This window comes from Protomyctophum bolini, assembly GCF_963924005.1.
Source record: "Protomyctophum bolini genome assembly, chromosome: 22".
In the NCBI taxonomy this organism is placed as follows: Eukaryota; Metazoa; Chordata; class Actinopteri; order Myctophiformes; family Myctophidae; genus Protomyctophum; species Protomyctophum bolini.
Window position 1 is genome coordinate 58699 of NC_137883.1, and position 144179 is coordinate 202877.

A 144179-nucleotide genomic window follows, 5' to 3' on the forward strand; every position below is an offset into this window, starting at 1 on the left:
AACAGTTTGCAGAATTACAGTAGGCCTACATTTCAAAAACAAACTCAATACAAAGACTGTTAACTGTGAGTGGACGACCCAATTAAGCCTTACACTTGTTTACCAAAAGGGCATTGTTCAATTCATCAAAACATTTAGAGACAAACAAATAGACACTTAAATCAAATGTAAAATTCTACAGTGTAAAGACACCAATTTAATTATAAATGTCAATAAAGTTGAATATCTAAGAATATCAATTTAAAATGTATTATCCAATACAAATTTCCTTACCATTTTTAATGTTTTAGTTTTGTATTGCTATTTTTATTTGCTAATTGTAGATTGACCTACTTTTTGTTTCTGGCATTCCGCTGCTTGTTATTTTTTATTTTCATGTGAAGTACTTTGAGTTGCATTTTATGTATGAAATGTGCTATATAAATAAAGTTTACACCACTGACTGTCCCTCCATATAAAATAAAGGCGAAAGTCACAAAAGAAAATTGATCAGTTACAATTCCAGACTATGAAGAATCATTTAATAAAGGAATACTTCCAGATTCAGTTAAAGATTAGCTACAATAATTGTGATATTAAAAGTTAAATGCTCGTAATATGACATAACAGAGAGGAATGGGCCGGACCCTAAGCGCAAGGGGACAATTTACAATTTAGGCATTTAGCAGACGCTCTTAATCCAGAGCGACTTACATTTTAAATTGATATTGTAATCACAGACTATCTTCTTGGTGTCTTTGAACTATAATTTGACATTTGATTTAAACATACAAAAGGACAAAAGTGTCATCAAAGCAGGTTATTGAGCAATGCAGGGCCTCGCACCCCATATAGGTCAGCAGAAGCTGGCTAATAGTACTATTACCATCGCTTTTCGTGTTGCTTTGCTTTGTGACACTTGAGTTCATTGTTCATCATCCAGCAGCTAGCTAACATGCTAACAGATACTACATGTCCATAACTAAGCCAAAAATGGACAGAAATGTTCCAAATTAAAATCGTTCCCTTATTGGCCCCTGGAGAAAGCCCTGCCGCCTTTAAATATTTTCCAAACGCCTTGTACGATTTAATAAAAAAATATCAAATATTCACACATAATATTAAGAAGCCATCATCATCATCATCATCCAGCAGCTAGCTAACATGCTAACAGATACTACATGTCCATAACTAAGCCAAAAATGGACAGAAATGTTCCAAATTAAAATCGATCCCTTATTGGCCCCTGGAGAAAGCCATGCCGCCTTTAAATATTTTCCAAACGCCTTGTACGATTTAATAAAAAAATATCAAATATTCACACATAATATTAAGAACCCATCATCACCATCATCATCCAGCAGCTAGCTAACATGCTAACAGATACTACATGTCCATAACTAAGCCAAAAATGGACAGAAATGTTCCAAATTAAAATCGATCCCTTATTGGCCCCTGGAGAAAGCCCCGCTGCCTTTAAATATTTTCCAAACACCTTGTACGATTTATTAAAATTATGAATACGTCCATCCACCGCACACTGTAACAAGATGGCCGCCGCCGTGCTGTTTTGGAATTACTGAGAGGTAGGGGCGGGACCATGCCCCCATTGGCTCCTGGGGTGGAACCCCAGGTGGAACCCCAGGTGGAACCAGCCAATGGTAGCCTGCGCGATCCGGGCACCGGCCAATCGGTGGCCCGGAAGTTGAAACAATGTTGGAACACTTGGAACAAAAAAAGGACGAAGATGGAACTTGGAACGAAACAGTAATTTGTTTTTTCTAAAATTGGAACGATACAGAGTAGATTGGTTTTCTGCTAAAATTGGAACAAAACAGTAATTCGTTTTTTTCTAAAATTGGAACGATACAGAGTAGATTGGTTTTCTGCTAAAATTGGAACAAAACAGTAATTCGTTTTTTTCTAAAATTCGAACGATACAGAGTAGATTGGTTTTCTGCTAAAATTGGAACGATACAGTAGATTAGTTTTTTCTAAAATTGGAACGAAACAGTAGATACATCTTTTTCTAAAATTGGAACGATACAGAGTAGATTAGTTTTCTGCTAAAATTGGAACAAAACAGTAGATTTGTTGTTTTCTAAAATTGGAACGATACAGAGTAGATTGGTTTTCTGCTAAAATTGGAACAAAACAGTAGATTTGTTGTTTTCTAAAATTGGAACGATACAGAGTAGATTAGTTTTCTGCTAAAATTGGAACGAAACAGTAGGTTAATTTTTTTCTAAAATTGGAACGATAGAGTAGATTAGTTTTCTGCTAAAATTGGAACAAAATTATTTTCTAAAATTGGAACGATACAGAGTAGATTGGTTTTCTGCTACAATTGGAACGAAACAGTAATTTGTTTTTTCTAAAATTGGAACGATACAGAGTAGATTGGTTTTCTGCTAAAATTGGAACAAAACAGTAATTCGTTTTTTTCTAAAATTGGAACGATACAGAGTAGATTGGTTTTCTGCTAAAATTGGAACAAAACAGTAATTTGTTTTTTTCTAAAATTCGAACGATACAGAGTAGATTGGTTTTCTGCTAAAATTGGAACGATACAGTAGATTAGTTTTTTCTAAAATTGGAACGAAACAGTAGATACATTTTTTTCTAAAATTGGAACGATACAGAGTAGATTAGTTTTCTGCTAAAATTGGAACAAAACAGTAGATTTGTTGTTTTCTAAAATTGGAACGATACAGAGTAGATTAGTTTTCTGCTAAAATTGGAACAAAACAGTAGATTTGTTTTTTTCTAAAATTGGAACGATAGAGTAGATTAGTTTTCTGCTAAAATTGGAACGAAACAGTAGGTTAATTTTTTTCTAAAATTGGAACGATAGAGTAGATTAGTTTTCTGCTAAAATTGGAACGTTACAGAGTAGATTAGTTTTCATTTACTCAGTACAGTTTATTATTAAAGTACTAAAAGGCTTCATATCAATAGCATTGTAGCTTTAGTGGTGCTGCTTTTCTGGCTATTCTGGAGTATCTGTGTAATGAATGTGTAGTAGCTTTGTAAAAAAAAGCTTTGTAAAAAAATATCTAATAATAAATAAATAAAATGAGAAAAAAATAATTATCTTTGTGTTTTTTTTCTTTTAATTGTTCAATTGTTTTCATCATACTACTTCCACATACTTTATTCTGCTTTATGCAGTTATTTATGCTTATTCTTTTTACACATTTTAATACATTATTTTTTTTTACTTTTCCTTCAGCTTTAATAATTTTTCTATTGTACATTAAATACATTGCGTCTTTTGGCGTCTTTTTCCTAAAATTGGAACGATACAGTAGATTAGTTTTCTGCTAAATTGGAACGAAACAGAGTAATTCGTTTTCTCCTAAAATTGCAACGATACAGAGTAGATTAGTTTGTTTCCTAAAATTGGAACGATACAGAGTAGATTGGTTTTCTGCTAAAATTGGAACGATACAGAGTAGATTAGTTTTCTGCTAAAATTGGAACGAAACAGTAGGTTAATTTTTTTCTAAAATTGGAACGATAGAGTAGATTAGTTTTCTGCTAAAATTGGAACAAATTTATTTTCTAAAATTGGAACGATACAGAGTAGATTGGTTTTCTGCTAAAGAACGAAACAGTAATTTGTTTTTTTCTAAAATTGGAACGATACAGAGTAGATTGGTTTTCTGCTAAAATTGGAACAAAATATTTTTTTTCTAAAATTGGAACGATACAGAGTAGATTGTTTTCTTTCTAAAATTGGAACGAAACAGTAATTTGTTTTTTTCTAAAATTGGAACGATACAGGGTAGATTAATTTTCTGCTAAAATTGGAACGAAACAGTAATTTGTTTTTTTCTAAAATTGGAACGATACAGAGTAGATTGGTTTTCTGCTAAAATTGGAAAAAAATATTTTTTTTCTAAAATTGGAACGATACAGAGTAGATTGGTTTTCAGCTAAAATTGGAACGAAACAGTAATTTGTTTTTTTCTAAAATTGGAACGATACAGAGTAGATTGGTTTTCTGCTAAAATTGGAACGAAACAGTAATTAGTTTTTTCTAAAATTGGAACGATACAGAGTAGATTAGTTTGTTTCCTAAAATTGGAACAATACAGTAATTTGTTTTTTTCTAAAATTGGAACGATACAGAGTAGATTGGTTTTCTGCTAAAATTGGAACGAAACAGTAATTTGTTTTTTTCTAAAATTGGAACGATACAGAGTAGATTGGTTTTCTGCTAAAATTGGAACGAGACAGTAATTCGTTTTTTTCTAAAATTGGAACGATACAGAGTAGATTGGTTTTCTGCAAAAATTGGAACGATACAGAGTAGATTAGCTTTCTGCTAAAATTGGAACGAAACAGTAGGTTAATTTTTTTCTAAAATTGGAACGATAGAGTAGATTAGTTTTCTGCTAAAATTGGAACAAAATTATTTTCTAAAATTGGAACGATACAGAGTAGATTGGTTTTCTGCTACAATTGGAACGAAACAGTAATTTGTTTTTTCTAAAATTGGAACGATACAGAGTAGATTGGTTTTCTGCTAAAATTGGAACAAAACAGTAATTCGTTTTTTTCTAAAATTGGAACGATACAGAGTAGATTGGTTTTCTGCTAAAATTGGAACAAAACAGTAATTCGTTTTTTTCTAAAATTCGAACGATACAGAGTAGATTGGTTTTCTGCTAAAATTGGAACGATACAGTAGATTAGTTTTTTCTAAAATTGGAACGAAACAGTAGATACATTTTTTTCTAAAATTGGAACGATACAGAGTAGATTAGTTTTCTGCTAAAATTGGAACAAAACAGTAGATTTGTTGTTTTCTAAAATTGGAACGATACAGAGTAGATTGGTTTTCTGCTAAAATTGGAACAAAACAGTAGATTTGTTGTTTTCTAAAATTGGAACGATACAGAGTAGATTAGTTTTCTGCTAAAATTGGAACAAAACAGTAGATTTGTTTTTTTCTAAAATTGGAACGATAGAGTAGATTAGTTTTCTGCTAAAATTGGAACGAAACAGTAGGTTCATTTTTTTCTAAAATTGGAACGATAGAGTAGATTAGTTTTCTGCTAAAATTGGAACGTTACAGAGTAGATTAGTTTTCATTAACTCAGTACAGTTTATTATTAAAGTACTAAAAGGCTTCATATCAATAGCATTGTAGCTTTAGTGGTGCTGCTTTTCTGGCTATTCTGGAGTATCTGTGTAATGAATGTGTAGTAGCTTTGTAAAAAAAAGCTTTGTAAAAAAATATCTAATAATAAATAAATAAAATGAGAAAAAAATAATTATCTTTGTGTTTTTTTTCTTTTAATTGTTCAATTGTTTTCATCATACTACTTCCACATACTTTATTCTGCTTTATGCAGTTATTTATGCTTATTCTTTTTACACATTTTAATACATTATTTTTTTTTACTTTTCCTTCAGCTTTAATAATTTTTCTATTGTACATTAAATACATTGCGTCTTTTGGCGTCTTTTTCCTAAAATTGGAACGATACAGTAGATTAGTTTTCTGCTAAATTGGAACGAAACAGAGTAATTCGTTTTCTCCTAAAATTGCAACGATACAGAGTAGATTAGTTTGTTTCCTAAAATTGGAACGATACAGAGTAGATTGGTTTTCTGCTAAAATTGGAACGAAACAGAGTAGATTAGTTTGTTTTCTAAAATTGGAACGTTACAGAGTAGATTGAGTTTCTGCTAAAATTGGAACGAAACAGTAATTCGTTTTTTTCTAAAATTGGAACGAAACAGAGTACATTAGTTTTCTCCTAAAATATCAACGTTACAGAGTAGATTGAGTTTCTGCTAAAATTGGAACGAAACAGTAATTTGTTTTTTTCTAAAATTGGAACGATACAGAGTAGATTGGTTTTCAGCTAAAATTGGAACGAAACAGTAATTTGTTTTTTTCTAAAATTGGAACGATACAGAGTAGATTGGTTTTCTGCTAAAATTGGAACGAAACAGTAATTAGTTTTTTCTAAAATTGGAACGATACAGAGTAGATTAGTTTGTTTCCTAAAATTGGAACAATACAGTAATTTGTTTTTTTCTAAAATTGGAACGATACAGAGTAGATTGGTTTTCTGCTAAAATTGGAACGAAACAGTAATTTGTTTTTTTCTAAAATTGGAACGATACAGAGTAGATTAGTTTTCTGCTAAAATTGGAATGTTACAGAGTAGATTAGTTTTCATTAACTCAGTACCGTTTATTATTAAAGTACTAAAAGGCTTCATATCAATAGCATTGTAGCTTTAGTGGTGCTGCTTTTCTGGCTATTCTGGAGTATCTGTGTAATGAATGTGTAGTAGCTTTGTAAAAAAAAGCTTTGTAAAAAAATATCTAATAATAAATAAATAAAATGAGAAAAAAATAATTATCTTTGTGTTTTTTTTTCTTTTAATTGTTCAATTGTTTTCATCATACTACTTCCACATACTTTATTCTGCTTTATGCAGTTATTTATGCTTATTCTTTTTACACATTTTTATACATTATTTTTTTTTACTTTTCCTTCAGCTTTAATAATTTTTCTATTGTACATTAAATACATTGCGTCTTTTGGCGTCTTTTTCCTAAAATTGGAACGATACAGAGTAGATTGGTTTTCTGCTAAAATTGGAACGAAACAGAGTAGATTAGTTTGTTTTCTAAAATTGGAACGATACAGAGTAGATTAGTTTTTTTTCTAAAATTGGAACGTTACAGAGTAGATTGAGTTTCTGCTAAAATTGGAACCAAACAGTAATTCGTTTTTTTCTAAAATTGGAACGAAACAGAGTACATTAGTTTTCTCCTAAAATATCAACGTTACAGAGTAGATTGGTTTTCTGCTAAAATTGGAACGAGACAGTAATTCGTTTTTTTCTAAAATTGGAACGATACAGAGTAGATTGGTTTTCTGCAAAAATTGGAACGATACAGAGTAGATTAGCTTTCTGCTAAAATTGGAACGAAACAGTAGGTTAATTTTTTTCTAAAATTGGAACGATAGAGTAGATTAGTTTTCTGCTAAAATTGGAACAAAATTATTTTCTAAAATTGGAACGATACAGAGTAGATTGGTTTTCTGCTACAATTGGAACGAAACAGTAATTTGTTTTTTCTAAAATTGGAACGATACAGAGTAGATTAGTTTTCTGCTAAAATTGGAACGTTACAGAGTAGATTAGTTTTCATTTACTCAGTACAGTTTATTATTAAAGTACTAAAAGGCTTCATATCAATAGCATTGTAGCTTTAGTGGTGCTGCTTTTCTGGCTATTCTGGAGTATCTGTGTAATGAATGTGTAGTAGCTTTGTAAAAAAAAGCTTTGTAAAAAAATATCTAATAATAAATAAATAAAATGAGAAAAAAATAATTATCTTTGTGTTTTTTTTCTTTTAATTGTTCAATTGTTTTCATCATACTACTTCCACATACTTTATTCTGCTTTATGCAGTTATTTATGCTTATTCTTTTTACACATTTTTATACATTATTTTTTTTTACTTTTCCTTCAGCTTTAATAATTTTTCTATTGTACATTAAATACATTGCGTCTTTTGGCGTCTTTTTCCTAAAATTGGAACGATACAGTAGATTAGTTTTCTGCTAAATTGGAACGAAACAGAGTAATTCGTTTTCTCCTAAAATTGCAACGATACAGAGTAGATTAGTTTGTTTCCTAAAATTGGAACGATACAGAGTAGATTGGTTTTCTGCTAAAATTGGAACGATACAGAGTAGATTAGTTTTCTGCTAAAATTGGAACGAAACAGTAGGTTAATTTTTTTCTAAAATTGGAACGATAGAGTAGATTAGTTTGTTTCCTAAAATTGGAACAATACAGTAATTTGTTTTTTTCTAAAATTGGAACGATACAGAGTAGATTGGTTTTCTGCTAAAATTGGAACGAAACAGTAATTTGTTTTTTTCTAAAATTGGAACGATACAGAGTAGATTAGTTTTCTGCTAAAATTGGAATGTTACAGAGTAGATTAGTTTTCATTAACTCAGTACCGTTTATTATTAAAGTACTAAAAGGCTTCATATCAATAGCATTGTAGCTTTAGTGGTGCTGCTTTTCTGGCTATTCTGGAGTATCTGTGTAATGAATGTGTAGTAGCTTTGTAAAAAAAAGCTTTGTAAAAAAATATCTAATAATAAATAAATAAAATGAGAAAAAAATAATTATCTTTGTGTTTTTTTTTCTTTTAATTGTTCAATTGTTTTCATCATACTACTTCCACATACTTTATTCTGCTTTATGCAGTTATTTATGCTTATTCTTTTTACACATTTTTATACATTATTTTTTTTTACTTTTCCTTCAGCTTTAATAATTTTTCTATTGTACATTAAATACATTGCGTCTTTTGGCGTCTTTTTCCTAAAATTGGAACGATACAGAGTAGATTGGTTTTCTGCTAAAATTGGAACGAAACAGAGTAGATTAGTTTGTTTTCTAAAATTGGAACGATACAGAGTAGATTAGTTTTTTTTCTAAAATTGGAACGTTACAGAGTAGATTGAGTTTCTGCTAAAATTGGAACCAAACAGTAATTCGTTTTTTTCTAAAATTGGAACGAAACAGAGTACATTAGTTTTCTCCTAAAATATCAACGTTACAGAGTAGATTGGTTTTCTGCTAAAATTGGAACGAGACAGTAATTCGTTTTTTTCTAAAATTGGAACGATACAGAGTAGATTGGTTTTCTGCAAAAATTGGAACGATACAGAGTAGATTAGCTTTCTGCTAAAATTGGAACGAAACAGTAGGTTAATTTTTTTCTAAAATTGGAACGATAGAGTAGATTAGTTTTCTGCTAAAATTGGAACAAAATTATTTTCTAAAATTGGAACGATACAGAGTAGATTGGTTTTCTGCTACAATTGGAACGAAACAGTAATTTGTTTTTTCTAAAATTGGAACGATACAGAGTAGATTAGTTTTCTGCTAAAATTGGAACGTTACAGAGTAGATTAGTTTTCATTTACTCAGTACAGTTTATTATTAAAGTACTAAAAGGCTTCATATCAATAGCATTGTAGCTTTAGTGGTGCTGCTTTTCTGGCTATTCTGGAGTATCTGTGTAATGAATGTGTAGTAGCTTTGTAAAAAAAAGCTTTGTAAAAAAATATCTAATAATAAATAAATAAAATGAGAAAAAAATAATTATCTTTGTGTTTTTTTTCTTTTAATTGTTCAATTGTTTTCATCATACTACTTCCACATACTTTATTCTGCTTTATGCAGTTATTTATGCTTATTCTTTTTACACATTTTTATACATTATTTTTTTTTACTTTTCCTTCAGCTTTAATAATTTTTCTATTGTACATTAAATACATTGCGTCTTTTGGCGTCTTTTTCCTAAAATTGGAACGATACAGTAGATTAGTTTTCTGCTAAATTGGAACGAAACAGAGTAATTCGTTTTCTCCTAAAATTGCAACGATACAGAGTAGATTAGTTTGTTTCCTAAAATTGGAACGATACAGAGTAGATTGGTTTTCTGCTAAAATTGGAACGATACAGAGTAGATTAGTTTTCTGCTAAAATTGGAACGAAACAGTAGGTTAATTTTTTTCTAAAATTGGAACGATAGAGTAGATTAGTTTGTTTCCTAAAATTGGAACAATACAGTAATTTGTTTTTTTCTAAAATTGGAACGATACAGAGTAGATTGGTTTTCTGCTAAAATTGGAACGAAACAGTAATTTGTTTTTTTCTAAAATTGGAACGATACAGAGTAGATTAGTTTTCTGCTAAAATTGGAATGTTACAGAGTAGATTAGTTTTCATTAACTCAGTACCGTTTATTATTAAAGTACTAAAAGGCTTCATATCAATAGCATTGTAGCTTTAGTGGTGCTGCTTTTCTGGCTATTCTGGAGTATCTGTGTAATGAATGTGTAGTAGCTTTGTAAAAAAAAGCTTTGTAAAAAAATATCTAATAATAAATAAATAAAATGAGAAAAAAATAATTATCTTTGTGTTTTTTTTTCTTTTAATTGTTCAATTGTTTTCATCATACTACTTCCACATACTTTATTCTGCTTTATGCAGTTATTTATGCTTATTCTTTTTACACATTTTTATACATTATTTTTTTTTACTTTTCCTTCAGCTTTAATAATTTTTCTATTGTACATTAAATACATTGCGTCTTTTGGCGTCTTTTTCCTAAAATTGGAACGATACAGAGTAGATTGGTTTTCTGCTAAAATTGGAACGAAACAGAGTAGATTAGTTTGTTTTCTAAAATTGGAACGATACAGAGTAGATTAGTTTTTTTTCTAAAATTGGAACGTTACAGAGTAGATTGAGTTTCTGCTAAAATTGGAACCAAACAGTAATTCGTTTTTTTCTAAAATTGGAACGAAACAGAGTACATTAGTTTTCTCCTAAAATATCAACGTTACAGAGTAGATTGGTTTTCTGCTAAAATTGGAACGAGACAGTAATTCGTTTTTTTCTAAAATTGGAACGATACAGAGTAGATTGGTTTTCTGCAAAAATTGGAACGATACAGAGTAGATTAGCTTTCTGCTAAAATTGGAACGAAACAGTAGGTTAATTTTTTTCTAAAATTGGAACGATAGAGTAGATTAGTTTTCTGCTAAAATTGGAACAAAATTATTTTCTAAAATTGGAACGATACAGAGTAGATTGGTTTTCTGCTACAATTGGAACGAAACAGTAATTTGTTTTTTCTAAAATTGGAACGATACAGAGTAGATTAGTTTTCTGCTAAAATTGGAACGTTACAGAGTAGATTAGTTTTCATTTACTCAGTACAGTTTATTATTAAAGTACTAAAAGGCTTCATATCAATAGCATTGTAGCTTTAGTGGTGCTGCTTTTCTGGCTATTCTGGAGTATCTGTGTAATGAATGTGTAGTAGCTTTGTAAAAAAAAGCTTTGTAAAAAAATATCTAATAATAAATAAATAAAATGAGAAAAAAATAATTATCTTTGTGTTTTTTTTCTTTTAATTGTTCAATTGTTTTCATCATACTACTTCCACATACTTTATTCTGCTTTATGCAGTTATTTATGCTTATTCTTTTTACACATTTTTATACATTATTTTTTTTTACTTTTCCTTCAGCTTTAATAATTTTTCTATTGTACATTAAATACATTGCGTCTTTTGGCGTCTTTTTCCTAAAATTGGAACGATACAGTAGATTAGTTTTCTGCTAAATTGGAACGAAACAGAGTAATTCGTTTTCTCCTAAAATTGCAACGATACAGAGTAGATTAGTTTGTTTCCTAAAATTGGAACGATACAGAGTAGATTGGTTTTCTGCTAAAATTGGAACGATACAGAGTAGATTAGTTTTCTGCTAAAATTGGAACGAAACAGTAGGTTAATTTTTTTCTAAAATTGGAACGATAGAGTAGATTAGTTTTCTGCTAAAATTGGAACAAATTTATTTTCTAAAATTGGAACGATACAGAGTAGATTGGTTTTCTGCTAAAGAACGAAACAGTAATTTGTTTTTTTCTAAAATTGGAACGATACAGAGTAGATTGGTTTTCTGCTAAAATTGGAACAAAATATTTTTTTTCTAAAATTGGAACGATACAGAGTAGATTGTTTTCTTTCTAAAATTGGAACGAAACAGTAATTTGTTTTTTTCTAAAATTGGAACGATACAGGGTAGATTAATTTTCTGCTAAAATTGGAACGAAACAGTAATTTGTTTTTTTCTAAAATTGGAACGATACAGAGTAGATTGGTTTTCTGCTAAAATTGGAAAAAAATATTTTTTTTCTAAAATTGGAACGATACAGAGTAGATTGGTTTTCAGCTAAAATTGGAACGAAACAGTAATTTGTTTTTTTCTAAAATTGGAACGATACAGAGTAGATTGGTTTTCTGCTAAAATTGGAACGAAACAGTAATTAGTTTTTTCTAAAATTGGAACGATACAGAGTAGATTAGTTTGTTTCCTAAAATTGGAACAATACAGTAATTTGTTTTTTTCTAAAATTGGAACGATACAGAGTAGATTGGTTTTCTGCTAAAATTGGAACGAAACAGTAATTTGTTTTTTTCTAAAATTGGAACGATACAGAGTAGATTGGTTTTCTGCTAAAATTGGAACGAGACAGTAATTCGTTTTTTTCTAAAATTGGAACGATACAGAGTAGATTGGTTTTCTGCAAAAATTGGAACGATACAGAGTAGATTAGCTTTCTGCTAAAATTGGAACGAAACAGTAGGTTAATTTTTTTCTAAAATTGGAACGATAGAGTAGATTAGTTTTCTGCTAAAATTGGAACAAAATTATTTTCTAAAATTGGAACGATACAGAGTAGATTGGTTTTCTGCTACAATTGGAACGAAACAGTAATTTGTTTTTTCTAAAATTGGAACGATACAGAGTAGATTGGTTTTCTGCTAAAATTGGAACAAAACAGTAATTCGTTTTTTTCTAAAATTGGAACGATACAGAGTAGATTGGTTTTCTGCTAAAATTGGAACAAAACAGTAGATTTGTTGTTTTCTAAAATTGGAACGATACAGAGTAGATTGGTTTTCTGCTAAAATTGGAACAAAACAGTAGATTTGTTGTTTTCTAAAATTGGAACGATACAGAGTAGATTGGTTTTCTGCTAAAATTGGAACGAAACAGTAATTTTTTTTTTCTAAAATTGGAACGATACAGAGTAGTTTGATTTTCTGCTAAAATTGGAACGAAACAGTAATTATTTTTTTTCTAAAATTGGACAATACAGATTAGATTGGTTTTCTGCTAAAATTGGAACAAAACAGAGTAGATTAGTTTTCTGCTAAAATTGGAACGAAACAGTAGGTTAATTTTTTTCTAAAATTGGAACGATAGAGTAGATTAGTTTTCTGCTAAAATTGGAACAAAATTATTTTCTAAAATTGGAACGATACAGAGTAGATTGGTTTTCTGCTAAAGAACGAAACAGTAATTTGTTTTTTTCTAAAATTGGAACGATACAGAGTAGATTGGTTTTCTGCTAAAATTGGAACAAAATTATTTTTTTCTAAAATTGGAACGATACAGGGTAGATTAGTTTTCTGCTAAAATTGGAAACGAAACAGTAATTAGTTTTTTTCTAAAATTGGAACGATACAGGGTAGATTGGTTTTCTGCTAAAATTGGAACGAAACAGTAATTTGTTTTTTTCTAAAATTGGAACGATACAGGGTAGATTAATTTTCTGCTAAAATTGGAACGAAACAGTAATTTGTTTTTTTCTAAAATTGGAACGATACAGAGTAGATTGGTTTTCTGCTAAAATTAAAACAAAATTATTTTTTTTCTAAAATTGGAACGATACAGAGTAGATTGGTTTTCTGCTAAAATTGGAACGAAACAGTAATTTGTTTTTTTCTAAAATTGGAACGATACAGAGTAGATTAGTTTGTTTCCTAAAATTGGAACAATACAGTAATTTGTTTTTTTCTAAAATTGGAACGATACAGAGTAGATTGGTTTTCTGCTAAAATTGGAACGAAACAGTAATTTGTTTTTTTCTAAAATTGGAACGATACAGAGTAGATTGGTTTTCTGCTAAAATTGGAACGATACAGAGTAGATTAGTTTTCTGCTAAAATTGGAACGACATTTTTTTCTAAAATTGGAACGATAGAGTAGATTAGTTTTCTGCTAAAATTGGAACAAAATTATTTTCTAAAATTGGAACGATACAGAGTAGATTGGTTTTCTGCTAAAGAACGAAACAGTAATTTGTTTTTTTCTAAAATTGGAACGATACAGAGTATATTGGTTTTCTGCTAAAATTGGAACAAAATATTTTTTTTCTAAAATTGGAACGATACAGAGTAGATTGTTTTCTTTCTAAAATTGGAACGAAACAGTAATTTGTTTTTTTCTAAAATTGGAACGATACAGGGTAGATTAGTTTTCTGCTAAAATTGGAACGAAACAGTAATTAGTTTTTTTCTAAAATTGGAACGATACAGGGTAGATTGGTTTCTGCTAAAATTGGAACGAAACAGTAATTTGTTTTTTTCTAAAATTGGAACGATACAGGGTAGATTAATTTTCTGCTAAAATTGGAACGAAACAGTAATTTGTTTTTTTCTAAAATTGGAACGATACAGAGTAGATTGGTTTTCTGCTAAAATTGGAACAAAATTATTTTTTTTCTAAAATTGGAACGATACAGAGTAGATTGGTTTTCAGCTAAAATTGGAACGAAACAGTAATTTTTTTTTTCTAAAATTGGAACGATACAGAGTAGATTGGTTTTCTGCTAAAATTGGAACGAAACAGTAATTAGTTTTTTCTAAAATTGGAACGATACAGAGTAGATTAGTTTGTTTCCTAAAATTGGAACAATACAGTAATTTGTTTTTTTCTAAAATTGGAACGATACAGAGTAGATTGGTTTTCTGCTAAAATTGGAACGAAACAGTAATTTGTTTTTTTCTAAAATTGGAACGATACAGAGTAGATTGGTTTTCTGCTAAAATTGGAACGAAACAGTAATTAGTTTTTTTCTAAAATTGGAACGATACAGGGTAGATTGGTTTCTGCTAAAATTGGAACGAAACAGTAATTTGTTTTTTTCTAAAATTGGAACGATACAGGGTAGATTAATTTTCTGCTAAAATTGGAACGAAACAGTAATTTGTTTTTTTCTAAAATTGGAACGATACAGAGTAGATTGGTTTTCTGCTAAAATTGGAACAAAATTTTTTTTTTTCTAAAATTGGAACGATACAGAGTAGATTGGTTTTCAGCTAAAATTGGAACGAAACAGTAATTTGTTTTTTTCTAAAATTGGAACGATACAGAGTAGATTGGTTTTCTGCTAAAATTGGAACGAAACAGTAATTAGTTTTTTCTAAAATTGGAACGATACAGAGTAGATTAGTTTGTTTCCTAAAATTGGAACAATACAGTAATTTGTTTTTTTCTAAAATTGGAACGATACAGAGTAGATTGGTTTTCTGCTAAAATTGGAACGAAACAGTAATTTGTTTTTTTCTAAAATTGGAACGATACAGAACGAAACAGTAATTTGTTTTTTCTAAAATTGGAACGATACAGAGTAGATTGGTTTTCTGCTAAAATTGGAACAAAACAGTAATTCGTTTTTTTCTAAAATTGGAACGATACAGAGTAGATTGGTTTTCTGCTAAAATTGGAACAAAACAGTAATTCGTTTTTTTCTAAAATTCGAACGATACAGAGTAGATTGGTTTTCTGCTAAAATTGGAACGATACAGTAGATTAGTTTTTTCTAAAATTGGAACGAAACAGTAGATACATCTTTTTCTAAAATTGGAACGATACAGAGTAGATTAGTTTTCTGCTAAAATTGGAACAAAACAGTAGATTTGTTGTTTTCTAAAATTGGAACGATACAGAGTAGATTGGTTTTCTGCTAAAATTGGAACAAAACAGTAGATTTGTTGTTTTCTAAAATTGGAACGATACAGAGTAGATTAGTTTTCTGCTAAAATTGGAACGAAACAGTAGGTTAATTTTTTTCTAAAATTGGAACGATAGAGTAGATTAGTTTTCTGCTAAAATTGGAACAAAATTATTTTCTAAAATTGGAACGATACAGAGTAGATTGGTTTTCTGCTACAATTGGAACGAAACAGTAATTTGTTTTTTCTAAAATTGGAACGATACAGAGTAGATTGGTTTTCTGCTAAAATTGGAACAAAACAGTAATTCGTTTTTTTCTAAAATTGGAACGATACAGAGTAGATTGGTTTTCTGCTAAAATTGGAACAAAACAGTAATTTGTTTTTTTCTAAAATTCGAACGATACAGAGTAGATTGGTTTTCTGCTAAAATTGGAACGATACAGTAGATTAGTTTTTTCTAAAATTGGAACGAAACAGTAGATACATTTTTTTCTAAAATTGGAACGATACAGAGTAGATTAGTTTTCTGCTAAAATTGGAACAAAACAGTAGATTTGTTGTTTTCTAAACATGGAACGATACAGAGTAGATTGGTTTTCTGCTAAAATTGGAACAAAACAGTAGATTTGTTGTTTTCTAAAATTGGAACGATACAGAGTAGATTAGTTTTCTGCTAAAATTGGAACAAAACAGTAGATTTGTTTTTTTCTAAAATTGGAACGATAGAGTAGATTAGTTTTCTGCTAAAATTGGAACGAAACAGTAGGTTAATTTTTTTCTAAAATTGGAACGATAGAGTAGATTAGTTTTCTGCTAAAATTGGAACGTTACAGAGTAGATTAGTTTTCATTTACTCAGTACAGTTTATTATTAAAGTACTAAAAGGCTTCATATCAATAGCATTGTAGCTTTAGTGGTGCTGCTTTTCTGGCTATTCTGGAGTATCTGTGTAATGAATGTGTAGTAGCTTTGTAAAAAAAAGCTTTGTAAAAAAATATCTAATAATAAATAAATAAAATGAGAAAAAAATAATTATCTTTGTGTTTTTTTTCTTTTAATTGTTCAATTGTTTTCATCATACTACTTCCACATACTTTATTCTGCTTTATGCAGTTATTTATGCTTATTCTTTTTACACATTTTAATACATTATTTTTTTTTACTTTTCCTTCAGCTTTAATAATTTTTCTATTGTACATTAAATACATTGCGTCTTTTGGCGTCTTTTTCCTAAAATTGGAACGATACAGTAGATTAGTTTTCTGCTAAATTGGAACGAAACAGAGTAATTCGTTTTCTCCTAAAATTGCAACGATACAGAGTAGATTAGTTTGTTTCCTAAAATTGGAACGATACAGAGTAGATTGGTTTTCTGCTAAAATTGGAACGATACAGAGTAGATTAGTTTTCTGCTAAAATTGGAACGAAACAGTAGGTTAATTTTTTTCTAAAATTGGAACGATAGAGAGTAGATTGGTTTTCTGCTAAAGAACGAAACAGTAATTTGTTTTTTTCTAAAATTGGAACGATACAGAGTAGATTGGTTTTCTGCTAAAATTGGAACAAAATATTTTTTTTCTAAAATTGGAACGATACAGAGTAGATTGTTTTCTTTCTAAAATTGGAACGAAACAGTAATTTGTTTTTTTCTAAAATTGGAACGATACAGGGTAGATTAATTTTCTGCTAAAATTGGAACGAAACAGTAATTTGTTTTTTTCTAAAATTGGAACGATACAGAGTAGATTGGTTTTCTGCTAAAATTGGAAAAAAATATTTTTTTTCTAAAATTGGAACGATACAGAGTAGATTGGTTTTCAGCTAAAATTGGAACGAAACAGTAATTTGTTTTTTTCTAAAATTGGAACGATACAGAGTAGATTGGTTTTCTGCTAAAATTGGAACGAAACAGTAATTAGTTTTTTCTAAAATTGGAACGATACAGAGTAGATTAGTTTGTTTCCTAAAATTGGAACAATACAGTAATTTGTTTTTTTCTAAAATTGGAACGATACAGAGTAGATTGGTTTTCTGCTAAAATTGGAACGAAACAGTAATTTGTTTTTTCTAAAATTGGAACGATACAGAGTAGATTGGTTTTCTGCTAAAATTGGAACGAGACAGTAATTGGTTTTTTTCTAAAATTGGAACGATACAGAGTAGATTGGTTTTCTGCAAAAATTGGAACGATACAGAGTAGATTAGCTTTCTGCTAAAATTGGAACGAAACAGTAGGTTAATTTTTTTCTAAAATTGGAACGATAGAGTAGATTAGTTTTCTGCTAAAATTGGAACAAAATTATTTTCTAAAATTGGAACGATACAGAGTAGATTGGTTTTCTGCTACAATTGGAACGAAACAGTAATTTGTTTTTTCTAAAATTGGAACGATACAGAGTAGATTGGTTTTCTGCTAAAATTGGAACAAAACAGTAATTCGTTTTTTTCTAAAATTCGAACGATACAGAGTAGATTGGTTTTCTGCTAAAATTGGAACGATACAGTAGATTAGTTTTTTCTAAAATTGGAACGAAACAGTAGATACATTTTTTTCTAAAATTGGAACGATACAGAGTAGATTAGTTTTCTGCTAAAATTGGAACAAAACAGTAGATTTGTTGTTTTCTAAAATTGGAACGATACAGAGTAGATTGGTTTTCTGCTAAAATTGGAACAAAACAGTAGATTTGTTGTTTTCTAAAATTGGAACGATACAGAGTAGATTAGTTTTCTGCTAAAATTGGAACGAAACAGTAGGTTAATTTTTTTCTAAAATTGGAACGATAGAGTAGATTAGTTTTCTGCTAAAATTGGAACAAATTTATTTTCTAAAATTGGAACGATACAGAGTAGATTGGTTTTCTGCTAAAGAACGAAACAGTAATTTGTTTTTTTCTAAAATTGGAACGATACAGAGTAGATTGGTTTTCTGCTAAAATTGGAACAAAATATTTTTTTTCTAAAATTGGAACGATACAGAGTAGATTGTTTTCTTTCTAAAATTGGAACGAAACAGTAATTTGTTTTTTTCTAAAATTGGAACGATACAGGGTAGATTAATTTTCTGCTAAAATTGGAACGAAACAGTAATTTGTTTTTTTCTAAAATTGGAACGATACAGAGTAGATTGGTTTTCTGCTAAAATTGGAAAAAAATATTTTTTTTCTAAAATTGGAACGATACAGAGTAGATTGGTTTTCAGCTAAAATTGGAACGAAACAGTAATTTGTTTTTTTCTAAAATTGGAACGATACAGAGTAGATTGGTTTTCTGCTAAAATTGGAACGAAACAGTAATTAGTTTTTTCTAAAATTGGAACGATACAGAGTAGATTAGTTTGTTTCCTAAAATTGGAACAATACAGTAATTTGTTTTTTTCTAAAATTGGAACGATACAGAGTAGATTGGTTTTCTGCTAAAATTGGAACGAAACAGTAATTTGTTTTTTTCTAAAATTGGAACGATACAGAGTAGATTGGTTTTCTGCTAAAATTGGAACGAGACAGTAATTCGTTTTTTTCTAAAATTGGAACGATACAGAGTAGATTGGTTTTCTGCAAAAATTGGAACGATACAGAGTAGATTAGCTTTCTGCTAAAATTGGAACGAAACAGTAGGTTAATTTTTTTCTAAAATTGGAACGATAGAGTAGATTAGTTTTCTGCTAAAATTGGAACAAAATTATTTTCTAAAATTGGAACGATACAGAGTAGATTGGTTTTCTGCTACAATTGGAACGAAACAGTAATTTGTTTTTTCTAAAATTGGAACGATACAGAGTAGATTGGTTTTCTGCTAAAATTGGAACAAAACAGTAATTCGTTTTTTTCTAAAATTGGAACGATACAGAGTAGATTGGTTTTCTGCTAAAATTGGAACAAAACAGTAATTCGTTTTTTTCTAAAATTCGAACGATACAGAGTAGATTGGTTTTCTGCTAAAATTGGAACGATACAGTAGATTAGTTTTTTCTAAAATTGGAACGAAACAGTAGATACATTTTTTTCTAAAATTGGAACGATACAGAGTAGATTAGTTTTCTGCTAAAATTGGAACAAAACAGTAGATTTGTTGTTTTCTAAAATTGGAACGATACAGAGTAGATTGGTTTTCTGCTAAAATTGGAACAAAACAGTAGATTTGTTTTTTTCTAAAATTGGAACGATACAGAACGAAACAGTAATTTGTTTTTTCTAAAATTGGAACGATACAGAGTAGATTGGTTTTCTGCTAAAATTGGAACAAAACAGTAATTCGTTTTTTTCTAAAATTGGAACGATACAGAGTAGATTGGTTTTCTGCTAAAATTGGAACAAAACAGTAATTCGTTTTTTTCTAAAATTCGAACGATACAGAGTAGATTGGTTTTCTGCTAAAATTGGAACGATACAGTAGATTAGTTTTTTCTAAAATTGGAACGAAACAGTAGATACATCTTTTTCTAAAATTGGAACGATACAGAGTAGATTAGTTTTCTGCTAAAATTGGAACAAAACAGTAGATTTGTTGTTTTCTAAAATTGGAACGATACAGAGTAGATTGGTTTTCTGCTAAAATTGGAACAAAACAGTAGATTTGTTGTTTTCTAAAATTGGAACGATACAGAGTAGATTAGTTTTCTGCTAAAATTGGAACGAAACAGTAGGTTAATTTTTTTCTAAAATTGGAACGATAGAGTAGATTAGTTTTCTGCTAAAATTGGAACAAAATTATTTTCTAAAATTGGAACGATACAGAGTAGATTGGTTTTCTGCTACAATTGGAACGAAACAGTAATTTGTTTTTTCTAAAATTGGAACGATACAGAGTAGATTGGTTTTCTGCTAAAATTGGAACAAAACAGTAATTCGTTTTTTTCTAAAATTGGAACGATACAGAGTAGATTGGTTTTCTGCTAAAATTGGAACGAAACAGAGTAGATTAGTTTGTTTTCTAAAATTGGAACGTTACAGAGTAGATTGAGTTTCTGCTAAAATTGGAACGAAACAGTAATTCGTTTTTTTCTAAAATTGGAACGAAACAGAGTAGATTAGTTTGTTTTCTAAAATTGGAACGATACAGAGTAGATTAGTTTTTTTTCTAAAATTGGAACGTTACAGAGTAGATTGAGTTTCTGCTAAAATTGGAACCAAACAGTAATTCGTTTTTTTCTAAAATTGGAACGAAACAGAGTACATTAGTTTTCTCCTAAAATATCAACGTTACAGAGTAGATTGGTTTTCTGCTAAAATTGGAACGAGACAGTAATTCGTTTTTTTCTAAAATTGGAACGATACAGAGTAGATTGGTTTTCTGCAAAAATTGGAACGATACAGAGTAGATTAGCTTTCTGCTAAAATTGGAACGAAACAGTAGGTTAATTTTTTTCTAAAATTGGAACGATAGAGTAGATTAGTTTTCTGCTAAAATTGGAACAAAATTATTTTCTAAAATTGGAACGATACAGAGTAGATTGGTTTTCTGCTACAATTGGAACGAAACAGTAATTTGTTTTTTCTAAAATTGGAACGATACAGAGTAGATTAGTTTTCTGCTAAAATTGGAACGTTACAGAGTAGATTAGTTTTCATTTACTCAGTACAGTTTATTATTAAAGTACTAAAAGGCTTCATATCAATAGCATTGTAGCTTTAGTGGTGCTGCTTTTCTGGCTATTCTGGAGTATCTGTGTAATGAATGTGTAGTAGCTTTGTAAAAAAAAGCTTTGTAAAAAAATATCTAATAATAAATAAATAAAATGAGAAAAAAATAATTATCTTTGTGTTTTTTTTCTTTTAATTGTTCAATTGTTTTCATCATGCTACTTCCACATACTTTATTCTGCTTTATGCAGTTATTTATGCTTATTCTTTTTACACATTTTTATACATTATTTTTTTTTACTTTTCCTTCAGCTTTAATAATTTTTCTATTGTACATTAAATACATTGCGTCTTTTGGCGTCTTTTTCCTAAAATTGGAACGATACAGTAGATTAGTTTTCTGCTAAATTGGAACGAAACAGAGTAATTCGTTTTCTCCTAAAATTGCAACGATACAGAGTAGATTAGTTTGTTTCCTAAAATTGGAACGATACAGAGTAGATTGGTTTTCTGCTAAAATTGGAACGATACAGAGTAGATTAGTTTTCTGCTAAAATTGGAACGAAACAGTAGGTTAATTTTTTTCTAAAATTGGAACGATAGAGTAGATTAGTTTTCTGCTAAAATTGGAACAAATTTATTTTCTAAAATTGGAACGATACAGAGTAGATTGGTTTTCTGCTAAAGAACGAAACAGTAATTTGTTTTTTTCTAAAATTGGAACGATACAGAGTAGATTGGTTTTCTGCTAAAATTGGAACAAAATATTTTTTTTCTAAAATTGGAACGATACAGAGTAGATTGTTTTCTTTCTAAAATTGGAACGAAACAGTAATTTGTTTTTTTCTAAAATTGGAACGATACAGGGTAGATTAATTTTCTGCTAAAATTGGAACGAAACAGTAATTTGTTTTTTTCTAAAATTGGAACGATACAGAGTAGATTGGTTTTCTGCTAAAATTGGAAAAAAATATTTTTTTTCTAAAATTGGAACGATACAGAGTAGATTGGTTTTCAGCTAAAATTGGAACGAAACAGTAATTCGTTTTTTCTAAAATTGGAACGATACAGAGTAGATTAGTTTGTTTCCTAAAATTGGAACAATACAGTAATTTGTTTTTTTCTAAAATTGGAACGATACAGAGTAGATTGGTTTTCTGCTAAAATTGGAACGAAACAGTAATTTGTTTTTTTCTAAAATTGGAACGATACAGAGTAGATTGGTTTTCTGCTAAAATTGGAACGAGACAGTAATTCGTTTTTTTCTAAAATTGGAACGATACAGAGTAGATTGGTTTTCTGCAAAAATTGGAACGATACAGAGTAGATTAGCTTTCTGCTAAAATTGGAACGAAACAGTAGGTTAATTTTTTTCTAAAATTGGAACGATAGAGTAGATTAGTTTTCTGCTAAAATTGGAACAAAATTATTTTCTAAAATTGGAACGATACAGAGTAGATTGGTTTTCTGCTACAATTGGAACGAAACAGTAATTTGTTTTTTCTAAAATTGGAACGATACAGAGTAGATTGGTTTTCTGCTAAAATTGGAACAAAACAGTAATTCGTTTTTTTCTAAAATTGGAACGATACAGAGTAGATTGGTTTTCTGCTAAAATTGGAACAAAACAGTAATTCGTTTTTTTCTAAAATTCGAACGATACAGAGTAGATTGGTTTTCTGCTAAAATTGGAACGATACAGTAGATTAGTTTTTTCTAAAATTGGAACGAAACAGTAGATACATTTTTTTCTAAAATTGGAACGATACAGAGTAGATTAGTTTTCTGCTAAAATTGGAACAAAACAGTAGATTTGTTGTTTTCTAAAATTGGAACGATACAGAGTAGATTGGTTTTCTGCTAAAATTGGAACAAAACAGTAGATTTGTTTTCTGCTAAAATTGGAACGAAACAGTAGGTTAATTTTTTTCTAAAATTGGAACGATAGAGTAGATTCGTTTTCTGCTAAAATTGGAACAAAATTATTTTCTAAAATTGGAACGATACAGAGTAGATTGGTTTTCTGCTAAAATTGGAACAAAACAGTAATTATTTTTTTTCTAAAATTGGAACGATACAGAGTAGATTGGTTTTCTGCTAAAATTGGAACGATACAGAGTAGATTAGTTTTCTGCTAAAATTGGAACAAAACAGTAGATTTGTTGTTTTCTAAAATTGGAACGATACAGAGTAGATTGGTTTTCTGCTAAAATTGGAACGAAACAGTAATTCGTTTTTTCTAAAATTGGAACGATACAGAGTAGATTAGTTTGTTTCCTAAAATTGGAACAATACAGTAATTTGTTTTTTTCTAAAATTGGAACGATACAGAGTAGATTGGTTTTCTGCTAAAATTGGAACGAAACAGTAATTTGTTTTTTTCTAAAATTGGAACGATACAGAGTAGATTGGTTTTCTGCTAAAATTGGAACGAAACAGTAATTTGTTTTTTTCTAAAATTGGAACGATACAGAGTAGATTGGTTTTCTGCTAAAATTGGAACGAAACAGTAATTAGTTTTTTTCTAAAATTGGAACGATACAGAGTAGATTGGTTTTCTGCTAAAATTGGAACGAAACAGTAATTCGTTTTTTCTAAAATTGGAACGATACAGAGTAGATTAGTTTGTTTCCTAAAATTGGAACAATACAGTAATTTGTTTTTTTCTAAAATTGGAACGATACAGAGTAGATTGGTTTTCTGCTAAAATTGGAACGAAACAGTAATTTGTTTTTTTCTAAAATTGGAACGATACAGAGTAGATTGGTTTTCTGCTAAAATTGGAACGAAACAGTAATTTGTTTTTTTCTAAAATTGGAACGATACAGAGTAGATTGGTTTTCTGCTAAAATTGGAACGAAACAGTAATTAGTTTTTTTCTAAAATTGGAACGATACAGAGTAGATTGGTTTTCTGCTAAAATTGGAACGATACAGAGTAGATTAGTTTTCTGCTAAAATTGGAACGAAACAGTAGGTTAATTTTTTTCTAAAATTGGAACGATAGAGTAGATTCGTTTTCTGCTAAAATTGGAACAAAATTATTTTCTAAAATTGGAACGATACAGAGTAGATTGGTTTTCTGCTACAATTGGAACGAAACAGTAATTTGTTTTTTCTAAAATTGGAACGATACAGAGTAGATTGGTTTTCTGCTAAAATTGGAACAAAACAGTAATTCTTTTTTTTCTAAAATTGGAACGATACAGAGTAGATTGGTTTTCTGCTAAAATTGGAACGATACAGAGTAGATTAGTTTTCTGCTAAAATTGGAACAAAACAGTAGATTTGTTGTTTTCTAAAATTGGAACGATAGAGTAGATTGGTTTTCTGCTAAAATTGGAACAAAACAGTAGATTTGTTGTTTTCTAAAATTGGAACGATACAGAGTAGATTCGTTTTCTGCTAAAATTGGAACAAAACAGTAGATTTGTTTTTTTCTAAAATTGGAACGATAGAGTAGATTCGTTTTCTGCTAAAATTGGAACGAAACAGTAGGTTCATTTTTTTCTAAAATTGGAACGATAGAGTAGATTAGTTTTCTGCTAAAATTGGAACGTTACAGAGTAGATTAGTTTTCATTAACTCAGTACAGTTTATTATTAAAGTACTAAAAGGCTTCATATCAATAGCATTGTAGCTTTAGTGGTGCTGCTTTTCTGGCTATTCTGGAGTATCTGTGTAATGAATGTGTAGTAGCTTTGTAAGAAAAGCTTTGTAAAAAAATAATAAATAAATAAAATGAGAAAGAAATAATTATTTTTGTGTTTTTTTTCTTTTAATTGTTCAATTGTTTTCATCATACTACTTCCACATACTTTATTCTGCTTTATGCAGTTATTTATGCTTATTCTTTTTACACATTTTTATACATTATTTTTTTTAACTTTTCCTTCAGCTTTAATAATTTTTCTATTGTACATTAAATACATTGCGTCTTTTGGCGTCTTTTTCCTAAAATTGGAACGATACAGTAGATTAGTTTTCTGCTAAATTGGAACGAAACAGAGTAATTCGTTTTCTCCTAAAATTGCAACGATACAGAGTAGATTAGTTTGTTTCCTAAAATTGGAACGATAGAGTAGATTGGTTTTCTGCTAAAATTGGAACGAAACAGAGTAGATTAGTTTGTTTTCTAAAATTGGAACGATACAGAGTAGATTCGTTTTTTTTCTAAAATTGGAACGTTACAGAGTAGATTGAGTTTCTGCTAAAATTGGAACAAAACAGTAATTCGTTTTTTTCTAAAATTGGAACGAAACAGAGTACATTAGTTTTCTCCTAAAATATCAACGTTACAGAGTAGATTAGTTTGTTTTCTAAAATTGGAACGATACAGAGTAATTCGTTTTCTGCTAAAATTGGAACAAAACAGAGTAGATTAGTTTGTTTTCTAAAATTGGAACGATACAGAGTAGATTAGTTTTTTTTCTAAAATTGGAACGTTACAGAGTAGATTAGTTTGTTTTCTAAAATTGGAACGATACAGAGTAGATTTGTTTTTTTTCTAAAATTGGAACGTTACAGAGTAGATTAGTTTTTTTTCTAAAATTGGAACGTTACAGAGTAGATTAGTTTGTTTTCTAAAATTGGAACGAAACAGAGTACCTAGATTAGTTTGTTTTCTAAAATTGGAACGATAGAGTAGATTAGTTTGTTTTCTAAAATTGGAACGATACAGAGTAGATTAGTTTTTTTTCTAAAATTGGAACGTTACAGAGTAGATTGGTTTGCTCCCTTTCCAATTTCAGTTCCTATTGGTTTGCTCTGCATGTATGTTTTCATTAACTCAGTACAGTTTATTATTAAAGTACTAAGTGGCTTCATATACCAGGCAGATTCATTTAGTCTAACTAAATATCAATTAATGTTTGTTTATAAACAGTAAGAAATGATAAAACCTTTATTAATGTTCCTTAACAGTTAAGAAGGCAATTTGTTTGTTTATAAACTAAAGTTTCTCATAAGCCCTTATGCATGTTTTATAATCGAACAATAAACAATCTAACTCAATGTAAATAGAGTGTTCATGGTGTCATCATGACAAACAATGCTATTGGGTGTTTTATTTTCCACAGTTGAATCAGGGGAGAGCGCGAACGCAGTCCCCCACTACCAGAAATTATGCAATCGAGATTCCCACATTTGGGGTGCAAAGAGTCTCCGCTCGGGACCACGCCCACTGTCTCCGCTCGGCCCCGTCCGCTCCCATTCTAAAGCCCCCTGTCTCCGTTCAGTCTCCGCTCGCCGGGCCCTCCCCCTCGAGTCTCCGTTCGGCTCCCCTCGTTGACTCCAATGCGTTCCCAGTCTCCGTTCGCCCCCTCCTCACCCCTCATCTCATTATGCAGGTTCCCGCCCCCCTCCACAGCTCTGAGAAACTGAACGGCGGCCATTGTTGCTTCCTGTCAGTGCGGACCGGAGAAGCTGCTTGAAAACAATAATACTTTGGGAATTAATTTACAGGCACTTTGATGAAATAATTACGGTATAGATGTGTCGGTGGGGTCCCAACAACATCCCGATTTTTATGTTTTATAAGTTTGGACGAAATTATGGACGGGCGGACGGAAAAAAAACTACAGCATCACAGCAGCAGGTTTGAGAATTAATTTACAGGCACTTTGATAAAATAATCACGGTGTCAATGTGTAGGTCGTGCCTCGACAACATCCCAATGTTTATTTTATTTTATTTGATTACATTATGGCCTGGATTTGTATATCTGTGTCACTGCTTTTCACACAGCAACAACGGTGGTGGTGGTGGTGACAGCAGACAGCACAGCAGAGTGAGCAGACCGAAGCATACAGCCTGCCTGGTAAAGTGCCTTTTTAATGCCAACAGAAGCCAGTAACTATTAATCACATTAACATTGCACGTTTAAATCGTCAGATGTTTATCTTGCTAACTGAATTAGCGCCTTGGCAACGCAGTAAAAAGCTCAGTGGGGCACCGATCTGCAGACTCCATATTACTATACATTTAATTGAGCTTATTTTATTATAGACCTAGAATGCCTGTGATCATTTAAAGGGCCACTTCACCCCTGACACAACCTGATCTTATTTTAATGTTAATGGTATTTGTAATAGATTAAAGTAGCACAATTTGAAATTTGCACCCTTTGACCAGAAAAATAATGAAGTCTGTGTATTTGACTAGGGGTTGACTGGATTGCTGAATTCCTACAATGCCCATAATGCTTTGCTGCGCTGTTCCTCAGGGGGAGGCTGCATGTAGGTGTGACTTTATCCTCCCATTTTCTACAAACAACAAATGCACATGGAAGTGACCCAGTATTGCCATGTCTGCTTATTATAAGCAACTTTGGGATTATTTTTGTTGCTTTTAAATATTGGTGGTTCACTGGTTGATTTTTTTGGCTCGTTTCTAAAATGTAGTTGATATTTGGGCTTTCTTCCAAATTTTTTTTACACCAGTGGTTCTTCATGAACATGCCAAATTGCCAAGGACCCCCAAATTAATTTGTATTTCTCCATTTGTGCCATGGAGCCCTCTATTAGATATGTGTTGTTAAAATGTTTCAAAGATATTCCACATTTGCACTTTATCCACTCAAGATTTATTTTTAAATAGCCGGCTTATGTGCCTAATATGCACATAATATAAATAACCAAACATATATGTGCATATTGTTTTTGGGCTCGTTTGCACTTTGCATGGACATATTTCTCACAAAGTCAAATAACTGGCAACCTTCACGGCTTAGTTCATTGCAAGAATAACAAACCTCACGTTGACTCAGTCATACGTCCACTTTTTGCAATTTTGCTAGCCTTTTTGAAGTGGATGACTAAATAACACATGAAGCCATGTGTTCTTTCTTGTACAACGTGAAGTCTGCTTTTCCTTGAACCAGTAAACGGTTGGACATCAGATTTTGTTTTGGAAGAAAGTATTCACTCTTCAGAAATTAGACAGAGCCGCTGCATCCGCATGCTGTCTCCGTTATTTGTCGTGTAGCTTTTTATAGCAAAGCAAACTAAATATATATAGGCTAAATTATCATAGTAGCCTATCACTAAAACTAAAAAAAATGTTTCGTCATTCCCACACAATGAAGAAAGTCTGTGATTGACATTGAAGGGAGATGCATTTTATAATAAAACAAAACGTACGTTTCATATTCGTGCGACTCCCAATAATTTCAGAGAACACTGTAACCTTGTAACCACGTGTCATCATCATTTTAATTAGTGTATGTTTCACTGTAGTTCAACTGTATGGTATTGCAATCCCCAGCAAAATGATTACATGGAGAGAATGTTATGCAATATGCCATGTCTGCCAAATGAAATCGTTCAAATGAACACTTGATGGAATTTGGGGTGCAACCTCCTTTTCATTGTTTACATATAAGAATATGCAGCAAGCAGGTGTACATCATGTAAACGTTTTATTAGATAACTTCATTATAGCTGACATAAATGACATGAAGGCTTGGAAAATGGAATATTCTTCTTTATAAGGTGAACACAACTCTTCCCTCGATGCAGCAGTTCCTCTCACGTTTTGAAGGCTGAAAACGACATCCGTATTGTCTGTCCTCCTGACTCCTGTAAATCAAATGAGAACAATATATGGCCATCATCTATCCGACGTGAAGCCTGCTTTATACTTTGTTGCATGCATGTCGTTGATGCACCGAAAATAACAGACCTACAAGCTCACAAAGTGTCGAATCCGCAATGCGCTGTGAGCTTGTAGAACTTCTATTTTCGGGACCCGACGTAAACGATATGATATAACATGGCTGCGTCTATGAACTGGAATCTTGATATGAAACAAATAGTACATGACTGACACTCTGAAATACACACATAGCCTAGCTACTACCCTAACTTTATACATCTCTCACATTAAAGCAATCGATTGCTAGATTATGCAAGTTTACATAATGTTTACACTTTGCAGAAATACTATGGTTCACATGATGACGCTCACTCGTATGACAGTCATGTTTCAGGGCTACAGAAATACTTACTTGAAGTAAAAAATATCCAGGGCCAGGCTGCCGTGCATGCTCGTTTCATCTGCGCCAGGGTTGCTCTTCTGTGTATTCCGGTTCAAATAAATATTGTCCATGGAGTCCGTGGATTAGTATGATTATCACACTCTCTGCACTGCAAACGCCATGATATTAGTACACAAACAATCTGAGGAATGCAGCGGTGGGGGTGGCCTGGGGTTGTAGGTGGAACGGAGTAGAGACTAGGGACACCCCTCGGGGCTGTCTTCAGGTGTAGGTGTAGCCGTGTGTAGGTGACGCGCATACTCTACGGTGACGCGAGGTTAGACTGTTGTAGTCCGGAGGGGAGGGGCCACCGTGTTTGTGACGTACATAACATGCAGAATTTACCAGGATATCTGAAAACAGAGATTGCGCACAGAAAAACCCAGAAAAAGTGTTTCTAGTGCCCTAAACATCATTAAAATAAGATCAGGTTGTGTCAGGGGTGAAGTGGCCCTTTAATTATACTTAGATATGAAAATTTGCCGCATAAATGTGATAAATGCTCCATTTGTACTCACCCATTAAATAATTCCAAAGACATGGAGTGAAATATGGTCCTCTAGTTTTATATCCATGTGAAAGTTCTGGCACAAAACGTGTATTTAGTCAATTATCTCCACTTTTTCAAGAGATGCACACAGACATCTTTATCTCCGGGCGAGCTCGGGGGCCAACAATCGATGAACTGATTTTACAAATACGTCCTGGTCATCACCAATTGACCAGGGAAACACAAAAGTTTGCAGTCACACAATTGGCAGGTGGTGTGATTAATTACCCAGCACCTATCAATTGTGTGACCGCAAACTTTTGTGTTTGTTGTACAAACATCACATTTAGGCTGCGTATGTTAGAGTTCTACCACAAATAAAGGAGGGTGTAATTTTATTATTGAGGACATATTGTGTCAACATGGCAAAAACACTGGTAACGGTACTCCTGGTGTTCTGCCCCGGGAACAGGGTTCGAGTCCCTGCAGTGTGTGCTTAATGTTTCACATTTTGTCCTGTATGTTAACTTTACATATAATGTTAGTACAAACAAGTTTGAGACAAGGGCTTGAGAAAGTTCCCCCAACCACAAGGAGGTGTTCTATTAACCTTAAAGTGAAACACTTTATACTTATTTTAATTCCTAATTAAAAGCTTGTGCAATATAACATTACAATATCAGATGCTCTTGATCCAGAGCGACTTACATTTAAACTTACATTACATTTATAAAAATAAAACACTATCAGATGCTCTTGATCCAGAGCGACTTACATTTAAACTTACATTAAATTTATAAAAACAATAAAACACTAAACACTCACTAAAACAAAGCATGCAGTAGAAAAACAATAAAACACTAAACACTCACTAAAACAAAGCATGCCGTAGAAAAACAATAAAACACTATACACTCACATGCAGTATAAAACAAATAAATAAACAATAAAATCACAGCCAAGGCTGAAAGATGACTGCTGCAGCGGTGGAGGTGCTACCAGCGGAACCAGCCAGTCGATTCCCACATGTCACTGGCAGGTGATGTGGGTTTGAATGGGTCCCTGCTGTCTGACGGGACGACCTTCGTGGTTGTGGTGCCGACGAGTCATGGGAGGGGGGGGGTCTCGCCAGCTGCTGGGACGTCATCTTCTAGAGTACGACGTTGCACCTCCGCCTCTCTCAGCCTTGCTATTAGCTTGTACATACTAATGTACTTTAGCAAAAGTATAACCTAATCCATAAAACACCAAAAGGATTTCCCGTCATGAATGTGTTAATATAGTATAGTAGTCTACCTACATATGTTTTGCATTATGCGCTTCATGTTAAGCTTATTATTGACGCGTCCCTCAGCCCATCAGGGACTTCCCGGGGATAAACAGCATTATACATACTGTGATGGTTGACCTGTCCTGAAGTCAGTCACCTCTGATGGACCCGATGTTTGACAGGTTTACCTGGGAGTAACAAAATAATGATTAAAATACTACTTAATACAATTATCAAAAACAACCATGCATCAATGTTGCTCACCTTGTCAGGGAAAAACAGGCCAAAAAAAATGGCAACAACAGCCTATGTTTGGTAGACTGGCTACAGGGCCTTTAAATACTCACTTTGATTGCCAATGAGGAAGTGACAGTGCATGGTGGCCCCTGAGGCTCAACTCAGCCTGGCTACATATATCTATCTATCTATCTATCTATGTAGAAAAGCCAAAAACTAATATATTATATTTATTTTGCCATGATCAAATTGACACATTATTAAATTATTATTATGATTAAACAGTTTAGAGGCGCAATACAATAGACCAACACACTGATCAGAATTAGGTGACATTATATGGTCCAACCAGCTAAGATTTGATGACATACTATTACTTGACACTACTAGACTTTTACAAATATATACTAGACCATACAAATAAAATTGGCAGCCTATTTCTAAGTTTTTTCTAATTTGATGAACATGATATCTGGAGTATTAGGAATATCTTGTAGTGAATTGACTTAATTGTGTGTTATTGTGATCAAACCAGTCTATTTTGCTATGTGTTTATACATTCTTGTTTGTCACACACACACGCACGCACGCACGCACGCACGCACGCACGCATATTATATTACACACTAATACTAATACTATGTTATATTATATAAGAGTTATTGTTGCTGCTACTTATTATTATTTGCTTGTGTCTCCCCATCTGTCACTCTGTCTCTCTCTCTTTCAGGCTGGGACTGTCAGGGTGTCTGCTCTACATCTAAAGTGTCTTGAGTCAACTGTTGTGATTTGAAACTTTAATTTATTCCTATTTTTATATATTGTTCACATTGGCAAATCTTCATAAATACTTCCCTTCCTTGTGTTCATGTAATGTATGTGTTTCTTGCATTTAATGTTATTTTTCCACACTTGTCTATGTCTAGTCCCACACCTCCTGCAGAGGTGTGATATGGAATTGTCTAATCCAATCTTCCATCCCTCCCTCCCTCTCTCACCTGCCATCCTGCTCATCCTCATGTGGAGCAAAAGAGGGCTTGGTCCACCCCCACACCAATGGGCCTTGATCATGAACTTTTCCCGTGCTTTAGTAAGGAGGGCTGCCCCCCCCCCCAGCTCAACCACACCCCCATCCTGTCCCAAGGTGAGTATAAGGCCAGGTACTCATATAATTTTAAATGAAAGTCAGACACTGCAACAGCATTACTACACAGGATCAACTGCAACACCATTACTACACAGGAGGATCAAGTCTGCTTGTTAAAATCTTGACTACCATACACAGGTAAGCGCAATTTGCTGTTTAGCCTTAAGTTAAATTGTGAACAGATCCTGATTCATAATACTACATGATTTTATTTTGTCAAAAGATTAGGTCATACAGTAGGCTATAATAATTGTTCTTCTACTTCTCTCCAATTGTTTAAACATTTTGTAAATTAAATTATGCAGATGTTTATCAGTAAATGAAAAGTCTGGGCAAAGCTCAGTGTTGTTTTAAAAAGAAAGAATGAATGATGCTCTGAAATAACTTTTCAAGAAACCCTACAACACAGGGTTGTGAGCTTGTAGATTGGTTTCTTGTCTTATAATGTGATTCAAATTGGATGCTGTTATGATATCTACAATGGTTTGATTTTGAACGACAGAAGTATCCTTAATCAAATGGCTCTATTAATGAGAACAGGTCGCTGTGACATTAGTTAAGGCAGTCATTTGTGTTAGAAGCAGCTAAGACAGTGCATCCATTTCTTCTCTGTGTGCATTGTGATGTTTTCTCCTCACCTTATACAGAAATGTATAACAAGTTAGATTTCATATGGAAGTAATAATTTATTAATGTGTTTGTTTGTTTGTTTGTTTATGCAAGGAGACAGATTGCAGGTCACAGTCACACATCATGTCGATGCCAGTCATCCGGGTGGTGAACAGTGATGCACCTTTGAGTCGCCAAGAGGCCATTTTACATCCTTCAAGGGACTGCCAGCAGTACAAGGATCGGAAAAACCCAGCATCCTTTCCCAAACCTCCGCCAGAGCTGCTGCTGGAGTCCACAGCCATCCCCTATGCTGTGCAACGTCTACAGGCTGAAGGCATCACAGCACCCACGCGCCTGCAATGCCTGGGGAAGATGGTGCTTCAAGTTGGACAGTACATGCACGCCTCCTTCCACTGGCTTGTTGAGAACGACGTGGGATACATTCAGTTGTGAGTGTACATTTTATTTCAAATACAAATAAGTGCTTAGTTTCTTTCAAATTAGATTGGTTCTAGATACAATTATATGTATGGTTATCATCTTCTCTATAGAAATGTCTATGCAAAGGTAACAATAACACAGCAATACTGCAATTCATTATTAATGTTAACGTTACATCTTTTTTACATCTGTTTACAGTTTTTTGGACAAGCACGTGGTAGAAACCAAAGCAGGCCCAAAGCCAAACATACACCTGAGGTGGATCAAGGACTATCTTCTAGAATACGCTGAAGGTTTCCCACAGGTGGCAAACACCCTTCATCACAATGCTGACAGGTGCATATGAGCATAGCGCCTGTCGTAGACATGCGCAGAGCAAGTTCAGTCAGGGAACCTCAGTCAGCGCGCCGGCCGTTAATTGGGCCACCACAGCATCATCCACATTCACTCAGCCAATCACAGCTCACCCCATCTCTCATACCGGCTACTTGAACCAGAGGTCTGCATTCCTCTGCCTTCTTGTTTGCCCACTGCTGCTGTATCAGCGTGCTGCTGTCATACACTTGCGCTCATTCTGCTTGCTTATTGCTAATGCTTTATTGTATACTGTGCGCTGCTGTATACAAGTGCGTGCTCAATTCTACTGCTGCTATATGCCACCAGTCTTGCCACTGCTACAAGTGGCGTCTGTCTGGGCGATTATGCACTAAACGTTGCTTTCACGGTTTTCATACAATCCTGGTAAGTCAGTGCAGTCTAATTGTTTGGAAGAACGTGCACTGCTTTTATTCACCGACGGAAATAACCTAGATCAAGTTGAAGCTGCTGCTTAAATGTTTCTTTTCTGTTGCCATTTTATCGTTGTGCCTCGATCACACCGAGATCGCATTTGTTAGCCAATGTATTTCACGTCGGGTCCTGTCCTGCTCACAACTCTAGTCAAGGAGCAGCTTACCTGCCGTCTGCTCTGCTTTCCGCCGTTCTTCACATGTAAATCCAGGCCAAAGTTTTATAATCCGTTTTTGACAGTGGTCACGCTTGGGGCGCATTCTTGTCTTGGCTGCGTTGTAGTAGGCTACTAGTCAATATGTGGACGTAATATAGATTCAAGGCAGCAGGATTAAAGTATGCACTGCGACTAGTTGTCCACAGTGCAGAGTAGGAGAGTGGCGACATAGAACGAGAGATAGAACGAGCACTTCCGCATTCCATTGTTGCCACGGGAATCAACACTGTCGCCACCATTACTAGATCACTCTGAGTATGCCCGCATCGCGTCTGTCAAGCATGTTGCCACGTCTGCACATTATAAGCGTCTTGGGCTTGTTTTATTAAAGTCACTTGCCGGGTGAACGTTGTTTAAACCCGCGGTTCATTTGAAGCACCCTCAGTTTAATATGATGATAAACTTATTTGACGTTGTTGGATTGTTTTCATAATGATTCAAGATAGTTTTTGTGGCTTGTTTTCGCGGACCTGGCTGCTTGTCTCTTCCAATATGGCAACACAGTTCTCTGATCAGAATGAAACGTCCAATGCAGCATCAGTCAGAAGTAAATGGAGTTGACCAGAGCAACTGAGGGAGCAGTGAAGTTGCTCTTGGTTGCATAGGCCCACATGGCACCTGGGTCCCAAGGGATATTTCAGTGTGAATTGTACCGTATCATGCATCTAGTGTTGGGCAGAGCCATGCTGGATATTTATTTTTTATTTTTGGCTGGAGGAATCAATATCATGCCAATTGATTCATGCTAACTATCTATAAACTAATTGATCCTGCTGTTTAAGTAAATGATTTACCTGGCTATAAGGTGGATGCTTGCACATTCAGGAATCTCAACAATTATTTTAATTGGTAGTCCTATTATGAGGTATTTAGGAGGCTAATTGATAGGGAAATTAATGATCTGGAAGTGTTGCAACTATTACCAGTTGTCAAGCACAGTTCAATGTAAGCGGTCTGCAGCTAGAGGATAAAAAAATGCCCAGAAAGCACTTTGGCTCGGTTACATTGGGGTCCTCCTTTTCAATGAATCAGATGCAGTACTCACGATGGTTAGAATGTGCTCATGCTCATGAATGGAGAAACAGTCTATGGTACGGACGCACTTACGCGCCCTATGCGGGCGCGTAAGTTCTTAGAACGGTGGTGGGTGCCCCCGCCCCGCCCCCAGTGCGGGAGCGCACTCGTCTATTTGTTTGCATTGCACAGTGTGCTCAGTGCGCTATTTCCGAACGCGCCCATTGTGTCAGTGGGTGCTTCAGGCCTCAAGCACCCCCGACTCGCTGCCTATGCCTATGTTTGGAGAAATGGCGGCATGGGTTACAGCAGAGCCATCTAATACTATAAGAGTTACGATGAGCGGGCAGAAACTAAGCACTGTTCATGCAGCCTGAAAGGCGGACAAGTGGAGTTTGAATACATTGTTTTCAACAAGGGCTGTGCAAATAAGAGCTATTTAGGCATGTGTGCAACATGACAAATGTTTTAAAAGTATTATTCAGTGACGACTAAAGTCTCCGAGTCCGTAATGTGTTTGTCGTACGATTACTACAAACAATCTAAATAAGGGATTTAAGAATACTAAAGCTGGGCTGTTGCCTGGGTCCATGCATTTCTGCCTACTTCTGTCCTTCTACCCATTTGTAGAAGAAGAGCCGCGCCATTGAACTGGCCCCATGAAGTGAACGGAGTTTTCGTAACTCTGTCTTACTCTATGGGTCTGTTTTACAGGTAAGTACATATGGTGCGCCAGGGAAGTGTTTAACATTAAATAAAACGTACAGTCTGTCTTTAAAGACAGGAATTGGCTCATTGCTAAGATTTCTGCTATGCTTAGCCCAGGAACAGAGGCGTGGTGTTTTTCCTATGCTCAGCCCAGGAAAAGAGATATGGCGTTACCGCGTTGCTAACACTGCTGCTAAATGATTGATTTGAATTCTATCAGCGTTACGGCTTAGATGATACTACACTGTGACTGAAGCTAACTTGCTTTAACGTCAACTTTAGCTATATCCATGTCATTTTAAAGCGATTCATAGCCTGTTCTCATACTGCTTCTGTTTCCATTTCCTGAGCGACAGCCCTTTATACTGATGAGATGAACCTTGGATGCCGGGAAGGTCCTCCCTGTGGGTTGCCGCATACAGTTCATCGCAGCTGCAGCCATTATCGATAGGCTCACATTGGTGGTATATGTGGATCTGCTGCTACTGAAACCATGAGGCAGGTCATCAGTTAATCAATCTGCATCTTCACCTAGGCTGCATTTGTTCTATTAATTCTATTCACATGCAGTCGCTCAGCCGCTTAAGTAGTGTTTCGGTTGAAACATCTGTATCCTGATATGTTGACATGGACGCAGCTCCTTCTACGCTCTTGGGGGAAGAGTACGAAGGGAGATGAGTTGCAGATAAATGGCTGAATTTAATACTTGCCGGCAGATGTAAGTCTTCCGTGTTATTTGAGATACCTTATAAGCAGCGGTGGCATGCTTTTAGTCGGATAAAACCTGGAATGGGAAACGGATCAGTCATAATGAAGGAATCTGCATCACCCATCAATAAGGACGCTCCTCTGTTCCATCTATCGACACGTTACTCAGTGGTATAACTATTGGACCTGTGTTATAGATTATTTCATTCTAAGAGCTGTTCTAATTCCAGGTTCGTCAACGTAGAGATGCTTGTCCTGTTTAATTTCATGTTCTAGCTCAGAGGCCATGCTGATGGTTTCGAAGTTGCCTGGAAACCTTCAATCAAACCATGCTAAATTATTCCTGCCTTCTCTTAATTGCAGCTGCAAGCTCATGAGGTTACAGTATGTTTGCCAAATCGTCTTAAAACCTATGACTCTGCAGGGTCCTATTCATCTTTCCAAGTTGCTTTCCGTGTATCCTATCATAGTAGTGCATTTAGTTAATTGTTTTAAATCTCAAAGGCATTATAACTGGCGTTCAGCTTTACTCCAGATCCTTCAGTGTGTAATCTACTGGCAATCCTATAATAGTTTTTTTTTTTTTTTACTTCTATGTGGTGAATCCTATACATGATATTTCCACTTCTGACTTTGCTTGGATGCCAGCCATAAATCTCAAAACAACTAATTTCATTAAGGTATATCTGTGACAGCAACTAACACTGGTCTTTGTCCTTTCTCTTCCATGCCTTGTTTTCTGCCATGCTGTCCATCCGCAATGTCATGAGCCCCTATTCATGATGGATTCCGGGAAGCCATGGCCGGTCCTGCAAAAGCTGCTTATTCTGTGTCAAGGCTGTGGGCTGCCTCTTAATCTCTACAAGTCACACTCTTTAGGATCGGCGCAGCTACCACAGCAGCACCAAAGTTCAAAATGCTACACTCTACAAGCTTTGGGCTGGTGGTCTTCTGCAGCTGATGAAAGCTATGCTCTGCTAAACGCAAATGCATTTTTCTGGCTCAGAACTAATGAGCTCTGAATCATGTTGGTTACGTTGCTGCTGCTGCATATATTCATTATTTTTGCTCCTTATGCTGCAGGATATTATTAATACTCTTAAAACTGTTCTGCATGATCTTTCTGTTTCTTAGGCCAGTGGTCCTCTGCTGCTTACGAAAGCTATGTTAGACTAGTCTTGAAAGATATTTTGCAGGCTCAAATACTAACTAGTCGCGAATAGTGTGTTTGCTACTGATTTTCTTTGCTTACTGCAGAAGTGTATAATTCTTAAAACTGTAGTTTGCATATTACTGTGGCAGAACTTGCAGCAGCAGCGTTGCCGCATCATGATCATGCATGCAATCATGTTGCCAATTTGCAGCTCCAGGTGGTAGACTACTGGGTACTGATTTCAGATATTAATGATAATGATAGAATGTCCTTTTCGGTGATCCTGGTTGGGTTGGGTTCATGTTGGTTTGCTGCGCAGTGGCAACCAGGACACCGTTTAGGACCCCTGAATTTCAGGGATCAACAGGCGCTGTACTGTTGAACACATTGACCTAGTCATCACATAATGCTAGAACAGGCGCTGTACTGTTGAACACATATATAGCTTAGGGTTGGTGATGATCTGCTTTTTGGGGGATTCGGATGTTTTGCGCTGTTTGGGGGATTCGGAGTCCCTATGGTCGGGACTGATGCGCTTGACCCGTACCTAAAAAGCAGATCCAATACATCGCCAAACCATAATAAATATATTGCATTGATTATCTATATTCAATAAATATATATATTACATCCTCCTTGAGTTGTCTGACTGAAATGAGCATAGCGCCTGTCGTAGACATGCGCAGAGCAAGTTCAGTCAGGGAACCTCAGTCAGCGCGCCGGCCGTTAATTGGGCCACCACAGCATCATCCACATTCACTCAGCCAATCACAGCTCACCCCATCTCTCATACCGGCTACTTGAACCAGAGGTCTGCATTCCTCTGCCTTCTTGTTTGCCCACTGCTGCTGTATCAGCGTGCTGCTGTCATACACTTGCGCTCATTCTGCTTGCTTATTGCTAATGCTTTATTGTATACTGTGCGCTGCTGTATACAAGTGCGTGCTCACCCACCTCCCCCCCAGCTACCACCTGTCGTTTTGGATCTACTGTTTTAGGTACGGGGGATTCGGAGTCCCTATGGTCGGGACTGATGCGCTTGACCCGTACCTAAAAAGCAGATCCAATACATCGCCAAACCATAATAAATATATTGCATTGATTATCTATATTCAATAAATATATATATTACATCCTCCTTGAGTTGTCTGACTGAACTATGGCCAGAAAGGTTTCGAGACCGCAACATACTCCGAAATGTGGAACTTGTACAGGCTGCACACAACACACAAAGATAGGCCAGAGGACTACAGTAAGGATGAGAAGGCCAGAAGCGGTCAGGCGTTCCTCTCTGTACAGCGGTGGCTGAATACGAGGCTAAACAACATCAGCAGCAAACAGATGAAGAGGTTCCAACAGTACATAACTGGCAAGATCAAGGAAGTAAGTCGCACACACAACATATTTGCAGTGACTCAAGATATAATGTTTTATGTCAAGTATAATATACAAGTATCTAGTCCAGATGTTAACATTGACTTTGTTATTTAGGAACACAACCCCCCTCCTCCACCTGCCTACTCTTCATCAACCCAGGCACCTGGCTCGTCAACATCGAGAACATCTACTAGACCCCAGCAGCCACTTGCATCTACCAGACCCCAGCCACCTGTCTCCTCTGCCTCGACCTCAACAAAGTCACGGCCGTCAGATCCTGCATGTTCAGTGCCAGAAGCCGCATGGATCGACGATGACCTGTTTTTGTCTATCGATTTACCAGAGGAAGGTAAATTCACGCAATAAGACAATTAATATAGTATAGGCCTATACTTAAGTAGATTCTAAAAAAATGTCTTAACATGTCCTAACAGTTTTCTGAAAAACCCATGTTCCTATGTCAATGGTTCTCAACCTTTTTCATGTCAAGGACCCCCAGAATTATCTGTAATTGACCCCCATCTGAAAATATGTTCTTCCAGGGACTCGATTTAAAAACAAAAAAGCAGATCTACAAGCTTGTAGCGCGACACTCAGTGCCGCGCTATGAGCTTGTACATCTGCTATTTTAGCAAAAGTAATAGCAAAAGTATAACATAATCCTTAAAACACCAAAAGGATTTCCCGTCATGAATGTGTTAATATAGTATAGTAGTATAGCTACATATGTTTTGCATTATGCGCTTCATGTTTAGCTTATTGATGAAATATCAAAACTTTATTTTTCTCTCCTGTGCCATCCACAGCTACAGTGTCCGTCATCACAGCCTCCCCGGCAGCATCACTACCTCCTGCCACCTATACGGCAACATCAAAGCCATCTGCCTCATCAACCCCACAGCCACCTGCATCCTCTTCCTCAGCCACACGCACACAGCTACCTGCCTCCTCTTCCTCAGCTCCGTCACAGCCACCTGCCTCCTCAGCCACACGCACACAGCTAACTGCCTTATCTTCCTCAGCTCCGTCACAGCCACCTGCCTCCTCAGCCACACACACACAGCTACCTGCCTCCTCTTCCTCAGCCCCGTCACAGCCACCGGCCTCCTCATGGCTCACCTTACCCCTCGACTCCCCTGTAAGTAATAATCAAATTATTTTTATAAATGAGAATATATTTTATACTACATGCGTTTATGTGTCTGGATTTTATTTCATACTACATGCGTTTATGTTTGGACTTGTTTTTCAGGTTGAGCTGGAGGGGTGGGTGCGGACGTGGGAAGAAAAAGGCGGCATCCCAACTGCTGACATCTCGTGGCTAAAGGACGATGAAGAAAGAGGCCTGTTTAAGCCCATAGAGTTGTATGTGGACAATAAAGGTCAAACCAAAAGGCGTCGGTTGCTGAAACAAGACCGAATGTGGTTCTACCCTCCAGAACCCCCGGGATTTGTGAAGAACGACATTCCCATTCCGGATGTCTTCTTCAGGAGCCGAATGTTTCTGTGGCGTCCTGTAGGCGTGTGGAAGTGCACCTTAAAGTGTCCTCGGGGTGACTCATGCGAGGGCAAAGGGGAGAAGTGCCTTACAAGATATGGCTACCATCACAGGGTATGTGTTGTGGTTTTGTGAATGAAATGTCACTGACAACTGATGAAAATACACAATGTTAAACTGTAATATACAAACAAGTATGCTATATTTGCACAACTTATTTTTTTTAAATATTGCAGGTACGTCACATCTGCGATGTGTCTGGCTGGTAGAGCATGATGACAGAGGTGTTGACCTGTCCATCATGTCATAAAGTAGCTAGGAAAGATGGTGGCAAATCTCGTTGGCTGGCGTGGGACGATGCAATCCTCTCTCAACTCAGTGCGGCTCACCAAGCCCAGTTTCCCGCTGTCCTGACCGCAAAGTAAGTATTCTGTCTGTGGTGGAACTTACCAGCATGATTTTACAATGTAAATATGTCAGCATGCGTTAATGTAATGTAATGCTTTAATCATATTTATGTATTGATTGTATTATCACAGACGCGGTGTGGACAAGAACGTGGTGCGTCTACTACGGGACCGCACTGAGGGGAACACCATGGTGAAGGTGTGGCGACAGATCCAAGAGAACCACGCAGAGGACTACCTACAGAGAAAGGATCTGTACACCACAATCCTTATCGACATGGCGAGACCAGGGACCATTGTGACTGCATTTGGAGGCCGCACCTTCACAGCTCCACCTCCGCAGAGAGAGGTGCCCTCTGCTCGGCTGCTTCGCCATGCCTTCCTCCTAGAAGAAGCCGAACACGTCCAGGACTACAGGACCCAGATCCTCTCCACCTTTGGGACGTTCCTGAAATACGACTCCACCAAGAAGGTGTGTACAACATTTTACTTTGCAATCATCTATCTAGGTTTTATTTTTGTGCTGACTTAACCCATTCATTACGGAAACTCCTCTTTGTGTTTTAAGCATTGTCTTCTACTTTAGCTATTGAACAATAGCAGATCTACAAGCTCATAGCGCGGTGCCAAGCTCCAAGCTTTTTAAAAATATTCAAAATGTGGCGCACATCTTTGATTACATATTCTTTCAGCGCAGACATTTCAAATCAATTCAAATGGGGGACAGCCAATTACATATATTTTTGGGGGTCCCGACTCCTTGACTATGTTTGAGTACGACTGACAGAAACATCAGGTCTATTCTTAATGGGTTAAAACATTTTTCACGTGTTATGAACATATTACAGGTGGTGAAGAAGATGTCGGGCGAGGGCAAGGGCACAGCTGAGTGGTTCACCAGCATTGGCAATGAGTATTCTCAGCTGCTCACCTTCGTACTGACCCACGAAGAGTCCTACGTGGGGATCAGGTCTATGACTGAGGGGCTAATGGACAGGTTCAAGCAGGCCAATCAGCCCGTGCCCAAGATCCTGTACGTCGATCGGGGGTGTTGCCGAGAAAGTGGTCCAACGACGACGGAGAAGTTGTTCCAGTCCTGGGTGGACCAAGGCATGGTGATTCGGCTGGACATCTTCCACTGGCACCATCGCTTTGACGCAGCTGTGCGCACAGAGAGTCACACCAAGTACATCGCCTTCAAGTCCGCCTTGGCAGGTGCAGTCCTGGCGTACAACCGGGCAGATCTGGACCTCCTCATCAAGGCAGCAAGAGCCAAGGACCCTGTGGCTCTGGCCTCTCTGACGGATGCGGACATGCTCAGACTCCACATCAGCAAGTACCATCTGAGACATCATGTGCGGAGAGTTACGCTGGGTGCTCAGGACTCCTTCAATTATGTGCAGGCAGCCATCGAGGAGTTCAAGGGTCCTGCTGGTCTGAATGAGAAAGGTGTCAGCCTGTTGAGTCGCTGACTCACACGGTCACATTAAGTTTAGTTTGGCTTTGACTAAAATTGATTAAGAGAGATGGAGACTTACCGGAACAACCTGATGGGTTGCTGCGGCTGCAGAGAGAGAGAGTATGACTTAGACGTGCTTGTCACTGTTGGAGGAAAGGATCGTGATGAACTGAATAATCTGAAAAAAAGCCAAGGCCTAATTAAAGGTTTAAAGGTGAAGCCTTCCACAACTGTTGGCGACCTCGTCCATCTGGTCGAAAACAGGATGAAGGCATTGACAACAGCAGATTTGAGAAGCGAAGTTGAAGGCCTGCGCTATACGATGACTGCATACGATGCCTATGGTGGTGGTGCCTATGGTGTTGATGAGATCCCCCGCCGGCTCCTGTACAATGCGATTGGGCTGCCCACTGCGGGGAAGTATGAAGCCCTTGGAGACAGGAAGGGTCAAATAATTCAGCTTCTGCTGTCGCTGGACTATGACGCTGCCACGGAGAACAAGGAGTTGCAGGATTTGCAAGTTGCAGTTGGCACTCTGCAACATCTGTTGGATATGGCAGTTGCCAGTGAATGATGAGTGTAGCAAACCCATATACCCACTGCATCCTTTTAAGTTTTACTAAGTTACGTTCAGTTCATGTCGGTTGGCATCGTGTCCAGTGGCAGCCTCTCGCTGTAGCCCCCCAAGTGGAGAGCCAGTGTACTTTACACATTTCGCTGGGAGACGGAACTCAAATCTGTTTATTTTGGGGATTCTGTTTGGCTCCTTTTTTTTCTTTTTAGCAGCTGTTGCTGCTAAAAATATGCTAAAAATACTAATGTACTCAATAACTGTTCATGTATGAATAAATTGGTTCTGTTGTGGTTAATTTGTTTTTGATGATTGAGTTTGTGGTTAAATATATTTAATGAGAAGTTATAAATGGCCTATACCTCCAAAAAAAAAAAAAAAAAAAAAGGTGTCAGCCTGTTCACATCAGCAGGTAAAAGATATTAACAGTTACTGTTGCTATTTAGATATTGCTTTATTTGTCATGTGCTGTTACTACCTATATATTGCTGTCCATCTCATAGTTGTGCTTAATTGTTTATTCACAGAAGCCATAGATGAGGAGTGGGCAACACATCAGCGTCACCTGGAATGCTTCCAGGACCCTCCAGGCATGCCCATGTAGGGTGACTAACACCACGAAGATCAATGGTGTCGACGTCCCCTTCTACAAGTGTGTGCGTGGCAGCAACAGCCTGGAAGGCTTTCACAAATTCCTGCCACACATGATTCCAGGTATTGCTGCTTTGTCAAAATATTTCATTGTGTATTACTGTAATCTTCAAGGTGTGTATACATCACTGTTGTATAGGGTTGCTGTGGGGTGGAAACCTTTTGTCCAACACTGTTACATTTCAGCTTGTAGATCAGCTATTTTTGGTAGACACTGCAGTATCATGCATTTCTGCATTCAACTAACAAATACGGCCGTTGCTTGTCGCCTTGGGGGGTGTGGTTTAAGGCTGTGGTCTTGGCCTATCGGCTGGAGGGGGTTGTTTAAGATGTGGGCGTGGTCTGTCGGCTTGGGAGGGTGTGGTTTAAATCTCTGGGTGTGGCCTATCAACTCAGGGGTATGGTTCAAAGCTGTGGGCGTGGCCTAAGAGCTCGAGGGGCATGTTGTGTGGCCTGTTGGATTAGGGGTGCGGTTTAATGATGTGGGTGCGGCCTATACGCTTTGGGGGGGGGCAACAAGTTAGTGCTGCACATGATCTAGTGTTTTGTCATTCAGTCTGCCGACATGAAAACGCTTACAGCACCTGGTATTCCCAGGCAGTCTCCCATCCATGTACTGACCAGGCCCTATCCTGCTTAGCTTCCGAGATCGGACGAGATCGGGCGTGTTCAGGGTGGTATGGCCGTAAGCGGCAGCAGAGGTGGCCGGCACGGCTTATGTACACAGCAGATGGCTTTGGCCAATGTATTTCATGAAAAAGCTTACGGCACCTGGTATTCCCAGGCAGTCTCCCATCCAAGTACTGACCAGGCCCTACCCTGTTTAGCTTCCGAGATCGGGCGTGTTCAGGGTGGTATGGCCGTAAGCGACAGCAGAGGTGGCCGGTACGGCTCATGTACAGTAGATGACAGTACATTTCTTTGACCACAGAAACATGGTTAAAACAATATGTGTCAGCCACATCTCTATTTATTACAAATAGGCCGTAATTTTTCCATTCAACAAGGCGAAAGAGAGTGCACCGTTCCCGACGGCACTGCAATGCCGGGTCGATGCGTGGAGTGAACGGAGCAAGCCCCTTTTTCAACTCCTCAGTCAAATAATCAGTTTAATATTTAGTCCCCATATAGGGGACATATCAGATATTAAACTGATAAGAACAGATTTATTTATTTTTTTCCGGCTGTGCGCACCGTCGCCGCGGCCATACGGATCACAGCCACGGGGGGATGTGCATGCGCTTGCTCACCAGCAGGTTGCGGGTGGTCCATATGGCGTCCTTGATGGCGGCTAGGGTGAGCCAGAGGTTGTTGTACTCTGCTTTCGTTAGGCGCTCCTGGCCCACCCCATACAGCACCAGCTGTGCTGTGAGACCACCCCCTACCGGTTGAGTACGGGAAAGTATCAGGGAGCCGGCTGTCGCCCACTGGTCTACGGCACCGCGGCACTCCCAGAGTAGGTGCCTCACCGTCTCCGGGGCGCCACAGCCAGGACGGGGGCACGTTGAGTGTGCTGCCATGCCCCGGGAGTGCATAACAGCTCTGACTGGGAGGATGTCGTGGGCCACCATCCACGACAGATCCCGGAGTCTGTTGGGGAGAGCAGGATGGTTCACATTGTGCCACACCTTCTGGGGCTCACCAACTGCGAGCCCGGGCACTGGACTCACTGTTTCCCGCTCCTGCACAAGAGAGAGAAGAGAGCGGTGGTCAGTTAAAACATCCACGTCCTGTTCGAGGTTAAAATGCTGTACAAACTTTTTGATTATAGCATAGGCAGGTGGCAGGTTAAAAGACACTGGGAAACGGAGATCAACTGGTGAAAGTCTGAGGTGTGTGAGATAAGACCCCATGCAGTATCTGGCCATAGCGGTTGTCTTGTTCTCTCTGGATGGGGCTGTAGCATATTGGATGCGCTTCTCGGCCTTTTGGCTAAGACTGCGATCGCCTCGAATTTATAGGTATAGTTTGAGTCTCTAGGTGGCCCAACTTTTCCTAGTTTTTGGAGGTTCATTGTTGTGGTTTTTGTTTTGTTTTTTTTGTTTGTGTGTGTTTCTGTTTGTGTGTGTTTTTGTCTTGTTTAATTGAATGTAGGTTCATCCAGGATAGTGGGCGACCTCTTCTGGCTGGAACCTGACAACTACTGACCAATCCAGGGTACAGGGTAAGCAGTTTCAAGTTTTTATTGCCCCCTTTGGGATTTTTAGCTTTTAGCTGTTGCCCTTTACCTTTCATCTGGTTTTAGTGTTTTAACCGTATATAGTATTTATCTAGTTTTAGCTGTTTGTAGGTGGAGGTGCCTCCACCATGTCGGCCCTCCGTGCCGGCATGCGGAGGCACCACACCATTCGTTTTAACACGGATGACACGTTTAGAGCGTTGACCAGGGCAGACTTCTCCAAGAGGTTTATCCTAGGTGCAACACAAACGACTGTAGCTGCCATCAACTGCCTGTTCAAACTACCGTTGAATAAAGGCTTTGATGTAAGTTTTACCAGTTCCCACGACAAGACAACGTTTTGGAAACAGTATGAAAAAGTTAAAGACCAGTTTAAAGGCTTCCACCTGGAAGAACTGAATGATGCTGCCGATAAAGTGGTAACCATCAGGATGTTCAATGAAATGGTGGGAGAGGAGGATATCATGGCATGGCTGGCTAGATATTGCACTGTGATGGCCAGACCTACCAAGGTGAAGGACGCTGATGGCATTTGGGATTGTAGCTGGAAAGTCCGGGTCAAACAACACCGGGAACGCCAGGGTTTCCAGGGCCTAATGCCGATTCCATCTGTTATAGTTTTGGGAGAAAACAGGGGCTACATTTACTATTTCGGCCAACCCAAACTCTGCCTCAAGTGTGGTGAGATTGGGCATCTGGCAGAAGCATGCAAAAACGTTGTATGTAGGAAATGTAGAGAAATTGGACATGCTTTTGAAAACTGTACCAATGGCAGAAGCTGCAATCTCTGTGGAGCAAAAACCCATCTATTCAGAGATTGCCCGAAATCCTTTGCCAACAAGGCCAAACAGAATACACAAAATGGCCGACCACAATTGCCTAACGAGGCTAACGCGGCCAACATACCAAGAGTGTCTGGCTGCAGAGCAGGATTGATTGATCAGGAAGTAGCTGCAAGGGGGGGGGGGCATTGATCAGGAAGTAGCTGCAAGGGGGGGAGGCGGGGCAAGTCAACATCAACCAGAGTAGCGGAAACACAAAAACGGAAACGGAAACAGATAAACGGAAACAGAAAAGGGCGTTCCCTTGTTCCCTCCTCAGGGACTCGGCCCCGTGGATCTCGTGCCCGGGTGGGGGTCCGCGGGGGTCCCCGGCGTATCTCGGCCGTCTCTGGTCCGTTTTGGACGGGGTGAATCTCATTGCGACCGGGCCGCCCTCAGGGACTCGGCCCCGTGGGTCTCGTGCCCGGGTGGGGGTCCGCCTCCCCAGCGTCCCCCCGAGTGCCTACCCAGTGTCCCCTGAGTGCCTCCCCAGTGTCTCCCCAGTGCCTGCCCAGTGTCCCCCAGTGTCCCCCCAGTGTCTCCAATAGCAATAATACAAATCTTAATTTATTATTCTTATTAATTCATTAATGAATCTAATAAATTAATGAATCAAAATATTCGACCAGAAGGCCCCCCTGCGGCCTGCGCCCAGCACCATGCCAAAGCTTTTTCCTGCAGGAAACACTGCTTGTGTTTGTAAATATATTGTTATCTGTGTTGCGAGGATGAGGGGGTACCTGGAAAAATATCTACCCCAAAAGGGGTACCTGGTCCAAAAAAGTTTGGGAACCCCTGCTTTATGGTGTCGTCCACTCACTGTTAACAGTTTTTGTATTGAGTTGTACTTGAAATGTACTGTAATTCTGCAAACTGCATGTTAATCAATCTATATATATATATATATATTGTAGTGACTTTTATTATATATATATATATATATATATATATATATATATATATATATATATAGCCTAATCACAGACTGCTGGACATTCACTGGAGAGCACTGATAAATAATTTTTAGGGTTTGTACCCTCAAAATAGACATTGCAAATGTGTCCAATAGCCTTTAAGACTTTAACGTTTGGAGGTGCAGGCTAACTACGCTGCTTTTGGAAGCTGGGAACCCTGCCGGCATACAGGGTTATGAATTACAACTTCTTAGATAACCTTTGAATTAGAAGCTCATAAATCGTTGAGACTCCAGTGGAGGAGATGCTAGTAATGTACTCGGGTAAAAGTACTCAAGTCTGAATGAAAATTGTAAAGGATATCCTTTATAAACCATGTGGATATTTAAACTTTATATTTAATGTTATAAGGTTAAACTGATAAACTATAATCTTATATTAATGAACCTTTTACAGATGAATACTTTAGGGTAAAGACAATACTTGAGGAAAAGAGTATAAGATAGCATATTACTTACAACAAGAATGATGTGACGCAATAAACAGAGACACAGCAAAATCAGCGAAGGCTTTTCATAGGACTATATTCGCCATTAATATTATTCTGGGGAGCAGAATGGATTTACATTTCTATGCTGATGATACCCAACTTTATCTTTCTGTTGCTCCAGATGATCCCTGTGCTTTAGACCCGCTGTTGACCTGTTTGTCTAGCATTAAATGTTGGATGAGTGAGAACTTTCTCAAGCTAAATGAGGATAAGACAGAAGTTCTCATAATCGGTTCTAGTGAGCAGAAACAATCAATAATAAGCAGACTTGGTAACCTGACTGTAGAAAGTAACAGTACAGTAAAGAACCTGGGGGTTATTATTGATTCTGAATTGAATTTTAATTCTCACATTAATCATGTTACCAAGATTGCCTTTTTTCACCTTCGAAATATTGCACGAATCAGAGCCTATTTGTCCTTGGACGATGCAAAAACGCTAATCCACGCCTTTGTTTTCTCTCGGCTTGACTACTGCAATGCACTTTATTCAGGACTGCCTAAGAAAACAACTGACAGATTACAACTCGTCCAAAATGCAGCAGCCAGAGTTTTAACTAGAACTAAGATGAGAGAACATATTACTCCAGTTTTGGCATCACTGCACTGGCTTCCGGTTGTTTTTAGGATTGATTTTAAAATTATTTTACTTGTCTATAAAGCTCTCAATGGCCTCGCACCTTCCTACCTAAATGACTGCCTGCCTAAATATGTCCCAAACCGCCCCCTAAGGTCTTCCACTGCTGGCCTGCTCGCGCTGCCAAAAAAATGGCAACTAAAAAATACGGGGAAGCAGCTTTTTGCTTCTATGGGCCGTCGGCATGGAACAAACTCCCACTGTACCTTCGTCAGGCAGCCTCTGTAGACATTTTTATAGCTCAGCTCAAGACCCACTTCTACAACATTGCTTTTAATTGAGTTTTAATTTGCACGTTCCCACCCTGCCCTGACTGATTTGCTGCATGTGGTGTTTTTATTATTATTTTATTATTATTTTATTTGTTTTTATTTATTTTTATTTATTTTATGTTCTTATATTCAATTTTGTTCTTTGCCATTGTTTTATCATTTTAACTACTTATGTTTTATTGTATTCTATTTTTGCCCTGTGAAGCACTTTGCGCTACATTTATGTATGAAAGGTGCTATACAAATAAAGTTTATTATTATTATTACAGAAACAGCATCTTGAAAATTCTCCCCCGGACTTCGTCCGGGAGTACATTATATATGGCATGAAACACAACAATCTTCGGACCTAGGAAGCAATTCATTTTGGGTTCATAGGCTAATAAAATGGAATATTGGCGACCCCTATTGCCGGGGAGGACCACTAAGTTGACGTGTCAATTCACACTTCCTGGAAAATGTGAAGTGTACAATTTGAGTTCAGAGGTTATCAAACAGTGAGTTACAGCGGCACCTTTTGGACGGGAGTATGATGATGAAGACTAAAATAACATGGAAAATTATTATTTCATTCACCAAACACCAAAATATCCATCAAGCACTCCAGGCATAAGGTTGAGCAACCCTTTTTTGGTCCCACCTGGTTTCTTAGGAGGCACTATCAATAAAGTCTCTTCAATAGTAAAGCACTTTGAATTGCCTTGTGTATGAAAGGTGCTATGTAAATAAAATTGCCTTGCCTTGCCTAGTTTGTTCCACAGTAATTCAACAATCTGGATGGATAATAAATAGGTTGTTTGGTCATAGTAGTAACTTAGTAAGGACTAAGGAGTAGTAACATATAGCCTACACTTGCTGCAGTAGGTGTAAAAGATATGCAGTCACCTTCACTCTGCGCTCCAACAATATCACTACCATGTGAGGTATGACAGCAGTTGAGCCAAATAAGTCCATACTAATTATCCATAATGTATAAATATGGATAAGAGTTCAGGACAGACAGACCTTTTCGGGGAGGTTAGATGGTTAACTTAGATGTTTAACTGCTCTTCTGGGGTCATGTCAAAATTGGTTTCTACGTCCTCCTAAACCCAGTAGGCCTATGGGGACCAGGACAATTCCGGCTGTCTGTTGGTGTATTATGTTGGTCATGTCCATCTATGGTACATGGTGGTACAGTATATTATAACTTTTTTTTCTTTTCAATAATTGTTACCTATTAAAACCCGGCTATAACCCACTAACTCTATGACACTGTGGGGACCATTGTGGTTTTGCATATTCAGACTATTACCCCAAAACAGTATGGGTTTACCACACAGTCACATTGCAAATGTTTGATAATACACCAGAGGTGGGCAAAAGAACAAATTCAGCCCAGATAACAAAGCACTCTGCAGCCAAGCATCACATAGCTCCTACACCTCAGAAAATCACTACCTCAGGGTGTTATGCCTCATTCATACTTTACTACTACAATAGCCAACCTACAAGCTCACAACACCTCCATTTGATATGCATTGTGAGTTTGAAGGTCTGTTATTTTTGCATGCGACGGAGCATACATTAGGCACTAGTCTGTCCTATGTCTTTGGTTCTGTCACGGGGCAGCCCGTGCCCTATACACACACACACTGATTAAGGACATTGCACGCACGCACACACCACACAGACTGTGGGTAGTGGGGCAGACAGGTCCATATAATCATATCATGTCAATACTGTTGATGTATGCATTTACAGGATGTACAAATGAAATGATACACAAAGGGAAAACATTCCGTTTATTAACCTGTGTTTATTGCAACCTCAGGGTTTGTATGGCCTTTCCAGTACTGGCACTTTAAGAAGTGCCAAGTACTGTGGAGGAGTAGGGGTGTTCCACAATGTCAAGTGTAAAGTATTAGGGCTGCCGTAATTGTCCAAAAATTGGATTCGGATATTCGTTTTAAAAACCCACGTGGATTCGAGCAATTCGAGTCATTCGGATTTCGGATTTCAATTCGAGCCATTCGGATTTTTTAATAATTATATTTACACCAATACAACCTGAGACATAACATTTAAGATCGCATTGCTGGCGCAACTCTCTCTCTCTCCGCGCATTGTTGTTGCTGAAAACTGAGTTGGAACACAACGCATAGCCTACACTTTTTATAATTTCCTGAAGGATAAAGTCGCTTCATGATTGAAGATTGATGAGTGATAGATCTGTGTGTTGTCTAACAAGCCCAAATTGATTAAATCAATTAATTACCAGCAGCATTATTATTATCTGTGGACTGTGGGTCTGCTGCCGGCGTTATGAAACTTTTTAGTTGGCTAGCTGCGCAGCGCTCCGCTGTTATGCTCAAATTAGTGACCCTAAAGAATTCTGAGGCAACATGGCTGGAGACGAGGCAGCCAATCAGAACTGCGCTGCGCTGTATAGTCTGTGTTTAGGAAGAGTGCGAGGCAGATGATTTATTCTTCAATGTATGCCGTTGTCGGCGTGTCGCGTGGCAAATATAACTAATCTACAAGCTCACAAGTCACAACGCTTACCCATGGCACCGAAAACTAATTATAATAATGAATACAAAAATATTTTTTATTATTATTTTTAATTCGAACCTTAATTTTATATATTCGGTTATTAATTTAAAAAAATTATTCGAAACTATATTCGGATATAGAATATTCGTTGGCAGCACTATAAAGTATGTCTATTATCGGGGGAAATGAATGTAACCCCATATGATGTATAATCTAAAATAGAACATCTAGGTGCGGGGTTACCTATTCAGGTTCAGCGGATAGCTGTGAGCTTGTAGATCAACTGTTTATATTTAATTGCTTCTTGGTGGGTGGTAGGATCCTCTCCTATAAAGGGGAGACTGCAGGCAGAGCTAGTCAGTTATGCTGGGGCAGTCATCATGCTGACAGCCCTGTGAGAGAGCTGCTAGGGCCCATGTCATGGGCATAGCCTAGTGTAATGTGTTATTTTTCCTTTTTTCTACGTTGTACCTTAAGTATTTTTGAGTTCTTTATTTTGTATTTTGGCCGGTATTATTTTTGCTGTTTGATTTTTCTTTTGTGAATATCGACACTGGAGCTGGAGGTTTTGAGAAATAAAAGCCACCAAAAAGCATCACTGACTGTTTTTGGAGCCTTGGCCCTCGGGCAACTTCACAGGTTCTATAAGTCAAAAATCGTCAGATTCTGTAAGGTGTAGCTAGCTAGTTAACAATACTGTGGTGGAAAGTAGGAAAAGAAAACCCAACCCAATAGTGTCAGTGGTGCCGGATTTTGCAACATAAATTTTGAAAAGAAGCCACTCAACAAATTGCAACAGATTAGCTAATTTAAATCTAATGTTCATCAACTGTTTGAAAATAGCAGAGCTAGAAGCATAGCAGCATATTAAATTAATAATAATATTAATAATAATACTAATAACGATAATAATACAAGTCGCTTATAATAAGCGGACATGGCATGCGGACATCAACATGCTCCCATGGACCGCCCATGGCAGTCAAAAACCTGATCCGTTAATCACAGCGTGACTCCTTTGCAAGGGGGCAGAATGCACCGGGCTCCGTCCTAAACATTTGAGAAGCCCGAGATGAAGTTCCAGGGGGAAAGACTCCTATTGATTTGTCTATCAATCCCGACATAAATTCCTGGGTCGTTCTGCAGGGTGGTTTGACAGAAAATGTTCCCGGGTGGTTGTCTTTCGATATTCCCCTGTGATTCATTCATTTATGCCGATCCAGAGTGAGGGACGTGCAGTCAGAAAGAAAGTCGAGTTCCTGGTAGAGGTTACGGAGTCAGGAGTAGGGTTTAATGCCGGGATCCCGGGATTTCGGTCCTCCCGGGCATAGGGCACGCAATTTCCCGCCCGAAAATAATTTCGGGACCCGTCGTCCCGGAGTTTCTTTTTTCTTGTTAGAAATTACACTCATTTCTAGAACGGCCTACTACAGCTGCAGGCAATTGCCAATTAGTCTGCTTGCCACATTATCCTCGCCACCCGTGCAAGCATGGCGTCTGTTTCAGCAGTGTGGGCGGATTTCACAAAACGAAATGATAGTGAAGCTAAATGCAAGACCTGCAAAAAAATATATAAATGCTCTGGAGGGTCAACTAGTGGTTTGGCTAGACACCTGGCCACCCACAAATCGAGCAGCGGAGCTGCTGCTGAAGATGGGCCTTCCACTAGCAAGCAAACTAAGCTAATGTTCGCTGCAAAGAAACCACTGAATGCGATTCTGGCTCAGCTGGCCGCGGTAGATGGATTTTCATTTAATGCCATTGCAAAGAGTGCATATCTCCGACATGCCCTGGAGAATGACGGCTACAAGTTGCCAAAAAACCCAGACGAGATAGCAAAGATGGTACAGGGCTATGCGGCTGAGCAACAGAGCAGTCAATGCCTTTAAAATGATGGTACGCAACGCGCCGCACGCGGGTGCTCGTTTCTCGCTTACAATGGATGAATACACCTCCCTCCAGAACAAGCGATTTATGAACATTAATCTGCACACGGAGGACGAGCATTGGAACCTGGGGGTTTTTCGGATCGAGGGAAGCATGACCTCAGAGCGAGTGGTTGAGCTTTTGGAAAATAAACTTCAATTATACTCCCTTAACCTGGATGACCACATCGTGTGTGCCACCACCGACGGCGCCTCTGTGATGGTGAAGTATGGAAAATTGGTTCTCCCTGAACACCAGCTGTGCTATTGCCATACCATCCACCTGGCCGTCACAGATACACTCTACACAAAAAAAGAACGGACCCAGTATGCAAATGCTGGGGATACGAGTGATGAGGACGAGGAGATAGGCGACGAAGATGATGACGAGGAGCAGCAAGCAATTCTATCCAGAGCCAATTTGGACAGCACCGTGGAAAAGGTTATTAGATTTAACTAACGTTATGCACACCACACAAGTTTTATTATTTTTTCACTCAGCCTATATTAGACCCATTTTATTGTAATTAATTATTATCCATTTTCACCTTACAATTATCCCACCCAGGTTCGAAAGATTGCCAGACATTTCCGACGGTCTCCTCTTACCAACGAGAAACTGCAGGCTTACGTCAAAGAAGAGTTGGGAAAAGAATTGAAGCTTAATCTAGACTGTCGCACAAGGTGGGACAGTATGAGTGACATGGTGGATCGGTACATTTCGCTGCATCGCCCCGTCTCTAAAGCACTGGTTGACATTCAGCCATCGCTGATTGTCAATAATGATGAGCTGACCATTCTTAAGGAACTAGCAAGTTGCTTGAAACCTGTGAAGATGGGAGTGAAAAGCCTATGCGAAAGAGGAGCAAATCTCCTGAAGGCAGATGGCATTTTCAAGTTCATCCTATCCGAGCTGGAGAAACAGGACACCACCATCTCTCGGGATATGACGGAGGCCATCAGGACCAGATTCGGGGACAGGAGACTGAACAACATTGTGTCTTTGTACAGGTAATAGTCTGAATATTATAGCCTACTTGTTGGAGCTATAATGTTATAGCTTCCCAATTAAAGCAGGTTCATATAATAATAATAATAGGATTATTATTATTATTATTATTATTATAGCCTATTACTTTACATTTTGATATATAGGCTATATTTAACCTATACATTATTTGTTTAGGTACTGTTGGGATATTTCGCACCTCTTAAATAAGCACCATTACTTTAAGAGTGTGCAGGGGCTGTGCTCATGCAGCAAGGTCACGGAGTGACAAGAAAGATTGTTAGTATATAGCTTTGGGAAAAAAGAGTGACACGTCAGAATTCTCCGGGAACGACACGCGTCGAGCCTGTGCTTCGAGGGGCCCTTCGATCTGCGGACTGATATGATCGAATCTGATTCGTGATGTATACATGTCGTATCTGCTTTCATATGTGTATTTGCTGTTCATATGTATATCACATGACCATTCAATTTGAGATAATTATGGGCAATCAATAAATGCCAGATCGTGTGAATCCATGATTTTTAGTGTACAGCCTGTTTATTGGACTACTAGATAACCCTCTCACAGGATGACGCAACAGCTGGTGACTCCCGACGTTTTGAGTGAGAAGCGGTTATCTTGTCCTGTAGTTTGACTAAATGGGGCAAACAAAAAAAGGGGACAACCAAATGTTAGTGATAAAAACGGGATGTGTGATATCATATGGACACGCTTTAGGAGAGTAGAGGGCGCTGAGAGCGACAGGCCTAGGCTCTGCTTGTTGCCAACTGTACTGTGTTTACATAATGAAATAATGGCTTGTCTGCTTTACCGCTGGTGTGGCTCTTTTGATGTTTGATGCTTTGCTGGGCAAACGATATGGCGATTGTTGGAAAATGTAGCTGCTTAGAGCTCGCTGTAGCGTTGTTGTTGATTGCCATACGTGTGTGCGGGCGTGCATGAACGGCGGAGCGCTTGGGAGAGTATGTGTGTGTGCGTGCGTGCGTGTGCCTCGGTACATGCAGTGTGTGGGTGTGCACCAGACATAAGGTTTCAGTGAGACAGTGGAAATATACCCTGACTGCCACGTAGATCCAACACCCATCGAGATACTCAAAGTATCTTGTAATTAAGTAAAAGTACTCAGTGTGGCAAACAGGAGAATATTTCTGTTGTTTATTAATTCCCATACGTGTGTGTGCAGGCGTGCACGGCTGGGTGCAAGGTGGGTGCGCAAACATGGGCGTGTTTTCATGTATGTCTGGGCTAGAGTGTATGTGTGTGGGCATGCGTGTGCCCACACTACAAGTGTGTGTGCGCAGTGTCAGGGTGTGTGGATGTGGGTGTGTGTACGTACAGTGTCTGTGCGTGCGTTTTTGTGTGTGCGTGCATGTGTGTGAGCCGGGGAGCGTTGGAATTTTCCATTGTTTTTTGTTTTCGACCCAGTCCAGGGACCATGGTAGAAATGTTTACATATTCGAAAGAACACACTGTTATGCAGCTCAGATAAGGGGTCTGCGACATTGAGTGGGTCAAGAAACCAACCTGGGACAAGGAGGTCCATCACTTGTCCCTTTGTGGAATAATTTTAAAACCCCCCCTAGATTTTAACTTGCTAGGAACACAAATTAGAGAGGTCAGAAAGGTCAGAGAGAGTCAGAGCGAAGTCCAGTCAATTGTCTAATGTTGTGTAAACAAAGGTTGCTACAATTGGAAAATATATAATAATAATAGTCATAATAATTACAAAAATAATGGCACATAGTGGCCCGATAACAGCCCACTGCTTTAAATTTTATTCCTGTAGGTAATTAGGTGTTGACCAATGTGAAATAGACCTTTTGCGTGAAACCATAATAGGTAATACAGCCTGGGGGTAGCAATACTATCAAGGGCGAAGGTCGACGTTGCGTTGTAGTTTTGTGAACAAATCACAAAAGGTCAAGAATAAAGAGGGTGGGTTAATTCAGGTCAGGGGAAAACCCCAGGGGATTCAATACATTTAAACCGGACTAAAATAAAATAAAAAAACTGTAAGAAGCAGGGTTTACATTAAAAGGGATATAGTAAGGGGTGTACACAATCTAGGAGGGATTTTAATATAGGTAATACCTCCCTCCATATGAGAGAGGTAAAGGGGGGTGTGACGTACGGGACAGAACGCTTGGTCGCCAACTCTCACGCTTGGTCGCTGCGCGCGTGTGTGTGTGTGGATGAGGTTTGAGTGAGACTCATGTCATAGTTTGGTTGTTTGGTGAGAGTTGTTAACTGAGCACTGTTGGGGTTGTTATGTTATATAGTTTAAATGTTCTCATGTCATAGACTAGACAGATGATCATTGTATTGTGTCTGGGCAGTGGTGAGAAAGTGAACTTTTAGCAGAAGATGGGAGGCCTTGACTGAAGGCCTGTCGTTTGTTCAATAAGGGGATATTGTGGGTCAGTAAAAGTGGGCAGGGTCGTGGTGTTGTCTTTGAAGTGGAGGTCACTGTGGAAAATACAGGGACTGATTTTGGCCTTCCCTGTAAATTGTGTCCACAGGGAATATAAAATATTGTGTAGAAAACAAAATTGATAATATAGTTACACTGTGTCCCGAAAGATGACACTACTTATGTGACAGACACTTGCCCCCAGTAAAAAAAGTGAAACTCCCCCTTGAATAGTGTACATCAGGACAAAATGGCAACTGGCCGTTATCATAATTTAGAAAAAACGGGTTAGTAATGTTTCCGAATGGAGGCGATTAGATAAGTGAAAAAACTGTATGTCCATGTACAGCATATTTTAGCCCCACTCAATTAGATTAGATGCTGGTACCCTGGTTAGAATATGGGTGTTACACCACCCAGAAAAAACTACTTTGTAGGCATTGCTCACATGCATGTTGTAAGCTTGTAGCGAGTCAAATTTTACCATAGGTGCAACTACTGGAGAGGAAAAATAAATCAATCAAAATAAAATAAAATAAAATAACACTCAAAGTATTAAAAGTAGTGGTACTCATTGTGCGGAAAGGGAGAAGCAATACATGTTTTGTAATAATAACCAAAGTAAACTATAAACTATAAACTATAAACTATAAAGGAAATACTCAAACTAAGTGAGAAAAGTGACAGTAAATACGTTAAGGTACTTTCCACAACTGAAAAAGGTATTGGAAGGGGGGGGGCAAGAAGTACTCAATTGTTTCAAAGTGTAATTATTACGAAGTGCCACGAGAAAAAAAAGAATAAATAAAATATATATATAAAGTCCAGAATTCAAAAGAAGTGAATAAAAGTACACAAGTAAGCGAATTAAATGCACTAGAGTAGAAGTGCCCTGCCCTGTTCGGTAATCAAATTACTCAAAGTAAAAAATAAGACTTGTGTAAAAAATAAGAATTGTGTAGAATGCCTAAATGAGATATTATTTAAAATTAGTGTTAAGTGAGTTGATCCACAAGCTCAGACGGCCGGGATAATGGATATTTGCAAAAATAAGTGAAGTGTTTCAAATTAAGTGGAACTAAGGGAAGTAAGGGGTTGAAACCATTGGCAATATTCAAACTACTATCTAAATATCCCAAGATTGTACTTAATTGAGCTGAGGAAATATACGCGTTTACTTTCCACAAGTGAAATATAATGGGCAACCAATGCACCAAATGGTGATTAGTTTCAAATGTAGACACATAAGGTCAGATTAATCATCCCTTCTCCCCTATAGTGAATAAAATATAGGGAATTTTGATTTGATTTGAGTTAATATTTACTAATTTTATTTTGACTGACTGAAACATAGACCATGTTCCTCTACTAACAGTAGACAGATATGTTGACCAGCTATTCCCTCAGCCCTGACGGTAGGAAAATGATAGCTACAGGACATGGACTGATTGCTCGCTTACCCTGACGGGTAGGTAGGTGACATATGACTCAATTGACTTTTATTTTACTTTTAATAAAAAGGTTTTATCCATTCCATTCCATAATAAGATCTGGGCCCATTACATATATTACTTAAACGGAAGTATCCCATTTTAAGTGAAATTTAAAATTTAATTTCATAATTGATTCATAGTTCCCCTAAGTTGGAATATCCCTCCCTGTAAACAGTTCACCATTTGACCTTAAATTGAGTTAATATAGGAACATCGCCCTCTCCAGTTTATAATTTTAGTTTCTTTTCATCAGGAGGTTGATCGAACTAAGGCATTAATCTCCCCCGAATCCAATTGATTGATGTGGTATTAGACGCTATCTGCTAGTAAACCCCCATTCCACCATCAAGGTGAGAAGCTCAAATTATAGGAAAGACAGAGTGTGATTTGTAGTTGTACTAATGTAGCATAGAAATGTTGCAAGCCAGCAACATAAAAAAGAAAACATGGGACCAGGAAGGAAGCTGCATGAATGTTTTAGTCCAAAATCATCAACAACAAAGGTGGGAGGATATTTGATTCCATATGCACGAGCCTATCGTATCTCCAGAGACAGTTGTACACTCAGTTCCACCAAAGAGACATTGTTGCCGAATGTTATTGCAGCAACCAGCCAGCACAAGACCACCACCGCTGCTCCAGAGTTGGGGGGGCCACTTGCCGAGAGACATTGAATTGGCCGTGCTGCACGGGGTAAAAAGGGGCAGCCACACACAGCCGCCAGACTGCTGTGCCACCTGCTATGGAGAAAAAGAACTGTTCCGGGTGCTGGGGAGTCACTCACAAAGACACTGACCACACTGCTCAAGGTCATGGGCCAGGGGTGCGAAGCCCGCACCCCTCTGCCCAAGTTATAGGCCCAAAGCCATTTAAAATCAAATATTGGACCTGCCGCAGTTGTGTGTGGAATTACACACTAGCATAACAAATTGTAAATGAGGCGAGATTGCGTATGTATGGGCAACATTAGTACAGATACAATACTCACACCTTGTGTCATCCAACCCTCCAACAAAGGAAAATGCCATATATAGAATATATATATTAAGTTAATTATTTTAATGAGGAAATCATATAGTAAAATAGTGGATTATGCAGAAAGCGGAAGTTTCTAAACAATACACCCCATTGGAGAGATTATGTAATAGTGAGAAGACAACTAAATAAGTGGTGAAAAAGGCTAGTAATGTGTAATTAAAGTACCACAATCAAAAATATATATATATTTTCAAAAGTAATTGATGTAATTGTGAAAAAAAAAATAGTGTAGAGCAATTGGTTGAACAGAGAATCATCCCCCTATCCCCTGCCCCCCTTATTTAGGCCTATACAGTATCTGGGAGATATACACGTACTTCATGAAAATACATTTATGGAACTGAGTGGGGGTACGTTCAGCAAAATAAATATTAATTAAGTGATATTAAAAATTACACGAGTTGTGTCAAGGTAGTGTTTCACCAATCTCTTAATAAGTGTTAAAGATTATAGTTAAGCAAACGGAAAACAATAAGGGAGATAACATAACATAACAAATGTAGGGGTCCAAAATGAGTTCAACAGAACTCCAAAGTGTCTAATACTTAAGTGAGGAGAAACGCCAAATCAAATAAGAGGAAATATTAAGCAAAAGCAAATACTACATTGGTCTACATTTACTTTGAGTAATGATTTCATATAATAGTCATTAACTGGAAACAATTGGAAAGGGCTATAGGCTCATAATGTCATACACTTATAGTGTAGTTGTCCTGTTTAGGCTATTTCAGTGAGAATTTGACATAAGTAATAAGTAACCACACCGAGAAGTCATATAAATATTAAATGGAGGAGTACAATTTTTGCATAACACTAGAATAAGACTAATAAATTAGAAAGAATTAAAGTATCTGGAGAGAATAAAGCCCTGTCGGGTTCGTTCCGTCAACTGTGCCAACCATTTGTTTTGATTACATAAGTTTAATAGTAGTTTCGGTCCAGGGCCACAATTATTGTAATAACGTATTACACTGTGTAGCACGTAGTAAAAACCACTTCGACCAGTTTTGAGCGGTGTCACGCTCCAATGATTGACATGGGGTTTAGGCTTGTCTGTTCAAAGTATGGTCCATTGACAGCTGTAACTGATTGGGGCGGCATGGGGTCACAGGGCATGGGAACGAGGAACACTATGGTTAGGGGTGCAGCCAGCCAGCCAGGGGGGTTGCTTCATATATAGATATTGGAGCAGAGAAAAAACAGAATGCAAGAAAACAAAATGGGGAAAAATATAAATTATGCGTTCACTATTTTGGAGGGCCGGGACATAAGGCTGAACCTAAATTCGTATATAAAAAACAGTAAATGGCCATGTATGGACAATTTGGACAATGAGTGCGCCCCTAATTTTTTAACCTTCTGAAATAGATACAGTATAATTAGAAAGGACTAGCCCTGTAAAATTTAAATGTCTTGTGTTTTTGTTTAGGAGTCAGTTAGCGATTAGCACAGAGTACTTGTTGATATAAAGATTAATAATTTCCCAAGTAAGCAACAAGAGGAGGCACAAAATAACAATCTCAAATTAATGTCCCACAAGTGTCAACGGACACATTAAGCAGATGGCCCGTGGGTCGCTAATTGGGGCACCCTGGTCTACAGTCTCTGGCTTGTTTTAGAGAACTCTTCTCTAGATTAATCAGTATAGTATAAAATGAGGTCAGTCACCACATGCGAAGAGGACAATTATAAGTGAATAAACGAAAATATTGAATAAATAAGTAGGTGCTTACGCACAATCTGTGAGGTTATGCTTCTGGGAGAAAGTTGACTTATAAGCAGACAGGAGGCAATTGGCCGGCTTCAAAAGGAATGGTATGCTTGTATTTTGTTAAGAGAAATGTGCTATAGTTCAATTGAGATTAAAATTATGAGTGAATAAAATTTCCCCATTGACATGAATGAAAAAATGCAAAATTTCAAAAGTAAGTGCCCGTTCTAGTTGTATGGTGGTACGGTGGAGTGAGTCAAACATGGGTTTGTATGTACAGGCGCCCTGACCGGGAGATTAGTGGTTGTCCGGTGATACTGTTCTGGGAGCAGTGGGGAATCGCGTTTGTTTTCAACATGAATTGGTAGGCCTCAGGTGGGGTTGTCGTGTAAGTAGATTAATTGAGTCGTAAGTAGCCTAATTAGGAGTCAATGAGGTAGTTTCCTAGAGATATCAAGAGATATGTGTTATTGTAGTTAAACTCTGGCGGATCAATGTTATTTCTTTTCTATCTTTTATTGGGAATCACAGAGTGTGAGTATGTGGTCAAGCAAGTTATTATGTACTGGCATTGGAATAGCAGAGTTTAAGTGAAAAAAAACATGTAGGTTATTGCATATCAAAAATGCTCTTGTAGCAATGGAGCTGAACCATTTTTGGGAAAAATTCTGTACTGTAATGTTGTGTCTGGTGTCTTGAATGTGTTAGGTTGTCAATGAAATAGGGAGTCTTGGCTGGCGGCGTCCAGTGGTCAGTACCGATCTAATGCTTTGACAAGGGTTTTCACTACAGTACAGTCGGAAGTTTGCTTTAGAGAGCTCATTTCTCTATGGTTTAATTAGATTAGTTGTGGGCTACTTATAATATATGACACCTGTGAACTTTGGGCACAAAGCCGTAGGGGTTACGGGGGAGGCTGAGGCAGGAGAGCAGCACCATAGACTTTCGAACCATTAACAACTGGGAGTGTTTGTGTGTGGTATGAATGCACGTCGAACCATTAACGACCAAGGATGCGCAACTGGGGCGTAACAGGGAATGCCATGTTAACACGGCAGCAGGTAGAGCGGCTATTTTCGGGGAAGAAAATGTTCCCACTGGGGATCCAAAATACAGATAATTAATTAATGAGAATAGTTGCCTGAATACAAATACAAACAGTTGTTGACTACAACAAATACATTTAAGGGTCTGCAGCAGACCAAGCGGGAAAATGAGGTGGAAGCCGATTGGTATGGGGTGGGTCATTATAAAAAACAAGGGGAAACTAAAATAAAAGCACAAAACACGGGGTCAATATAAATAAGTGACAGTTACAAAATGACCAATAAAAGGGTATATCAGTGAAAGACCAACTATAAAAATTAATATATAATATGTCACACAATAAAAGAATGAACAAAATCAAGGGCCATTCTGGCCTACACTGGGCACTAGGAGGGACAGAGAGCATGCAGGAAGCTCAATTGGTTTTAAAGGTTTGGGTTGAATCAAATAACCAATTCCCCCCAACAGATGAATTACTTGCCAAAATGTATAATCAAAAGTAACTAACAAATTTGCCCACAGGAAGTGTCCACGGACTAGGAGGGAGGTCTGAAAGACTTAAATGTCAATAATATGTTTTAATGTGTCATACAAAATGTCACATGAAGGAGGGAGAGAGCATAACCCTAATAAATTAAATTCCCGTCAAACCAAACTAAGCTTCTTCTACGCAACGGTAGAGTCCGTTCTCCTATATGGCAGTGAATGCTGGACCTTGAAGCCAACCCTGCAGAAGTCTCTCGATGGGTGCTACACCAGAATGTTGCGGGCAGTACTCAACATCAATAAGAGCACACATGTTACAAACACAACTCTGTATGATGGAATGCCAAGGGTGACCCAGAAAATAGCAGCCAGGAGAATGAGACTAGCAGGACACTGCCAAAGACACCAAGAGCTGCCAGCCAGTAAACTAGTGCTGTGGGAACCAACACACGGGCACCGATCACGAGGACGTCCAACGCTAACATACGTGGATGTACTCAAGAACGACGCAGGAGCACAAAGTACCAACGAACTGGCCAGATGTATGGAGAACCGGGATGACTGGAAACGACGATGGAGGGCTCGTCTGAGGACGACCTAGAGAGAGTAATAATTCTCTACAGGAGCAGGGACTTTTGGATGTCAATGTCTGAGTGTGTGTGTGAAGTGTAAAACATAACAGTCCCACAGGGCAACAGCACGGACGACACTCACATACAAGGTCAGTATGCAACACCAGACCCAGACTGTCCAAATGTTACTTAAGGGGACTACAGACCAAATTAAGAACCCCCCCATGGACCACAAAGGGTCAAGTTCATATCCAGGAGGGACACCTGGTTGGGTTCAACAAGTCATTGGGTAGGATGACCAATCTGTTCCAAGGGGGCATCCTTGGAAGAAGGCCAAGTATAATGTCAATTGGCCTGGCACAGGAAGGTTCTGTTTTATTGATACTAAATACATTCATATGTGATTCTGTGTATGTCAATCAAACCGAAGTCGATTTAAATATGTGATTCTGTGTATGTCAATCAAACCGAAGTCGACTTAAATAACTAACTTACTAACATATGCAAAAAACCCAATCACCTAACTGTCTTGAATGATTATACTGCAGGCAAAAAGAATGTTGTGTGCTTCTGTTATCTCTGTTGTCCTTGTTGTGTGTCACTCAACAAAAGGGTAAGTATGAAAACAAACACAGTCACACCAGTGTTGTGCACCGAGTGTTGAAATTCAAATATTCAAATATTAGACACACCAGGAGTTATAAATTCAAATATTCAAATATTAGACACACCAGGAGTTATAGAATATTATGTTTAGGGAAAAAGGAGATATACGGTCGAGGAAGGGGGAGGGGAACTTTTCTTTGAGTTTGTTTCCACACAGATGAATGGGAATCAGAGAGTATGTCATGCAGAGTTCATATACGCAAACACCAGGGGTGCTTCCATAACAACTTCCACCTGGAAAGGCTTGCAGGCTTGCGGACCTGCGGGACGCTGCGGGACGAGAAGCGTTCCAGCATCAGAGCTTGATAGAGCTCTTCAACCTCGGAGCAGAGACGGACATCTCTCTGTTCCGAATGCGTGACGCGAGCCTGTTTTCTGGCAGGAAGGATAGAACATGCATCTCTCTGTTCCGAATGCGTGACGCGAGCCTGTTTTCTGGCAGGAAGGATAGAACATGCATCTCTCTGTTTCGAATGCGTGACGCGAGCCTGGTTTCGGGCGGGAAGGTTAGAACAAACCCCCCATGTCTTTCCCCTCACAGGCGGGAACACTATGGCCTATACATCGCGTTGTGACTCGCGATGATCATAACAATTGCACCCAACAGGAGGGATGGGCAAATAAAAAAAAGGGGAAAAAACAATTGCCCATCCCACTTTTGCGCGTGAACACTGCCCCCCAAGGGCAACCAGGAGAACAATTTTTGATAACATGTTTTCTTTCCAGATTTCCCATTGGGGAATGCAAAAATGCCCATATTTGTTCACAAATGTCATTCATTGTGCAGGAAATGGACCAAGCTAAATGGCAGGGACAAAAGCATGTCCCTAGTGAAGGTTTCGCCAAAAAAGAAGTGGTTTTACTGTTGTACAGGTTTTCCACTCATATAACAAAATGGTTTCCCTACTCACAGGTGTCCACTTGCACGAGGCTTCAACAATGATGACTGGCAATACTACAAAAAGTTTGACATGTACAATGTGATTCATGACTGAGTTGATTTTCATAAGTGACGCAATGTACTTCTATTCGTATGATTGAACTGATTATTAAGTGTCAACTTTTTTATTTTTCATCTTTTGGAATTCAATGTCTGCCCACCACTAACCCCTAAATACATGTAGCCTAGTGTTCTACAGTCCCTAAATTGGCGTGCCCCTCGAACGTACGTATGATAACATTAGGTTAATTGGCTACTTCAAATTTCGTGTGGTAATTGATTATGCGGCGCGCCCTTCGAATGATATAACCTTAGTGGGGTAGGCAATTATCCCTGACCTGATTGGTGTGGTCAATGACAGGTCTTGACCAAGGGAGGCTGTTGGGATATTTCGCACCTCTTAAATAAGCACCATTACTTTAAGAGTGTGCAGGGGCTGTGCTCATGCAGCAAGGTCACGGAGTGACAAGAAAGATTGTTAGTATATAGCTTTGGGAAAAAAGAGTGACACGTCAGAATTCTCCGGGAACGACACGCGTCGAGCCTGTGCTTCGAGGGGCCCTTCGATCTGCGGACTGATATGATCGAATCTGATTCGTGATGTATACAGGTCGTATCTGCTTTCATATGTGTATTTGCTGTTCATATGTATATCACATGACCATTCAATTTGAGATAATTATGGGCAATCAATAAATGCCAGATCGTGTGAATCCATGATTTTGAGTGTACAGCCTGTTTATTGGACTACTAGATAACCCTCTCACAGGATGACGCAACAGCACCTCCAAAACCCAGTGATCGTGACTACTGCAGATTTGCTGTTCGCTATGCCCTCCAAAAATGCACTGATGAGGACAGCACTCGGTCTCTGCGAACGCCTGTTTGTAAGTGACACGGAACCGCAACCACCAGATGAGGGAACGGAATCAGAAGAAGAGGGAGAAGAGGCGAGTCAGACTACCGTTAGCCTACAAGCCCAACTGCAACAAGAAATTGATGCGTGCATGAGAAACCCAGACCCCGAGGAAAAGACAGGGAATGACCTGCAGAAAATCATTTCAAAGGAATTTGCGCTCTTTGAAGCAACCAAAGTGCGTCCCAAAAATCTCCAATGCCTCTACATGGCTCTCGGAACCATTCCGCCAACTTCAGTCGAATCTGAGCGGGCCTTTTCAGTGTGCGGCACTTTCGTTACCAAACTGAGAAACAGACTGAGCGACAAATCAATTAATGCACTTTGCTTCCTTAAATCCCACTTCCTCAAATCCCAAATGGAAGAGAAATAAGGTAATCAAGTCATTCAAGTGAGCAAAACGATAGCCTGTTTAATTTCCTCGTTTATTTTCAGTTGCATACAGTTCAGTCAGACAACTCACGAATAGATTAAACAATATTTATTGCAGCATGAGTAACAAGTGTGCATATGATATTTGACTTGGCGTTCGGCTCTGCTGGAATTCTCCCTGCTCGGCATGATTAGCAACAACATAAAACATAAGAGCAGGGAGATAGATATACAATAACCCCCCATGGGGAGCATAGATAGCAGAGCCCACCGGTGGTGCTGGGGTGGTGGTGGGAGAAAACATCACATGCAGCTGGGAACCATGAGCAGAGGAAGGCAGGAAGAGCATGGAGACTAGTGAGCTTAAGTAGCCTGCCCAGTTAGTCAGCTGACTGCCGCATCGGCGAATTACGTGTGAGACTTGTACACACGTATACTCCCACATAGTAATGCAGCATGTTAACCCCTTGAGCATAGCATGGGCCTTTGAGCATGGCAAGAACTTCCCTTGAGGTTGACTGACTGAACTGACTCCGCAAGCTGCGTTTGATTTCAGTCAGACAACTCACGAATAGATTAAACAATATTTATTGCAGCATGAGTAACAAGTGTGCATATGATATTTGACTTGGCGTTCGGCTCTGCTGGAATTCTCCCTGCTCGGCATGATTAGCAACAACATAAAACATAAGAGCAGGGAGATAGATATACAATAACCCCCCAACACGCATACCTTCGGTGAACCTTCACCGTCAATCCGGGCAGGTGACCCACTATGAATGCACAGTGACGAAATGCGAATATGCATTTCTGGAACCTGCACGGATAACCCCCCAACAAGCAGAACCGAGAACGCCCTACGGGAAGACTCAACCGATACACATCCGGGCAGATATCCCACTCGATAGTGACGAAATGCAACGGCTATGCAATTTCTGGATCCTGCACGGATATTTTAACTTTATGTGAGCTATGTGTGCCATGACGCCACGCTGGTAATCGTGAGGCTTAGCTGAGAAAAATAATGTGTGGGGTGAGCGCCGAACTCAAAACCATTTTTGAGTATAAGCATGCTAGACTTTAAGCTTAAGCTGAATGAGGCCTGCATGGCTGCGCTAGCCGATAGGCCATTCCTCCATAACGCCATTATGGAGGAATATTCTACGCTGCTTCGCGGGGCTTACACTCACAGTGGACAGTCTCTGTATTGAGTTTGTGCTTAAAATGTACTGTATTCCTACATTGAAAATATTTCAATCTATCAAACCTACGGGAATCCTCAACCGATACCCATCCGGGCAGATATCCCACTCGATAGTGACGAAATGCAACGGCTATGCAATTTCTGGATCTGCACGGATATTTTAACTTTATGTGAACTATGTGTGCCATGACGCCACGCTGGTAATCGTGAGGCTTATCTGGGAAAGTTATATGTGTGGGGTGAGCGCCGGACTCAAAACCATTTTTGAGAATAGGCATGCTAGACTTTAAGCTTAAGCTGAATGAGGCCTGCATGGCTGCGCTAGCCGATAGGCCATTCCTCCATAACGCCATTATGGAGGAATATTCTATGCTGCTTTCGCAGGGCTTACGTGTAGTGCAACCATTCACCGGTATTCCTCCATAGCATATGGAGGAATATTCTACGCTGCTTTCGCAGGGCTTACGTGTAGTGCAACCATTCACCGGTATGCCGACGTCCTCTACGCCAGTATGAGGAAACGCCATCGGCATGCTCGCCGTTATGCCAACGTCCTCTACGCCAGTATGAGGAAATGCCATCGGCATGCTCGCCGTTATGCCAACGTCCTCTACGCCAGTATGAGGAAACGCCATCGGCATGCTCGCCGTTATGCCGACGTCATCTATGCCATAATGAAGAAACTCCATCGGCATGCGCTGTTTCTCTAGAGCCACTATAAACATGAGCTTGAGGAGAAACTGAACTATAAGCCATTAGCTTATAACGACCTGTAGGAACTTCACCCAGCGAAACAGATCTTACATGTAGTGCGACCATTCATGTTACCCCAACATCCCTCTAACGCCAGAGTGAGGAAACCACCATTACCCCGATGTTCCTTTAATGCCACTGTAGAGGAACATCAACGAACCATTATTAACATTAGCTTGTGAAATGCCACCAATTTAACTGCCCCCAGCGACCACCGTATATGCAAGGAAATAAGATTACCATCCCTGATCGAATACAGCACTTGCACTCATTACATTCTGAATAAACAACTGAAAGCTCTTCCGATTAGATGCACATGATGATTCATGGGCAGCTGAGGACCATTGGCCTGAGTTTCAGGTGGCGACTGATGCATCAGCGTGGCGGTAGAATCGGGAGTAGCCAGGGAATGAGCTGAGGAGACCGATAGCCGATTAAGCAGGGCTCACGCCACCTGACGGAGTCCAGAACACAGCCAGAGCAGGTTGCCCGATGCAGAACTAAAGACACAAGCAGAGACAGAGTTACTTATACTTCATCCTGACTAAATGAATGAATTAAAGAGTGAATAGGGGATCCTAGCACGGATCGGAAAACAGAGATCATGCTGAGGGTCGAGATCAGCAGGAGAGACTTCCCACACCGCGCAAGCCGAGATACCAATACTTAAAGAGAGAAGCCTTAGATCTTAATCCTAAACTATTTAAACACCCAAGTGATAGAGGCCCTTTATGAATAACTTACATAAGCGGCATATGCTCTTCATGCAGCCTTTGAGCAATTGATTATGAGCTTTAAAGAAGTTAAAATAAGCTTCATGTCATACAGACCCGAGAACTGTTCGAGACCACCCTCGTCCAGAACTAAGATGAGATACACTACTATGTCCCATGCAAGAAATCTATAATGCTGCGGGATCGACAGAACTGCAGCCTGCACGTGGGTGATGGTGATGGACTTACTTCTTCGCTAGATACTAGAACCATCACTTTCGAAGAAACCCCAACGGGCCCACACCGGCTGAAGAAGTATTGGTGAATCTCCTGACTGAGCGACCCAGGACATCTGTGATTGTGCTGAAAGAAAGCTTAGGACCAGAAGATCATCTGGGGGTCATGACCTGATGAACGGATGAGCCACAGATAACAGATAAAACATGATATGCTTTGAGAGAAAGCATGCCTAGATATGTGCCTGTCCTGAATAGCCACTTTTGTATAAAATATTAATTAGTATTAATAATTAATTAATATTATAAATTAATTTAACACAACGCCAAACAGCTTCTATGAAGAAGCAATGACAAAGGTTACGGTTGTTTGACAACATCTATGCAATTAACTATGAATTGATTACTGTCATGACATTAGTTGCAATAACTAAGATGGGCAGAAAACAGCCTTGCCGAGTCATGAGGCCCGAGGGCAGGAGCCTAACTTGTTTCAGCAGAGTGAGCAGATTGATGTACACGTACAGCCCCTGGACGTGACACTAGTATGACGCAGGGACTTACTCCACTCCGACCATTGGTGCCGAGGATCGAAGGAGGCACTGGGTCCCATTTTATTTTTAGTCTTTGGAATGACCCAGCCGGTGATCGAGCCGCAACCTCCCAGTCCGGGTCTAACCACGAGGCCGCTGAGCTGGTACCAGAAAATGCAGGCTTACAGTAGGATTCCACCTGAAAAAGTAGCTACCAAGCAGCCACAAGAAAATCTGCCCCATCCCTACTAACTGCAACGGTGAATAGGTTAACAAGATATACTGGCCATCTTGCACTACTATAGACTACTTTAACGTTTAATGAGCACCATGAGCCAAACATTTGGATCCGTCGTCCTGATGACACGCTGCATGAGGTCACACAACTAACCAGGGGCAGCCTAGGAATCTGGAGGCTCGTTTCGAGACCAGATATGAGGCCTCCATGTATACCATGACATAATTATCCTGTTGGGTTAAGGTTAGGGTTAGGGTTACACTTGGTTACATTTGGTTACATTTTCCTAATGCTGTTACTCAATACTATAGTGGCACTGAGCGACTTCAAATCGATTACTGATCTGAATACAACTGGCAGAGTACATTTCCCAGACTGCACCGGGGAAACCACAACCGATAGGTCGCACAAGCACTGCGACACAGAAGCCAAGCTTGCTGCGAACATAGACATAGTCTATGGCTGCCTTCCTTCAACCCAGATCCTCTCGCAGATAAGTGATGAATTAATGCTTAGGAGTTTCAATTTAGAGCTCCTGGCAGTGGATGTTAGCTGTGCAGAAATGAAGCGACACAGCAAGCTGCTAGCCTACCACCTTCTGAAACATCTTCAGTCCCACAAAGCAACTGCCATTACCTAATCTTACTCGAGGACTGATCAACAGAACATACAATATGAATCTGAGACATTTAAAGTGACGAATGGGCAATGGGACGCACGGTGACAGGACGCTATATACGTATACGTATATTTTAATCTGAACTTCTGACCTCAAAGAGAGTGAGGAGGGTATACGCTAGAGTGACTGGACCGACAGCTAGATAGGCTTGAGGGGCGGACGGAGGCAGCAGTTTGTTAAGCTTTTAGCTCTTCTCCAAGACAGCTCAACCCGGATAGTGAAGCTGAGACATGATAGAAAGACAAAGGAAGCACTAATTAAATAAATAAGAAATACATCCAAAATAACAGCTAGAAACAAATCTACGGAAGTAAATAAACTAGACAGAAGGCTATGACACTTGACATGAGATTACTGCAAATGCAATTTGCAATCTTAACCTACTTTAATATGACACTGCGCATGACTGAAATCCATTGAGATGAATTAACAATAACGTATGATACGGTCCTTGGAAACATGGAAAAAACTTTAAGATTAATAATGCCACGTATGAATTAATTGACGGGCAGAAAGCTCTTATACAGCTGCTGCTGCATAGAAGTATTAGTGTTAGCCAGGCATAAACTGAAGCATGATACATCACAGGGTGAAAAGGGTGCTAGCTTTAGCATTAGTTTAGCATGAACAACCCTCGTGGCAATGAGGAACCTCAACAAACCACATGGCTACAAGCAGTATTAAAGCACCAAATCTATATAGAGATTGCCATTAAGGTAGTTAACTCACAGCAATACTTTCCAAGCACATATAGAAAGTGTTAGGTAATACTTGTTAATACTTTGGTAAGCAGAGTGTGACTGAAGTCTAGCTTCAAAATGAATGAAACTGTTAGGAGACACAACAGGCAGCTGAGTTGCCAGATCTTGAGAAAGAAAGCAACTAGGTGTAGAACCATCCCATGCCCGACTAGGACTCACCACATGAGAACTTAACTTACAATATATATACACCCCAATGACTATGCTGACTTGAACAACACATTTCATTGGACAAGGTCATTTGGGCCCCTGACCAAAACCAGAACAAACATTGACTACAGAAAACAAGCCCAACGTTGCTTATAAAAGCGCACGTGGCAACCACTGCACATGATTTGAGAACCCATAGCTGGAGGGGACAAACACTGCGCCTGAGCTGGCTTGGCAAACATCAGCTAAATGAAAACGTGGCTTTGACTGTAGACACATATACCACATACAATAGAAGGTGCAGCACTGTCTGCGCATCCGGCTTAATAACCAGAACAGGCTATTATGAAGCTTGTTGAAGCCACATGATAGAACTAAGCATCAGCAGAATCATATCAAACTCAATATTTTGCATACAACCTGCAGGCCCTTATCACAGCATGGACAGTAGCTGAGAAGCATAATTTAAGCAGCAGACGCAGTAGCTGTAGCTGCACCCGCAGACAGCAAAAGCAGTAGTAACAACCACGAGGAACAGAAAACATCACATGCAGCTGGGAACCATGAGCAGAGGAAGGCAGGAAGAGCATGGAGACTAGTGAGCTTAAGTAGCCTGCCCAGTTAGTCAGCTGACTGCCGCATCGGCGAATTACGTGTGAGACTTGTACACACGTATACTCCCACATAGTAATGCAGCATGTTAACCCCTTGAGCATAGCATGGGCCTTTGAGCATGGCAAGAACTTCCCTTGAGGTTGACTGACTGAACTGACTCCGCAAGCTGCGTTTGATTAGTAGGCTAGGCCACGAGGCTTTAATGTTACCGCGACAGCGAACCGTTGTGAGCTTGTATATCGGCTAATTGCATTGTAATTATCTTTTATTTAAAAAACATGTTTTTCGTTCTAGAAAAAGCTCAAAGAACATCCGATGTTCAAAAAATGTTTTTCGTTCAAGAAAATGCTTAATAAAGTATTCAATCTTGGGAAGTGTATTGTGTCACTTTTTCTGATTAGCGTAGGCCTGCCTATATTCATTATTAATATTTTAATGTAATAATTGAATTGTACATGTTCATATTTCGTTGATAAATAAAACGTTTTAAACAATGAAATCACTATTCTATTGATAATATTAAGTATCAATACATATAAATGCATTTTTCTTCTCTTTTGTTTTATTTCTGACGGGAATTCCCGCGGGAGCCCGGGAAACGGTCCGCAAATTCCCGGGAATTAAAATGAGCCAAATCCGGGAAAATATTAAACCCTAGTCAGGAGCACAGCACACTCATCCTTTTCCTTTTTAAATAGCCTTTCTGTGGGTAAGCGGTGGCAGAGGCACCGCAGACTCAGAGCCAGGTGTCAAGTTACAAACCCAGCGGCGAGCCGAGCAACTACACGCCTTCTTGACCTACTCAAGGACTACACCCCTGAGCGGAACCTGAGGTCTTCAGAAATGGAACTCCTCACCATCCGTCACGCAAAACGGCGGACTCTCGGTGATAGAGCCTTCTACGTGGCAGCCCCTGCCCTCTGGAACTCTCTCCCCTTGGAGATCCGCCAGACTCCCACATTGAACACTTTCAAGTCTGCACTGAAGAGACATTTATTCACCTTGGCTTTTGGCAACTAGTTTTGTTTTTTGTTTTTTGTCTTGTAAAGCGTCCTTGGGTTTCTTGAAAGGCGCTATATAAATCTAAGTTATTATTATTATTATTATTATTCTCCAGGGGGTGGCCACACGTACCCGCTAAAACCCAAACTGCTGTCCCGGTGTGAGTACCGGATCTCCGGTACTCACACCTGTGAACAGAAAAAACATGGCCTGGTGCGCTCTCTGATGAGAGAGAAGGCGTCATGTGGTGGACGGTGGGCACTGGGCAGCAACTTGGGTCGGAAAGTACACAACTTGACACAGAAACTGCTTCACAAGGGACTTGTTTGTAGCAGCTACTTGTCCACCTTTTTATTCGTCGAGATCTGGGATAATTGGGGTTATTTTAAGAAATGATTGCCCATACAGTAGTCAATTAGTCATTAAGAATGAATCACTCTGACTCATGCTTGGATCCATCTGAGTTGCAATTGCAAGATTGTTTGACAAAATTTCTACATAATTATTTTGGATATTATTTTGCCGGACCACGCCTCGAGCCCAAATTGCAGCTTGGGCCTTGTGAGGACACAAGACTGTTCTTTGATGCACGGCAGCAGTAATAGCAACACAGGCTGTTTGGATATCAAGGTTTACAGTAAACTGGCTACTGCACCTACACACCCGTAACGGTGTTCACTCTCCATTCCGACATGCTGCCACTCCGACATTGACTTCTAATTGTCGGAATGGTGGTATGCTCCATATTTGTAAACATCCCACCATTCCGACAGAAAAAAGTCCCACTATTCCGACAGGGACCCGCGGCAGAAAATGTCCCACCATTCCGACAGATCTATTATCTAGATTGATTTATTTATTTATTTATGTATTATGGTTTATTGATTATAGTACAAATGGTTTACAACTATTTATTTATTATTATTTGTATTAATATAAATATTATTAATTATTCTATCTATTTTTTATTTTTTTATTTTTTATTTATAGTAATACAAATATTATTTATAGATATATATATATTTTTTTTTTAATTATTATTATTTTATTTATGTATTTATTATTATTTGTATTAATATAAATATTATTAATTATATCTATGTATTTATTTATAGTAATACAAATATTATTTAATTTATTATTAATTTATTATTTATGGTTTATTGATTATAGTACAAATGGTTTACAACTATTTATGTATTAATATTTATATTAATATAAATATTATTATTTATATTTATTTAATTATTTAATTATTTAATTATTATTATTATTATTATTATTATTATTATTTAATTTTATTTATGGTTTATTGATTATAGTACAATGGTTTACAACTATTTATTTATTATTATTTATTTATTTATTATTATTTGTATTAATATAAATATTATTAATTATATCTATGTATTTATTATTTTATTTATTTATTTATAGTAATACAAATATTATTATTTATATTTATTTATTATTTTATTTATTTATTTTCATTTCTTTATGGTTTATTGATTATAATACAAATGGTTTACAACTATTTATTTATTATTATTTATTTATTATTATTTGTATTAATATAAATATTATTAATTATATTTATTAATTATTTTATTTATTTATTTATTTATGGTTTATTGATTATAATACAAATCGTTTACAACTATTTATTTATTTATTAATATTTATATTAATATAAATATTATTATTTATATTTATTTATTTATTTAATATTATTATTATTATTATTTGTATTAATTTAATTTACAAATGGTTTACAACTATTTATTTATTATTATGTATTTATTATTTGTATTAATATAAATATTATTAATGATATATATTTATTTATTATTTTATTTATTTATTATTATTATTATTATTTTATTTTTTATTGATTATAGTACAAATGGTTTATCCTGCTTGAATATTATCGAATGTAATAGCATGAATTACTCAATTTAATTATTAAGTTAACTCTGAATTATATTTGATTATTTCCGAAGATGATAGGCCTATACAGTATGTCCCAGAAAGAAAGTCACATGCCAGCAGAAATATGCCTTCAACTGAGTTTTATTATAACAAAACGGGACTTAGTTACTAGTTCCATCCATGCCACGTTTGGCAGAACATGTGCTTTATGTACGACATATATAAATAACATATATTAACATAACATAAACAATAAAACACAGTAGATGTGTTTTATTTAAATGTAATAAAAACTCATAATGTAGTATTGTAGTGTAGTGTAGTGTATCAGTTCATAATGTAATAAAAAGACAAGCGCATAACGTAATAAAATATTTTTCTATAATGTAATAATGTGTTACGTTAAAGGGGAAAATGGTGGCAAAAATTCCTGGTGTCATGGTAAGTATGGTATTATCATGTCAGTATCATGTCAGTGTCATGGTCAGTATAATGTCAGTATCATGTCAGTGTCATGGTCAGTGTCATGGTCAGTATCATGTCAGTGTCATGGTCAGTGGCATGTCAGTGTCATGGTCAGTATCATGTCAGTGTCATGGTCAGTATCATGTCAGTATCATGTCAGTGTCATGTCATGGTCAGTATCATGGTCAGTAGCATGTCAGTAGCATGTCAGTATCATGTCAGCGTCATGGTCAGTGTCATGGTCAGTGTCATGGTCAGTATCATGGTCAGTATCATATCAGTGTCATGTCAGTATCATGGTCAATATGACTAAAATGTAATAAAAACTCATAATGTAATAACCAGCTCATATATTATAAAGACATTATTGCATTATGAAGTTTTATTACAGTATGAGTCGCCTATGTGGAGGTTCTTAATGTAACACATTATTACATTATAGAAAAAATCTATTAAGTTATGTGCTTGTCTTTTAATTACATTATGAGCTGATTATTACATTATAAGTTTCTACACACCCCTTAAACAATTGCCTTGAAAATACATTTAAGATTTGTGGACTGTCGGAATGGTGGGACTAAAACGTGTCGGAATGGCAACATGTCGGAATGGGGGCATGTCGGAATGGGGGGATGTCGGAATGGCAGCATGTCGGAATGGAGGGATGCACCCACAATTTTAAACCTCCTAAAGAGAGACACTGTAAATAAATTTAACTATAAATGTAATTTGAAAGTGTCCTCAGAAATATTTAAAAGACCAACTTCTATTTAAACAATGGGAAGAGCACCATCCCTGTCACCGTCAAAGTCATCATTTCCGCCTCTTGACAGTACAGGAGCGGTAAGTATAAAGAGACATTATCTTGTAACATAATATGCTGTGTTGTTCTGATTACCTAAACCCCTGGCTTATAAGTTATTGTGGATATGATACAATATTGAAATACTATACATTGTACAGACTGAACACAACATTTGTGCAATCACACCCACCTCAAAGCCCAATTATTTCCCCTGTTATATTGCAGAGTTCATTTCCTGACATGCCTGTACATTGGGGGTCTCAAGCGTCTGGGTCATCAACCCCAAAGGCCAAAATCCTGACATTTCCCACTGAAGGAATGGTGGGAGAAAATAAATAACTTTTCTATTTTCTTATAAAAAAATGTGATCATGTCACTAACACTCTTTTATCACTATTCCCATGGCTATTCATTCATCTGATGTACACATAGGCTTTTAGCTTTAATTGCTTGTAGATATGGTATTGTATGACAAAACTGATGATCTATTGCACTCAAAATGTGTTATAGACTTCATTCCAGTCCATTTCACCACCACAGCCCAGGGCCAGATCCGATGAAATGGCAGTGAGACCGAAAACCACTGTGTTGAGTGCACAAAAACAGGTGTTTTTATACTTTTTTTCCCATTAACTTTAATTCTGTTCCACAGCCTGTGTACAGAGTCTAGTTCTATAGCCCATAAACAACTGTTGGGAGGGCTGTTGTTCTTGTGAACCCTTGTGTGACCCTGCTGATCCTTGAACCTTAATGAGCCAGTCTCAGTTCTCTTTGCTATCTTTTGAGAAAACCCTGCTGTGACTTCTCTGAGATAATTAACTATGGTATTTATGACCACTTGGGGCCTTATAACCTTGTTTAGAGATGTTAAAATGACACTTCTGTGTTTTGTGATATGATTTTGTGTGGACCACGGAAAGACTAGGTTATTGTCATAGCTTATTGGTCCTTTTAGAAAAAATAACAAATACTGCAATATTATTTCTTATAGACTTCACTTTCAAGTTGGGATAATTGGGAGAGCCACCATTGGCACAGCCCCAGACAACCAGGCCCAAATCCATTGAAATTGCAGTGAGACAGAAAACCTCTAGTCCAGGCACTGTGTTGCCTGCACAAAGACAGGTATTATACATTACATTTGGATACATTTTATCCAAATTAACCAAATTAATTTATAGTTTCCATTCGGAATGTACACAGACGGAGCAGGACACACACACACTAGTGCTGACATCCAACCAACACTAAGATCACCAACATACCCACGAACGCCGCGGAGACGTCAAACAAAGGTTTGTTTGTATATATATATATATATACAGTATGTGTTTTTTTTTTCCTAAACAAAACCTTGATGAGTTTTAGTTTTAGCCATTAACTTGTAGATCGTTTTGAAGTAATTGAGTTTTTCCCCCATAGATCAGCGTGAGACATGCCTCTTCCTACCAAAGCCGCATCATTACTGGACCCTATGAGTCACTGATTGACAAGATATACCGAAGACGTGACCAAGCAATTCCACGTGCAGTTATGGCGATTCCTGGACTGTCTGACAAGGTGGTTGAGGAGCTAATGAAGAAGGTCAATAAGGAATGTCAGATTTTGACAAGTTTGAAATTCAATTCGAAATTGAGGCAGACAACACTAAATTCATTAAAGAATTTCAAATGGGCTGACGTTGTTGCAGAGTGGAGAACAAATGCTCCCACATACAATCGTTTCTTGGAATGCCCAAGTAATATCCCCAAGCACCCCCCAGCCCTTCAAAAAAGCCCACTCAAACCACGTGCAATTGTATATGAAAAGAGCAAAAGATGCACTATGGCAATGGCTGGCTCAACCCTACTCAGGGCACGGTGTCATACGATGTCAGCTCATATGTATCGTAATGCAATGGTCCTTCGTCATGGTGGGGCCAAAAAACGATGCTTTGACAGATTAGTGAAAGTTGGGGTCTGTGTGTCTCCTGAAAGTGCCCTTCAAAAGCTCAAAGACATTGCACGGACATGGGACAGAAAAGTCATCAAGTGGAAAAAACACGTGTGCAAGTCATATTTTGCAGGTCTACATTTTACAGTTTAGAATGATTACCGTAATTGTAGTTTTTCTCTGCTACACATCAGAGTCAAATATTGTACTTACTTTTTTTTTATCTGCTTTTTTCAAAAAGACTATACATTTGAAAACTTGAAATTGGACATTCTGCAAAATGAGTACTTTTAGCAATTGAAATGTATTTTCATTTATTCATAAAACGTTGAAATCAAAGGTTACAAATTATTAACCAGTTAACCATTATACTTAGTAGAATGGATCTCCCAGAGGTATTTACTTTCTCCCCTTTATTCCTCTAGTCGACAGAATTTGTTCAGCAACAACAGCTAAGTGTTGTGTTGGGACACTATTTGTTGCAATTTGTTTCAAAATACCATATTACTGGAATAGAGATGCTATTGTTCAGTTTGTTAGAATTTAATGTTTACCCTGATCCTGCTTAAAAGAATGATAGCAAATATGCCCTCTATACTCGTCGCACTTATGTTTTAATAGGACCTGAAAGATGACAGCAAATCTTCAGTCGAACTAAGCCATGAATCTACATCTAGCTCCTCCCAAGATTTGGATCAACATGTAAGTCTTTCCTAAACTTTCTCTGTAGCAAAACAGGGAAATGTCTTACTTTTGATACTGTACAGTGTACACGTACAGCACTAATGTTGATGTGATTACTTTCTGACGTTATTGTACTTTGATTTTCAGTTCACAATATGTTTCTTATCTTTTCTTTTAATCCCACTACTTTCTTAGGAAACTTCAGAGACTTTCCCCTTCCAAATCACAATTGACAATTTGGACCGCAGTGTCATGCCACACAGTATGACAAAGGCCAATCAGAAAAAAGACAATGTTTACATGAAGGGTGATCATTCCGAATAAATACTTCCGAATAAAACACATCCGATGTAATGTTTTTTGCCGCGAGTTTACATGGGAAATGGTCATTCCGAATGAGTGTTTATATGGAGAAGTGATAGAAGACATGATACATGTTAATTCACGTGAAACTACGCCATCTGTTGGACACATAAAATATAGGCAGTTCATTCATTGTGACTGTCTCAACAATACAAACATATTACAGACGAAAGACGATACTTTGAAATCCCATCATTTCATTCCGCAGTAGCTTTGAGGCTGCTGGTTGGATAGGGGCGGCGCGGGCATATATGTTTAGTGTTTACCGTCTTTTTTTCCCCACCCGCTGCGGCTCCGCTTCTCCGCTGGGATCTCGTTTTTATTTGTACTACTACTTTGTATCTACAGCACGGCCAGGGCACGCAACGCAACACTGATGATTATTATTGTATCGGGTCGCTCGTTATTTTTTAGAGAGAGAGAGAGAGAGACCGTTGAACACACACACACACACACACACACACACACACATATCAGGGGTATCTCATCTGCTGCTGCTCCACGTTTTTTTTGTGGATTTCGGATCTGAAAAAAGGAACGAAATAACGCGCTCTATGTGCAAACTCCTCGGCGCCGACGGCGCGCCTTGGAGCATGCTCAGAAAGACCAGAATGAATTTACATCCGAAGCAGTGTATACATGAGTCAAATTTTCTTTCAATCGCATTGAACATCAGAGTAATCCGGCCAGTGACATCGGAATGGTTTTTAGATCGCATCGAGCGTTTTCATTCGGATGTAAGTTTTTGTAGGTGTTTACATAACAACGTTTAATAGGATTGAACTTCTATTCGGAATGAAAAGGGGATTTAACTGCTCATGTAAACGTAGCCATTCATTGGATGATAATGGTGGGAAACAAAGAAAGAGTCAGTGGCGCCCATCTCCCTCAATGCAAGCAAAGGTCTGTACGGGATGTTCCTATGCGTGAGATAGTGCCGAACCATAAAGACATTGAACTTCTGAGACAAGAGCTCAAAGTGTTGACTGGACGTGTGCTGGTGTCTCATCTTTCGGAATTAAGCAAATTTAAAGACAATGTTAAATTGCACATCCCTCATGAATACTCCTCAATTATGACCCAAAAAACTGAAATTATCCCCCTTGGACTGCTTAATGCAGATGAGAAGAAATCACCGGATATGGTAGACACCATGATTTACATTCAGGACAAGTATGTCCCTTATATTGCTGAAGAGGTGGATGGAGAGACAGCCAATAAGCCGGCTATTCAAGTAATAGTATCAGGAGACCAATTGACAAAACAAAATGCAGACGCGGCCCTTCGTTCCATTCGGAGGGACAAACGCAAACAAACTGGCATTGTCACAGGCATTGGTGACTTTCACTGCAGCATGAACTTTAATGACCTTATATTCAAAGAGTATTACAAGACAACTTCAAACAATGAAAAAGGCACAATGTTCCAACTACGCAATCTGATAGACAGAAGAAATGTTTCATCGTCTGCACTTGGTGACAACTATACAGCTGGCAACACATTCATCAGAGATGTTACAGACATCATTTCAGCTGCTCTGCATTACTTTGACATGGACACAATTCAACACACACCCAAGAAAAATACTATACCTTCAATGTTCAGCTCAGAAGAAGAAAAGCAGAAATGGTTTGACAAACACCTCATAAATATTGTTGACACCTACATAATGAATGAAATGTCTGAGATGGATGCCACTGTGACAGACGCTGATTGGGAAACACACGCTGCCACCCTAACCAAAGACACAACTCTAATGTGCAGACATAAGGATTGCATAGATTTAGGTCCATTCCAAACGCATAAACAACTAAAAAAGCACATGGGCAACACACATAAGGTCCTAATGGCATATCATGTACAGGAGGGTGCATCTACTGGTCAGGGCAATGTCACTTCTGATGGGGTGTTTTTTTGAAAATTGCCTTGCTTGAGCGGGATTTCCAAGACTCGATTAAGGAAGGCGATGGCCAAAGGACATGCCGCTTGTGGAAATTCAAAATGCTACACTTTAAACAGGCAGGCCGATCAAAGTACAGTCTAGAGGCACTGAAGCTACAGCTAGATATTGCGGCAATGCAAAGTCCTAGTGTAGCACAAAGGCTTATGTGGAACAGGACAGTCAATATCAGTGGTGTGGCAGGCAGAAACGTTGCATTGGACTTGAATTGTGAGCACTACGTGCGGTACACAAAAGAGATCATGGACAAACAGGGGGCAAATCTAGAGTTTGGTATAGCCCAAGAGATGAGCAGAATAATTGGCGAAATGAAAAAAAACATTGATCAATTTGATCTAGATTGTGGAGTTAGTCCCCAGTCAGGAAGGCACACAGAAGCCAATAAGGAAGAGGACATCCTTATGATGGTTAGGGTTTTGAAGGAGAATGATGTGTTTAGCATCAAGCCTGGGCGGTCTTATAGCTCCTTCAAAAATCAAAGCGCCAATCCTCTGCACAAACTGCAGGCAGGAAAGGTTATCCAGTGGATCATTGACAAAAAAAAGGAATGCCATTCACAACAGGTGCACTTCACATGGCGCCGCCCTGGGGCCCCTGCTCAACCCATTTAGACCTGAGGGTGATTCTATAAATGTCAGTTTTCTGAAAAAAACATGTTTCTATGTCAGTGGTTCTTAAACATATTCATGTCAAGAGGCAAATATTTGAGTTAAAAGTTAGCTCTGAAAGAATATATATTCAAAGATCTGTGCCACATTTTCACAATTTTTCAAAAATAGCAGATCTACAAGCTCATATATCAATGTGGCCTGTCATGGGTTATACCATTAAAAAGATTTGTTATTTTCAATGTTTTAACAAGATTGTAGGTATTGTTTGTTCCAAGATAAAGTGATATGTCCTGATGTCTGCTGAGTATTATACCTTTCTATTCACCTACGATAATCTGTTCATTATATTTATATAAGTTTTACATTTTGTGAATAAAGCCTCATTTTCTAATTACATCATTAATCATGCTGCTTTTGTTCATTGAGGTTTTGCCTTATCGATGTAAATTGTTTTTTAATGTGTATTTCTTAATATTTATACTACTGTGTAGTCTATTACAAAAGGATGTTTGGAATTGTGCCGAGGGGCCCTTGTAGGTGTGCAAAAGCCTTGCTTTTTATTGCTATTACAGTAGCCTCGATACACAGGCTTTTTTCGTGAAAAATGAACTATTATAGTTATAGTTATATTTAGTGTTAGTTATACAGTATTACTATTACACCTTAAATATGTAACTTTAGATATTATGCAGGTGTTAAAGGTTAACATTAAAGATGGCGACAACTGATTATTTTCAATGTTTAAGAAAAAAGGAGCACATAAAAATAACAGTTATCTGTCTGTATAAACTTGGTTAGACTTTGCATTTCAATGCATCCTGTGGGTCTATTCACCATTTGTGACCTGGGTGGTCAGAATTAAACATCTATAAAACATTCATGCAGGATAGGCAAAGGATCAGACTTCTCTCCATCAAAAAGCATTAACAGTTTTACTCTCCTACAGGTTGTTTGATCAGTGACATACTGCCTCATTTTGTCTGATAAACGTTGTAGCTGTCTTCCATTATACAGAATTAGAGAATGTCCTGCAGAACCGTCTCTCCCCGCTCTGCCATATGCTTGCATATAGGACTCAATGTCCCTGGGTGGCCCGTAATGAATTACATTGTTAACTCCTCTGAAATCTACACCCATACCCAGAGCTGAAGTGGCGAACAAAACTCTAAGAACAGATGAGGGGTCTCGCAAAGACTGTTCAATGTTTCGTTTTTCATCCTTGCCTATCCTGGAATGGTACATGTCCACGACTCTGTTTGTGGTTACATCTTCTGCTCCAACTGGAAAGACTGATTTCGGGCCTAGGTTCAGTAGAAAAACGTCTATGCACAATAGAGAACAATCATAGATGCTATTACAGATTACATATTTATCAGTGTCTTTTCCCTTTGACTCTACTTCACGAATCAGCCATGAGAATGTTTTGGTTGGATCAGCTGAGACCTTTTTTACAGCTAGCCTGATGTTCACACGGTCAGGGCTTTTGACAATCTCCACATACTGTCTCAGACCCAGCGTCTTGACCACCTTCTTGCGAACGTCTTTGGATGCAGTTGCTGTAAGTGCTAGTAGTGGCACAGGTTTTGGCAGCAATGATCTCAGTTCGCCAACCATTCCACACCACTTTCTGAAGGGCTGTTCTGTTTGTGTTGACTGGCCCCTGTGAGAAAGACAAAAACACAATGAAAATTAGCAAACAGCATTATGACATGATTGAATAGGACACACTTAGTAGTCATGTGATTATCCATAAAAAAATCACAATCACATGACTATTAGGATAATTAATTAAAATATATAATATGGACTATCACACAGGCTTGTTTTAGTTTAAATTAGAGATAAATGGAAATAAATCCTGTATTGTATGCAACATTTATACTCTACCTGGCTGGCAGCAGAACAAAAGCCACCTTATTAGCATTTGAATGCCCAAGTTGGCCGGCCCAACACCTAGTGGGTGCACAGCACAAGCTACCACGATGATCTCAGATCAAGCACTGACTCTAGGCAGCTAACGTTTAAAGTGAAAACTACATACAGAAAAGGAAAACTACTTCCAATTGAGTCAATGTTATGCTTTTAAAAATAATAACCTGTGCTTTGTTGAGCTTTCTATAATACATTTAAAAGTATGGCTTCATAAAGACCACATTATTAATCAAATCAGTCTAAAACCTTGTTTTTTTGTAATAGCATGTTGTAATGTTTTTGTTGTACCGCAATTTCTGTCTTTGTTTCTCTCTCCCCCCACCCAAAAAAACACACAACGAAAGCAAGCCCTATTATTTGTTCAATAAACGAATCAAGCAATCCAAATAAGAACGGGATATTGTATTTGATTATTAAACAGCTATATTTGTACCACAGGGATTTAATGTTTTACGATCCAGGAGCTACTTTTAACTGAAAGCCTGGGTACCGAGGCTACATACTCTCAGTATCAAATTAAAGTAAAAGGTAACGTTCATGAACACATTATTGCCCTGTACACAACAAGATGTAGTCAATTCATTCATTACAGTTTAAGGATTTCTAATAACACATTTATGAAATCATAATTTAGGTTTACCATTGAATAACTGTGCACTTCGTCTACAGCTAATCCAATCAGTCTGTCGCGAAACAAAGGAGTTTGTAGGGATTTTCTCCAAAAGGCATTCCCAACGAAGGTTTCAGGAGATCCGTAAACAAAAGTAAAGTCTCCATTACAGATCCTCTCGTCTGTGATCGCGTCTTTACCAGCTGACGCAGCGGAAAGTCCCTTTTCGTTCAAAGACTTCACTTGGTCCTCCATTATTGAATCCAGTGGGCAAACGATCAAAACCATTGCTTCTTTTGGAAATTTGCCTTCTTTTGGAAATTTGCCTGGGTATTTGGTTGATAGCAAACTGCAAACTGTAGGCCACGCTTGATAAACTAAGGATTTCCCGAAACCTGTTGGAAAACAAGCTAGAATATCAAGGTTTTGCGATATGAGTGTATCCAAACAAACGCGCTGTAGGTCTTTCAAAAAGTCCACCCCATGAATATCACAAGCCTGTAATATGGCCAGATTAAAGTCTTCTTCAAAATCGTCCATTTTTAGTAAGTTTCAAAAAGTCAATCCGTGATAAAAAGCGTTTTACTCCAGCAACCAGTGATTTCTAGTTCAGAGTGCTTCTGGTCGACACAATAACAGTGCTGCACTGGGGGGGGGGAGGAGAGACCGGGGCTGACGGACAGATCGGTGAACCAATCAGGGTGCGCGTTTCTCTGAGCCGCCTCCCATCTAGGCCAGAAATGGCTCTGCTTAGGTCAGGCTAGTCCCAAGTAATCACACGTCATCGCTTCCAAGCAAAGGACATCTGGAACATGGACGAGACAAGCACCGTTACTGTCCAAGTTCCGGACAAAGTCATCGCCTGCCGAGGCAGAAAGCAGGTGGGTGCCATGACGTCCGCAGAGAGAAAGAAAATGGAGTTGTGCTGCTGTCCTTCCCTCCCCACTGCTCCCACAAGCTCCAGCCTCTGGACCGCAGTGTTTACGGCCCGCTGAAGAGGTACATGAACTCTGCGATGGACCAGTGGATTATGCAAAACCCTGGGAAAACGGTGTGCATCTACAATTTACCAGGTGTGTTGCTTTCATCAATGTCTGACTCCAACTGAACTAAAATACTGTGACATCATCGTAATATGATATCAAAAGATTATCAGGTCAGGCCAGCTAGACCTTTTTAGACACATGTCAATAATGAAATGCAATCAAATTACCAGCATACATTTTTAACCCTTTATAGCCAAACTTTCTTATCTTAATCATGAAATTACTCAAACGTAAAACACCAATTGGCTCCTACACCAAGTATGATTTGCACTAGGCTAAATGTGTTCTCTTTTTCTGCTTGTTGTTCCAGGGATCGTAAGGATAGCGCTGCCATCTGCTGCAACACCATCCAACATCACAGCTGGCTTCCGCTGCACTGGCATTTGGCCAGTCAACAAACACATCTTTGGTGAGAGAGATTTCGCGCCCTCTTACGTCACAGACAGACCAGCACCACCCGCCTTGGAAGAGTCTGCACCTGCCAGTCCTGCCTTCTCCACACCTGAGGCCACCCCTCCAGTCACAGACAGACCAGCACCACCCGCCTTGGAAGAGTCTGCACCTGCCAGTCCTGCCTTCTCCACACCTGAGGCCACCCCTCCAGTCCACGCTGAGGGTCAAATTTCAACCCATTCTCTGGCTAGAATTCAGGCTCAACTGCTGGCTGCCAGCACTCGGCTCCAAGTTTCATCTCAGCACCCCACTCCACTCACACAGCAGGCCACTGTAGAACTTGCAGCTACACTGATGGCCCTCTCATCTGCAGCTGCTAGCTCTGAATCAAGCCCCTCAGGTTCCCACTGCCCCACACACACACACACACACACACACACACACACACACACACAGGTTGTCACCAGTCCGGTCTGTTCTGTTCAAGTTGTCGCCACACAGGTCCAAGCCCAGGTTCAGAGGAAACCAGTTTCAGCCCAGAGCTGATGCGGCCTCTACCAAAGGCTGGACCCAGGAAGCAGCAGAGGAGGGGGGGGGGGGGGGGACACACACCGCCATCCTCACAGACACCCCTGTGAACGCAGCATTGGAAGAGGAGAAAAGGGTCTCGATGGCAAATAAGAAAAAGCTGTTTCCTTCCAAGCCTTCCAAGGTTCCTAAAAGATCTGCTGGCCAGGCTGCTGTGTCTTCTAAGCAGGCTCCTACAACGTCTGCTGGCCAGTCTGCTGGGTCTAAGGCTCCTACAAGGTCTGCTGGCAAAAAGGCCAAGTCTAAGACCAACAACACGCCTGTGGTGCCTGCCATTGATGTCGATAACACGGAGTGCATTGTGTGTGGGGAAACTGACTTCAATAGTAGGCCAGGGCTTTGGATAACGTGCAACGTCTGTGGCGTCTGGGCAGATACAGAGCAGACTTATGTCTGCCACGTCTGTGAGGACTTAGATTGAGCTGCTATGCCCGGCCCCACACACACACACACACACACACACACACACACACACACACACACACACACACACTCACTCTAATCTGTTTCTCCCCTGTGTTTTTGTTTTATAGGCTACTTGAATATTAGTTCTTTCAATCAGTCTAATCAATCAGTCTTATTTCAATCAATCTATGGGGCTTGGTGTAGGGTTGTGTTTGAGCCTGTGCAGTTAATAGTCTAGGCCTATTTGCAAGATTTTGAGGTTTATATTTTAAATGTCATTTAATGTTTGCAGTTGCACTTTTTATATGAAACGTTTACAGTGTTTGTTTACATTTACAATGTGTATTGTGTAGCCTATAGGCCTAATGTTTCCTAGGCTAGCCTACTGTTGTGGTTTTTATAGGCCAATGCAAAGTGTTAAACAGTCGGGGTGGCAGAGCCATGATACTGGACGACTACCGTTACCTCAGTAATAAGGTTCGGGCCGAAATAATGTACTGGCGTTGTGCTAGTAGAGGTTGTCGGGTCTATGTGACCACTAATAATTTCAATGTTGAGGCGGATGATCCGCAAATTCAAATAATTAATGCTCCTGGCCAACATGGTCATGAAGAGGAGGCGGATTTGGTGGCCACCACTGCTCTTATAGAGCAAATGCTTCGCCACGTGGCCGCTGATCCATCCCAACCTTCCAGAAGGGTAAAGACATAATCTGTAGCATAATGCTTTTGTTGTCATACTTTTTCTCATTCTTCTCCAAGTCAATCATATGAACAAAACATAACCCTATAATGTTATTTAATCAGATCCTGGCCCAGGCACCAAATGTTGCGGCTATGCCTCCATTTGAGGCCGTTAGGTCGCGCCTTGAGCGGAGACGGGCCAGCCTCATGCCCCCCCATCCCCAATACCCTCCGAGACGTGGCTGTGGAGGGAGAATGGGCCGCGAGCTGGGGGGGCGACGATTTTCTGTCGAAGCACAATCTCGACAAAAACTACCTCGTCTTCTGGACCGACGACAACTTCATGAAGCTGGCCCAGTGCCGACAGGTAAGAACCCCTCCCCTATGAAAATCAGTCAAAAGGCTAATTGTTATAATATGTTTTGACAGGCTCCATCCAGTTTAATGGGACCTAAATTTGTTACAATGGCTAACTTAAGGCCCTTCCATCATTCCCTTGTCTCATTTGCAAGGTTAGACTAAACCAGGGGTGCAGGGCTTGATGATGGAGAGGGCCACTATATTTCCACACTAACCTTTTTCGTAAATGAGTGCCCTACTCTGTCATTCTGTCACACAAAAGTAGCAAAAATAGCCGATCTACAAACTCAAAAAAGTGTTGCACTGCAACACGTTTTTTGAGCTTGTAGATCTGCTATTTTATTTAATTTCAAATGCATTTATTTATGCTTATGTTGACTTTATGAAATTAAATGCAAATACATTAGACATAAAAAATACAATATTTGTTGTGATACTTGTCATTGGGCTACTAATACAGACTGAAGTAATTAAAGCAGGTCATGTTTGCATGTTTGGAATTGTAACAGCTGAAATCAATAATATATCAGTATTCCGATATTAACTCTTATACTGCCACCATTTATTGAGAAATTAGGACCTAATTCACGCCAGCATTTTTTAAATTTGAGCTCTTATTTTGAAAAGCCTCAACCGGAAGTTGGCTTATCCCTGCCAGCTTTACGTTGCCAAGACAACCTTTGTTTATATGATCGCATCAATGCCCGTACACTTTAGCCCTCCACAACGTCGGCTCGTGCCGTCAAAGAAACGCTGTTTTGACCAAAAATGCCATCTGGGACAAGGAATAGGAGATACAGGCGATTGAAAGAAACGGATAGAATGGATTCTTATGGTGACGACGATCTAAGATGAACGATCCAATGCTGTGCTAACAACACAGCTAGCTAACCGGCTAACGTAAGTAGCATTATGGCTCGATCGATCAAATGCACTATAAAACAACAATTGCCGAAGGGCTACGGCAATGGCGGCAAGTGTTAATATCAAAATTAGGCTTCAATTGCCGAAGACTTTCGGCAATCGCGGCAAGGGGGTTAACCTGCAGATGGCATTAAGTGAAGGTGAGGACCACATGTGGCCCATGGGCCCTCACCTTCACTTAACCTGTCTAGCCCCACGGCCCCGCCGGCGGGGGCGTGCCCTATTTACCTCTGAACAGCACTCAATAAATCAATAGAGACATTATCAAACTGCAATTTCAATGTTGATTCTGCTACAGTGGGCATATAGCCTATATAATCCGCTGCCATTGTATTTATAATATAATATATAATATAATTTATAAGCATTTAAAAAATAGTGTCTAATATTTGCATATGCCAGAAATATAATAAATATATACCTTCTAACTCGTATAGAAAACTTTCCCGTAAGCTAGACAAACAAACTTAGTATCAAAACGCATGAGGAGATTGAGCTCTTTAGAATGAGACTAATCTTGACTTGATACGATGTAAACTCGTCTCTCTAGCGTCGAAAACGTAAACAAACAATGTTCGCAAAAAAAAACATCTCCGCAAATTGTGGTTCATCTTTGCTCTGTAACTCCATGAAAACCTTGCTTGACTCGGCTTTCTGTCCTAATCTCCAAAGACACATCCTTCATGAGTCATTTGCATACTATTGTTTCCTTCCTGTGCCCTTACGACGAAAACTAACCTGATTGACAGCGAGACACGTCCATTCACTGCTATGGACCACCAGTACTTTGCACCCATTGGACGAAAAAATAAAATGGCTGAGTCATGTTGGCTTGTGGGTGGCTCGAATCTACACACCGAGAGCTTTCAAAGGATGTTTCAACCATCGTCGTAACCCAAACTATGGCTGAGATATGCTTCTGCGTATAGGCGGAACTAGTGTTCCCTCAAATGCCCCTTTGCGCGTGACGCACGGCGCTCTACTTTGTGCGCTGAGCTGCGCTCCTCCGAATGCGTCTGAGCAGGCTACACGTTGTTTTGCTGCTTCCAGGAAAATATACTAAGGATAAATACGTGACATCACTTCCTTCATGGAAGAAGAATAGCTTTTTCTAGACGGGAAGAAGGAAGTGAGACGGCAATGTGACGCTGACGCAACAACGAGCAACAAGAGCCAACACGTTACAGTAGCACCACAGAGACCGGTTTATTTACATTTATTTGCACAGCCAGAGACAATGGCTAGTTGGAGGAAAGGAAAGGAGAAAGGGGAAAGGAAATACGCCGTAGAGGACGTTTTATCGTTCCTTCTGAAGGACCCAGGAGCGCCGGTGATTTTGTCCGATTCTGATGACAGTTTTGAGGAGGATTTTCTCTCTACCCATGTGAACGGCCAGAGTGAGGTGGAACGTTCTCTTTCTGAAAGGTTTGTAATTTGTTTCAATACCCATGTCCTGATCTACCGTGTGTGTGCGTGATACAATGATAAATACGTGAACAATGATAATATAAAATATGATAATAATTATGATGATAATGGTAATAATACCGTGTGCGTGCGTGCCAGTATCACCTTTTAGTAAACAATGATAATATAAAATATGATAATAATTATGATGATGATAATGGTAATAATGCTGAAGAATGACAATAATAATAAAAAAGGTAATGGTAATAATCTTAATCAGGCAGCCCATTTACTCATTTTGCAATGTTTGTTTGAAAATATATTTTCTTTGTGTAGATCTAATTGTAATTTGTCTAACACAGTGATGGAGAGGATAGCTTGTTGCTCTCCAAGCTGCTGATCCATGACCAAGCTGCTGATCCATGAAGGTGATGAAGAGGGAACAGCTGGCAGAGTTACTCCAACCGCAGTCGTGGAACCTGTGAGGTTTGTCATTTTTACTAGCAATGTCCTCATGTGTGTGCGTGTGCGTGCATGTGTATTTGAAAGAGAAAGAAATTATAATTGTATGTTAGCTATATGTACAAAATGTAATTGATGATTGATTTATAGATACATATAGATACTGTACAATAAATGTCAAGTTTTTGTTCTGTTTATGTTCTGTTTTCTAATTTAGATAATCCGATTTCATCTAGTCATGGAGTTTCACCATGGACACTTTTGTCGCAGAGATGCTGACTGCATGGCAACTTGATAATTTAATTGAGACATTTAAAGGTAAATACATTTTTTTTGAGACAATGTTGTACTATAAACTATTTTGATATATTTTAAGGAGGCCATATCCAGTTTGATACTAAATTGTCTCTATTTTGACTAGGTAATTAACCACAAAACCCTATATGGAGTTATTATACTGGACGTGAGTTAACTCCACACCATTTGTTGCTAAAAAAAACAAAATAGCAGATATACAAGCTCACAACAGATTGCATTGTGAGCTTGTAGATATTTCTGGCTGCTAATCCTCCTAAAAATGTGGATGAATTATGTAAATAATTATTTAAAATGGTAATTGTTACTGGCCTACATTTGTAACATTTACTTCTTTCTTTATTTTCATTCTTGTATTTCAGAGCAGGATGTTGTTGAGGAGAGCTTCCGTTTGTTAGACACCAATGCCATTGCAGCACTGATACCGAAAATCGGACAGCGTGTAAAATTCCAGAAACACCACAAGGAACTTGTGAGTAAAAAACAATAGGTTTGATCAGACGTTTTTGTAATGATGGCATATACATGCTTCCGCTGCAAAGAAGCCATAGCCGGAGATGCCAAGGGTCTGTTTATTTATTTGAGGGCAGTGCATTCCATGACTAGTGCTTCAACATTTTGGCAGTGCTATGAAAACGGTTGCAGGCGGACTTTTGGGTTTGTGCGGTCTTTCAGACACCTTTTGAATGTCCATCCTGTTGTTCCAGGCCAGCATAGACAGATAGATAGATAGATTATAGCAGTGACTGACTGAGACATTGAGCGTGCGTGCGCAACTGGTTGTGGCCCCCATCAAGTGACCTTTTGACCAATGCGGCCCTCGCCCCAAGTTGAGTTCGACATCCCTGCTCTACAGATTAACCCACCAAGTTCTGCAGAGGGTTCTCAAGATGCTTCTGTGGCAACAGCACCAGTGGAAGAATCCACATTCAGATTTGGTGGCACCAGCACCGATGGAGGAATCGACAATCTACAACCAACCTGTGTGTTGAACCTTCAGCTGGAACCAACATTTGTAAGTATTGACAAAAAAAATCCCAGTGAAAATGAAAAAAAAAAACTTAAATGTATATAAAAAAATATATAGGGGGCTAGCGGTGCTGAGCCTTCTCGTGACGGCCCTGTTTTCACTAATTTTACAGTACCACACAGGCACACACTTGAGTTCTTGTTGTCCTAGTCTAGACTCTTTGTCTTTTTTCTATGCCTTTTCTCTTTCTTTTCTTTCTGCAGACTCCTTTGGCAGTTTTTCATTGTGATTCATTATGTTTTATAGCCAATACGCCAGATTCTGCAATACACTATTCAGGGGAGCGAAATACTACATAGTTTGGATGTACAGAGCTCCATCAACACCCAGCAGAGAAAGACCCTAGCGAGACTTCTTGGAGCTCACCTGATTTCAACACATTCAACACAAGGGCATAAAATATTGCTTCAGAAATGTCGATCTTTACATTATTGGCATACTATTTAGATATTGATGTTAATGTGTTCTTCTTATATTGTGTAGAAAGAGCTTTGAAGGTCCTGCCGTGTCTGCTTCCTCCATCGTGTTATAAGATTGGAAGAATATGCCACAGACCCACCATCGAGGAGTCAAGGCCTTTATTAACATCCAATCAGTAAGTTTTACTTTGTCTACTTCAAATAACACAGGGAAGCTGGCAGAACCTTCACTAAAACATCCGGGACAACGCTCCACAAATCTCTTCTCCCTTCTTGGTCCAAAACTATGTAATGAACTTCCCATTGCAATCAGCCCGCACCACTGACCATAGCACTTTCACTAGCTTCGACGACCTTGCAGGCTTATGTAAAGGCTAATTGTGTAATTGTAGATGGGTTGTTATGTAGAAAAATGCCAGGTCATTATTGATCTGGCATTCTATAGTGTTGTGTTTCAATGTATGGATATTATTCTGTTAGACGATAGATGTTAATCTCTTATACGTATGATTCTAGATGAGTATTTCTATGTTTTTGATGTATTACCTTGTATTATCCTCGCTTGCTGTAAATCACTCTGGATTAAATTGTAATAATGTTGGGTGTTTCAGTGTTACTATTAGCATTTTCATATCCCTGTCTCTCTCTCTCTCTCTCTCTCTCTCAACAGGTGGGGACCGACATGGTGCAGTATCTCGAGACCGCAGATCCCTTACCGCACATTTTGTGTCTTGGAGATGAGAAGACCACAAGCCAGGTCTTCGCCATTGTGTCGGACAACGCAATTGAAATGGACACTTTGTTGGGTGCTGTAGATCTTTGTTTTAAATTACTATGTTTTTCAAATGAATTACACAGTGAAGTGTCGCCCCACCTGGGAGTTTATCCAAAATGCCATTTATGACATGGCTGGACAGGAGTCCTCAATTGTGACATTTTTGAGGACATCAATTGCAGTCCAGTGTTAGAAAAGCAATTAAAAAAACGGGGCAGGGCAGCAAAAATGTATATCTAAATATATATTATAAATAAAAATGGATGTATAGGTTTAAAAATAAAATTGAGACGCTAAAACCTCCAGGCACAGACTGTATAGTATGATTAGTTATTGTACTTGTTTATTGTTTATTGTTTATAAGGATCCCCATTAGCTTTTGCCTTGACAAAAGCTAGTCTTCCTGGGGTCCGACACAGACATACATTTAACATAGGCAATACTTACAATTGTTTACAAAAACTAACTCAAAATAAAACATAGTAAAATAAAAGAAATAAAATAAAATAAACATAGGAGAAATAAAAAGCAAAGAAACATAGCAAAACATCACTTTCAACACATTATACATTTGAATTATTATTTTCCCAGGGTTACTGCAGTATGATTTACATAAGGTGTTCTTTTAACTTGATTTTAAAGATGAATTTTGTATTTGTATTGGTTATACACTTTGGTAGTGCATTCCAACCTATTACTGCTCTATAGATAAAAGAAGATTTAAGAATATTTGTTCTTGGTTTAGGTGCCACCAAAACACCCGAACTGGCTTGTCTAGTCATATGGTTATGTTCATCTCTTACATGTGCTACCTGTTCAAAGAAATACTGTGGTTTTTTGTCCATTAATACATTTCTGAAAAACATAAGAATACGTGTATGTAATCTATTCTCAACAGTAAGCCATGATAGATTTCTGTGCATTTCTGCAATGTGTGTCCTGTTGGAACACTGGAGAGCTAATCTGGCAGCTTTGAGCTATTTGTAATTTATGTATGTCTGTTTTTGTAGCCGATGACCAGATGACTGGGCAATACTCAAGCTGTGATAACACTAGAGCTTGAATTACTGCTTTCCTAGTGTTTAGTGTTATGTAGCTAGAACATTTCCTTGTTACGGCAATAAACATTTAGTTACTATATTGTCAATTTGTTTAGACCAATTAAGTTTAGGATCTAGTACCACTCCAAGTAGTTTAGCCTCTGTTACCTGTTCTACTGGCTTCCCGGCAAGTGACAGGCTCAGTTGAGGATCACCCTCTAGCTTATGTCTAGATCCAAACACCATGCACTTGGTTTTAGCAATGTTCAATACTAATTTATTCTCTTCAATTTAATTCGCTACTGCTTTTATTTCATACTTTAGTATATCATTTAATTCACCTACTGTAGCTGCTGTACTGTACATTGTCGAGTCATCCGCGTACATTACTACATTAGATTTATTCAATACCAAAGGTAAGTCATTAGTAAATATCAAAAATAGGAGAGGCCCTAATGAGCTTCCCTGAGGAACCCCGCACTGCAGCTCCTTACTGTCAGAAAAGCTTCCGTTGAAATATACCCTCTGCTTTCTCTTTGACAGGTAGCTCCCCATCCAAGACAAAGCAACAGGGCCAAAACCATAGCATTCAAGCTTTCCTAATAACAAATCATGATCGATAACATCAAAAGCAGCACTGAAATCTAACAGTACCGTCCCCACAAGTCTCTTACCATCCATGTTCTTTAGCCAATCATCAGTCATTTGTGCCAGAGCAGTGCTTGTGGAGTGACCTTCTCTGTATGCATGTTGGCAACTTGTTATCAGCTCATTACTTGCTAGATAGTCTTGAATCTGCTCATATACATTTTTTTCTAGAATTTTACTCAGTACTGGAAGAAGACTTATAGGACGACTGTTTGGACCCGCAAATGCTGCTCTTTTATCCTTGGGCAGTGGAATAACCTTTGCTTCCTTCCAAATCTTGGGGCATGTGCAACATGACAGTGCAACATTCCTGGTAATAGGAATTTAAATAAAATGTGCCACAGAGCAAATCTACTATATATATTTACTAAACGGTCAGGAAGACTTATAGGACAGCATTGCCCTTCTTTGATTCCCAGGATGTTATCTAGTCACTAGATAACAGACTAGATTCTAGTCTAATGTGTTACAGGCATAGATGTTACATCATGTATGTAGCTTTTATGCCCATCTTCTCTGTATTGTAGAGTTGGACTTCCCAGTGACAAGAGGGGTACGTGCCGTATACACAATATGACCACTAGTTTTGTTTTGCAAGTTTGAAGAGAAAAACTGTGGTTCTTAATTATTTTAATAGACTGTTTAAATATGTAACACCATTGTTAGGTCACATATTGAGTGAAGAAATACCCAAATCATTGTCCTATATAATATAATTATATATAATGTTGGGTAATCAAACTGGCTGTCTGAACCTCCTTTTTGAAATATCCCAGACTTTGCCATACATAACTACACTCCACTTGTTAATAGATTGTACGTTTATTCATTAATATCCGAGGTTGAACGTACTATCCGTGACCTAAAATCAGGAAGCAGTGCTGGGCCAGATGGTCTGGACATCAAGTTCTTCAAAATTGCACCTCATATTCTGGCATATCCACTAGCGGATTTATTTAATTTATCTCTCTCAACAGGAGTAGTTCCATCTAGCTGGAAATGTGCCAGAGTCATGCCACTACATAAAGGAGGTGATTCCCATGATCTAAATAACTACAGGCCTATCTCAATTATAAATAGTGTAGTGAAGATCTTTGAGAAACTGATTTTTCACCAACTGTCTAAGTATCTCAATAATTTCAATATCCTATCACCTTTCCAATCAGGTTTCAGGCCAAATTTCTCAACAACAACCACACTTATGAAACTTACCAATGATGTATTTTCCGCATTTGGTAACAGTATGCCCACAGGAGCAATATTTATAGACCTCTCCAAGGCTTTTGACATGGTGGACCACTACTTACTACTTGATAAGCTGTATGCAATTGGTCTCTCAAGACAATCCTTACTATGGTTCAATTCATATCTCCATCACAGACATCAAAGTGTATCTTATCAGGGTTCTCAGTCAGACTCCACGATCATGGAAAAGGGCGTACCCCAAGGTTCTTCCTTGGGTCCACTGCTCTTCTCAATTTTTATCAACGATCTGCCCTCAATCTGCTCCAACAGTCATATTCAACTATATGCTGATGACACAGTTATTTATTCATCTAATTTAATTATCTCTGAAATTGAGCGTACTTTACAGGCTGATTTTGACTCCGTTCAAAAATGGTTTCACTCTAATAAACTGCTGTTGAACAAAAGAAAATCTGTCAGCATGCTGTTCACTCAAAGCCCAAACCCTCATCCTCTAGTCCTTAACTTTTCCGATGGGGCAGCATTGGAGAAAGTGGAGGAGTTTAAGTACCTAGGACTCTGGCTGGATCCTCAACTCTCCTTTAAGAATCATATTAACTCTATTGTTCAGAAAATAAATTTCAGTTTGAAAACTCTATATCGATCCATCAATAGTTTTACCCTTCAGATTAGAAAAAGATTAATTTCACAGCTGCTACTACCCATAATAGACTATGCGGATGTCATATATCAGAACACCACCGATACAAACCTCTACCCCCTCAATGTCACCTATAATAACCTATGTAGATTCATACTGAGATGCCCATATAGAACTCACCATTGCTCCATGTATGAGTCTTTAAACTGGCTATCACCTAAATCACGAAGACACTCACATTGGCTACAATTTATTTTTAAATGTACTTTCTTTCCTTATCCACAGTACCTAAAACAATTTCTTGTCCCATACACACCACACTATAATTTAAGACACACGGACCATCCCTACTTTACAGTCCCCACAAGGATAAAAAAGTTAAGTGGGCGCCGTGCCTTCAAATATAAAGCTCCATCTGATTGGAATGACCTACCAAGTCCACTCAGATCAATCACCTCCCTCAACGTATTTAAAGAATCAATTTTCACACACCTTCTAACGCCGTGCTCATGCTTCTAAGCTAACATACTGGCAGTTGTCCTTGTCTTCCATAAATTTAACATACCGACCGATCTGTATGTACCTTCATATGTGTTCCCTGCTGGCTCGATGCTGCTACTCATTATCACATTATGCATGCTGGAACTGCTTGTTTGCTTTTGTTTCGTTTTTGCCTAATAACATGGTCTTATTGCAAAGGGTATATATATATATATATATATATATATATATATTATTATTATTATTATTATTATTATTATTCTTTTTTCTTTCCCCATATGAACTCTGCTACTTAGGGTTGAAACAGTGGGGTGGGAGCTATCTTTGGGAGAGCTTTTGTTCTGTCTTGTTTGTTTTGTCCTGTCTGTGTGTATGGAAGTACTGTTGTATTGCATTGTGAACTGTATTGTACAATGTATCTGTGTTGAGGACCCCCTCTAAAATGAGATGCGACATCTCAAGGGGCTTATCCTTTCAATAAAGGTATATATATATATATAATAACATTGTCTACAATGTATGACTAGTTATGTAACAGATGTATACAGTATGCATACGTTTATTTTGTTGGCCAACATTGCCATGTTCCTTTCCTCGTTCATGGGGTAAAGCACTGCCAATGTTTAGGAATCTGTACAGATGTAAGATGTGTGTACCATGATGGTATTCAAGGCACTTTAAATGGATTGGACGTCCACCAAGGTCCAAATGTGTTAAAATTGTTATTAATGTACCCGTTATTTTGATGACTAAATAATATTCAGTTGTGAAATTTGGTGTTTAATGCCTGGACAGTTGACACTAAACAGGAGTTTAGTTTGTAGTTTGTTATCTGAAACATTTAATGGAGATTGTTCAAAATAACAATAAATAATGTATATACATTCATGGTGTTTGGAAATAATGTTTTATTATTAATTTAACCAGAAATATAGTTAATTTCAATCACTAGCTTGGGTTAAATGAACAATCCAGTGTATGGTTTATTTCAATCACTAACTTGGGTTAAATGAACAACCCAGTGTATGGTTTATTTCAATCACTAAATTGGGTTAAATGAACAACCCATCACATGAGTTGAAATGATCCAACTCAGCACATGGGATAATCTAACCCATTACGTGTTCGGTCCAAAACGAAACCAGGGGTTGGGTTAAATTTGGGTTATTTTTTTACCCCAAGACTTCTAAGAGTACAGCTCTGGTGCACCCAATTTGTTTAGGGTTAGGGTTTGCTTTGGCAATGTAAACGTACGTTTATTATGCCGAACAAGAAAAAAGGGGGAAAAAAGTCCAGTAGGCTACATGCACACACACACACACACACACACACACACACACACACACAATTGCTACCTGTGGGGTAGCTCAGTGTGAATGGTGTGTTAATTGTAACTGGTCGTTCGTAAATAATTAAGGCACACGTTCGCACTCTGTGACATCAACAAACTGACCACATTGCGCACGGTGCGCATAGCCGAACGCGCCCTGCAGGGAGGGAGAGAGAGAGAGAGAGAGAGAGAGAGCTAGAGAGAGAGAGAGAGAGAGAGGAGGGAGGGACGGAGAGAGAGTGAGAGAGAAGGGGGAGGGGGAGGGAGAGAGAGAGGGGGGGGGAGTGACGGAGAGAGAGAGAGAGAGAGAGAGAGACAGATCTGTCTATCTGTCTGTCATCTGTCTGTCCGATTTGGGATGGGGAAGGAAGGGAGAGAGGGGGCCGGGCGAGAGAGAGAGATGAATGTATAACGATCTCTGACAGAAAATGCATACTCTTTATAGTTTCATAAACTCAAGTGTTAATGTAACAGCTCTGGTGCACCCAATTTGTTTCATAATAAAGTTGTTTTTATTCCACTTTTGCTTTGGCAATGTAAACGTACGTTTATTATGCCGAACAAGAAAAAAGGGGGAAAAAAAGTCCAGTAGGCTACATGCGCACACACACACACACACACAATTGCCAATTGCTACCTGTGGAACCAGCTGCAACTAATTATAATTAAGCCTATATAGGCAAGATCATTATTGCGCTTGCTTCATTCATCTCAAATAATTCCCTGCGACACCACGCAAAGCTGGATATCATGGACAACGCCATCATGAAAGAACTCCACGAGGAGCTGGTTAAAATGAGGGTCGATATGGATTTTCTGCTTAGCGTCGCCGTAAAATCGGCCCTAACCATCGAAAAACTCGCTGACTCTCTGCAAGAGCCGGAGCCTGGAGCAGGAGCGGCTTGCACACGCGACCATGAGGCCACAGAGCCTGCAGGAGCAGGAGCGGCTTGCACACGCGACCATGAGGCCACGGAGCCTGCAGGAGCAGGAGCGGCTTGCACACGCGACCAGGCCACGGAGCCTGCAGGAGCAGGAGCGGCTTGCACACGCGACCAGGCCACGGAGCCTGCAGGAGCAGGAGCGGCTTGCACACGCGACCAGGGGGTGCATCCCTCCATTCCGACATGCTGCCATTCCGACATCCCCCCATTCCGACATGCCCCCATTCCGACATGTTGCCATTCCGACACGTTTTAGTCCCACCATTCTTACAGTCCACAAATCTTAAATGTATTTTCAAGGCAATTGTTTAAGGGCAGTGTAGAAACTTATAATGTAATAATCAGCTCATAATGTAATTAAAAGACGAGCACATAACTTAATAGATTTTTCTATAATGTAATAATGTGTTACATTAAGAACCTCCACATAGGCGACTCATACTGTAATAAAACTTCATAATGCAATAATGTCTTTATAATATATGAGCTGGTTATTACATTATGAGTTTTTATTACATTTTAGTCATATTGACCATGATACTGACATGACACTGATATGATACTGACCATGATACTGACCATGACACTGACCATGACACTGACCATGACACTGACATGATACTGACATGCTACTGACATGCTACTGACCATGATACTGACCATGACATGACACTGACATGATACTGACATGATACTGACCATGACACTGACATAATACTGACCATGACACTGACATGCCACTGACCATGACACTGACATGATACTGACCATGACACTGACCATGACACTGACATGATACTGACCATGATACTGACCATGACACTGACCATGACACTGACATGATACTGACCATGACACTGACATGATACTGACCATGACACTGACCATGACACTGACATGATACTGACATGATACTGACCATGATACTGACATGATAATACCATACTTACCATGACACCAGGATTTTTTGCCACCATTTTCCCCTTTAATGTAACACATTATTACATTATAGAAAAATATTTTATTACGTTATGCGCTTGTCTTTTTATTACATTATGAACTGATTACTACATTATGAGTTTTTATTACATTTAAATAAAACACATTTACTGTGTTTTATTGTTTATGTTATGTTAATATATGTTATTTATATATGTCGTACATAAAGCACATGTTCTGCCAAACGTGGCATGGATGGAACTAGTAACTAGGTCCCGTTTTGTTATAATAAAACTCAGTTGAAGGCATATTTCTGCTGGCATGTGACTTTCTTTCTGGGACATACTGTATAGGCCTATCATCTTCGGAAATAATCAAATATAATTCAGAGTTAACTTAATAATTCAATTGAGTAATTCATGCTATTACATTCGATAATATTCAAGCAGGATAAACCATTTGTACTATAATCAATAAAAATAAAATAATAATAATAATATTTATATTAATATAAATATTAATAAATAAATAGTTGTAAACCATTTGTACTATAATCAATCAACCATAAATAAATAATAAATAAATAATAAATAAATAAAATAATATTTGTATTACTATAAATAAATAAATAGATATAATTAATAATATTTATATTAATACAAATAATAATAAATACATAAATAAAATAATAATAATTAAAAAAAAATATATATATATATATATATATATAAATAATATTTGTATTACTATAAATAATAAATAAAAAAATAAAAAATAGATAGAATAATTAATAATATTTATATTAATACAAATAATAATAAATAAATAAATAGTTGTAAACCATTTGTACTATAATCAATAAACCATAATACATAAATAAATAAATAAATCAATCTAGATAATAGATCTGTCGGAATGGTGGGACATTTTCTGCCGCGGGTCCCTGTCGGAATAGTGGGACTTTTTTCTGTCGGAATGGTGGGATGTTTACAAATATGGAGCATACCACCATTCCGACAATTAGAAGTCAATGTCGGAGTGGCAGAATGTCGGAATGGAGAGTGAACACCGCGACCAGGCCACGCAGACCGACCAGCTGGCCACCTGCGATGTATCCTGCATGGCCCGCATTCCGCATTCCGCGCTGGAGCAGCGGGAGAGAAACCGCCGCATGAGAGACGGCCTCTGTCTCTACTGCGCCAGACCTGGCCACCAAGCGGCTGATTGCCCGGCCCCGCAGCGGCTGTGACATTTCGAGTTTGATCATGCAGTTTCGAGTTTATTTTTATTTGTATTAAATTACGAGGCTATACGAGCTAGTGATTGTCTTTGATATATTATTTGTATTTTTCATGTGTGTGTTACAAAAATAAATAAAAGTACACTTTTCTTGTTTAACATGAAGTTTGCTTCCACGTCTATTTATTTAATGCAATGTTTTTAATTGTGTGCAAAATATCGATGCTGTTCCGTCGAGCTGTTTAAGCTGATCTGATTGGGATATGGGATAATTAAATATATATTTGTTTAAAAATATAGTATCTCTCCATATGTAAATCATTAACTATAAAGGCATGGCAAATGAATGGGCTAATTAAAAAATAAGTGTGAAATGTATAAACGTATAATGGTCTGTTAAAAAACTAATATATTATAAAATATCGCTTATTAGTTAATTTTGTCAGGCATTTTTTGTCAGGCATTTCACAAGTCAGCTAATCATATGATGGAAGGGTCCTAGCCAGCCATTTTCTTCCAGTCTGAAATTCATGTGTCAATCGAAAGCACATATGTACACCGGCAAGGAAGACAGTTTCTTCTTCTACCCCAATACCAGCCCTACAGGTAGAGATGGGAGAGACTCCACTAGACATGCGGAGGACAAAGCTGGCCATGCAGTATATCAGCAAACTCAGGGGACACCTAGGGGAGAACCCAGCTATAGCAGTGCTGCAAGACGCATGGGAGTGGGGAGGGGCTAAAGGCAAGCAAGAGTGCTTCATCTTTAAAATGAACAAGGAGATGGAGAAGCTGGAGTATGCGGGAGCTAACTATCTCCGTAGACAACGCCCTGGTAACGTCTGTCCCAACAGCCAGGAATCTTGGTGTTGTCCTGGACAGTCAGCTCTCGTTCAAAACTCACATCACAGCTGTCACTCGATCCTGTAGGTTCACACTATAACATACGACGAATTAGACCGTTCCTCACCCAGGAATCAGCCCAGCTCCTAATCCAGACAACAGTCTTGTCAAAACTTGACTATTGTAACTCCCTCCTTACTGGCCTACCAGCATGTGCACTTAAGCCTCTCCAGCTGATCCAGAATGCACTTCCCATTGCAGTCAGAACTGCAGCATCACTCCCAATCTTCCGCCGTAGTCTGAAAACCCACCTTTTCAGACTCCATCATGGCCCATAGCACTTACCCCACCCCCTTAGATAGCAATTCTGTAGACTTAAATAGCATTTGATACAGACTTATAGCATGTTATGTAGACAGCATAAGTGCATTGTATGTAGTCATAGCACGTCATAGTACATATGTATAGCATAGTAGTATAGATGTATAGCTTATATGTATAGTTTCATTATAGATATTCCACTGTTACTTTCTTAGCTTACGCATGTTTCATGATAAATGTTTTTATATGATGTATTCCCATGCTTTTTGTTCTTGCTTAATGTAAGTCGCTCTGGATTAAGAGCGTCTGCTAAATGCCTAAATTGTAAATTGTAAATTGGAGCGGTGGGGCTGGCCCCTATAGTACACTGGCCAGTGGTACCAACTTGGTTATTACCGACACCGGTAATAGACCTAAGCCTACTCGATGCAAAAAAAGAGCAGGGCAGCACATACTATGGTGACATGGTAGCTAAAAGGCTAGAAAGCACGTGGGAACACCACCTCCAGGTATACACAGATGGGGCCAAAGACCCTAAGTCAGGGAAGGCAGGTTTTGCTTATGTAATCCCTAAAATGGAGGTGTCAGTAAACAAGAGGCTGTCAGAGGGGGTCTCAGTATTCACAACAGAGCTGATGGCAATACTCTGGGCATTGAAGTGGGTGGAGGAGGTGAAGCCTAGACAGGTGGTCATTTGCTCGGACTCGGCCTCAGTGCTCATGAACATGGGGGAAGGAAAGCTGGGAGCACGGTCAGACCTGATGGTGGAGCTGTTGGTCCACCTCTACAGGATAGAGAAAATAGGAGGGGAAGTAGGCTTCCTCTGGGTACCAGCCCATGTGGGGGTGGAAGGGAACGAGATGGCGGATAGGGCAGCGAAAAAGGCATTAGGCAGGCCGGTAGACATAAACTTAGCAATAGGTGCATATGAGTGCAGATCCATCATTAAAAAGAAAATAACAGCAGGCTGGCAGGAACAGTGGGAAAGGGGAAAGAAAGGAAGGCAGTATTTCAAGATACAGAATAGTGTAACAAAAGGGGCATGTTATCTTGGGGCAGAAAGAAGGCAGTCAGTGATAATGACAAGACTGAGGCTGGGACACTGTGGACTGGCATGGGACTTGGCAAAAATAGGGAAGCACCCAGATGGACTGTGCAGCACGTGCAAAAAGGACCAAACAGCGGAGCATGTTCTTATGGAGTGCACCCGGTACACCGAGGAAAGAGAGGGGGTGTATGCGGCAGTGGCGAGTGACCACACAAGCAGTGTGACGCTCAAGAAACTCTTTAACCCAACGGAAAACCAGGCAAAGACTGTCAAAGCGGTGCTCAATTTCATGGCAGCAACAAGACTGCTAGTATAGGTATAATGGAAAGAAAGGAGGTATACTCCCGACCAGTGGGAGGCAGCAATGTGCCGGAAGGCATCTAGTCTGCCGGAAAACCACAAGAAGAAGAAGTTTCTTCTTCTTAAATCAAGTAAGTTCTACATGGTTCATTGTACAGCACTGGCTTGTGTTTTTCTGCATTTATGTGAGTCATGTCGGCACATGAGCGGTTTTATAGAGTGGATGTAAATATAGTATAGCTAGCTATAGCTATAGATATAGATATAAAAGTTCCCGCGTCCCCCCTCTATGATCTTATTGCTACCGGCATTAGTGCTAACCTTTTTTTGTCTAATTTTTTGGTTCCTAACACCATTAAACGCATGGTTTTTAAGAGGGGAACTGCCGAATGTCCAAGGAGCTACGACGCCGGCTCATTGATAACACCATGACCAGTATGATTGCAAAGAGCGATGCTGAATCCGACAGATACCCATCAAAGCCAGAAATAATAGAGATGGCAAGAAAAATAGTCCTATACTACCCCATGCTGCAGGACATGAACAATAACAATACATGGGTAAGTTTAATTTTAAGTGGAGATTAGAATGTTTTACTTTTGTCTTGTACAGGACACTGTGAATGGACAGCTATACAAAAGATTGGAAAACGTGAGCTCTCCCAAAAAGCTCCGTCTTGAGGAGCCACCTAACTCGGATGAAAGAGGTGACCTTCAAATGTATATTTACACATGTATCCTTGTAAGGTGTTCACATTTGAACCATTTTGGTTTCCATGATGCACTCGTAAAATAAAGTGTAAGGGTTAGTATTGGCCAATGTGCATTCTGATTTTGACTGTTCATAGACACCTGAACATTTAATGTCCATCAACCTTTACTAATTTGTATAATCAGCTCTTCTGTATATACCAACCTGAAATTGCATTTTGTTTAGTAGAGATGTAGAGACAGGAGAACCCTGTTAATGAATAAGCGCACTATATGATTGTTATCAGAATATAGAGCTATTCATTTGACTTCAATCACGTGTGTTTGTGTCTTATAGCTAACGCGCCAGCAGACAGCGACAGTACTGATTCTAACTCTGACAGTCCAGCAACCACGGCCAAGCAGTACAGAACCCTCCAGGCATTTTACAAAAGAAACAATACAAAAGATTTGAAATTCAAAGCCAGAAGAGCATTCATTGATTCAGATTCCTTTCCTGAGAAAGACAGATATGACAAAATTGTAGAGGCATATCCTTGCTTCTACTTCATTGAACATGTAAGTGATTGATGAGGCATAATTCAAAACACACTTTGCCAATGTCCTAAACTCCTAAAGGATGCATTCAAATGTCTGTATTTCATAGGTGATGGAGGAACTTCGCTGTATCATGGACAAGAATAACGTAGACATTGATGAACTTAAAGGACGGTGGCACGACTTCTGCCAGAAGGTGCTGGTTTATGGCGTGTCAAGAGATATGATGAAACCTATGTGGTGTAATTTGTAAGACACAGACCAGCTAATGATGCCTGGACATCACTAAATGTCATGTGCACATACACGTATGCACAGGGACACATGAGACCTGATAATAGTGAAACATGATCAGGGTTTGGCACAGAACAGAAAGCCAAGACAAAGGCCCATGGGTAATCAGTAACTGGGGTCATTGTTAGGGGTTGAGACCCAAGGCAGTGGTCAGATCGTGGACCATCCTGATAGGCCGAGAGCCATATGAACACATGAACGCACGATAGATATAATGCCAGACAAAGAAAGATCTGGGCCGGTTGTTCCTCCACTCTCTACCATGTAACTGGGCATGCTCCCCGACGGCATGAGGCCGTCGGACTATGCTGTCTGCTGTGCTGTGTACTCTGAAATAAACATCAAGGAACATCATCTCGTTGTCTGTCTGCCGTGCACATTTACTCTCCTGTATGGTATTTTAATATACAACAGATGGTGCCGAAACCCGACCTTCATGGTGTCTTTTTGTGCCAGTTAGGAGCAGAACCAGCGGTTTTTTATTCAGTCTAATTATTCAGTCTAATTCGAAAACGGGGAGTTTTTGTGGACGGCGACTAAGAATTTCCAGCGGACCCGACCGGGAGCTTGTCTACGCAGCGGGGATGAGGACGACGACCACCGCGATGAGGGGTGTTGCGCAACGGGGACCGAGGCCAGCCGCCAGATGGGTGGTCGGTGGAGCGGCCTGCGAGCGAGCCAACATCACGCCGGCGTGAGGGCAGCGGTTGCGGGCGGCGAGCAGTGAGATGCAGCACGGCGCGGCGGGGCTTTCCATCATCCATGGCCGATTGACCGACCTAAGCTGAGTGCCTTCGTGGACCTGATCAAGGGGTCTGTGATGTAGACGTTCCAGCCTTTTCTTTTCTCTTCACGAGTGTTCCCAGCTCTGATGGTTCAGAGTTGGGAGGGGGGAGAGAAGAGATGATGACGACGACAGCTGAAAACAGCAGTGAACTTTTTCTCAACTTGTTCTGTGCAGCTGAACGGACATTTCAAAGCAACTAGAGAGAGCGGCATACAGAAGAAGTTTCCTTTGTCATATCAGAGGCGAAGAGGGACAATACCTTCACTCTGATTACAAATTGTGCGTTGCGTTTGTTTTCAACATGAATTAATAGGCCTCATGTTGGTATGTTTGTCGTATAATTAGATAAATTGAGTCCTAAGTAGCCTAATTATGAGTCAATGAGGTATTTTCCTAAAGATATCAAGAGATATGTGTTATTATAGTTAAACTCTGGCGTTCAATGTTATTTCTTTTTATCTTTTATGGAATCACCACGGGTGGTTAATGGAATCACCGCGGGTGATTGTGGTCAGGATGAGTCCGAGGAAGTGACTCAGGGTATTCTGATATTGTGTCTATTTACTATGTACTGGCATTGGAATAGCAGAGTTTAGTGGTAAAACATGTAGGTTATTGTATATCAAAAAGTGCACTTGTAACAATGGAGCTGCAAGCGGCATGTCTTGTTTAAATGTCAGTTAACTGTACTAATCATTTCCATTATTCATTGTTTGAGATTACTTATTTGTCAGAATAGTGATTAAATTACGAGGCAATTGGCAGCCGAAAGTTTACAGTGTTTAAAGAGAGTTTGATTTTACTCTTTGTGGTTCTCTAGGGCTTAAAATGCGATTTCCTTATTTTTCTTGGTTTGTGCGCATAAGAGTATGAGTTGAGAGTGGTCTTTGCTTTGTTGAAAGTGATGAAGTGATGGCGTGTTCATGTGGATCTCCAGAGAAGAGAGGTCCATGTGATATGGTTCATTGTCCTGTAACATTTTTAGCCATAAGAGTTTGAAGTAACACGAAGAGAATTCTCCACTGATCCGAAATTGTATATCTACCCACTGTAATGAAAATCATTTATGGCAAGTAATCTTGAATGTCTGTGTTTGAAAACCATGTTGGGGAACTTCGTATACTGTAATGCTGTTATTTGTGGTGTCTTGAATTTGTAGTGTCCAGCTGAGGGTCAAGGGGGGTATAAGCAACAGTTATGAATATGGACTATACATTTTGTATTCAACAGACGAAGTCTGTTGAAAGGGGGGAATGTGGTGTAATTTGTAAGACACAGACCAGCTAATGATGCCTGGACATCACTAAATGTCATGTGCACATACACGTATGCACAGGGACACATGAGACCTGATAATAGTGAAACATGATCAGGGTTTGGCACAGAACAGAAAGCCAAGACAAAGGCCCATGGGTAATCAGTAACTGGGGTCATTGTTAGGGGTTGAGACCCAAGGCAGTGGTCAGATCGTGGACCATCCTGATAGGCCGAGAGCCATATGAACACATGAACGCACGATAGATATAATGCCAGACAAAGAAAGATCTGGGCCGGTAGTTCCTCCACTCTCTACCATGTAACTGGGCATGCTCCCCGACGGCATGAGGCCGTCGGACTATGCTGTCTGCTGTGCTGTGTACTCTGAAATAAACATCAAGGAACATCATCTCGTTGTCTGTCTGCCGTGCACATTTACTCTCCTGTATGGTATTTTAATATACAACACCTACAATGGGAATGAGCAAAAGTAAGTACTTGTTTGTTTATATCAAGCTATTTTAAAGTGCATTTTATCAAAGTGTAAATGTTATGAATCTTTTCCTCAACAGTTCAACAGGCTATCATGGTCCTCCGTGCACTGCCATCACTGTTCCCTTCTGAGGCTGCTGCTCCCAAGAAGCTACGAGATGCCAGTGAGGCTTTGGCGCATGTACTGGAGGTGAGTTGTGTACAACATTACAGTTCACCTGTCAAAATCAACACGATCTGTTGAAATAGTTGTAGCTGAAGGACCTGCATATTACTTCATCAGAATTTAGCTAGCTTAGGTTTAAAAATAAATAAAATAAAAGAACCTTGCAACGTGTGTTTGTGTTAAAGGAAAAAGAAGACCCCAATGCGTTCTTGAAGAAGCGTCCTCTATCCTGTACTGTGCTGCTTGTGAGTGAGTCAGACTGCATCCTGGCTATAGGAGATGAGCCCGTACACACACTCCCAAAATGTGAGGTAGCAGATGGTGTTTTGTATCTTATGGCCTACTATTATGCCTTACACCTTACATACCCCAAGTGTGTATCCACCCTGCTTTCTGTCATACAAACGGAGGTCCTCTTGGACAAAATCCATGAGGGAGACCTCACTCCATCTTACAAGAAGGGTATGGCCGATTGGAAAGCTTTCAGATTTAGTTTAGTCCCCATCCAGAATGTATTCTTGGCTCCTGCAATCCACAGCCTTAAAGGGATATTTCACTTTAAAAATAACCTTGTCATTTTAACGTCTACTCAGGCTTCTATGAACACCCCAGGCAGTTCTTAAGTTGCTTGATTCAGCAATTTGATATTCATTTTAGCTGCCCCGTCCCCTTCCTATACAGACCAACACCTAAACTTTTTCTGTTGACTGATATTGTCCTTCTAATACGTGAGGGGTCCATGGTTTGTCAGTGACTGTTCTCATTTATTTTTAATAATTATTTTGGAAAAGAACCTCCAGCAGCTCCAGCTTCTCACAAAATCAAAAATAATTATTAAAAATAAATAAACAGTAAATGTCAAACCACGGCCCCCTCGAGTATTAGAAGGACATTATCAGTCAACAGAAAATAGGTCGGGTGTTTTGTATTTATATCATGGTTACAATGCCTTAGATGATGAAATGACAAAGTTTTTTTTTAAGTGAAATATCCCTTTTAAATTATCTGTAGCCTTGTTTTTCCTCTCCCCCTGGATTTCAAATTTCCAAAAGTTTAATTAGAATGTTATTACACTAGAAAATTGTAACTACACTTTTGTAGACAACTTTGTTCAGATGTTTGAATGTTATCTTGACCATTTGCTTGTGTTGATGTTAAAGCAAAGCCCTTATTTTGAATGTTAAAATATACAGTAAGCACTCAGCCAATTGTCACATGTGGACTTCAGTAATGTACTGAGTTGTTAGCTGAAGTAGAACTACCTGAGGTTAAATCTTGGCAGCTGTAATAATTTAGCCTTGTTGGCCCAGCAGTACATTTTATCCAAACTGTTTAATTGGAATACTGCACTTTATAATGAGGAAATCCCTTGTCAACTATTTGTTTATATTTGTCAGCTGTTTGTGTTAAAGCAATACTGTGTAACATTTTCATTAAAACAAAACTTAAATCTGATATATATTTTGACTGGCAAATTGTTCACACCACCCACTCCATAAATTTCACCCTGCAAAGCCTGTTCTAAATATATTTTTTAGTGAAAGGTGATGGGGGTATCATTTCCCGGGAAAATTACGTCACTTGCCGGAAACAGGGAACGGAAATGCACCAGTTTCCTTTTTGTCCCGGAACTACCCGCCTACCGTGATAGCTACCTCCCATAGCCACACCATTAAAAGGGACTATAGGGATTCGGGCACAGTACAGTAGGAATTGTAAACATTGATAATGGGTAAGCAAGACCAACAGCCCCCGGGAACTAATCCTCTGCCTGCTAAAAAGAAAAGAACCGAAGCCAGTACATCGAAACAAAAGGAATTACACCGTGAAAGACAGAAATCCCGGATTTATCTAACTTTTGCATACGATCGTTGGAGAAAGTTGAAAGAAGAGAAACAATTCTACACAGATGCTGACATGGCTATTGCACTCATGGACTGGTAAGTTATTTTCAAATAAACGTAGTATTTTAGCGGCATTGTTTTACTTATTTGTGCAAGTGCATAGTGCATACGTTGGTTTACAAGTTTTTCTAAATCAAATATAGACGGCAGTCAACACTTTAGTTAGTCACTGGGCGCTGAAGTTGCAGAAGCTCCCATTGTCTGAGAACTCATAAACAACCATGTATTTTATAACTGGAATATGCAAAAGGAATTGGTATTCTGGTATTTACTCTGGAGTCTGGACTACCCGTATACTTTGCAGTGTTGTTCTGCAATGAATCGTAAATAGCATCGCCCAATCCTAGACCTGGTCCAGGTCGTTAGCGAGCTAGCCTAGGGCTACCCAAATCGTACAGCTACAATCATGTTTACATTGTATTCTAAAATAACCTTGTTCCATTAGCCTGGGTTCCATGATGATTTGCTCCATTCCGTGATTTGTTTTGTCACTGAGTAACAAGTGACAAACTAAATCAGGGAATTGCTAATCAGGCTGGAAACAAGACTATCGTTCCTGCAATTCTTTGTTTACAAAGTGGCAGCTTTTCTACATGTAACATTACTTTATCTACATGTAATGTATGAATACCGAAGGTGTATTTCAGCCGTTCTGTGTATGTAACCATGGCATTTTTTTCCCTCCCCCAGTCATGACCATTTATTCAAGGGTCCCGGTGGCGGTGTGTCCACACCAAGGAAGAGTTTGGGCTTTGTCCGACAACGTGCACCATCTCTGTCAAGTCTGGACGTGGAATCGGACAGGTATGTTTATGTGTATCAGTATGTTCGATGTAATGTGGGTGTACTGTACATGTGGCATCATGTGTACTTCTCTTTACAGCATATGACTCTCGCAATACACATATTTGTAACTTTTAGCCACTAAAACCATATTCACTTGAAAGGTTCTATGTACTTTCACTGATTTTATTTATTTATTTGGGGCTATTGATTTACCCATAATATAGACGCTGGGGTTCTAGTGGTTAATTATGTGTCAATCTGTACCCCCCAATAATAATAATAATAATAGTAATGAAATCTAACCTGTAGAAAGTATCTTACCAACATAGGTTGATATAATATCTGTTGTGTGTCATATCTACAGAGGAGTTAATGTCCTTTCTGATCCAAGTGGCCCAGATGAAGAGAAGGATGTGGCTGTCTTAGAACAACGGTAAGCCATGTAATCTAATAGTATTATTTTAATTTAATAAGAGTTATTATTTTGATAATTACGGTGTGTAGTGTATCCTCTTCATTCTGGCTAACAGAGACATGAGGAGGGGTGTGAGTGCGCATCATTGTTCATAATTGGCATGTCATATTTGATTGTTTTTATTTAGGGGCTTGGGCAGTATGGAGATAGATGAGAACCAAGTGAATGCTCTTGAGAACTCAATGTAAGTATGGAACCTTCAGCGTTTGGTGACATTTCACTTGCCAAACAGATGAATAAAAATGTATCCTATTTCTGGATTAACAGAATCATACAAAACCCAGATCTGGAGCCTGGCGATGATGATCAGGATTGGGAAGATGACAACAGCTCAGACGACGATTATCTCCCCACCTTTTCCATTCGGTATGATTTAATTATTTTTTTTCTAATTAATTTATGGCCGATGCATCTTCAAATGATGGATGGATATTAGGTTCTGGTTGTGGGAAATATGAAGACTCAAATCTATATAGTATATTGTTCCATGCTAGTCTGTCTTGTCGTGTCTGTGAGCAACAACACCTTGGCCTGAAAGCCTGTCTTAATCCAATAAAGTTGTATCTAAAAGACCACGTCACACCTATTGTTTGTTAGGAGACCCTGCTGGGCCTGAATAGGTATCACTAGGTAGTTCCTGTCTCAGGAGGGGGGACAGCCAAGACAAGTCATTGTATTGTACCTTTGTGATGGTCATGTTTATCTGTGGACCTGCTTTTGGGGTATACGAGAGGACCTACAGAGAAGCTCAGGAGACTGGTGGGGGAGACCACAAACGAGAGATGTACTGGGAGACAATGTTGAGTGATACAGGCTAAGCCTGCTAGACTGAGAGATGTACGTGGTTTGCTTGTTGCTGTTCTTCTAAGATATATATATACATTCACCTGGATGGACATATTAATATTCCCATAACAGTTCTTAGCTTACTTATGATTTGTGATTACTATTTTGATGTATTGCCATGTGTTCTTGCTGACTTTAACTGGCTCTGTATTAAGAGCGTCTGCTAAATGCGTAAATTGTATCTAAAATCATTTATAATCAATATTTGTCTGACGAAAGGCTAATACTATTTACTGCTTCTTATACATATATTTGTAATACACAGGGCAGGCGGTGCGTTGCACTCTGGAGCTGGGGTTGACATAGAAAGCCTCCCTCTCATTGGGGAAGATGCTACTGTGCATGATACACCAGACCTGGTTGAACCTGGTGTCGAAGATGAGCCGCTCTCCAAGATGAGCCCTCTCCGAGTCCAGTGTGAAGATGACATTGTCGGCCAGAGTGCAGCAATCACTTATGAGACCAGCTTGAAGCAGCTTGTAAATTACCTGTCATTTCCCATCACCACTTGCACTTGGGGAGATGCAGAAATGAATGTGGCCTGCGACGCTTCACCACCATTCGATTGCCAAATCAAGAAAAGGGGTACAGCATACGTCTTAGAATGGGTAAGGCTATTTTTTTCCTTTGCCATTTCCCATTTTTCCAGAATGTTTTTTGACAAGGTTTGTGTTTGACAGCTATTTGTGAAACCTTTTGATAATCAATTCATTCCCCATTCCCTTGTGTTCACTGTAGAGATGCTCCAATGGACACCTGCTGTGGAAGTGGAATTCACAACCGCAATTTAAATTCGGAATGCAGGCTGGTGATTTCATGTTGGCCATAAATATTCTACTGTCTGGCAACAATTACCTGAAGATTGCACACCTGTTCAGGTACATGAACATGCAGACTGTGGACGAGACAACGTTCTACCGCATGCAGGAGTGGTACTGTGTTGATACAATACGGTCCTTCTGGGAGGAGCACAGGCAAACCATACTTGCCGGTCTTCAAGAAAAAGACGTTGTGGCACTGGGTGATGGAAGGATGGACTCACCAGGTATTTTTTGTCTAGCAACGTGTAGGCCTACTGTATTAGTTGTAGATTTTCAACAAAAATAAATAATATTCTACCATAATTCTGTTGTTGCAGGGCATTGTGCACAGTACTGTACATACACAGCAATCGAGAATGACTCACGTGACATCATTAACATCGTTACGATTGACAAACGTGAGACTAAACGGAACTCGGTGGCTATGGAGAAAGAAGGCTTCATCAGAACTATGGACGCTCTGTTGCCACAGGTTTCTCTAAAAGAGTTCTGCACTGATGGCCATGTGCAGATCGCTGCCCTAATGAGTATGTAAATCTAATATTATAAATTAGAACAAACAATTACACTTTATCAATCATACTTAAAAAGAATTTGCCTATAATATCTATGTTTCTGAAAATGTCTTTTAGATCCAGAACATGGTCAATATAAGGACTCTGGAGTGAAGCATACACTTGACATGTGGCATGCAGCAAAGAGCTTGTCAAAACGCCTACATGCGGTATGTCTATCATATTACATTAAATTTGTCTTGAACTCTCCTGCCAATTTTCTTTTGCCATGTTTCATGGCTTTCCTTTATTTTTTAAATGTTATGATACATATCACACTTCCATACATTCATGTTTTTGTTATGTACACAGGCTGGAAAGGTCAAGAACCACTCGGAGCTACTGAAATGGACAAAGGATGTCATTGCCTGGTTTTGGATATGCTGCAATAACGCCAGCAACTACGAAGAGTTCATGGTATTTTTTTTCTTTTTTAATGTATCTAAATCCACTAGAACATAGTGCTCAATTACAAAGCATGTTATGACAGCCTATAATAGTAGAGTGCTGCTGATTTAGGGTTGATTAAATGTTGTACAGTTTGGCTTCAACCAGGTGCCTATAGGAGTCCATTCATCTCAACCAAGACTGTCATGACTGTCTGTCTAGTCTAGTGTCTGCGCATGCTCACACTATCTGCCATCTACTGACCACTGGCCGCGCACAGCTAGTCAGTGTTCTGAAATATTTTCACATAAGTCCATTACTTTGTTGTCTTGCTGCAAATACATTATACACACAATGCCTAACACGTATTTGTAATTGTGTGTACTTTCAGGGTCTCTGGCGTGGCTTACTTTACCATGTCACAGGAAGGCATGAATGGCGTTTTGGGGCTTGCATACACAGACCCATACCGGAGGATCACATTCCAGAGAAGCCATGGATGGTTGCCGGTTCACCAGTCCACCAGGCACTGCAAGAAGCCATACTCAATCGTCGTTGGATAAAGAATGTGCCAAAGTACCTCAATTTCAGGTTAGTTAGTGTTATTGTATATGTGGTATTTTCAGCTAACCAGTCATGATTTGATAAACTTATATCTTTGTACATATATCTTAGCACACTGAGATTCTGTGGAATGTAAAATGTATTATTATGAACTATATGTCTGTGTCTACTTGCTGTCACAAAGAATGTAATTGCATTTACTGAAGGTGTTTTTTTTCTGCCACCACAGGACAACCGCTGACCTAGAGTCCTTTCATTCACATATGCTTATGTATGCCAGCAAGCGATTCTCCTTTGACCCACCGGCCTATGGTGCAAGGACGTTGTTGGCAGCCCTCGACTATAACCACCACAACGCGAGACCCCCAATTCTAACCAAGACCGGCAAAAAGATGTAAATAAACCCTCCATTTCTTTAGATGCAACATTATGTAAATATAATGTAAAAATATGTCATGAATATTAGTGCTGTGTGATTACACTTGACATCTCGATGACCCTAAACATTCTAAAACATTATTAGCCATGGCAGGTTGTGGAACAAGAAGTCTCAACATTGGAGTGCCTATGCATATAAGACCAAGAAGAACTATGCCTACATCCCTGATCTTCAAAAAGCCATTGTTCGTGTTCGTCTGGAGTCTAAAAAAGGACTACCTCGTGGAAGAATACACAGGCCGGAGGACCCCAGACGGCTGGGACTGTTGCCCCCCATTCCACCGCCATCTGTTGACGAACTAGTCGCGACGCAGCAAAGGAGAGGAGAGGACAGGTACTAAAATGTGACATATCGGTAACACATATCGGTACAAAATGTCCACCTTATGCTATGTACTGTCAACATGCTAATGAATGCAATTCCTTTTGTAGGGCAACGAATGAAGGTACATCAGCTGTTTAATGGAAAAATCAGTTTGACCACCGGGCCCAGGAAGAGACAATACCATCAACGGCAAGACCTGCACCACGTATGGACTATGGAACATCTACCAGGCTATCAAACTGAACTGGGCCTATCATCGTACTGTGTCTAATATAGGTGTATGGGTCTAAAAAGACCTGGCATCCGTCTAAATCTCGTGTACATATCTGCTGCTACTGAATGTTGCTACTTTTCAACATAATGTACATACTGTACCATAGTGATTGCCAATACCATTGTTTCTCTACTGTCTCAAATGCCATTACATTGTTACTTCAGCACCTAGCATTTGTCATTTTACCATACTGTCTCATCAATATGCTCGACTAAATCACATTGAGATTAAATTGTTACTGTTCATCTTTCTTTGTCTTATTGACTTGAGGTATTGTATTGATTTTTAAGTATCTTTGAGTATTTATTCCACACATTTCTGAATATTGCAGGTACATAAAAACGTATTGAATCTAAATCAGAAGACTTATAGGTAAAAGGTTATAAGATGGGTTAAAAGATGGGTTATGGCACGGTCACCGCACTTTCATTCTAACTGAGGGTGGATTCTGCCAATGCATTTCAATTGGAATGGAGTGTTTTCTTAATTTTTTACATAATTCTGCAAATAGGATAATCTGCCCTCATAATAAGAATGAACGTGTGGTGTGACAGTCTAGGAAAAGAAAAATATTGACTATCTGGAAGGTGTCATGTTTTTTGGTACAATTGTAAACATTTTGAACAGGAATTAGTGCAAAAAAAGATCTTCCTGATTTCCTTTTTTATACAGTAACCATTGCAAATATGGGTTTATCTTGATACTATAATTATGAATAATGTAGAAAGTAGAAAAATGTTGAAACAGGATCCATAGAAATGTGCTAAAGATGTGAAATGTAACATTTTCAATATAATAAACACATCAAGCTCAAATGGTTTTTGATGCTATAGTAACAAGTTGTGCTGGGGACACTCGGGAAGTTTCAAGGTTGTACTGTTGTGGGAAATATGAAAACTCAAATCTATATAGTATATGGTTCCATGCTAGTCTGTCTGGTCGTGTCTGTGAGCAAACGACACCTTGGCCTGAAAGCCTGTCTCAATCCAATCAAGTTGTATGTAAAAGGCTATATCACACCTATTGTTTGTTATGAGACCCTGCTGGGCCTGAATAGGTATCACTAGGTAGTTCCTGTCTCAGGAGGGGGGGGGGGGGGGGGGGGGCGATAGCCAAGACAGCCATTACCTTTGTGATGGTCATGTTTATCTGTGGACCTGCTATTGGGGGGGGGGGGGGAAGCTCAAGGGACTGGTGGGAGGGAGACCACGAGAGAGAGATGGAACTGAGAGAGAATGTTGAGGGATCCAGGCTAGGCCTGCTAGACTGAGAGATGTTTGCTTGTTGCTGTTCTTCTGAATAAACTTCTAAGATATACATTCACCCGGATGGACATATATTGATTTCCATAACAGTACTTTATTGTTCCATCTTGTGTGCAGGTACATAAGAGTACAACTTATTTTAGTTTGGCTTCCTTCAGACGGCAGCAGCATAGATAACATTATAAACACAGCAAACAAAAAGGGATAGAAAATAGAGTGCAAAAAATAGCAGTAAAAAAACAATGATATGTACATGTGCATGTTTTCCCTGTAGTAGCTAAGTTAGGTGAACAACTTCACAGTAGGCTATGTTACATAAATATACATCCAAAACAGTTTAGAAAGGTGCAATTTGAGAAACAAAAAAGAACAAAATACTAAACTAAAACACTTTTAGTACAATACAACTATTCTAGTGTCAAATATGACTGTAAACAAAAATATACACTTCAAAACAACAAAAATAAACACCATAAAACACAAATATACTGTAGGTCCGGATGACTGGCAAACACATCCGGGCACCTATGGTTCAAGTCCCAATCCGGACGTACTTTGTTGCGTGTCACTCTCCATCTCTCTCTTCCCATTTCCTACTCAAATGAAGCCAAAAAACGAGTAGATCACAGAGCATTTGGTTTGAAACCGGTGTACCTATTATTTGGGTCAGGAAATTTCGTTCGAATACGCCAAACAACACAGGAGGGAATGACACGCCGATTGCCTGCGCCCAAGCGCGCATACTGCCACAATATATACTGTCTGTAGGCTGCATGGCGAAATTCTCTGTTGTCTTTCCCTGGGTCTTGTGGATCAATCTGTGCAATGTATTCATTTCTCAGCTCACGATTCAATCGCAGGTGAGCCTCCTCCAAACACAGTGTCTCAAAGTGAACGGTGCGACTGATGCACCTCTCAGGAACATTGCCACAACACTTAATCTCAATGTCTGATGGCATTGGCCTGCAGTTGAAACAAGTGCACCACCATCGATCATCTTGTGGAGGAGATGGTGGAGTTGGTGGTGGGGCCGATCTACGTGCCCAAACATCATACATGACTCCCGGCAGTCTTACAAGGACTTCGTCAAGGATTTCCTTGACTTCCTCCGGAGTCAAGGCAGATGTTGCAGCCTGTAAGAGAAAAATGTGACTGTATTATAACATGGTCATTTCAATATCTAAAATCATAATTATAAAATTAAAAGATCATGTATTATCCATCATACCCTTATTTCTGCCAGTCGAAGTTCTGCATGTTTTTGGATCCTTTCTTCGTCTTCTAAAGTTAGCAACAGTCTACCACTCCCACGCTGGCGTCCCCCTCTACCTCTCCCTGTGGCTCCACCACTGGCTCCACCACGGCCTCCTCGGCTGCCACGCCCTCCTCGTCCACGCCCTCCTCGTCCACGCCCTCCTCGTCCACGACCTGCTGCTGATGGTCCTGGTTCCTCATCAGACTCAGCCCTGCCACTACGTCCACCTCTTGCTCCTTCCATTGTTTTTATTTTATTTTTTGCTGGAGCTGATGGTCGTGGTTGTTCCTCACCAGACTCGCTCAGAGTCAGATGAGTCTGTGTCCAGTCATCGTCTGACTGTGTAACCTCCATGCCTGCTCCCTGAAAAAGTGCAATTAATTATAGATTAATTCATGGATCTATTGATTTCGCAGTGATATAGTTTATGCCTATGAGCCATACTAATGGTTATATGTTTAAAGTATGAAAAAATGCCTAATGCATAGGCTACATTACATATAATGTAACAAGGGTTCTAATTATTGTCATGTGTGTAAGAGAGTTGTAGGCTACAGGGGAGCATGGGATGAGGGACAGTTACTGTCGTAAACTAGTTATAATATTGATTTTAGACTGACTTCAGTGGAATCAAATTTTTATGTTCCTAGTTCCACAGTAGGCCTACATATCGCCTCCTATACATTATATTCACTGCACTACTCGTCAAGTCTGAAACTATGAATACATAAGGGAGAAACTAAGTTCATAATAAGAAGAAAAACTACTTGTATATAAGTTACACACACAGAGATATATATGACTTTATAGCTCTAGGCTTGCAAAACATTACGGAAAGGTAGATTTTTACATTAGGGGGGACGGAGGGTCGCTACCAGCCAAACAAAAGATACAAATTCACCAACACGATCTAACAACGTCGCTACAAATCGTGTGGAAATGCGCTGCATTATACTATAGAATATTATAGTTTGACCCTTGGACACAGAGTTTGTGCACATAGACACTAGCCTGGCTTTGTGCATACTTATAAGTTATTATAACATAGAAACTTCCAGCGGGGGGAGGCTGGCTGACTGATTCCACGTTGACTACCAAGTACCAACGCTATAGGCTACATACTGTAAACAACGACACAAAACTAGCACACACAAATAACGTGCAGCCACAAAACATTTCTAAACCTTGAACTATAATCGTTACAGTGTTAGCAAACTTTCCCCATTCATTATTTTCAGACTTGTATTTTCCTTACGCTTGTTTTCGAAATGTGTCCACGTACGATAGAATTACACTAATAATAATAAAGTATGTTCAACTTCATATATAGCCTATAGGCGTTTGAAAAGTAAAAACTTACCAATTGTGAAGTGTCTGAATCTTCTGAAGACATATTTCACTTCTGAGCGTAATAACAAAAAGTAAAATCCAGTGGAGTGGAGACTGAGTATATATATTGGAGCCGTGGAGCCTTGTATATATACTCTAAGCGTGGAGCGCTGTTTTGCCGAAGCACTAGACTTCCGGTAAAACGCGAATGGGATGCTGGGAAATGTAGGACTTGAACAAAGAAATGCATTACCGGCAGTGACCAGCAGGGAAGCTACCCAGTATTGCTTTAATGTTGTAAGGACAAGATCACTTTGGTAGAGGTTTGGGTTGTGTAGTGACCTTGCCATGATGTAACTATAAAGGTGGGCAAGAAATCCATTGCCTCATTAACTTACATATTACAGTGAAACATCTCTCAAAGTCACTGTCGTGTAATTTCTATAAATGAACCAAGATTATTATCAAGATTAAACCACAGTGTCTGTGATTTTCCTTAGAGGGGTAAAGTTACATGTCGCATCTTAAACCCAGGCCTTTGTCTTAAAACCGTTTGAAGCTCCCTCCTGAACAAAAGGTTTCACACGTCACAAGAGGCTACTGGACTCTGAATGCATCTGCTATGCATCTATGCTAAATCAGTCTAGAACCCTCCATTGTGTAATCTTGGTCAATGACACTGAGGGAAACCTTAACTCTGCAAACTTAAGGAGACCTTTAAACTAGTCTATAACTATTAAATAGTTATAATCATACTAGATATAAGCTATAACTATTAATAAGGAGTGCAATTGATGTATTGATTGAAAACGTACTAGGAGATTATAATTATAGCTTTTACTCGTTTGGGTTTAAACGGTTTCAATCACCTTCTAGATAAATCTGTTCAGAGTCATGCATAGTTCCGTTTTAAACATTGCTTAGATTTTTAACTATGTGTCATAAAGAGTAAACTTAGGTTTCATCTAGTTTCTGGCATGTTTAACTATGTTTTCCTTAGAAGTAGCAATTCATCACATTTTTGTAGAAGGTTGTAACAGTAAGAGGCATTTTGTAAGTCCCGCCTCTCTGCAGACCGGATGGGCTGGGGGGAGGCGGGGACTGCAAAATGAGATATAAACGGAGTACCCGCGAAAATTCAGGGTAGCTCTTCTCGGATCCGTGGTGCTGCATTTTTCCTGACTACAAGCGCTGCCAAGTGTGTTATTATCCGAAGAGCTGCCAGGGATCCGTTTGGTGATTATTTTTGTTACACCGTGGTTGCCGTGTGCAGACCGTCTTTGCAAAATAAAGGACTCTCTTCCAAGCCAACTGAACCTCTCCTTTGTCTGTTTCCTGTACGCCGTTACACGCTGTGAGAGCGGGTGAGATTATACGTCATCACTCTTACTGCAAGTAAAGGATTTGAAGATATCCTTCCCAGACCACGTAGTACACAGAGAACCAGAACTGGTACTGGGTGTTTTTATGTTCTATATTGTCTGAATCATTGCATTCATGTATAAGCTAAGGTAGAGACTTTGACAGCTGTCGCACCATACAATGTAAGCCAACGAGGAGCATATATGGAATTGTCAATTACTAATGGATACAATTTCTTGTCCACCCTGGAGTTGCATCATGGCAAGGCAATCGCACGACCCTACCTTGTAAACTTGCCCTTTTGAAGCAATGCCCTTGAATGTTTATATATACAGTAAGCACTTTGTACGTGTATTGAATTGGTCATTATGTTCAGGTATGATCTCAATGCTGTACACACTTGACATGTTTGGGAATTTTCAATTCAGTACACACTGTGAGCAAATATGTTTTGAAATGCCAAATGACAGTGCAATATTATTTTATGTTTTGTTTATTTTGTTGTGAATGATATATAGTGGCCTGTCCAGCCAGTCAATACTGTATATTGAAGATGTGATCCACTGCTTTGTGTACTGTACATAATCTGCTGCTGTATTATTATTTTTATATAAAAGGGTTGAGAAAATAAATATTTTATTTGTTTAATACAAGACTTGTTCAATGTTTTTTTTAACGCCATTGACAATGAAGGAAAATTTACATCATCTTGTCCCTATTAAACACAAACATTTAAATCCAATTAACAAATAAATTAATTTGTTTTAGTTTGTTTTGACAGTTTGTTTTATATCATTACATCACCTAATTGATGTAAGGTCAGATCAAATCAAACTTTATTTATAAAGCACGTTTTAAAACAACCAAGGTTGACCAAAGTGCTGTACAGAAAAAAGGGTAATACTAATAACTTAAATGTGGATGTAAAGCCGCGGTCTGTGGATCCCTTCACTTCCAGCGTGTAATGTATTTTGACCATATGCGCGTTCCGTTGTTTACAATGAGCATATCCGGTCCCGACCAGACTATAGTGTAGGGTACAGTTCCATTTTAGTTATCTTGAATTTGAGTTCCACTGCACAGAATTCAGGCAACAAAGCGTAATATGTACATGCATATATGTTATAAGGCTATCATAAATAAAGTAAACGATGCGTTTTAAATTGATTTATGAATGAATTAGTATTACAACCCCCCTACTTTTTTTAAATGGTAGCGACCCACGAGCCGATGAAAGCCGAAGACAACCGAACGGAACGCGGCTGCGCTTCCTTTGATTGTCAGTATGAAACACAGCTGGGTCCACTAATTCAAATTGTAGTTTGTACCGGTATTCTGTTCACCTCCACCGGATAATTCCGATGTTGAATGTGATTGGCCGAAAGTTGGAGGCATGTACACGCTTATCATCATTCATCATCGTCATTCTGGTCTTTCTGAGCATGCTCAGTAATTTCCGGAACAATTTGGGAATAACAACAACAACAACAACCATAAACACGATGGCGGGGAAGAGCAAGCGGTGGTCGAGAGGAGAGACACTTTATTTATTACAAACATTGGAAGATCTAGGCAGAGGCGCAACACTGACCGAACGCTAGGGGGGGATATAGAGCGGCGCCGAAAAATCCGTCCCCCCCACCACCCTAGGGGAGGGGGGGATGGGGGGGTCTAACCACCAAAACGTGGGGTTATGGTTAGGGTCGGACTACAGAGAGGTTGTTCCAGTGACTCAATGCACATACAAAACTGCTTTGGCACAGTTATTATTATTATTATGAATTACCTGGCAGTGGCTGTGATTCCTCCTCCTCCCATGTGTCTCAAAACGTAAAAGTTTAACCACATTATCAGCAGCGCCTAAAACAGGTCAAAACTCACTGACCATCTGTAAGTCAGCCTATTCTATATAAAATGTACAACACCTGGGCAGTTTTCAGGAGAGCAGACTGGGTTCGCATGTTTTAAATATGTAGTTGCACCTTACCTGGTGTTTACAGTTGTGCTTTCATTAGCGGCTAATATAATAATATAAATCTCAAAGTGGGGTCCGGCCGTCCGGGGACCCCCAGAGGTCCTTGAGCCGTGAGTTCCAGGGGGTACAGTACAGCTACATGATAGTTTGGAACCAAATGGACCCTGGTCGCCTTGTGGCATGTCATGTGGACGCAGCGGGGTCCTTGAAATTAAACGGGTTGAGAATCACTGCTACTGCTAGAGCTGTATAAATCTTCTCTTATGCCAAGTTATGGGGGTCCTTCTCTTCTCTTCAAATGGGGGGAGGGGGGTCCGCGGGCTAATACGTGTCCATTTGGGGGTCCTTGACACGAAAAGGTTTGGGAACCACTGTACTAGAGTAGAGGATAAAGTATATTCATTCATCTCCTATCGATCTAGTCAATACACGTTAGATGTTACCAAAAGTTGTGCGTGACACCAAAAGTGGTGATCTATTGAATCCTGTTCCTGTATTATTAGAATCATTACGCAATCACCACAGAGTGCAAAGCACATTGGGTCACTGATGGCGGTGTAACTTCCAAAAAACCGAAGGTAGATGGGCCAAACCATTTTGGGATTTAGACAGGGGTGGATCAAATATACCCTTCAAAATATATCGCGTTTATGAACGCAGGATTTCACAAGTATTACTCCTAAGATAACTTTGGAGCCAGGGGGGATAAAGGGGGGGGGCCCCCAGCCAGAGAGGGACCCCCAAACTCATTTGGGGGGGACCAATGTGACGCTGGCAGGGGATTCGTCCCCTCCGTCCCCTAGCTTATTGCGCCCCTGGATCTAGGCATCGTTGAAAGGACCGACGGGCGCAAGTATAAGAACGCAAAACTGTATAAAACAGTTGCTGAGAAAATGTTATTGGATGGGTATGCTGGCAGAGACGCCACCCAAGTCCACACCAAATGGAAGCTGCTGAAGCAGGAATATAATAAGGCTAAAGCCAAAAACAAAACGAGCGGGTCAGATCCGTCGACATTTGCGTTTTTTGATGACATGGACAGGCTGCTGGGGGGACGACCAATGGCCAGAGCAGACTTGATTGATTGATTGATAATTTTATTAGACAATTTTAGATGCAAACAGTACATGGTACAGTCAAGCACAGCATTGGTCCAAAAGGATGGTACCGAAGAAAGACCTTGCGGTCTTGTTTCCATTCGGGTCCCATGCATTCATTCACAATGACAACAGTGACAACAAACAATACGTTTCTCAAACACACTAAATCTATATGTACAGGTTGGAATATAAATACATTAATAAAACATAAAAAGGGGGGGGGGGGGGGGAGAGAGCCAATCACCTTCTCTCCCTTTGACCTGAAGACAGTGACAGGTGAGTTTTCAGACCCTTTTTAAAGGAGACCAGTGATCTGCTTGTTTTGAGGGAAGGGGGCAGGGCATTCCACACTTGAGTGGCAGTGCTGTGAAAAGTGAATTTACCCATATTTGTTCTGAAAATGGGTGGTACCAGATCATTATTTACACTCCCTCTTGTATTATGGCTGTGGGAGTTGCTCACCTTTTTGAGGTAATCAGTCAAGTAAATGGGCACTGTGGTCATGGACGGCAGAGCTTCATTTACAATCTTGAATGCTAGTCCCATTTTCAGTTGATTGACTCTGTCCTCAACACTGAGCCAACCTATGTTATCAAATTGTGTTGCACAGAGGTGGGTCATGGGCCCTAATCCAGTCTGATTAGTTTGTTTTGGGAGGTCTGGAGCTTATTTTTTTGTGACATTAAGATGTTGGAATACCAGGAGGTGCATGCATAGTCAAATAAGGGCTGAATGAGAGCCCCAGCTAGTGTCCTGAGTGCCGTCTTGTTAAAGGAGAACACCACACCAAAACACACTGGCCATGCATCTACCTTCATCCCTGTGCCATCATCCATAGTGCCCTTGATTTTTCTCATAGATGCCCCCTCCTCTACATCTCCCTCTGACTCCCCCCTCCCCTCCCACAGCTTGCATTTGCGCATGTTGTCCTCCTTCTAATGTGGGTATTTAGATAGCTCCAAACTTTATTTTTTTTCACGTATCGTATTATTATAGTATACTGAGACTCACGCATGCGCAGTTTTCACTCTAGGCCAGCCGTTACATGTAATCCCAGACGTAGTCGATTCCAGACGAGATTCTCGCGAGACGCGCGAGACTTCAAGCTGGAGCGCTCCTTTCAACTGTGATCCACTATCTCTCCCAGTCTCCCTCTTGTTTGTTTACATGCAATCTGATGACTGATCGCGTCGCATCATTATAGTCCTTATCTTTCTGTATTATTAACAAACTAGACTAGTTTCATAATGGCCGAAGTTGAAGAAGATGTTGAGTATATGTCTGAAGATTTTGAATATGGCGAGGAGCCCTACTTATACGAGCCAGAGTATACCGACGAAGATATGCGTCTAATGGAGGAGGCACGGATGAACGAGGCAGCTGGTGGTTCTACTGTTCCCCTTCCAGGCGTACGGCAGAGAACCGAGGATTTATTTTGGTGTTCATGTGGAAACTGCGATTTAAAGCCATTGGAAGTGGAATGTAAATGCAGCAGAGAATGGGAAGAGTGGAGGTCGAAGCCTGTATAGTGATGATGAAAACACAGAGACAGTAGGTGTTTCTCGTCGTCGCTCATGCATCACAGACAATGCAGATCTACTCGACAGAGGAGTATTGGAATTATTGGAATTATTTGGAATTATTTTTTCTGACCAAGAAAATAAACTGGGACAAACGACCAAAACCAGAAGGAGAAGACGGGCACCTATCCGTTGAGTAAGTATAGTCTACAACAACGTAGCCTACTATTATAATTACTAATACCTACAATGATTATACATAAGTGAATAACGGATCTAAATCTAATCATTCACCATTACATGACTTGTATTTATGAACGTTGACATTCTGGAAAATAAATAAATGCATGCAAGCAGGGAGGCTATTCACCCCCTCCCCCTGAATATTATACCTCAGATAGAGGCCTATATCTACCAAGCATACACATTGTTGTAAATTGTAATCCTATTGTAATCCTTTTCTAAAACTTTTCTCTTCGAACACAGGCAATGCAGACTAGCCTCCTATAGGATTGTGTTGGAGTTCGTCCTCCGTGGAGAAACGCTTGGGAAAGGCAACAGAATTGTTTTGCCATCATGTTTGGTTTCCAAAATAAGAAGCATCTACCCCTCACCATCCGGGCTGTATCGTGGATTCTTAGAGGAAGCAGGAGATATCAGTGTTGGTTTTTCCTAGAGATGAATAGCCTAATTTCTACAATGTTTCTCTCCCTTGTTCATTTCAATCCATTTTCAAATTGAAAGTAAATTACAATATAACGACTGGCTTTTATAATGTTGTCATTATAATTAATAAATGTCACTGTTATAAAAACCTATTTGTATTATTTATAATTTCCTTCCATGTGACTATAACAGTTGCCATAGAAATTCATGCTGTTGGCTCATTATTTATCTAATCTAAATGCCAGTGTTATTTCAAATATAATTCATTATATTGTATTTCTATTGATACTATATATATTAATATTGTACTATTGACAAACCTTTAAAATAATGTCAATCATACATACTATTTTGGGGTGCATTTTTTAAATGAGTCACAGAATGACACGCTTCAGCCAATATGCTCAATTCTTATTGGAAGTAACAACAATATAGTGTTACACAGATTCAATACAGGAAAATGAATGAAAAAAAAATATATATATAATTTGTATGTAGATAAGTAACATAAGTCTGGAGTAGGTAGTTATAAATTGACGCAGCACCATTTTAGCAGTAGTAATTCCCACTAGTTTGGCATTTACATTTTTTATTCAAAGTGTTCAATGTGCAGTGTGAAGTCAATAGTATTTATCGGCATTCAGTAGTGCTGTTGCCTCACAGCTACAAGGTCCTGGGTCAGACCGTGACCCTTCTTTTTATGTAGCGAGGCAGATAGTTTCTTCTTCTTGTTGTTTTGGACGAAAATCATCTGCCTTGAAGTGATCGCTGCAAATAATGCGTCCTTGAGTCTGCTCATCTGAGCTATTGAGATCCATCTGTAGTGCTAGAAGCCAACGTCTCCTCAAAGTAGGTATCGCATGAAAACTTATCGCATGAAAACTTTTTCTCTTTAGAGTTGACCTAGTCTTTGCGGTTGAACAGCCTGGATATATACAACGAGGCATGTTGTTGCTCAAATAAATGAAACTAGACAACTAGTAGGAATGCTTGACACGCGTGCGAATGTAATTAAACAATGTAAACACAAGTGGTAGGCGGCGGCGTGGAAGAGCAGAGCACAGAGTTGAGTTGACAGGAGCTTGAAGTCTCGCGCGTCTCGCGAGAATCTCGTCTGGAATCGACTACGTCTGAGATTACATGTAACGGCTGGCCTAGAGTGAAAACTGCGCATGCGTGAGTCTCAGTATACTATAATAATACGATACGTGAAAAAAAAATAAAGTTTGGAGCTATCTAAATACCCACATTAGAAGGAGGACAACATGCGCAAATGCAAGCTGTGGGAGGGGAGGGGGGAGTCAGAGGGAGATGTAGAGGAGGGGGCATCTATGAGAAAAATCAAGGGCACTATGGATGATGGCACAGGGATGAAGGTAGATGCATGGCCAGTGTGTTTTGGTGTGGTGTTCTCCTTTAACAAATGTGGATATTCTGCCCAAGAATCTTGTTCTCTGATTTACTTTTTTGATCGCTCTTGTTGCCATGCCTTCACCCGTCAGTTTATTGTCCAGTATACAGCCCAGATATGTAACCTCTTCTTTGTTAGCTATTACTATGTCATCAATACTGACCTTAAAATCCTTTACAATTAACCTATTAAGGGAATGGTTGGACCCAAAAAGTATGGAATCTATTTTACCTAAATGCAATGAGAGTTTGTTATCTGTAAGCAGTACTGATCCTCCTAGACCTATCGGCAGCATTTGACACAGTGAACCACCAGCTGCTCCTAGACACCCTAGCGGATCTAGGCATCGGTGGAACGGCACTAAAGTGGTTCTCTTCCTACCTCACCGACCGGACCTACCAGGTTTCCTGGAAAGGTCTGTTATCATCCCCCCGAACCCTCCAAACTGGGGTCCCACAGGGATCGGTACTTGGTCCCCTCCTTTTCTCACTGTACACTAAATCCCTTGGCACTATCATCTCTGCTCACAATATATCCTATCACTGCTACGCCGATGACACACAACTGTTTCTATCCTTCCCCCCCTCTGCCACTCAGGTGGAAGAGCGCATCACCGCATGCCTGGCTGACATCTCACAGTGGATGTCCTCCAACCACCTCAAACTGAACCCAGACAAGACTGAGCTTCTCTTCTTCCCAGCTAAGTCCTGCCCTATGCGGGAGCTAACTATCTCCGTAGACAACGCCCTGGTAACGTCTGTCCCAACAGCCAGGAATCTTGGTGTTGTCCTGGACAGTCAGCTCTCGTTCAAAACTCACATCACAGCTGTCACTCGATCCTGTAGGTTCACACTCTATAACATACGACGAATTAGACCGTTCCTCACCCAGGAATCAGCCCAGCTCCTAATCCAGACAACAGTCTTGTCAAAACTTGACTATTGTAACTCCCTCCTTACTGGCCTACCAGCATGTGCACTTAAGCCTCTCCAGCTGATCCAAAATGCTGCAGCTCGCTTGGTCTTCAACCAGCCAAAATTCTCACATGTCTCCCCCCTGCTCCGCTCCCTCCACTGGCTCCCGGTCGCTGCCCGCACAGAATACAAAACACTGATGCTGGCATTCAAAGCAACCAAAGGTATGGCTACCCCATATCTTGCAAGTATGATCGAACCCTACAAACCCTCCCGCTCACTCAGATCAGCCAACGCAGGGAAGCTGGAAGTACCCTCACTAAAAACGCCGGGACAACACTCCACACGTCCCAAACTCTTCTCCCTTCTGGCTCCAAAACTGTGGAATGCACTTCCCATTGCAGTCAGAACTGCAGCATCACTCCCAATCTTCCGCCGTAGTCTGAAAACCCACCTTTTCAGACTCCATCATGGCCCATAGCACTTACCCCACCCCCTTAGATAGCAATTCTGTAGACTTAGATAGCATTTGATACAGACTTATAGCATGTTATGTAGACAGCATAAGTGCATTGTATGTGCTATTGTCATAGCACGTCATAGTACATATGTATAGCATAGTAGTATAGATGTATAGCTTATATGTATAGTTTCATTATAGATATTCCACTGTTACTTTCTTAGCTTACGCATGTTTCATGATAAATGTTTTTATGTGATGTATTCCCATGCTTTTTGTTCTTGCTTAATGTAAGTCGCTCTGGATTAAGAGCGTCTGCTAAATGCCTAAATTGTAAATTGTAAGCCAAGTTCGGATATTGGTGAGTTCTGAGCTGAGTGCCTCCTCAACCTGAGTTTTGTGTTCTCCCGAAATCAGGAGTGCTGAGTCGTCTGCAAACAGGAACAATTTACAATTACAGGCAGCACTCAGTCGTTAATAGAAATAATAATAGACGACCACGGGATCGACGCTGGCTTTGAAGAAGAGTCAGAGCCATCAACGCCAGCCAACGATAACGTGTTGGGTAAGCGACAAAACCACTGCAACGTTACTATATATATATAGCCAGCTAGCAACCGAATGTTACTACAAAGTTTACTGCTAACGTTAGCGACTGCTTCTGTGTGTTTTGTGTCTGTCTGTCTGTCTGTCTGTGTGTCTGTGTCTGTGTGTGTGTGTGTGTGTGTGTGTGTGTGCGCGCGCCTGTGTGTGTGTGTGTGTGTTTGTGTGTGTGAGTGTGTGTGTGTGTGTGTGTGTGTGTGTGTGTGTGCTCGCGCGTGCGCCATTAACCAACCCGTACTGTTTGGTGTTTTGGGGACTAGATAGGCCCTAATACAAAATTGTCCATTTAATTTGTTTTTCAGATGAAGAAGAAGCTTCTGGCTATGCAACTCTGGAACCTCAGTTTGCTAGTTCAGCCTCCTCTCTCGCTGGCCAGGTTGGTGGTGGTGATGGAACAGTTCATATGTGTAAATATTCACACATGACACCCAGCTAACTAACATCTTTTGTATACTATTTGAATAGTCTTGAGAAAAAATGCTGCTATTTGTTTCAAAAAAGCTAACATGTGTATACAATGTGTCATAGCTCTGTTTACAAAATGCTGTACCCCTCCAACTACATATACGTTCCCCATTTCCAACTGTTTTTATTATATGTTGACATTTGCTTTGGCAATTATGTGTGACCCATGATGGACATGGTTTATCCTCTGGCCAGGATGATGTTGAGAGACCTGGTCCGTCCACTGAGCAGGGAGAGGGTGACAGACCAGGTTCAGCCCTGGCTGATGGTGGTCAGCCCAAAGGAAGAGTAAGTTTAATATTACTTACACATTTGACTTTCTAAGATGGTGTGTGTGTGTGTGTGTGTGTGTGTGTGTGTGTGTGTGTGTGTGTGTGGCGCTCCTTTCTTTCCACTCCAAACACAGCCGCATCACGTGACCGCGTGAATTTTTTTAATGCGTGCGTGCGTGCGTGCATGCATGCGTCTGCGCAGACCCTACAAAAAGTATGCGTGCAGTACTGCAGTACTGCATTGCATAAACGCGTTGAGTTTATGCGCTAAACGGAAGTACGCACGCGTACGTCCGTTTAGCGCATAAAGCACCGCTGCTTTGACGTATGCTTTGCACGCATGCATTGCTCTGCACCGCGCCGCGTTAACACGTTAACGTGTTCGCGTTAAAAAAATATATATTTTAATTTTAATTTTAATAATTATTAATAATAGGGTAATAATAATAATTAATAATAGGGTAATATTAATAATAATAATTATATATATATATATATTATAATAATAATAATAAAGTTTGTTCGGTGTCGTTTGTTCATTAATCGTGTTCATAAATATTATGATTATTATTTTTAAGTTAGTTATGGCCTCATTAATTCCTCATTAATTTGGTGTTCATTAATTAACACTGATTGCACAACACAATGGGAGAGTTTATAAGTGCCGCCCGCACACTGCTGTTTTGCACAGATTAATAGCCAGATTAATTCATTTCATAGGCTACTGACCAACAAGTAAGTAATGCCATTTATATCTGGGAAATTCTTCCAGGGGCCACAAGGGGGCGCTCCGCTCCCAATAGTCAGCCCGTGGGCCGCCTATTGGGGAACGCTGCCACTCTGTATTGCATTTTACACAAATATTATACATGGGCTGCCTATGGCAAGCCTATTTATGAACTAAATTAAGTTGCAGTCAGACATGTTTGAATTGGATCCGAATTGGTAGGCTAATCACCGATGCCATATTATAGTTTATATGAGGGAGAGTTTATATGTGGACACTGCTGGTCGCAAGTTTTCCATCCATCCATCTAATGTTTCAACATGGTGCCCATTTAAGTGTTCTGGGTAAAGCATTGCTAACATGTACATACTGAATTAATATCAAAATTTATTTTAATTGGTCCTAAAATAGACTTAAAATAGACCACTGTGAGGGTCTCACCTAACCTATCACCAGCTCCTCCTCTTACCTTGGATTCCTTTGATCTTGGATTCCTCTTACCTACAAAAACATGTCCTATGGCCTGACACCTGACATCTAAATCATATGCTTGAGCAGACAAATCCCTCTGTACACGTTATTCTGTAAATTTACCCAGACAGTCTGTTTTTATATTCTGTACAACCTCATTACATTAAAAAATATGACACCACTTAGTCAACATTCTTCTATCTTTATTTACTAAAGAAAAGGTCCAATAACTGACATGACTTGTCGTTTAGCATTCATGTATATGTCGCAGCCGAAGCATGAGCTTGGCTCATTCGGATCAACCATCTGCTGAAGTGTTGCCTCTATTGCAGCCTTCAGTGACAATTCTGACTCAGGAACAGTGACTGGTTGTAATGTATCAGCTGATCCAACTGGTCCGTCATAATCGATGCCGAAGTCGTCCCCTCCCGTTTCCTGTAATGACATGAAAATATGACATCTAAAGTAGGTATGTTGTATGTGTATGTATGTATGTTGTTGTTGTTGTTGTTCAGAAAAAAGAAAAAAAAGCTAATTCTTTCTTGGCAATTGCATTCATGTGAAAGTTCAAAAAACATGGTCCATATAGTTATACACACCGTTAACAACATGATTTTAGAGATGACAATTTACCTCATCAGAGTTTTGTTTCCCTCTGATGACAGGGCGTGATTGTCCCAGATTTGTCGAAAGAGCTGAAGGTGTTTGTTTATCCTTGGAAGCATAATGTGGTGAAGGCAGATCAGATCCACTTCATTATCTGGATCTAGGGCCCCAATGGCCTCCAGGTGGCGTAAGGCATTGTAGTAATTCCCACAGACGATGCACCATAAATCTCTCCAAAGACTTCGATCCTCTGGTTGTGTACACTTTTTCCTGTGATGTGGCTCCTCCGTTCTGTGTAGGAAGACAGAAAGAATCAGGTCATCCACTAAACATTAAACTAATTCTGTCTGTCACACTGGGATCATTGTTGTCTTACATGTTTTTTTGTAATTCCATTAGATTAGTTATTCATTATTTTCATAGGCTCTTCACATGTTCCTCTGAACAAAAAATCACACCTGTGTGAACCGTGTGACGGCCCCTGTACCTTTAAGGAGTCTACATGCTGTTCTGTGTCAGACATCCTTAACCCAATCTCTTTGCAGTGTCAGATTGGGAGGGCGGAGCCTGCAATCGGCAGAAGGGGAGACACCTGGCCAGTGTCCTCCCCAAACGCTATTAAAACACCTGCTGTGAAAATGTTCTCTCTCCTCATTCCTCCTCAGGCAGGCTGCAGGGCAGCAGCACCAGAGCAACTTTGGTTTCGGTTACGTTTTGTTAATTGGGCAGTGTTCCCTGCCAGTTTATTTTGGAACATTACAATGACTTGTCTGATTACATTTATTAATTAATAATTGAAATAAATACTTTTTTGCTGCTTAAAACTCCGTCTGGTATCCCCTCTTTGTTAAGGCCCAAGAGCCAGCCTTAACAACCGAGTGATGCAACTCCCCCCCCCCCCTCTCTCTCTCTCTCTCTCTCTCTCATTAGCAGGCAAATTTGGCATTTAATTTTATGGCCGCAAATGCATCTGTGTTTCCCACCAGAATCAATGGGGACAAATTTATCATAATCAAAAAATTAAAAAATATATATCTAGAAGACACCAACATAAATAATATAACATACCTGGTCCCCTGTCTGGGTGTTCCAACATATACCGTGCCACATCAACGTTTTCGCCACCTTAAATAAAAAATGCAATACTTCAGATATCTATCACATTCTGTGTAATCAGACAAAAATCCTGGATGGCCTGCATTGTATACAATTCATAGCATACATACCTTTGTCCGTCCGTGTACGAATAGGCAGTCCATGTTGCTGAACAGCTTCCAAAAAGGCACTCAAAACCGTCGAAGCCTTGTTGTTTGTCTATCTTTCGACTGTAGCCATCAATTAGAAAAAAACATAGAAATAGGCTGCCAATTTTATTTGTATAGTCTAGTATATATTTGTAAAAGTCTAGTAGTGTCAAGTAATAGTATGTCATCAAATCTTAGCTGGTTAGACCATATAATGTCACCTAATTATGATCAGTGTGTTGGTCTATTGTATTGCGCCTCTAAGCTGTTTCATCTAGTTGATGTGTCAATTTGATCATGGCAAAATAAATATAATATATTAGTTTTTGGCTTTTCTACATAGATAGATAGATAGATAGATATATGTAGCCAGGCTGAGTTGAGCCTCAGGGGCCACCATGCACTGTCACTTCCTCATTGGCAATCAAAGTGAGTATTTAAAGGCCCTGTAGCCAGTCTACCAAACATAGGCTGCATGTTGTTGCCATTTTTTTTGGCCTGTTTTTCCCTGACAAGGTGAGCAACATTGATGCATGGTTGTTTTTGATAATTGTATTAAGTAGTATTTTAATCATTATTTTGTTACTCCCAGGTAAACCTGACAAACATTGGGTCCATCAGAGTGACGGAGTGACTGACTGACTTCAGGACAGGTCAACCATCACAGTATGTATAATGCTGTTTATCCCCGGGAAGTCCCTGATGGGCTGAGGGACGCGTCAATAATAAGCTTAACATGAAGCGCATAATGCAAAACATATGTAGGTAGACTACTATACTATATTAAGACATTCATGACGGGAAATCCTTTTGGTGTTTTATGGATTAGGTTATACTTTTGCTAAAGTACATTAGTAGGCTATGTACAAGCTAATAGCAAGGCTGAGAGAGGCGGAGGTGCAACGTCGTACTGAAGATGACGTCCCAGCAGCTGGCGAGACCCCCCCCTCCCATGACTCACCACAACCACGAAGGTCGTCCCGTCATACAGCAGGGACCCATTCGAACCCACATCATCTACCAGTGACATGTGGGAATCGAGTGGCTGGTTCCGCTGGTAGCACGTCCACCGCTGCAGCAGTCCTCTTTCAGCCTTGGCTGTGATTTTATTGTTTATTTATTTGTTTTATACTGCATGTGAGTGTTTAGTGTTTTTTTTTATTTCTACTGCATGCTTTGTTTTAGTGAGTGTTTAGTGTTTTATTGTTTTTATAAATGTAATGCAAGTTTAAATGTAAGTCGCTCTGGATCAAGAGCATCTGATAGTGTTTTATTTTTATAAATGTAATGTAAGTTTAAATGTAAGTCGCTCTGGATCAAGAGCATCTGATAGTGTTTTATTTTTATAAATGTAATGTAAGTTTAAATGTAAGTCGCTCTGGATCAAGAGCATCTGATATTGTAATGTTATATTGCACAAGCTTTTAATTAGGAAATAAAATAAATATAAAGTGTTTCACTTTAAGGTTAATAAAACACCTCCTTGTGGTTGGGGGAACTTTCTCAAGCCCTTGTCTCAAACTTGTTTGTACTAACATTATATGTAAAGTTAACATACAGGACAAAATGTGAAACATTAAGCACACACTGCAGGGACTCGAACCCTGTTCCCGGGGCAGAACACCAGGAGTACCGTTACCAGTGTTTTTGCCATGTTGACACATATGTCCTCAATAATAAAATTGCACCCTCCTTTATTTGTACATACTCTGCCTAAATGCTCTGTTTGTACAACAAACACAAAAGTTTGTGGTCACACAATTGATAGGTGCTGGGTAATATTAATCTCACCACCTGCCAATTGTGTGACTGCAAACTTTTGTGTTTCCCTGGTCAATTGGTGATGAGTCTGACGTCTGCGGTAAACAGGACGTATTTGTAAAATCAGTTCATCGATTGTTGGCCCCCCTCGCCCGGAGAGAGAGATGTCTGTGTGCATCTCTTGAAAAAGTGGAGATAATTGACTAAATACACGTTTTGTGCCAGAACTTTCACATGGATATAAAACTAGAGGACCATATTTCACTCCACGTCTTTGGAATTATTTAATGGGTGAGTGCAAATTTTCATATCTACCAGGATCTGGTGCGTTGCCAAGGCGCTAATTCAGTTAGATAAACATCTGACGATTTAAACGTGCAATGTTAATGTGATTAATAGTTACTGGCTTCTGTTGGCATTAAAAAGGCACTTTACCAGGCAGGCTGTATGCTTCGGTCTGCTCACTCTGCTGTCACCACCACCACCGCTGCTGCTGTGTGAAAAGCAGTGACACAGATATACAAATCCAGGCCATAATGTAATCAAATAAAATAAAATAAACATCGGGATGTTGTCGGGGCACGACCTACACATTGACACCGTGATTCTTTTATCAAAGTGCCTGTAAATTAATTCTCAAACCTGCTGCTGTGATGCTGTAGTTTTATTTCCGTCCGCCCGTCCATAATTTCGTCCAAACTTATAAAACATAAAAATCGGGATGTTGTTGGGACCCCACCGACACATCTATACCGTAATTATTTCATCAAAGTGCCTGTAAATTAATTCCCAAAGTATTATCGTTTTCAACGCAGCTTCTCCGGTCCGCACTGACAGGCAGCGACAATGGCCGCCGTTCAGTTTCTCAGAGCTGTGGAGGGGGGCGGGAACCTGCATAATGAGACGAGGGGTGAGGAGGGGGCGAACGGAGACTGGGAACGCGTTGGAGTCGACGAGGGGAGCCGAACGGAGACTCGAGGGGGAGGGCCCGGCGAGCGGAGACTGAGCGGAGACAGGGGGCTTCAGAACGGGAGCGGACGGGGCCGAGCGGAGACCGTGGGCGTGGTCCCGAACGGAGACCGAGCGGAGACTCTTTGCACGACCGTAGACTCCGGCTCTGCGAGCGACGCCAAGAAGGAGCCTGACCAGTTTGTTTTGGGAGGTCTGGAGCCTTGTTTTAAGGGCCTTTGAGGTGCTGTGGTACCAAGAGGTGGATGCATAGTCAAAGAAACCTTGTACGAGGGCTCCAGGAGTAGTGAGTAGGCCTCAAATCATGATGACATATAAGAGACAGACAGATATGCACTTTATGCACCAGTCCCTACCACAGACCCCATTGCCCCAGACTATATACTGAAATTAATCAGCTGCAACTGTGAGGGAGACTAGTACACGCAGGTGCTGCTATAAAATGCAGGGGGTCAAGTGTATATCTGCTTGTGGCAAGTGTAATGGAGGATGCAAGAACATCAACCAGGAAGACGAGATAAGGAGTGAGGAAGATGAGGAGTTGGCTGAGTAACACCCGGTTGACACCAGGTTTCATCAATACTGCACATTTCTGATTTACATTTTTCTTGCAGTATGTAATAAAATATGTTCTTATGGAAAATGATTTTATTTTTTACTCAAAAATAATGGTTGGAATAGATTCAGCACCCCTGAAACCCCCTAGTTAGACATCTCACAAGTTAATTTTAGACTTTCATATTTTTCACCCAAGCCTCCTTAACTCCTCAACTTTGATTGGCTCCCCATAAATGTCCACGAGGAATTGTGTTTGAAAAAATTGAGGTGATTCTAGACACCTATAAGAACACATTGTTTCACAGATGGTCCAACTATATTGCTAAAATTCCCCAACTAGTGCTCTGATATTATTTTAAACACTCTGTGGCTGACCCTAAAGTAACCATGGTCTATTAAAAATGATTGGAATAAAACATTTTGCTTAAGACACTTACTGCAGAAGTCATTTGGCCTAAATAACGTTTATGTTTATGTAATTTGTATGTCAATAGTCATATTTTTTCATATATAATTATACATTATCTACAATATTTGAATATTATAAATAATAAAGAATTAGAATATGATTATAGAACAGAGCTTATATCAGTCAAACTTGTTTCTCTAACTGCTGAGACGGTTTGAAATTGTTGAATTGGACAAGCTGGACAAGCAATCACATCAATTGACTCCTGCACCAATCACCGCGCAGAATACCAGTTTGGTATTTTGGAACACAGCAGTTTGCGCCAGTCTCTGTTTGTTCCAGTGTCGGTCAGTCATTCATTGAGGAGGGGAAGAGAGAGAAAGAAAGCACAGAGAAACCAGCAGGTATGTCTGGTTCGATGCAATAATGTTTATTTACACCGTATGCCATCCATTTGCCATTTGCCATCACTCGTCAGCTGAGTGACTATAAACTTGTTAGAAATAATTGTAATTATGCAAATGCTTGCAATGGATTCAGAATATGGTATAACTCCTAGTTTATGTCTCTCTCTCTTCCAGAAATGCAGGCAGCCAATCTACTTGGAGAAATTGCTGGGTTGTTAAGAAAACAACAGCCTAGCTCTAGTACAACGACCGAACTGAGTATGTCCAGACTATTCGAGCCAGCACGCAAGAACCGCAGGCTGCAAGCACTTGCAGCTCGCAGCCAGATAGCAGTCGCATGGGAACACGACTTCTGCTGCCTCATGCTGCCAGGGCAGAAGACCAAACCGACCCCAGTAGAATCAGAATGGCTAAAACGACGAGGTCTTGGGAAGAAAAGAGTCCGGTTCACAGGAGAATGTTCACACATGGAGGTCGCTCATGCTCTTTATTCAGCCTTCCCCACACTAGAGCTTGGGGGGGGTTCAAGTTATACAAAAGCAACAGAGCCGGTGAATTGTTAGACATTCCAATGCCACCGGGAGGTTACAGTGTCTCCTACATGCGTGGAGACAGTGAGCTAAATCGGGCGGTAGCATACATAGTCCCGATTCAACAGAGGCTTGGGACGGAGGTGATGGTGTCTGCGGAACGTGAGGAACAGGTAATTTACATGTGGTAGTTTACATGTGGTCGAACGCATACAACTGTAACAAACTGGATATGAAATCATAATGACTTCATATAAGAAATTTCAATGATGAACAATCATTTTAATTCTGGTCACAATTGGGCTAAAATTCAATTCTCAATTCTTAATGTTGTCTCCCAAAGTTTCTTTCTAGTGCACCAAGTCTCATACAAACACACCGAAAAAGAACGATTACCTATTGTATTGACCCTAAACCTGTTTGATCATTTAATCATTTGACATTAATTGACTGTTTTATAAAACGTCTGCTAGGTGGTGAAGGAGTTGTGTCTGACGTGCCACGAGCAGATCCCGCTGCAGACTTTGGACGTCCATGATTCAAACGAAACGAAGGCAAACAGTGGTGTGTTTTTGTTGCAAAATAAAATACTCTGCGTTCGCTCCGCTCGATTTAATAGTCTTCTTTTTAGTGTGTTTTCGGCGCAGGCATACTTACCTCGAAGAAATTCACAGTCGACCTGACCATTCGACCTGAGCAGTCGCATTCCCAGGAGCTCTCTCCAACCAAGAACCGGTAGCTATGTTTTCAACTTGTTCCGCCTTTTACCTATTCTTCATCCTATGGATTACGGACGCATGCTTTAATTCAACATGGAGTTTACACCAAGAAGAGATGGAACGATACGGAAACGAAGCAGAGGAGTTTGAGTTTCACAGCGACTATTTCCTCCTAAATGGTTTGGAATGCAAACACATTTCTTTTGGGTCGGCGGCGATTCATGGCCTGTTAACAGCTAACCCGAATCGCAAGTACAAGCCCCCGACTGGCAAAATGGATCGCAGAACTGTGATTATTTTATGCCTGTTGCTATCGGGAGACATTCATTTCAATCCTGGACCGGTTACACGATCACAAGCGGTCTCACAAGCGAGACTGCTCCTACAGCAAGAGGTACTTCCGCAAGCCACAGCCGTTTCCATCGCAACGCGCCACGGCTTCCAGAGCGCCGCCTCCATGGACTTGACCACGGACGCAACTCCAAGATCAGCCTGGGAACGCTCTCCAGCCTCTCCCCCACAGCATACAACCAACGCCAGCGGACCCCCTTATTTCACCGCGGGCGTTATGTTTGCTGAAACCAACCCGGCTGTGATCGAAACCGAGGAACACCCCCCCCTCCCCCACACCCCCAGTCAATCCAGGACTACTGAGGACAATGGCATTGACATGTGCAGGACATGTCCTGACATGCACAGTCAATCCAGGACTACTGAGGACAATGGCATTGACATTCCACCGCCCCTCCCCACTCACACCTCAGCCACGGAAATTCCACCGCCCATCCACATTCACACCTCAGACTATTTCAACACCGACGAAATTAACACAATCGTCGAAACCAACGGCCTTCATCTGTTTCATTTGAATGTGAATAGCCTCAGTCGCAAACTGGCAGAGATCAGACATCTATTTCAAAACGGTAAGGCAAACATCCTGTGTTTTTCTGAAACTAAGCTTGACGAGTCCACTAAGGACCCAGAGATAGAAATAGAAAACTATACTGTCATTAGGAACGACAGAAACAGGCATGGTGGTGGCATGTGCATGTATATTCACAAAGACACTGAATATGTTACTCGTACTGAATTACAGCATGATGAAATTGAAACTGTGTGGGTTGAATTAATTTTCAAAAATGCTAAATCAGTACTAGTTGGCACCGTCTATAGACCGCCTGATCAGCACGGGTTCTATGATATTCTTGAGGGGTGCTTAGCTGGGGAGGAATCTGTAGAGAAAATCCTGATTGGCGACTGGAATACGGACATGCATCGTAAGGAAGTGCCTGTGTTTAAATCGTTTAGTCGGCTCTGTGATCTGCATGGTTTCAGCCAGCTAATTACCCAACCCACAAGAGTGTGTGATTCTACTCAAACTGTCATTGATCTCATTCTGACCTCGGACAAATCCAGAATCTCCAAGAAAGGGGTTATTGTATGTGGGCTCAGTGATCATTTTATGATTTTCTGTACCCGCAAAATACAGAAACTAAAATTTGACTGTCACAAAACAGTCATATCTAGGGACCTCAAAACCTACTCTAGTGAGGCCTTTAACCTAGAACTGGAGAGACTGGATTGGTCCGATGTGCTCAGGAGCTCACTAGTCGAAGAAGCATGGCTTGGCTTTAAAACCAAATTTACAACAGTACTAAACAACATGGCTCCTCTGAGAACCATCAGGGTCAAAACCCGCTCGGAGCCATGGATGAATTCGGACATACTGACTGCAATGAAAGCCAGAGACAACAAATGCTCTGAACTTCTTAAATGCAAGTCCAAGCTAGCTAAGCGCTTCGACAGTGATCTCCAAACCAAACTGTGCATCCTTAAAACCCAATGTAACAAGCTAAGAAACGGTGTAATTGCCATGACCAAATCAGCCAAAAGTAACTTTATCAATGATAAAGCCGAGGAAATCAAAAACAATCCTCGGGAGCTCTGGAAGCTACTAAACAACCAACTAGGCTGTGGTCAGAAACTTAAAACCAGGTTTACTAACATAAACATCAAATCAAATAACACCCTCATCACTGACAAGGTTGATGTAGCCAATCACTTGAACATCTTCTTTACAAACATTGCAACAATGCTGGTTAACAAACTGCCCTCCCACTCTGGGCTTTTTGGTGTAGAGCACATCAAAGGCTTCTACAAAAACCTAGGTGTTTGTAAAGATGATTTTAAAATGACAATGGTAACAACTGAGGAGGTACTTAAGAAACTGAGTGCCCTCCAACCCCACAAGGCCACTGGCCATGACAATATTCCCTCCAAATTTCTCAGAGACTCAGCCATTTCCATAGCTCCAGTCATCACCCACATAGTTAACCTCTCCATCAAACAAGGACAGGTCCCCAGAGATTTTAAACTGGCCAAAGTAACCCCCCTGTACAAAAAAGGGAGCAAATTAGAACCCGGCAACTACCGCCCTATTTCTATTCTAAGCTCCATCTCGAAAGTGATGGAAAAAATAGTCTATGAACAGGTTGAAAAGTATCTTGCCACTAATAAATTGTTGTACGAGTTCCAATCTGGTTTCAGAACATCCCACTCCACTGACACATGCCTTCTCTATTTGAGCGACCACATCAAACACGAGGTGGATGCTGGAAAATACTGCGGCATGGTCATGCTGGACCTCCAAAAGGCTTTTGACACCGTGAACCACTCCATACTGGTTAACAAGCTTAAAGCTATTGGTTTTGATAGCACATCAGTGAGCTGGATGCAATCCTACCTGGAGGGGAGAGAACAGATGGTGGAAGTGAACGGAACACTGTCCCCCCCCCTCCCAGTGAGCTGTGGCGTCCCACAAGGAAGCATACTAGGGCCTTTACTGTTCCTAATATATGTAAACGACATGACTTCAGCTTGTGACTGCAACTTGTTCCTGTTCGCAGACGACTCAGCACTGCTGGTCTCGGACAGGAACAAACTGCAGGTTGAAAAGACCCTCAGCTCTGAACTCGGTAGAATCTGCACCTGGCTCGCTGATAACAAACTATCCTTACACCTGGGAAAAACTGAATCCATTCTCTTCGGATCAAATAGTAATCTCAAAAAGGCAGATGGCTTCTTGGTTAGAGTTGGTGATGATATTATCACACGGAAGGATCAAATTACCTACCTAGGTTCCATCCTGGAGGCCAATCTTTCCGGTGATAAGATGGCCACCAACGTAATCAAAAAAGTCAATCAAAGAACAAGATTCCTCTACAGGATCTCCTCACTGGTCGACAAAAACACCTTGAAGACCTTAACAGGAGCCCTTGTACAAGGTTTCTTTGACTATGCATCCACCTCCTGGTACCACAGCACCTCAAAGGCCCTTAAAACAAGGCTCCAGACCTCCCAAAACAAACTGGTCAGGCTCCTACTTGGCCTCACCCCCCGAACCCACCTCACCCCTGCCCACTTTGACAGGCTGGGATGGCTTAGGGTCGACGACAGAGTACAGCATCTTGCAATGGGTCTGGTCCACAAGATTAGATACACCACCAAGATACCCATGTACCTGTCTAAATACTTCCTTAATGTAAACGAAGTCCACACCCACAACACCAGAGGGAGTGCAACAAACCATGTACAACCCAGATTCGGCACAAACAAGGGACTAAATTCTTTTCGCTCCTATGCGACCAAAATGTGGAACGCCCTACCAACAGTCATTAAGACATGTGAATCCCTTGGCTCCTTCAAAACTGCTCTCAAAGGGCACCTACGGATGGCTGCAATTCGAAACTGGCCTCTGTAAAAGCTGAATTTGTATCTGGATTGTACTATGTTTTTGTATGGACGTGGTGTTGGGTGCCTGCACATATGCACACATGGCATCAACGCATGGTGTTGTGTGCAGGCGCCCTACACTCTGTCTTTGTACTATGGATTGTACTATGTTTTTGTATGGACGTGGTGTTGGGTGCCTGCACATATGCACACATGGCATCAACGCATGGTGTTGTGTGCAGGCGCCCTACACTCTGTCTTTCGTTTTCTTTTCTTTTATCCCCCTGTTCCCCTCACTGTATATATACTTTTTTTCCCTTTTCGCTTCCTATATGATGAATTCCTGTTCTGTTCTTTAACTACATAGAAGTGTCTATTTGTTTGTCTCTAAATGTTTTGATGAATTGAACAATGTGGACCCTGTTGTAAACAAGTGTAAGGCTTAATTGGGTCGTCCACTCACAGTTAACAGTCTTTGTATTGAGTTTGTGCTTGAAATGTACTGTAATTCTGCAAACTGTTAATAAAGATTTCAATCAATCAAAAAATGTGGCGTCCTGTGGAGCTGGGTAAGATTTTTTATTTATTTGTGTGCTTTAGTCTGTGCCATAGCTGGAAACTCCAACACAATCAGTGCCGGGGAAGTGCCAGTGTTGTCTGATCGCTTTTACTCTGAAAGCCATGAACCGGAAACACTTTCTTAAAAAAGTTGACTTTACAAAGTGACCTCACAATCCCCGATCATCTTAATTTATTTATATACGCTCCAAAAAGCGTTCATATTTTGCAGGAGCAGAATTGTTTCCGCCAGCATATCGATCCTTTTCATCACCACGGAGAGCGCCCTGGATTAGGAGATGCGAGTCATTCTTTCCGAGACATCGAAGGCACCTCTCGGTTCCAATCCTTAAGCTCCGTTCACATTGAAGAAGCTGCTTTAAAAAGCAGAAGCAGAACTCAGAAAGACGCAGCTTTTTTTTGAGAAAGTGGGCGTGTACAAGGTACCTGTCACTCAAGCTGCCTGGACTGGCTGTCTGGCTTTGAGACGAGAGACAGGCAGTTTGAGCAGATGCGCATTTGAAAGTCTAAAATGTAAAATAGCGACTGTAGAGGAGACATACTTATATATTTAGTTACATCATAACCTATGTATGGATGAATAAATAATATAATCTTGGTAAACTTGTTTGTAAATAACCGAACGGACCGGATCTCAATCCTCCCCGTCTTCAGCGCTCATGTCTCCCCCCCACTCCGCTCTCCTCTCCCCCAGCTGGCCACGAGCGAAACCCTCCGGGCATTTTTTTAAATGGCGGCTCTGTATGTAATGTTAATGTTGATTTAGAAAGAGCATACCGTAGAAATACAATTGTATATATCCAGCACGTCGTAAAAGCAATTAAAACAGCTTATGTTTACGTGCGATTTCCGGACATTCAGTCCCAAGTCTCCCGTGGAAGGGAGCCCCCATCTCGGCGCTGTCTGTCTGTCACTGACCTCGGCTGGCTATATGTGGCAGTAGCCTAGAGTCAGACCGCTCCTCCACCACCCCCACGGACCCTCACCGTTTACACTGACTACAGCATCAGCACATTTAAAGTTTGCTTTTAATTAGCAGATGATGTGA